Raw genomic sequence first — 118,272 nt, 5'->3', positions numbered from 1 at the left:
AAATCATTGAGTGGGATATTTTGATGTCAGGGCTTGGTTATCATTCAGGTCTTACAAAGTAACCCTCTGTCAAAGGGTTATCACTTTGACCATCTCTTTGTCATTAGACATTGGTCAGTTTTATAAATTAGTGAATAACTGTTAGTCGGTCATACGGTGCCTTTGGGACATATTCACACCCCATGACTTCATTTTGTTACGTTACAGCTTAATTCTAAAATGAATACAATTTTTAAAAAACATTTAAATTAGCAATCACATTTACATAAGTATTATTAAGACCCTTTACTTTGTTGAAGCACCTTTTGGCAGCGATTACAGCATTGAGTCTTCTTGGGTAAGAGATGCTACAAGCTTGGCATACCTGTATTTGGGGAATTTCTTCTTTGCAGATCTTCTCAAGCTATGTCAGGTTGAATGGGAGAGCTTTGCTGCACAGCTATTTTCAGGTCTCCAGAGATGTTCAAGTCCGGGCTCAGGCTGGGCCACTCAAGGACATAGAGAGACTTGTCCTGAAGCCACTCTTGCGTTGTCTCTGCTGTATGCTTCGGGTCGTTGTCCTGTTGGAAGGTGAACCTTCGCCCACAGTTTGAGGTCCTGAGAGCTCTGGAGTTGGTTTTCATGAAGGATCTCTCTGTACTGTGCTCTGTTCATCTTACCCCCAATCCTGACTAGTCTCCCAGTACCTGCCGCTGAAAAACAACCCCACAGCATGATGCTGCCACCACCATGTTTCAACGTAGGGATGGTGACGCTTGGCATTCACGCCAAATGTTCAATCTTGATTTCATCAGACCAGAGGATCTCGTTTCACATGGTCTGATAATCTTTAGGTGCCTTTTGGCAAACTCCAAGTGGGCTGTCGTACCTTTTACTGAGGAGTGGCTTCAGTCTAGCCGCTCTACCATAAAGGCCTGATTGGGCTTGTGCTGCAATGATTGTCCTTCTGGAAGGTTGTCCCATTTCCACACAGGACCTCTAGAGCTCTGTCAGAGTGACCATCGGGTTCTTGGTCACCTCCCTGACCAAGGCCCTTCTCCCCCGATTGCTCAGTTTGGCCAGACAACTCTAGAAAGAGACTTTGGTGGGTACAAACTTCTTCAATTTAGGAATGGTGGCCACTGTGTTCTTGGGGACAACCTTCAATGCTGCAGAAATGTGTTTGGACCCTTCCTCAGATCTGTGCCTTCGACACAATCCTGTCTCGGAGCTCTAATTCAACCTCATGGCTTGGTTTTTGCTCTGACATGCACTGTCAACTGTGGGACCTTATGTCCGGCATGTGTGTGTCTTTCCAAATCATGTCCAATCAATTTACCACAGGTGGACTCCAATCAAGTTGTAGAAATATCAAGGATGATCAACGGATACATGATGCATCTGAGCTCAATTTCGAGTCTCATAGCAAAGGGTCTGAATACTTATTTACACAAGGTATTACAGTTTAAAATTTAATACATTTGCAAAAATTGCTACAGTTGTTTTCGCTTTGTCAGGTATTGTGTGTAGGTTTTAGAATAAGGCTGTAATGTAACAATGTGGAAAAAGTCAAGGGGTCTGAATACTTTCCGAAGCCACTGTATATGCCTTGTTCTAAAATAGATTATATGGTTTTCTCAATCTACATGCAACACCCTATAATGACGTACAGCATCCTGTTTCCATTGATCATCCTTGATGTTTCTACAACTTGATTGGAGTCCACCTGTGGTAAATTCAATTGATTAGAAATTATATGGAATGGCACACCTTTCTGTATAAGGTCCCACTTTTGTCGGCACAGATCTGGGGAAGGGTTACCAAAATATTTCTGCAGCATTGCAGGTCCCCAAAAACACAGTGGCCTCCATCATTCTTAAATGGATAAGTTTGTAACCATCAACTCTTCCTAGAGCTGGCCACCCGGCTAAACTGAGCAATCAGGTTAAAAGGGCCTTGGTCAGGGAGGTGACCAAGAACCCGATGGTCGCTCTGACAGAGCTCCAGAGTTCCCCTGTAGAGATAGGAGAACCTTCCAGAAGGACAGCCATCTCTGCAGCACTCTACCAATCAGTCCTTTATGGTAGCGTGACCAGATGGAAGCCACTCAGTAAAAGACAAAAGGCACCTAAAGGACTCTGACCATGAGAAACAATATTCTCTAGTATGATGAAACCAAGATGGAACTCTTTGCCCTGAAAGCGTCACGGCTGGGGGAAACCTGGCGCCATCCCTACGGTGAAGCGTGGTGGTGGCAGGCAGCATCAGTGTGGGGTTGTTTTTTAGCGGCATGGACCAGGAGACTCGTCAGGATCGAGGCAAAGATGAATGGACCAAAGCACAGAGAGATCCTTGATGAAAACCTGCTCAGGACCTCAAACTGGGGCAATGGTTCACCTTCCAATAGGACAACGACCCTAAGCATAAAGCCAAGATGACGCAGGAGTGGCTTCGGGATAAATCTCAATGTTGTTGTGGCCCAGCCAGAGCCTGGACTTGAACCTGATCGAACCTCTCTGGAGACCCTGAAAATAGCTGTGCAGAGATGATCCCCGTCCAACCTGACAGACCTTGAATGGATCTGCAGAGAAGAATGGGAGAAACTCCCCAAATGCAGGTGTGCCAAGCTTGTAGCGTCATATCCAAGAAGACTCGAAGCTGTAATCGCTGCCAAAGGTGCTTCAACAAAGTACTGATTAAAGAGTCTGACTACTTTATGTAAATGTGATTTAAGGTAGAATTTAAAAAATAAAATAAAAAATTCGAAAATGTATAAAAACCTGTTTGCTTCGTCATTATGGGGTAATGTGTGTAGCTTGATGAGGAAAAATAACTATTTTAGAATGAGGCTGTAACGTAACAAAGTGTCAAATGGAAGTGGTTTGAATACTTTCTGAATGCACTGTATGGAATCAAGAATGATCAGAACAGCTAGAATAATCAGTGTTCTTCATACAGTGAAAAATAAATAAAGATATGTACAGTGGAAAACAAAACCAGCATGCAGGCAAGACAATCGGTAGAGCGATACTAAAGCAATCACGAAGTTGGAGGGAGAAGTTTTTGCTCTCTGACAAGAGGACAATGTTGGAGGGAGGTTTAGATGAGATTAAACAGTGTGTATTTGTGTTTTGTGTTGCTTTAAAAGGCCTGAAATGCAAAAGCTACAAGGAATGTAAAGGCATCCTTGCAGCAGTGTTTTTTGGTGGAAAGGCTGGTTGACTGGCCTGTTCAGTAGTTATCGTATGGGAAGAGAAGAAAGTGGGAGCAACTATACTTACAACAAAGAGGACGCACTCTGTAGTTAGAATAATTGAATTGTGTGTTTTGTGATAGTGGTATTAATGACGTACCAGACGCCATGGCACATCCCTAAGTGCCATATGTCTTTCTGACTACAATCCTCACCACAATAAGAAATATATCTCAAAGGCACAAGCCATTGTATGTCATTCTGCTTGTTGATGGCACTTTTAAGCATTTGTAACACATTTTGTAGCCTATGGACTTTGCAATTTACACAGATTTTGTGCTGGGTCCCCAACCGTAATTTATCATTAGACACGTCCATAGTCTAAACAATAAAGACGAGCTCGTGCTGATCAACTCATGGCTACTGCATCATGTCAACAGCTAAGCCACAGAGTGAGAGAGACAGGATTTCACACACTGGGAGGGGAGAGAAACAGGTAGTGACACTTATCCTTCCTTAGAAAAGCCAGAAAGCCCACAGAAAGGGGCTCATCCACTTTCAGAGTTACAGCCGATAAAGATTGTGCTCGCAAATAATATTTGTCTACAAGTAAAGCATGCATGTGACAAACTAGACAAACAAAAAGAGCGCTAACAGTTGTACAATTTCCATGGTGTTATTTTTCTTGGCAAAACCAAAATTCACTAAGTTATAAAAAGTACATTAAAGCAAACATTACAGCAAAATCATGAGCTTTGTTGATAAGTGCATTGCCCAAAAAAAAACAAGAGAAACTGACATGTACTGTAGAATGAGTTGGTAACAGAAATCACCCTCACCTTCAACAGAATGTTTGGCCACTGAGACTTGAAACTATGAACTAACCCTTAAAACCCAGTAAATACTGCAGGCCTTTACAACCCAAGGAGGACAGGCCCGTTGAATCATGGCTATCTGATCCGAGAACTACTGTTTCACAGCAAGGTCTTTCCAGGATTAGAGATCACCTGACACAGCAGAGACACGACTCACACACTTGGTCCCTGTTCTAGTCAATAAGCCTGACAAACACTACCAGTAGTAAAACAACACATGCAGAGTCCCAGGGCCTATGATACTGTACATGACGCATGCATTCTATATTCAAAAGTGGTGATGCAGCAGCTATGTTGTAAAAGTGGTAGATCTTTCGGAGAGAAGACAGTGATCAGGGTGAGGACTGTTACTTGGAGAGTGCGAGGGCTAGCAGACATGACACGATGATCTCATGTTTAACCAGGGGATTCCTCCCATGGAAAAGCCCTCTTCAGATGTCAACAGTATCCTGTGAAGATTCCACATGACCCACTTGGGCGGTCAGAGGAACCCCAGTGGAAACGCTGGTCACTGTCCGCTGATCTCTGTCGCCACTGTTCTGAGAAGGCTGATAGCAAAACAACAGAACAGACGCAAAGAGCCCCACACCATCAGTAGAAAACACTGCAATAGAAAAACAGTCAACAGTGCCGTTTCAGTTGTTGACTGATCAAAAGAGAATGGGATCGTTTTCCTAAAGGGCGGAGAAATGGAAAAAAACGCTCACTCAGTCTTCTCAACTCCACCGCCGCACAGAACAGACCATTCTTCTCAGGCTAGCTAGATGGTTGATGATACGCCAGCGAACGACATTCATTAAAATAACACGTTTGGCAGAAAAGCAAAGTACAGTTTTGCACGTGTAGGGCACTTGCCATGAGCTAATTAGATAACTTTGAAGTTGTAACGTGTTGCTGACTAACTGATCTGTGGGCCAAGCTTGTATGAGAGGGAGAATGAGCCACCTGAAGAGTTTGTACTCTTCGACAACAACGGCTTCTAGAAAGCATGGCACAAGTCTAACAACATTCCCACCATTGAGAAACACATCAATATCATTGCACAGATGCTCAAGCTATTGTCATTCTTCTAAATAATACATGGGGTACATAATAGTTCTGACATCCAAATAACGCACATTAACAAATATACAAAGCAACTTTAACAGACTCATATGTTCAAATGATATTTTTGTGCAAGTTGTTTTGGTTTGTTTGTATGAAATGCACTTTTCCTGCAAGTGCCGCCAGGGTTTTACACCGACTTCATTATTACAACTCAATAATTTTTAAAAAATCAACCCAAAACGCAGAGTAGAAAAAGAAGCAACAGGTTGAAACCAGTTGATGGGGTTGATGTGCTGCGGTTAATGTTGATGTGCTGCGGTTAATGTTGATGTGCTGCGGTTAATGTTGATGTGCTGCGGTTAATGTTGATGTGCTGCGGTTAATGTTGATGTGCTGAGGTTAATGTTGCAGAGTCCATGCTCGGGTTGGTTATTATTATTAGTCTTTTTGATTCATATGTCTTATCCCTGTTGATCCTGATAGACTAAATGCATGTAAACAGTTGTTTATTCTCTATTATTACATCTTTAAAAATGGCAAAGAACTACAAAAACAAACATACAAACTAAAACGTATTAACATAAAGAAACTAAAGGAGTCTGTTAAAAATAAATAAAAGTACTCATTGGAAAACCCCAGGTCTGGGTGTTTTTTCTCCAATATGTTCCTGTGTGTATCCCTCTTGGTCTGAACAACAGAACTGTGTGTGTAATTCCACCTCATCTATACCAATATCATATACTGAGATTGTGCTTGAGTAAGTTAATTGTTGTGTGTGTCACTGCATGTATGTATTCGTTTGTGTCTGTCTGTCTGTCTGCCTATGTGTGTGTGTGTGTGTGTGTGTGTGTGTGTGTGTGTGTGTGTGTGTGTGTGTGTGTGTGTGTGTGTGTGTGTGTGTGTGTGTGTGTGTGTGTGTGTGTGTGTGTGTGTGTGTGTGTGTGTGGTGAGGCAGCTCTGTGATGGAGTGATAAGATCACTGGGGGTGTAGAGCTGGTGCCCTGGGCTCAGCTGAAGGCCTCATCATCCGTATCCTCTATCAACACCTTGGTGTCCTTCTTGGATGATCTGGACGCGAGAAGGAACACACATGGATACTGTCAGACAAACACAAGGCCACCATATACAGACTCCTGGCAATGGCCATTACCCGGAGGACCCTGAGGGTTTCCTGACCAATTGACCTGAGCGGGAAAAACTCAGGTCATGTTTTCAGGAAAATCTCCTAGCCTTAGCCATGTGTGTGAGAGAGAGAGAGAGAAGGTTCGTACTGAGAGGACATCAGAGGGCGTCGTAGAGACAGGCTGTAGCTGCGCTTCCAGCTCTTCTTGCCCTGGCGGTTCCTGACTCCATCCTCCTGGTCCATCATCTGCTCCAGCAGTGTCTGGTCGTCAGCATTCAGCGGAGCCACTGAGATGTCCCTCACGGCACGGAACTCACCACAGTTATTCAGGTGCTCGTTCTCCAGACGGAAGAAGTTCCAGACAAAACGCCTGTGTGTGGATTCAGAGTGAGGTATATAAGAGAGAGAGAGAAAGAGGGCACGAGAGAGAGACTGTGATGCTCCAACCCACCTGAACACCTCTAGAGGCGCCAGCACTGTGCCCACAATGTCTCCCACAGAGGGGATGTTGGTCATGGTGGTGAGGGAGATCTGGATGGTCCAGGCGAAACGCAGGATCACGTCCTCTATGATGGCACAGTAGTAGTATGCCTGGAAAATAGAACAGTCATCAGGTCAGAGGAAGACTGTATGTTTGTGTGTGTGTCATATATACATACATACATACATATATATATATATATATATATATATGCATGTAATACTCACTTTCTGTGGGTAGACGATCTCCTCCCTGAGGAAGGTGTTCTCTCCTGCTCCACGGTCGAACAGGCCCCAGTCCATCTTCAGGTCCCAGATCAGTGTGTACAGGGAGCTGACGGCTGAGAACACCATCAGCAGGTAGAAGAACATGTCTGCATCAGAATGCTTTTGTTCTGTGAAGCACAAACAAGACATTTGTCCATCATTAGTCCGTATAACGGTAGTATTTTGGACAATCGCTCTGCATACACAGTGTAAAAAACATTAGGAACACCAGATCTTTCCATGACACAGACTGACGAGGTGAAAACTATGATCCCTTATTGATATCACTTGTTAAATCCACTTCAACCGATGTGGATGGCAATCTGAGGGAGAACGGGCAAGAAAAAAGATTCAAGTTCCTGTGAACAGGGTATGGTAGAAGGTGCCAAGAACTGCAACGCGGCTGTGTTTTTCACACGCAACAGTTTCCCGTGTGGATCAAGAATGGTCCACCACCCAAAGGACATCCAGCCAACTTGACACCACTGTGGGAAGCATTGGAGTCAACATGGTCCAGCATCCCTGTGAAACACTTGACACCTTGTAGAGTCCATGCCCCGACAAATTGACGCTGTTTTGAGGGCAAATGGGTGCAACTCAATATTAGGAAGGTGTTCCTAATGCTTTGTACACTCAGTATATAACTTGATAATTAAGAAGAAAGCTAAGTTGTCGGCTTGGAACTGCAGACTTGGACAACAGCTTGTTCATAAATGTGTCTCCGGTCTTCACTATCCCCACTAGAGGGAGAACTTGTACCATAAATAGTACATTTTCTGAGACAGGTTACGATGGATGGAAAATAACATGCTAGTCCTTGGGAAACTATTCAGAGGCTCTTGAAACTATATGTTGTTGTGTCCTTCAGTCTGGCAATTCACTACAAATTTAAATCTTTGCAAAAAAAACAACAACAAAAAAATATATATATATACATTAAATGCTTATTCAGTATACAAGTGCATTTATATTTATTTAATGATGTTTTATGTTCTAATTTCTTTTTGAACATTGACCTCATGCCAGAAACAAAGGTAACGGCGACCAGCTGTGCTGCAGTGTCATGTTGATTTCCCTGTGTCATAGCTGTGTGTTTTGACTAGGCCACACTCCCATGCTGCTCCAACGACAGCCTGAAATGCCTGGGGGATTATTGATGACTGAGCTATTCTAGTCTGGTCTGCCTGGGCTATTCACACCAGCCAGCTATACCCAGGTGTAGATTTGTGACTGACTGAACTGGAAATGACTGTGGTAAATCCACTGGGTAAGTCTACTGTGCATCTTCGAATAGGCTGGTGTAGGTTACTGTTCCCATTAACTAAGGAATGTGACAAGTAATCAAGATTCACAAGAGCTGAGACGTTGGACCTTGGTCATAAAGTGACAGTGTGTGTGGGTCTGTATGTGCTCACTGACAAACCGGTTAGATTCACAGTCTGACCTAACCACACAGACAGGGACAGTGACATCCGTCATGGTCAATGCCTCCCACTTACTGCCACCAGGGCGCCAGGAAATGAACAGGGGACATTTTTCACAGAGATTTACACTGGTCCCTTCAGCCCTGCTCTCACCCAGACAGTGGACTCTGAATCAGACTACCTCGTCCAGTAGCGTGTCCCCACATTACCCCAACATTCCCTGCTGAGATTCATCCTAAAAACGTCCATGTCGTGTGCCCCCTCCCCGTAATGGAATTGTAATGTTTGTGCTTTTCTTATAACTCATTTCTGTGTTCTATTTATGTGTGGTTCAAAAAAAAAAAATTCTGTGTTCATGCAAGTGGCTGACTGAACAAATCCTCACTCTCAGTAGCTGCAATTTGGCAGTACGCCCAGACCTTGTTTTGAGAGGAACAAACTAAAGATATCTCAGTTTCATGTTATGAGGCAGTATTGGTCGGGCACATGAATGAAACAAAACAGTAATGATTAATTAATGATGTTAAATCATGTAAATATAACTTGTCTGTGTATACGACAAGTTTGTAGAACAAACTTGTGTAAAAAAAAAAAGTAAATGGAAGACTTACGCAAATACTAATTCAAGGCCGTCTAATATAGTTAACAACACATCAATCCACAAATATGAAGGAAAACTGGAGCATCTTCACAACATCAAACTACTGCATCAAGAAACAATTACAAATAGATGTGAAATCAAAACGCTATAAAAATGAGCACATAAGATACCACTCCTCCATCACTAAGCCTTCTGGTTGGTCTCCAGGGCTCGGTAGAACGGATGTCCATCTGATGTCCTCAGAGGCTCTAGTGTGGGTGGCTCGTCATTCACCTGGAGCTCAATAGAGGGTAACTAGCTTCTGTCACGCTCACTAAATGCTTGTGTCTAGCCACCACCTAAGCGGTTAAAAGCCATTTGAGATTGGGATGTGGCATTGACAGGCACACTTCATAAGGCCAGAGGGCCAGGGCAGACCTCCACACGGGAACAGCAATCATCTGTCTTTGGGTTATCTGCCACGGTGCCGCCTGCCTGGGCTGCCTTGCCTCATCACTATCTCCACCCCCTCTCCTCACAGAGTCTATCCAATCAGACACGGACTCCTAGCAAGACAAATAAAGGTTATTGAGTCAGGGAAGGTGACATGTTGATTTCACATGGCTGATTGGTCGTGAATCTGCGTAGAGAGATATTACTACCTGTGTGGTTGGAGTATCATTTACATTCATATGAATTTCTATTGCAGATACCGGTAGTTAGATCTGAACTCAACCTACGACTTAATATGAAGCTGATCATAATAGGCAGTACGTCCCAGGGATAGTGTGGTCGTAACAGGGTTGAGGCAGAGTTCAGTGGGTATCATGACCCCGACAGGGGGGAGTGTGAGAACAATTTGACTTAAATTCGAAGTCTTTCATATGCAGTGGTTCAGGCAGCTACCGCTGTGTTTACGTAGACAATGTGTGTGTCTATGTGAGTGATAAAATCCTATTCAGTCAGCCAGTCTGGCCCTGGGTCTCATCTCCATTCCAGCAGCATCCGCCAGAGATGTGTTTCGCCACAGGCAAGTTATTACAGCTCACTCTCATCCAGCTAGTCCATCCTCTTCCCCCTGCCTCCACCCCTCCCTCTCTGCTCTCCTTCCTCTCTCAATCTCCTCTCATATCAGATTTTTCGCTGATCCTTCACACTAGTTCTACTTTTTATTGCATCTTCATTAGTGCTCGACTCTCACTTCCTCAAAAGGTCTACTATTCCTCTTTGTCTCAGTCTCACCTAGACCATGTAATCTACCCGATCCATTGTCCCTCCTATACTCTATCAGTCAGTGAGTGTCCTTCCACCAGAATTATGCTACTCGTTCCTGCTAACCTTGCAGTATTACTCTCCCCACGGCCTGGGCAGTTCATGAAAGCATTCCTAAGGGCTTACATTTGCATGACTGCTCAGCTCTCCTGCATCTAAAGCAGCATTTAAGTGAAGCTACTACTGTACAAGAGCAGATCCCATATTGATCCTGAATAAAGTCTTTGGCCTTACTGTCAGGCTTAATATCCTGTAGTGCTAGGGACTATACATCCTAAAGTCTAAATCAGGAAATCCCCCATTTCTACATACCCTGGAACATCAAGTGGGACGGCATAAACACCATTGTTCTTTGATGTATTTATAGATTATTATTACTTTACTGATCTGTTCACAGGACTGCCAAATACTTCTCTGCACAAATTCAGTCTTTCACCTGTATTCATTGACATGAATCCATCTCCATTACTATATCGTAATACCTAAATAGTAGGAGGGTACATTTTACCCTGTGCATCGATTCACCTTATACATCTTTTGCAACGTGAGTAGAGAACAATTCTCTGTGGGAGTGGTATAATACTGGGATCAATGAGGTCACAAAGCAACAACAGAACACTCCTTTGTGGATGTACAATGGAGGTGACATATCTATACACAACCTGGTAGTCCTGCCTGCATTTCCTGTGCTGATTTACTACCACTGTGCACGGCATGAACATTTGATTTATTTTATTTTATTTTACTAGGCAAGTCAGTTAAGAACAAATTCTTATTTTCAATGACGGCCTAGGAACAGTGGGTTAACTGCCTGTTCAGGGGCAGAATGACAGATTTGTACCTTGTCAGCTCAGGGGTTGGAACTTGAAACCTTCCGATTACTATGCCAACGCACTAACCACTAGGCTACCCTGCCAAACATGATTCAATACTGGCCGATGATCATTATGCGTTCTGTTCTGCTGGTGAAACAGATGCTGTGTCATTTGGGTGTTCCGGTCCAGGCCTAACTCTATGTATCCCATTTACTGTGTCACAGCAGAACTGTCAAACTCAGGGGCCGAGATGCACCACTCCTCCACATCTGCCTGGACTTCAGGCGGTAGGCTTATACAGCAGACATAACAACATACAGTCTAGCAACAACAAAGAGCACTGGACTGAACAATTTAATGACCATGGAGAACATGCTTCAAATATCTATGGCCACCCTGTGCATTCACTTTCTGTCAATTCTAGATTTAGTAGCCATGCCAACGCAGGTGAAAGACAGATGGTTAACTGGGCATTGTAGTCTGGATATTCCCTCCATCCCTTCTCATTTAACGACCCAGACTCTACCTCTTCATTCAAAAAGAGGGGGATGAAAGAGGTCTTCACACAGCATATGAAATGAAGAGTGCCCATTAGTCCAGGGTCCACAGGGCTGAAGACTAGAGGTACGGACGGAGTGACTGGAGGAGGAAATGCCCTTAATGGTCTCGTTTCCTAACAACCTAAAACCTCCTCACTGCCTCCAAACCCACAGCCAAACCAAGAGTCAGGTTACAGAAGAAACACAGATATTGATTTAAATTTATATTGAAAAATGAAGAAAAAAATCATGCTGTGAATTAACATTTACCATTTTCAAAGGTTGAGCTGAGATTTAAAAGCTGGCATTTGCACAAATATAACATATTGACCGTTGATGAACAAGTTTATAAATAATGAAATGGCAAAAACCACTTAGCAAAACTGCTTTGAGATTATCGACTTGGAAAAAGATCCAAGCAGCCAAGATGAGATAGCAGAAAGGCTGAATGTTGAAGGGATGTCTTTGTACACTTCCTCTTTTGTGACAATGTTTCTGAATCAGAATGATCAGCGGCTAATTGCAGAGCTGGAGAATAGTGTCTTGAATTCTAATGACAAGCTTTAACTTCCTTGATACTAAATGGTATCCTCCCTCTCTCGCGACTGAAATGTTGAGCTTTGTACTTTCTCCTTGCTATTATAATGAGGCATCGACTAACAGAAAATAAATCCAGGGTTGACATCTTTATTCCAGTGACAAACCATTTGCACTCAAGTTCATCTCTGGTTTCTGTTTCTTCATACAGCTTGTGATGGTCTGAGCCTCAGCATTCAGCCTGACACTCCCCTCCCATCACCTCAAAAGCCCAGTCTGTAGTCTACAGCGCAATAACACATCTGCTAATACTCCACTTCCAATGATCCTCCCCTGACTGTCCAACTGGCTCAGAGAGCTGGTTGTCTCCTTACCTTTGTGGGTGCTGTAGAGAGCTGGTTGTCTCCTTACCTTTGTGGGTGCTGTAGAGAGCTGGTTGTCTCCTTACCTTTGTGGGTGCTGTAGAGAGCTGGTTGTCTCCTTACCTTTGTGGGTGCTGTAGAGAGCTGGTTGTCTCCTTACCTTTGTGGGTGCTGTAGAGAGCTGGTTGTCTCCTTACCTTTGTGGGTGCTGTAGAGAGCTGGTTGTCTCCTTACCTTTGTGGGTGCTGTAGAGAGCTGGTTGTCTCCTTACCTTTGTGGGTGCTGTAGAGAGCTGGTTGTCTCCTTACCTTTGTGGGTGCTGTAGAGAGCTGGTTGTCTCCTTACCTTTGTGGGTGCTGTAGAGAGCTGGTTGTCTCCTTACCTTTGTGGGTGCTGTAGAGAGCTGGTTGTCTCCTTACCTTTGTGGGTGCTGTAGAGAGCTGGTTGTCTCCTTACCTTTGTGGGTGCTGTAGAGAGCTGGTTGTCTCCTTACCTTTGTGGGTGCTGTAGAGAGCGGCGAAGGTGACCACAAAGAAAGTGGTGGAGTATTTGCCAGCGTTGACAAGGTGAGGGAAAGCTCGCTTGGTGTCGCGGTACCGACGGAGGCACTGCACGAAACGGAACCAAGCGGGCAGACACTGGATGATGGCACGGAGACCGTAGGAGTAACTATGGCACGTGTAATCACCTGGTTGGAACGGGGGAGAAAATTAACAACAACATAAACATTAAAACATTTATCAACCACATCCATATTTACATTATGTATATGGTTCTGGTATCAACCACATCCATAATTACATTGTGTGTATAGGTTCTGGTATCAAGCACATCCATATTTACATTGTGTATATGGTTCTGGTATCAACCACATCCATATTTACATTGTGTGTATAGGTTCTGGTATCAACCACATCCATATTTACATTGTGTGTATAGGTTTTGGTATCAATCACATCCATATTTACATTGTGTGTATAGGTTCTGGTATCAACCACATCCATATTTACATTGTGTGTATAGGTTTTGGTATCAATCACATCCATATTTACATTGTGTGTATAGGTTTTGGTATCAACCACATCCATATTTACATTGTGTGTATAGGTTTTGGTATCAACCACATCCATATTTACATTGTGTGTATAGGTTTTGGTATCAACCACATCCATATTTACATTGTGTGTATAGGTTTTGGTATCAACCACATCCATATTTACATTGTGTGTATAGGTTCTGGTATCAATCACATCCATATTTACATTGTGTGTATAGGTTTGGTATCAATCACATCCATATTTACATTGTGTGTATAGGTTTTGGTATCAACCACATCCATATTTACATTGTGTGTATAGGTTATGGTATCAACCACATCCATATTTACATTGTGTGTATAGGTTCTGGTATCAATCACATCCATATTTACATTGTGTGTATAGGTTTTGGTATCAACCACATCCATATTTACATTGTGTGTATAGGTTATGGTATCAACCACATCCATATTTACATTGTGTGTATAGGTTCTGGTATCAATCACATCCATATTTACATTGTGTGTATAGGTTTGGTATCAACCACATCCATATTAACATTGTGTGTATAGGTTCTGGTATCAACCACATCCATATTTACATTGTGTGTATAGGTTTTGGTATCAACCACATCCATATTTACATTGTGTGTATAGGTTCTGGTATCAATCACATCCATATTTACATTGTGTGTATAGGTTCTGGTATCAATCACATCCATATTTACATTGTGTGTATAGGTTCTGGTATCAATCACATCCATATTTACATTGTGTGTATAGGTTCTGGTATCAATCACATCCATATTTACATTGTGTGTATAGGTTCTGGTATCAATCACATCCATATTTACATTGTGTGTATAGGTTCTGGTATCAATCACATCCATATTTACATTGTGTGTATAGGTTTTGGTATCAATCACATCCATATTTACATTGTGTATATGGTTTTGGTATCAACCATTCTTACAGCTAAAACTGTTGTACTGTTCTGTTGGAATGGGAGGATGCCAGGATGGACATTAATGGATTTGTTGGACTCACACAGGTTGCTCCTGTGTGGCTCTGTTGGTAGAGCATGGTGCTTACAACATCAGGCTTGTGGGTTCTATTCCCATGTGGGACGAGTATGAAAAAGTACCAAAAAAATGTATGCACTCACTACTGTGAGTTGCTCTGGATAAGAGCGTCTGCTAAATGACTACTTAAAAACAAATATATATGTCTGTAGTCCCAGACTCATTGTCATTCTGCATTATGCAGCTCTCTCTCCATCCCTCCCACACACAGAGCAGTAGCAGCTAATCAGCATGAAAGTCACATTGCTGGACACTAATGTAGCAGCTATAAAAGAAACACCTGAAACTACATGCCCTACATCAGGGGTTCCCAACCTTTTTTCGTCATTTTGACCCCTAACCAAAACATTATGTAATTAACAGACCATGTTAACTTCTTTTAATTGGGGCTATGGCAGTCAATTGCAAAACATTCTAACAGTATTTTGAATTGTCTTCTCAACTCACGATCACATACTTTTCATTTGGGTGTCACGTTCTGACCTTAGTTCCTTTGTTATGTCTTTGTTTTAGTGTGGTCAGGGCGTGAGTTGGGTGGGTTGTCTATGTTCTTTTTTCTATAATTTGGGATTTTCTGTGTTCAGCCTGGTATGGTTCTCAATCAGAGGCAGCTGTCAATCGTTGTCCCTGATTGAGAATCATACTTAGGTAGCCTGGTTTCACTTTTGAGTTGTGGGTGTTTATTTTCTGTTCTGTGTTCTGTTGCACCGTTCAGGACTGTTCGTTTGTCGTGTATTGTTTTGGTTTCACTATTCATCCTTTATTAAATTACAATGAATACTTACCACGCTGCACCTTGGTCCTCTCTTTCTCCCGACGACAACCGTTACATTGGGGCTTAGACAGTCAATTACAAATAAGTCTGACATAATGTCTCATCTCACCACCACGGGACGAGATGGGTGTGGCTTGATGCACGTCGCGGCGGAACTTCTCTAAGTCAGGGGGCGTGGTCAACAGTGCGCACCTCATCTCTGCTGTCACACACGACATGGATCAATATCTGGTTTTAAATGTAGACAAGGGCACTGCTGAATCCAGATTCACACAGATATGAGCTGGCGAAGGGTACCGTGAGTTTTAATGCTCTGAGGGAGACGGCAGGGTATTCCCTTTCTGTCAGGAACCAAATCCTCTCCGTAATGACCCGTGAATGCTTTGTGTTTTTTCCGAATTTTGGAAAATCTTCCGCCACCCCATTTTCATACAGGCATCACTAGTTTGGGAACCGCTGCCCTAGACACTGGTCTTGACGAGAGGGAAAAAAAACTGTCGGGGTTGTTCTCTTCTGCACTGTTCAACCAATTCAGTAAATGTGGAGGAGGAGTTAAGATGGAGTGTCGCCTGAAAACCGTAACATCCAGTTGTTGGGGACTCGGCAGAGGCCAGCTGGACCCAAACGTTTCCAATCAATTACCTGGCTACTGATTTGTCAGGCTGCAGACTACTGAGGAGAACCATTAATGACTCATTTCACAGACAGACAGAACAGACAGAACAGACAGACCCCTCTGAACATGGACAACAGTGTCTATTGACCGGAGTCAGATCGAGCTAAACCATTTAGACTCCGTACATATCTCCCAAACAAAACTGTTAAAAATGAGTTCAAACAGAGCTGATGAACCAGCATAATATACAGGTAACATACATTCAGCTACTACCTCACTCCAGTCCTGTACTTAGACCATAACTAGTACCTAGCTAAAGGGAGCCAGCGCTCTAACTCACCGTTGAACATGGGCAGGAGGCCTTTGCGGTCGGTCCATTTGAGCTCAAAGCTGTAGAAGCAGATGAGATACTCCAGGTCCATCAGTACAATCACCAGAGAGTTGAGCTGGTCGGCCAGCCAGAAGTCTGCAAACTCCACGCGGTGGAACGGCGCTGTGAACACACGGAACTGGGAGACAGACAGATGTATTAGTCCCATACAAGACACAGGATTAAATACATATGCTAACACTGAAAGGGGGGAGGGGTTGCATTGCTTATCGAAATAGTCTGAGGTTAGGAAAACATTGACAGCTCTTCTGTCTAAAGTATACCTCTGCATACTAAAACTACTACAACTCCCATGCTTGTCTCACATGAAGGCAAAACAGACAGTACAAATTAACAAAAGAGAAGGGACACAAACGCAGAGACCTCGGCTCCAACCGGGTACACAAGACTTCAACGTGGAGGAAGCTCATTGTCATGCAGCTAATGAGGCTGTCATGTACAGGCTATTAGAGCAGTGGAAGGGGAGAGGGCAGAGCAACATGAGCTGGAACGTGTTGAGGGCATGAGCCCTGAAGCAACCAGCAGTCCTTGCATCTCCCTACAGTAAATGAACTGGTGGATACGTATGGAAAAGCCTAACGAGGCTCTAGTTGGAGTGTGTCAATCTCATTCAACAGGGCCGTCGCCACACCAGCAATAGTATCGCTGACACACCACACCGATCAGCACCGGGTCAGCTGAAGAGCAGTGCCTCTGCAGCGGTTTGATTTAATATAGTCTAATAAGATTGGGTTAACTAGTGTTTCAGGTATGGTTTTTGTTGGGACTGGATTATGTTATCTGGGGTCTGTGAATGAGACTGTGGCTGCATGGGAATGATCCTCTCACCCTCTTGCCTCCAGGTCAAGCCTGACATTTCACCAGCCCATCTCTCTGACTGCTCTGCAGCCTCACTATGCAGCCTCACCATGCAGCCTCACCCAGTCCCCATATTGTCTCAGCCGCAGTATTGATTCAACCTGTTATATACCAAAGCATTCGGGAAGTATTAAGACCTCTTCCCTTTTTCCAAATTTTGTTACGTTATTCTAAAATGGATTCAATACAAAAAAAGTCAGGATCGGGGCAAAGATGAACGGAGCAAAGTACAGAAAGATCCTTGAGGAAAACCTGCTCCAGAGTGCCAGGACCTTAGCCTGGGGTGAAGGTTCACCATCCAACAGGACAACAACCCTAAGCACACAGCCATGACAACACAGGAGTGGCTTTGGGACCTATCTCTGAATGTCCTTGAGTGGCCCAGCCAGAGCTCGGTCTTGAACCCGATCGAAAATCATTGGAGAGACCTGAAAATAGCTGTACCGCGACGCTCCCCAGCCAACCTGACAGCTTGAGAGGATCAGCAGAGAAGATTGGAAGAACCTCCCCAAATACAGGTGTACAAAGCTTGTAGCGTCATACCCAAGAAGACTCGAGGCTGTAGTCGCTGCCAAAGGTGCTTCAACAAAGTACTGAGTAAAGTGTCTGAATGTTTATGTAAATGTAATATTTCAGTGTATTATTTTTTATACATTTGTAAAAATGTCTATAAACCTGTTTTTGCTTTGTCATTATGGGTATTGTGTGTAGATTGATGAGGCAAAAAAAAATATTTAATCCATTTTATAATACGGCTGTAACGTAAACAAAATGTGGGAAAAGTCAAGGAGTCGCAATACTTTCCGAATACACTGTATGTGTGCTAATGAAGGATTTCTACCTGTCAATCTATGTCCTTATTGATCTCCACAACATCCCAATCGTACAAAGACATCCAGAGGATAACAATGATTTTAAATGTATTCATTGCGTAAACGAGCACACCAGGCAATCTGTCTCGCTTTGTTCCTTGATTTTGGTTAGCGCCTGTGTTCAGTGTGGGCGTGTGCATCTCTAGAATGGTGCACAGGCCCAAGTGGGGCACAATCAGAGCTGGAGAGGGCTGGGGATGCTTGGGAGATGGGGAAGGTTGGAGGTGCAGCATACTGATGGATCCATCCCTGTAATGATTGCACAGTCACAGCCGCCACATCCCCCAGGGGACACGCCTGTATCCTATTATCCCCCACCCCACTGGCCTCTGTCTCACACACACACTGAATCCTCCTAACCCCCATCACCAAAGCCAGCAAACATCAGACAAAGAAAAGATAAGCCGAATACATGGAACACAATATAGAATGTGAGATAGGTATCAAATACAGTGTTGTACACACACAAACACCAGTTGAGTCAGGTTTCATTGTACTGATATAGTATCATCATTATATTGCAGTAGTTCCAGTGGAGAAGGAGCTCACCAGCAGTTTGAGCAGCCAGAAGCGGGACTTGTAGTAGCCAGTCTTGAAGGGGTTGATGAGGAAGAGGAGCATGAAGCCGTAGAGGATGAGAGGGTTGACCTGCATGGGCAGCATGGTGTACTCAGAGTACAGACAGGACAGGATGCTCAAACACCACAGCACCCCCAGGAAACCAGCAATCTACAGAAGACACACAGGCATTAAACTATCAAATACTCAGTAAATCTCCTTTATAAAGCAGTATACACATTGTCCTTGGAAATATGATCAGAAAAAAAAACCCTAGTGTATGTCTCCAGATTCGTATTGATTATTGACCATTTTTTATCTCCATTATTCAGGGCATTCTCCTCCGGTTGGTCACGCAAGAGGATGTCTCCTCTCCATTATTTTCACTACTGTCTGAATTCTTGCTCATTATCCTTGTGCATCCCCTGGTTCTCCCTTACCTCAAACAGGTGCTGGTGGGAGAGGTTGCTGCGAGGGTTCAACTCGAAGATGAGCACGTGGTTGACCCCCGCCTGGCGCCAGCCGTAGGTGTTAATGCCCAACAGGAAGAGGAATTCAATCAGCAGGAAGCCACCTCGGTAGATACGCACCAGAGGCCACACGTTCTCATACCGGATGAGTACAGCACCTGAAAAAGAATAATAGCAATTCGATCATGTCAATCTCCTTCAAATATCTGAAGCTACAATACAGTATGCAAAACTAACTTGAGTTCCCCCTAATGCCAAGTCTAAATTGTAAGCCTCATTTCCTCTGTATCTGTTATCTAACCCCCAGTAAAAAGCCCTTAATAGCATGGTTGTGTGTGAACGTACCAGTGAGGAGGAAGGAGATAGCGAGGACTATGAAGACCCCACAGTAGAGGCCAACGCGGAAGGTAGTCCAGGCTAGAGCAGGCTGCAGGAAGGAGCAGAGAATGACAGAGATGAGCAATTACCAGTTACTACACCTGCGTGACTGCAAGTCTTCTAGGCTCCACTGGAACGTCAGGCACACAGCTGGAGAACCGCACTAGGCATTTACTAATTCATTTCGCTTGACAGATAGACACACTTATCCAGGGAAGCAGAAACCTTTTTCTGGTTGTGCTGCAGTCAATTCGATGCACGGTATTGGAAGAGTATATTAAAGTGTGTTATCATCAAGTACTTTGGTGTGTGCTAAAAATACAAGTCATATAAAGGTGCCCACGGGGAATCTGGACAAGCCATTTGGATCTAGCACAATTCAGGCTGGGCATGACATTGATATTAATACAGCTATAAATCTGAGGGATATGTGATGGGGATGCATTTTCTCATCCCCTGTGGAAAAAGTCATTTGTCCGGCCTAGTTTGGAGAGCCTCTTACAGGATCAATACTGTGGGGATAAATAGAGTGTGTGTCACACACACACACACACACACACACACACACACACACACACACACACACACACACACACACACACACACACACACACACACACACACACACACACACACACACACACACACACACACACACACACACACACACACACAGCAGACACACACAGCAGGAAAGAGATGAAGAGTGGGAAGTGCGTTGAACTGTCATACAACGTTAATGTTGATGAGATGCTGACACGAGCTGGAATTATGGCGGGATAGATCTAAAAGTGATTGGTTAATGGTCCACTAACTAAAATACACACTATACTGACTTGCTATCCCCCTTTCCCTTTCCCATTCTAATAAATCTATGGTGCAGTCACTCTCTCACCTGTGCTGCCCCCAGTGGAGGCACTCTCAGCCTCTTCATGGCTTTCTGACGGTCCCCTCCCTCCAGCTCTGTGGTCACCAAAGCCTGACAAACAAACACACAACAAAGACATGTCAAAGGTAGGTCTATTACTCAAATAGAGGGGGGGGGTTCAAATAGTCTGGGTAGTCATTTGATTAGCTGTTTGGGAGTCTTATGGCTTAGGGGTAGAAGCCTCTTGGACCTAGACTTGGCACTCCGGTACCGCATGCCATGTGGTAGCAGAGAAAACAGTCTATAACTAGTGTGGCTGGAGTTTTTGACCATTTTTAGGGCCTTCCTCTGTCACCACCTGGTATAGAGGTCCTGGGTGGCAGGAAGCTTGGCCCCGGTGATGAACTGGGCTGTACGCACTATCCTCTGTAGTGCCTTGTGGTCGGAGGCTGAGCAGTTGCCATACCAGGCAGTGATGCAACCCGTCAGGATGTTCTTGATGGTGCAGCTGTAAAATCTTTGAGGATCTGAGGACACATGCCAAATCTTGTCAGTCTCCTGAGGGGGAATAGGTTTTGTTATGCCCTCTTCACGACTGTCCTGGTGTGCTTGGACCATGTTAGAGATGTGTACACCAAGGAACTTTAAGCTCTCAACCTGCTCCACTACAGCCCTGTTGATAAGAATGGGAGCGGGTTCGGTCCTCCTTTTCCTGTAGTCCACAATCATCTCCTTTGTCTTGATCACGTTGAGGGAGACTTTGTGCACCACACGTTCAGGTCTCTGACCTCCTCCCTATAGGCTGTCTCCTTGTTGTCGGTGATCAGGCACTGTTGTGTCATCAGCAAACTTAATGATGGTGTTGGAGTCGTGCTTGGCCGTGCAGTCATGAATGAACAGGAAGTACAGGAGGGGACTGAGCACGCACCCATGAGGGGCCCGGGGGTTGAGGATCAGCGTGGCAGATGTGTTGTTACCTACCCTTACCACCTGGGGGCGACCCGTCAGGAAGTCTAGGATCCAGTTGCAGAGGGAGCTGTTTAGTCCCAGGGTCCTTAGCTTAGTGATGAGTTTTGAGGGCACTATACTGTTGAACGCTGAGCTGTAGTCAATAAATAACATTCCACATAGGTGTTCCTTTTGTCCAGGTGGGAAAGGGCAGTGTGGAGTGCAATAGAGATGGCATCATCTGTGGATCTGTTGGTGCAGTATGCAAATTGGAGTGGGCCTAAGGTTACTGGGATAATGGTGTTTATGTAAGCCATGACCAGCCTTTCAAAGTATTTCATGCCTACAGACGTGAGTGCTTCGGGTTGGTAGGCAGGTTACCTTGGTGTTCTTGGGCACATGGACTATGGTGGTCTGCTTGAAACATGTTGGCATTACAGACAGGGAGAGGTTTGCCAGACAGGAAGACACTTGCCAGTTGGTCAGTGCATGCTCGGAGTACACGTTCGGGTAAACCGTCTGGCCCTGTGGCCTTGTGAATGTTGAGCTGTTTAAAGGTATTACTCACATCGGCTGTGGAGAGCGTGATTACACAGTCGTCCGGAACAGCTGATGCTCTCATGCATGTTTCAGTGTTACTTGCCTCGAAGCAAGCATAGAAGTTATTGAGCTCGTCTGGACCTCGTCGTGTCACTGGGCAGCTCTCAGCTGTGCTTCCCTTTGTAGTCTGTAATAGTTTGCAAGCCCTACCACATCCGACGAGCTTCGGAGCCGCTGTAGTACGATTCGATCTTGGTCCTGTATTGGCGCTTTGCGTGTTTGATGCTTTGTCGGAGGGCATAGCGGGATTTCTTATAAGCTTCCAGGTTAGAGTCCCGCTCCTTGAAAGTGGCAGCTCTCAGTGTGAATGTTGCCTGTAATCGATGGCTTCTGGTTGGGGTATGTATGTACAGTCACTGTGGGGACGACGTCCTCGATGCACTTACTGATAAAGCCAGTGACTGATGTGGTGTACTCCTCAATGCCATCGGAAGAACCCGGAACATATTCCAGTCTGTGCTAACAAAACAGTCCTGTAATTTAGCATCTGCGTCATCTGACCATTTTTATTGGCCCGAGTCACTGGTGCTTCCTGCTTAAATGTTTTGCTTGTAAGCAGGAATCAGGAGGATAGAATTATGGTCAGGTTTGCCAAATGCAGTGCGGGGGAGAGCTTTGTATGCATCTCTGTGTGTGTAGTAAAGTTGGTCTGGAATTTTTTTCCCTCTGGTTGCACATTTAACATGCGGATAGAAATGAGGTAAAACTGATGTAAGTTTCCCTGCATCAAAGTCCCCGGCCACTAGGAGCGCTGCCTCTGGATGAACGTTTTCCTGTTTGCTTATGGTGTTATACAGCTCATTGAGTGAGGTTTTAGTGCCAGCATCGGTCTGTGTTGGTATGTAGATAGCTACGAAAAATACAGATGAAAACTCTCTAGCTATATTGTGTGGTCTACAGCTTATCATGAGATTCTCTACCTCAGGTGAGCAAAACCTTGAGACTTCCTTAGACATCGTGCACCAGCTGTTGTTTACGCATATAAGCATAGGCCCCTGCCCCGTGTCTTATCAGTGGCTGCTGTTCTATACTGCCGATAGAGTCTATAACCTGCCAGCTGTATGTTCTTAATGTTGTCGCTCAGCCACGACTCAGTGAAACATAAGATATTGCTGTTTTTAATGTCCCGCTGGTAGGATATACGTGCTTTCAGTTCGTCCCATTTATTTTCCAGCGATTGAACGTTAGCTAGCAGGACGGAAGGCAAAGATAGATTAGCCACTTGTTTCCTGATCCTCACAAGGCACCCTGATCTTTTTCCGCGAAATCTCAGTTTCCTTCTCCAGCGAATGATGAGGATCTGGGCTGGTCAGGTGTCTGTAGTATATCCCTCCTGTCCGACTCATTGAAGACCTACTCTTCATCTAATCTGAGGTGAGTAATTGCAGTTCTGATGTCCAGAAGCTCTTTTCGGTCATAAGAGATGGTAGCAGCAACATTATGTACAAATAACGCAAAAAAATAACAAAATAGCATGGTTGGTTTCATTCCAACCATCATGAAACGTTTAGAATGCAACACAACATATCCAATTAGAGTCAAAGACCAGGATCAGACTACGCTAGAATGAGAAATTTGGCCTATCATGATTGTACCTAGCTAAAATAGACAGAGTAAACATGATTGGAAAATAGTTAACCTCAAGAATGCCTAGACATCCACAGCCATGGGCTTCGGTTCCATACGTACCTCTGTCTCAGAGATGAGCTGAGTGATCTTCTTACAGGTGTAGAAAGGGGCCACCTCCACATGGGCCACACGCCAGTCAGCCCCGCGGGGGGTCTCCAGGATCTTATCATGCTTCTTCAGGATTTTACGGAAACCTGTGAAGTTCAGATTCTGGGAGAAAGACCAATCCTGGGGTTAGGGTTAAGGAATTGAATTGAGCAAGAGCTGCAGAGAAACATCAACAGGAGACAATGTCTGAAAGGTTATTCTGCTGAGATAAAGAGAGAAACAGAGAATGAAATTGACACCAATAAAGAGAGATGGATAGAGAGAGACTGAGCTGTAGAAAGACATGTTATGCTTATAGCAGCATCAAACAGAAAGAGAGGGTGTGGAGATAAGCTGACTGGGTCTCACTTGGTAGTTATGCAGCAGGATGAGGCGGAGCTAGTATCTAGGCGTAGTATGCAAGGTTTAGGGTTAAGGGTACTAACTTGGTAGTTCTGCAGCAGGATGAGGCTGAGGTAGTATCTATGGCAGGTGTTTGCAACAGGTGGCCCATAAACGGCCCGCAAGTCATTTTTTTCGAGCTCCCCAAAGGTTTTTTGAGAATTTTAGTTTTTGGTCAAAAATATTTTCCATCAACAGGAATTCAGATATTTATTTATTTAGGAAATCTGTTCCCAAGTATTCCTACTAATAAAAAAGAGGCATACATTATGTGATCATGTCTCAATGTAATCAAGGTATGAAATTATTGTTATTTTTAAATACAATCTCTTTTTGGGCTTAGTTGTGGTCAATTTGCAGTGTACAAAGTATTATAGTTATTACAATTCCCCGAACCTCCAACAAAAATCAACCCGCGGCTGAATCTAGTTGTCTAACCCTGATCTAGGGTTAGTGTGTAGGCTTTACATTTAAAGGTACTTACTTGGTAGTTCTGCAGCAGGATGAGGCGGAGGTAGTATCTAGGGGTCATGTGTAGGGTTTAGGGTTAATGGTACTAACCTGGTAGTTCTGCAGCAGGATGAGGCTGAGGTAGAACTCGGAGAAGGCCAGCTGCAGGTCCTTGATGTTGCGGTGTTTGCAGCGCTCCTCCTGGGACAGGTGGAACACCGTCTTGCGTTTGCGGAGGCCTGGGGCATTGCTCTCCCGCTGTGCATCCAGAGACGACTGCAGCTCATTCTGCAGGGTGGCGAAACGCCTCTGTGCTTCAGCAAGTTTCTCTGCAGGAGGAAAAATATGGAAAACAACTGAGTGAGCAACAGTGTCATGGCTGCAGTATGCCTAAGATATAACTCTCAACAGCCCTGCAGGAAGTCCAGTCGAGAGGTAAACACTCCTCTCCATTACGGGGGAAGCGGAAGGGGAGTATTAAGTTCTTTAGACATGTAAATGCAGCCCTCAGCAAGCCCATTACCAGGGTCAGAACAATGTTAATTTCCCTCCTGAGAGAGGGACAGCAGGGCAGGGAAGAACCTGAGTGGATCTGGAGCATGGCCCACATTCTCCCCACCTTGCCTTGGCCTCACCCAGCCTCACTGCACCCCAGTCCCTTTCCCACTACCACATTCCTGGACTGGACACCTCAAGCCAAGCTCTGACACATATCCTCCACTGTCCCCTCAGCCTCGGGCTGCACTCTGCAGCCCACCACACATCCTATTAATAGGCAAAAGCTGAAGACGGATGCTTTTGGAATAGACCTCCTCAATCCTGATTCACGACTAGACCACCTAGTCAAAGCGGTGATGGTGGCCTAGCACCGTCTCATGTTGCCCACGGTCAGTGAGGACAGGGGTGTTACATTAGGTGCAGTGGGTTCAATGGTTACTTTACCGCTCAGTTGCACACACAGCCTCTGGATTTCACAGGAATGCCTGAAAAGCTGTTCTTTTGATTGCTAAAATTAGAGTAATCCCTCACAGAATAACAGGTAGATTATGTCACTGTCTACTCTGTCCAGAGGGCCTCCTATCTGCTCTGCATGGATCAAGTCATGACATAACATGAGGCGTGAAAAAGTCCAGACTCACATACTTTACCTAGGTAGGAAGAAATGAAGCCTGATTAGCTGTGTGTACAGACAAAGGTGGTAGATATGTATGCAGGTTGAAGAGACTAATAGAGGCTTTAATGTCTGAACTTTGCCAGGAAAACCCACAGGTAAAATATTGTCTCTAGAGTCTATATTTGAGGATACATACAAATATTTTAGATATAGTGACAGCTCTTAACAGAGACTGTGTTGTGCTTCGGTTTTTCTCCCTGGAATAGAGTTAAGTCACCATGGAGCAGTGAAATTAAGGGGGTCGATGACCCCTTTCAGAAGAGAGAGGCTGCTTGCCACAGCTCTCTGCGGAGAAGAGGAGTCTCTTATGTAAAACTCACACATTGAACACAACATGAAAAGAGGGAGATAACGCTGTCTATCCAGCAAGATTCAGTAATTGCTTGTTTCATCCCAACATCCGGCTAGGAGGATTGAGAGGTTATGATGCGGCAATCTGGAGTCATGGGTGAAGTGAATGGCTGGGTTACATGACTGGGTTATATGACTGGGTTACATGACTGGGTTACATGACTGGGTTACATGACTGGGTTACATGACTGGGTTACATGACTGGGTTATAACTGGGTTACATGGCTGGGTTACATGACTGGGTTATATGACTGGGTTATATGACTGGGTTACATGACTGGGTTATATGACTGGGTTATATGACTGGGTTACATGGCTGGGTTACATGACTGGGTTACATGACTGGGTTATATGACTGGGTTACATGACTGGGTTATATGACTGGGTTACATGACTGGGTTACATGGCTGGGTTACATGACTGGGTTATATGACTGGGTTACATGACTGGGTTATATGACTGGGTTACATGGCTGGGTTACATGGCTGGGTTACATGACTGGGTTACATGACTGGGTTACATGACTGGGTTACATGACTGGGTTATATGACTGGGTTACATGACTGGGTTACATGACTGGGTTACATGACTGGGTTACATGACTGGGTTATATGACTGGGTTACATGACTGGGTTATATGACTGGGTTACATGGCTGGGTTACATGACTGGGTTACATGGCTGGGTTACATGGCTGGGTTACATGGCTGGGTTACATGGCTGGGTTACATGGCTGGGTTACATGGCTGGGTTACATGACTGGGTTACATGGCTGGGTTACATGGCTGGGTTACATGGCTGGGTTACATGGCTGGGTTACATGGCTGGGTTACATGACTGGGTTAAATGACTGGGTTACATGGCTGGGTTGTGCTATTTTAGCAATGAGCATTCTCCCGTAGCCTAACTGATGTAGCAAAGTGGCTAGCCTATAGATGGCTGAAATATGGGGTTGCCTGTCTAACTGCATTTGTTTAGGCTACCCCAATGGGCTAGTCAATAGCTAACCTTAGATCACAAACTAAGGCAGAACAGTGTTGTCGCAATAACATTATTTTGACTTCGATACAAATGCCAGCTTAATATAACTATACTAAATATGATTATTTCTCTTGAACTAGATCCGGGGTATCTATATGAATCCATTTAGAACAATGCAACTTGGAATGCAATTTAAGTCCCAATAGCAATATTTGGTTGAGCAATTTTTTTTAAATTAGGAGAAGAATCACTTTTGCTTACTGAATATATTGGCTACACCATTGGCAATGAACTGGCGGTAAATTATGAACGACAAGAGTGCAGGCTACGTGTAGCTGGGATGTGAGGTGATCACATAGGCTGGTGGCGATAAATTGATACATTGCAGCACTGATGCAGTATATAAACGTCGCCTGCACAGGAGAGACAGAGGGAAATCCATGAATTCATTCACACAACAAACCTCTCTTTTGCAGAACATGTGTTCCATTGGTCGAACCACAGGTTCGATAGGGGAGGCAAATGGGAAGTTTGGCTAAGATAGGAAAAATAGGAAAAACTGCAAAACGGTAAATGTAAACCAGGAAACAACACACTATACCCTCCCCTGTACAAAGCAAAGAAAAACAGTTACTCCCTCCTCCCCCATTTTGGACCTCCCCCTCTCCCTAAGTCATTTTAGAACCGTCCCTTATTGAGCAACAGTGATGGGAAATCATTGTTTTCCAGAGGAAATAAAAGCGAGGAGCAACAGGATTTTCGTCAGAGTCCCAGTTCTCTTTGGCAGTCCAACCTGGCCTGAGTTTATTTCAGCTTCCTGCAAAGCTTCAATGGGGGATGGGGGATGTTTATTGGAGAAGAAAAACAAGGAAAGGCTTTAAGGAAAGGCTAATTCAAGTGGACACTAATGAATGCACCTCTTGAATACTTTGTTGACTTCCCATCTAGCTCGTATTATTACCAATAAAGTATGTGCTTGATAGTAATGATTCAGAATATATCGAATGTCCATGTTGCCAGGCAGCATCATCCCATTAAATGCAGTTCTACTAACAGCCTCTAGGGGCAGCAATGTTTCCTTATACCTCAGAGAAAAGGTTTATAAGCAGTACTGCATATGACATCTCATGTCACATGAGGCATATATACTCCCTCCCTGAAATGAACCAGGCCTCCTTTGCTAATTTGATCAGCCATGCTTAAATCAAAGTTCCCCGCATTAGACAAAACGTCACTTAGTTGGCACACAAGTAAAGCTCATCACTCTCCATGACACACAATGTACAACTGTATACATGTGCAAGACGTCAAGGCAATTACTAACTACTCCCAATGCACTGCAGGTTGACAGTTATGGCATTAGAAGTTAGCCTACTGACTACCTAGGAATTGTAGTTACCAAACAATACTCCTTACTATTTAAAGAGAATTTCCCCTCTCTGATACAAACACTCAAAGCAAACATACTATTTGGGAGAACTCTCCCAATTTCTCTGCTCGGAAGAATTAATGCCATTAAAATGGTCTTCCTCCCACAATTGCTCTACCTATATCAGAACATCCCAGTATTCATACCTAAATCCTTTCATAAACAACTGGACTCAATTATCAATCCTTTCATCTGGGATTATAAAACACACAGGATAGGTAAAAAACACCTCTGTAAATCCAAGATGGAAGGAGGATTGTCTCTCCCAAATGTTATATTTTATTACTGGGCCGCTAACCTCCGCGTTGTTATGTTTCTGCTGGATGACGCACTTCCGGAATCCAGCTGGCTTAGTATGGAGCGTGAGGAGTGTCACCCCTTCTCTATTGGCGCTGTGCTATTGTCGCCTGTCAATCTGGAGATGTCACTTTATTGTAACAATCCTATAATACATAGCACAGTCCGAATCTGGAAGCAAATTAAAGTCCACTTTGAGCTTAGACCAATGTCATTCATGCTCCCTGTCGCCAGGAATCCCTCGTTTGCCCCTTCTAACCTTGATAACACCTTTGAGCGATGGGGAGAGTTGGGGATAAGTACCATAGGGGATTTATACATAGAAGGGACCTTTGCTTCCTTTGAGTTGCTGAGGGAAACTTATAATCTTCCCAGAAGTAATTTTTTCAGATACCTACAAATTAGAGACTACGTTAGAAAACACCTCCCTACATTTGGGAATGCTAAACCTTCCATGTTTGACGGATGCATAAAAATATGCCCCACCTCAGATAAACTGATATCGCGTCTATATGATGCTTTTCAATCTGTTAGCACACCTTCTACAGATGCCATCAAGGCAAAATGGGAGGAAGAACTAGGGACTGACATTTCTGTGGCAGACTGGGAAGAGAGCTTGGGGTATATCCACACACGCTCCATTAATTCCAGACATAGTCTCATACAATTCAAGGTATTACACAGATTACACTATTCCAAAACTAAACTGCATAGGATATTTCCTGATACATCCCCTTCATGTGATAAATGTCAGGCTGCGCAGGGTACACTACTCCACTGCTTTGCCCTATGCTCTAGCTTGCATGGTTATTGGTGTGGATTTTTTGGGATCCTCTCTGAAGTTTTGGAGACTTCAATAGATCCAGACCCGCTTCTGATAATCCTGGGAGTATCTGAGTCCCTAAACGGATTAACCAACCCCCAAAAACAACTAGTCTCTTACGGTCTCATCTCGGCAAAAAAAACTCATCTTGTTGTTTTGGAAAAGGAGGGAAGCGCCCTCTACCAAATTATGGCTCAGTGAATTGGCAAACACTGTACACTTAGAAATAATTAGATATATTCTGAACAATAAATTATCAACATTTGATCAAATCTGGCAGCCTTTCCTCTCCTACTTGGACGAGTCGGCGTTGTGAATTTGTACTTATTAACGCACTCTCAATTGTAATATTTTAATCTACCTTTGGGCAGCATGTGCTGGCCCTGCCACCTGAGCAGTTGGGGGGAGGGGGAAATAAGTGGGGGATAGGGGGGACATCTTCCCTCTTTCTTTCTACGTGTCCTTGTTTTGTATGTCGTGTTTTGCACCCAGGGCTCTGGGTCTTGTTGTTCCTGTCTGCTCTTTTATGTTTAGATAAGAATACCTGTCTTGTATACCTATACACCATTCTTGTGTGTGTTTAATAAAAAATATTTGAAACAGAAGTTAGCCTACTGTGAGTGGGAAAACTGCAGATGCTCAGGGCCAATCAACAGGATGGTCTCACTTAGTCAGAGAGAATAACTTGCATAGCAGCACTGCTCCATCAAATAGGCCTACCTGAATAGAATGTGTTGATCTTCAGAAGCTCTTTCTCACAATTCTGGAAAAACTTCTCCTCAAACTTGGCGTAGTATCTCTTGACAGTGTCTTCATCTGTGACTGGAGAGGGAAAATAGAGAGAGAGAGAGAGAGAGAGAGAGAGAAAGGTCAGTTTTCAGAGAAGAGGTACATTAGCTGCTTATCATAACAATTTTCGACAAAAACACAATACGTAACCAATCAGAAACAATTCTATTTTTTGGGTGAGATATAAAAAAAGAAACAATACAGAACATACACAAACATCAAATACATCAGACCTGCCCAGACCCACGTGCTCACACCCCCATCTCCAGCGCCCACATCACTCTCCACCACATGGCCTCAAAACAGCACCATGTTGTTTCTCTCCGTTGCCCGCGCACTGTCAACATTTAGAAAATAAAGCATTTGACATTTCCATTGTGTTAACAACGGAAGATTGGTTGGTTTTCAGTTTTTAACTATATGTTTTTTCAAGATGAGTATCCCTCTTATGCCATGTCTTCAAATATTCAGACAGACTGATTAAAAGTACATTTACATTGTAATACTTCTGACAGCCAACTTTCTAACTCCGCCCATAACCTATGGACTTTATAACATTGCCAGAAGGCATGGACTATTGAGTCATTGTTAGTATTACACTTAAGACATGACTCTGCCATTGTGCTGTAGAATTTGTGAATTTTGTCTTGTATAATAAATTCTATACATTAGTTACACTGGTTTAAGCGTAGATTTTCGTTAACTGTAATTCCCATTACTTATGTTCCAACATTCCCTCCATATTGTGCCAATATCAGGTCTTTTTAAGTCTTGGTTCCATCAGCTTATATATTTTTTTCTAAGAGATTGTCAGTTGGATAGGCTTTTAGATATGAGAAACAATTCATGAACACAAACCTTTATGGAAACCAGTTTTTTGTGCAACAGTTCATGAATATGGTAATTGTAGACCGAGAGGAATGTGAGCATTTTTTTGGAGAAATACAGTTATCTGTTGTACTCATCCACATCCTTCAGGCTGATTCTCCTTAGACAACAATCCGTTTTAAGGTTTAATGTCACTTGCACAAGTACAGTGAAATGCCTTTCTTGCGAGCTCTAACCCCAACAATGCAGTAATCAATAACAACCTCTAACCTCTGGCGGGCAGAGATAGACCGAGAGGGGTGACCCGGGTTGATAAAGTGGAGCCCAAGCCTCCTCTGCTAACTTCGCCTAGGGTAGGGAGACAGGGAGGCCCTCTCACCGGGAAAGAGACTCATACCGCGGGAGAATCTAAACCTAGAACGCGCGGTGGGAGTTAACCCACCCTGTGTGGTCAAGAGAAGATCCAATGACTACCCGTGTGTGAGTGAACCTAGTAGGACCGTCTGGGAGGCGGCCCACACTGGTCACCTCCACAATTGACCGAGTTTCTAGATAGCCTAGTGGTTAGAGTGGATGGGGCGGCAGATAGCCTAGTGGTTAGAGTGGATGGGGCGGCAGATGGCCTAGTGGTTAGAGTAGATGGGGCGGCAGATAGCCTAGTGGTTAGAGTGGATGGGGCGGCAGATAGCCTAGTGGTTAGAGTGGATGGGGCGGCAGATAGCCTAGTGGTTAGAGTGGATGGGGCGGCAGATAGCCTAGTGGTTAGAGTGGATGGGGCGGCAGATAGCCTAGTGGTTAGAGTGGATGGGGCGGCAGATAGCCTAGTGGTTAGAGTGGAGGGGCGGCAGATAGCCTAGTGGTTAGAGCCAGTTGGGCCAGTCACCGAAAGGTTGCTGGATTGAATCCCAGAGCTCACAAGATAAAAAATCTGTTGTTCTACCCCTGAGCAAGGCAGTTAACCCACTGTTCCCTGGGCGCCGAAGACATGGATGTTGATTATGGCAGACCCTGCACCTCTCTGATTCAGAGGGTTTGTGTTAAATGCGGAAGATGCATTCAGTTGTACAACTGACTAGATATCTTTCCCACTGGCTCAGCTCTATATAAGGGCACCTTAATATATATTAATATTGTTAAGGATTCTGGCTGAACCAGGCTGGGTAAGGAGTCTGGCTGAACCAGGCTGGGTAAGGATTATGGCTGAACCAGGCTGGGTAAGGAGTCTGGCTGAACCAGGCTGGGTAAGGAGTCTGGCTGAACCAGGCTGGGTAAGGAGTCTGGCTGAACCAGGCTGGGTAAGGAGTCTGGCTGAACCAGGCTGGGTAAGGTGTCTGGCTGAACCAGGCTGGGTAAGGAGTCTGGCTGAACCAGGCTGGGTAAGGTGTCTGGCTGAACCAGGCTGGGTAAGGAGTCTGGCTGAACCAGGCTGGGTAAGGTGTCTGTCTGAACCAGGCTGGGTAAGGTGTCTGGCTGAACCAGGCTGGGTAAGGAGTCTGGCTGAACCAGGCTGGGTAAGGAGTCTGGCTGAACCAGGCTGGGTAAGGATTATGGCTGAACCAGGCTGGGTAAGGAGTCTGGCTGAACCAGGCTGGGTAAGGAGTCTGGCTGAACCAGGCTGGGTAAGGAGTCTGGCTGAACCAGGCTGGGTAAGGAGTCTGGCTGAACCAGGCTGGGTAAGGTGTCTGGCTGAACCAGGCTGGGTAAGGAGTCTGGCTGAACCAGGCTGGGTAAGGAGTCTGGCTGAACCAGGCTGGGTAAGGAGTCTGGCTGAACCAGGCTGGGTAAGGAGTCTGGCTGAACCAGGCTGGGTAAGGAGTCTGGCTGAACCAGGCTGGGTAAGGATTCTGGCTGAACCAGGCTGGGTAAGGAGTCTGGCTGAACCAGGCTGGGTAAGGAGTCTGGCTGAACCAGGCTGGGTAAGGAGTCTGGCTGAACCAGGCTGGGTAAGGAGTCTGGCTGAACCAGGCTGGGTAAGGAGTCTGGCAGAACCAGGCTGGGTAAGGAGTCTGGCTGAACCAGGCTGGGTAAGGAGTCTGTTCAGTAACCTCTGTTATGTTGTTTTAATCTCACAGTCATCCGCCACACAGTGTAACCCAACACCCCTGTGAGTTGCCCGGGGGATTCCTTCCTCTGTCTGCATCCTCCGCTCCCCCACCCCCTCCCCAATGGCAGCCAAGAGGACCAGGGCCACAGGGCGCTGTCCCAAGCCACAGGTCTACACCACAGGATCAACAGGCTATAGTTCTAATGTTTCATAGTAACCACATCCCATCAGTCTATAACAGCTGGCAATATTTGACAGTGATCCTGAGAGTAGAGAGTCACAGTGTAAGAGACAGGCCCCGCCTGCTGGGACTGAGAAAGACAGATACAAAGAGGATCTGCACACTGAGAGAATGTGCTTCTCTATATCCTCTCTCTGCTAATAAAACACATATTATTTTTCAATGATTATTCATCCCGATCACTCTCTTATCAATGTTAGCCTGTCCAGACTTGCGAGTTGACACCAGTACTGATGCATCATTGATGTTCTATCTAAATGTCACAGCGAAGGACACATCACAGGATACAGCACTATCCATCAGTAGGGTTAGAATAGAAATGTTAGCTAGCCTATCATATGAATTGACCCTTTGATGCAAGTTGAAACCTTTAGATGGAGAGCCATTCAATTATTTTCTCGGTAATAAGAAAAAGATGCCCAAGGCTGTAGGCTGTCGATATCCCTGCTCTATTCACCTGCAAGGAGAGCGAGAATGCAGGGAGAGACTGATTGTGTTCGGTAAAGGGCGGTTCAAATGTTCCTCAGAGCCAGCAAGGAAGTCAATGATTTATAGCTTTACAGGAAAAATGAGAAAAATATCTGTATATTTAAAAGCACAGTGCATTCAGACCCCTTGACTTTCTCCACATCCTGTTACATCACAGCCGTAAAAGTGTTTTTTTCCCGTCATCAATCTACACACAATACCACATAATAACAAAGCAAAAATAGGTTTAGATTTTTTTTCACATTTATTAAAAATAAAAAACTTAAATATCACATTTACATAAGTATTCAGACCCTTTACTCAGTACTTTGCTGAAGCACCTTTGGCAGCGACTACAGCCTCCATTCTTCTTGGGTATGACGCTACATGCTTGGACCACCTGTATTTGAGGTGTTTCTCCCCTTCTTCCCATTTCTCCCAGATCCTCTCAAGCTCTGTCAGGTTGGATGGGGAGAGTCGCTGCACAGCTATTTTCAGGTTTCTCCAGAGATGTTCGATTGGGTTCAAGTCAGGGCTCTGGCTGGGCAACTCAAAGACATTCAAAGACTTGTCCCAAAGCCACTCCTGCATTGTCTTGGCTGTGTGCTTCGGGTCATTGTCCTGTTGGAAGGTGAACCTTCGCCCCAGTCTGAGGTCCTGAGCGCTCTGGAGCATGTTTTCATCGTGGATTTCTCTGTACTTTGCCTCAATCCTGACTAGTCTCCCAGTCCCTGCTGCTGAAAAACATCCCCATAGCATGATGTTGCTACCACCATGATTCACCGTAGGGATGGAGACAGGTTTCCTCCAGACGTGAGTTCAATCTTGATTTCATCAGACCAGTGACTCTTGTTTCTCGTGGTCTGGGAGTCCGTTAGGTGCCTTTTGGCAAACTCCAAGTGGGCTGTCATGTCCCTTTTACTGAGGAGTGGCTTCCGTCTGGCCACGCTACCATAAAGGCCTGATTGGTGGAGTGCTGCAGAGATGGTGGCTTTCTGGAAAGTTCTCCCATCTCCACAGAGGAACTCTGGAGCCCTGTCAGAGTGACCATTGGGTTCTTGGTTACCTGCCTGACCAAGGCCCTTCTCCCCCGATTGCTCAGTACATTCTTATATCCATTTTTTTCTTTGTCATTATGGAGTATTGTGTGTTGATTGATAAGGAAAACAATTCATTGAATCAATTTTAGAATAAGGCTGTAATGTAACATGTGTGGAAAAAGTCTAGGGGTCTGAATACTTTCCAAATGCACTGTATAATATATTTTCAATGTTAATCATACTCCCCTTTATTGAAGTTCAGCCTATCCCCATGAGCATTGCATCTTGCAGTCCTGATTATGCATAAAAACAACATAACCAACATAATGACTTGAACAAAGGAAAACAACAAGGACTGAGATGCCCTTCAACTTATCTTAGCTGAGAGAGAGAGAGAGAGAGAGAGAGAGAGAGAGAGAGAGAGAGAGAGAGAGAGAGAGAGAGAGAGAGAGAGAGAGAGAGAGAGAGAGAGAGAGAGAGAGAGTGCTGTAAAACAGCTGCGATCAGTGGGGCATAGCCAGTGTTGAGTTGAGGAGGTCAGGAGGGCTTGTGAGTGCCCTACAGTGTGTATCCACACTGCACCTCCCATCCCGTCTGGAGGAGAGGAGGATGAGAGGACACAGCTACCTATCTGAGGGATGGATGTATCCACACTGCCCAAGCCTCAGAGAATTTCATGACTCACTTCCCAATGACACTGCAGTCACAATACACGTTGGGCCAGGAAACAATCAAGGGAGAGTTCAGCCATTTTACGTCATCTGGCTGGCAAGCTATCGCTCCTCCCAGCACAGACTGGGGTAAGACTCAAGTGTAGAGAAAAAGCCTGTGGGAATAGGGGACTGCAGTACTGCTGCAAAACAAGGTCAAAAACAAGATCCCAAAGGAAGGGGTCATAGAACACTGGGAACCAGTCTACATAACGGGGGAGGCAGATGACAAATAAGACAGAGAAATAAGACGCATGTGGACTTTTGATGAAATGAGCCTAGAGGATGTTATGAGAAGAAATGGAGGAGATGAAAGCCTAGACAGAAGGGTAGGGAGCGGGCTGTGGAGTGACCCCTCGCCCCCCTCTCTCCCCCCGCTGACGCTCTACTGAGGAGCCCTGCTGGACCCCAGGAGACCGTGAGTGTGTGTGTGTGTGATGTGTTAGAACAAAGGAAGGAGAGGCAGCTCTGCTCTGAAACAGCCCTGTAGCTACACATTATTCACCAGGCGTCCAATGCAAAAGCGTCTCTATAACCAACATTCCAGCCTCATGTGCTTCACCTCAACCTTTTCCAAAGACTCAAATCTGCATGAATCAACATAATTAGGCACCCGGAGTTAGAGCAAAGTGCAAGCTGTCTATGACTCCATGCTAATATATTTTCAACTAAAAGGACGGATATAAATGGACAGCTTAATTCCAGATTTAAAAAAAGACTAAAATGGGTGTGAAATAATAATGATATAGAGCATTTATTCTCATGTATCAAAGATGTCTGTATTTGTTTGAATCCAAGCCCTTCTCTCTCACCGTATGGGGCCCTGTTATTGCACCACTGGCTGGTGAGGACACAGCCCAGTCCACTCATACTCCAAAGGTATCGTCCTCCCCAGTGTCCCTCTGACGGACAATTCTGGAGGGCTTCCCCTGAGCTCATTACCCTCTGAGTGGTACTGTGGCACAGCCAACAGCCCTCAGGGTAACTCCTCCAGGCAGCAGACTGCTACCCCCAAACAGCAATCTGCTACAAAAACCCAGAGCCACAGAGAGCAAACCAGCTGGGTCACACCAAAGCTGGCTCCACCGGCTATCAGTAAATGGTATCCTGCAGCAGTATCAGCCCTGACATTATGAGGGAGCGCTTAGATGGTGTGTGTGTGTGTGCGTGCGTGCGTGCGTGCGCGTGTGCGTGTAGCGCAAGCAGTGAGATGATGAAGGAATTCCTCCTAGGAGACTAATAGTTCTGTCCCTGTGGGCTCAGTGTGAAGATGGATGTTCTGGCTGACTCCTATAGTGGTTGATTGTGTTGGTTTTACATCCGCATTTCACCTCTCTGTCAGCACAGAGCAGGGTTCTACTCTTTCTTTTGAGGTGAGCTCCTTGTTGTTTTGTTAATATATAGTGACATGATGGAGCTGTGAGATTTGTACCCTTTTAGCCATGGCAGAGTGTCTCATGGAGGACAGGCTGGGTAAGTTGTCGTTTTTCCCCCCGTTTATCTTCATGGTTTCTTAGCTCTCTCTGTTTCAGTGGACACAGGATATAGCATTTCTAAAAAAGTACGAGTTCCGTTTGATTAAGATGTGTTAACAAACGCTGCGAATCTGGACAAGTGCCTGAAGGGGTATATTATGCACCATAGTCCCAGTACACGGGGCTTCCCAGCCTGCATACAGCCATTACCACCATGTTTCAACTGACGCCCAGGGCAGTCACAGGAGGGAAGTGAGAAAAGTCTAAGCGCTTTAGAGCAGTCAGGAAAAGAAAAACACAAGTATTCTGTAGTAGAGGGATGAATGAGTGATGGTATAGAACGGCATAGGCAAGATGCTGTGGATGGTATAGAGTACAGTACATACATATGAGATGAGCAATGTAGGGTATGTAAACAAGATGCAGTAGATGGTATAGAGTACAGTACATACATATGAGATGAGCAATGTAGGGTATGTAAACAAGATGCAGTAGATGGTATAGAGTACAGTATATACATATGAGATGAGCAATGTAGGGTATGTAAACAAGATGCAGTAGATGGTATAGAGTACAGTATATACATATGAGATGAGCAATGTAGGGTATGTAAACAAGATGCAGTAGATGGTATAGAGTACAGTATATACATATGAGATAAGTAATGTAGGGTATGTAAACAAGATGCAGTAGATGGTATAGAGTACAGTATATACATATGAGATGAGTAATGTAGGGTATGTAAACAAGATGCAGTAGATGGTATAGAGAACAGTATATACATATGAGATGAGTAATGTAGGGTATGTAAACAAGATGCAGTAGATGGTATAGAGTACAGTATATACATATGAGATGAGCAATGTAGGGTATGTAAACAAGATGCAGTAGATGGTATAGAGTACAGTATATACATATGAGATGAGCAATGTAGGGTATGTAAACAAGATGCAGTAGATGGTATAGAGTACAGTATATACATATGAGATGAGCAATGTAGGATATGTAAACATTATATAAAGTGGCATTGTTTAAAGTGGCTAGTGATACATTACATCAAGATGGCAAGATGCAGTAGATGGTATAGAGTACAGTACATACATATGAGAGGAGAAATGTAGGATATGTAAACATTATATAAAGTGGCATTGTTTAAAGTGGCTAGTGATACATTACATCAAGATGGCAAGATGCAGTAGATGGTATAGAGTACAGTATATACATATGAGATGAGCAATGTAGGATATGTAAACATTATATAAAGTGGCATTGTTTAAAGTGGCTAGTGATACATTACATCAAGATGGCAAGATGCAGTAGATGGTATAGAGACAGTATATACATATGAGATGAGAGAATGTAGGATATGTAAACATTATATAAAGTGGCATTGTTTAAAGTGGCTAGAGTGATACATTACATCAAGATGGCAAGATGCAGTAGATGGTATAGAGTATATACATATGAGTACATACATATGAGAGGAGAAATGTAGGATATGTAAACATTATATAAAGTGGCATTGTTTAAAGTGGCTAGTGATACATTACATCAAGATGGCAAGATGCAGTAGATGGTATAGAGTACAGTATATACATATGAGATGAGCAATGTAGGATATGTAAACATTATATAAAGTGGCATTGTTTAAAGTGGCTAGTGATACATTACATCAAGATGGCAAGATGCAGTAGATGGTATAGAGTACAGTATATACATATGAGATGAGCAATGTAGGATATGTAAACATTATATAAAGTGGCATTGTTTAAAGTGGCTAGTGATACATTACATCAAGATGGCAAGATGCAGTAGATGGTATAGAGTACAGTATATACATATGAGATGAGCAATGTAGGATATGTAAACATTATATAAAGTGGCATTGTTTAAAGTGGCTAGTGATACATTACATCAAGATGGCAAGATGCAGTAGATGGTATAGAGTACAGTATATACATATGAGATGAGCAATGTAGGATATGTAAACATTATATAAAGTGGCATTGTTTAAAGTGGCTAGTGATACATTACATCAAGATGGCAAGATGCAGTAGATGGTATAGAGTACAGTATATACATATGAGATGAGTAATGTAGGATATGTAAACATTATATAAAGTGGCATTGTTTAAAGTGGCTAGTGATACATTTACATCAAGATGGCAAGATGCAGTAGATGGTATAGAGTACAGTATATACATATGAGATGAGCAATGTAGGATATGTAAACATTATATAAAGTGGCATTGTTTAGTGGCTAGCTAGTGATACATTACATCAAGATGGCAAGATGCAGTAGATGGTATAGAGTACAGTATATACATATGAGATGAGCAATGTAGGATATGTAAACATTATATAAAGTGGCATTGTTTAAAGTGGCTAGTGATACATTACATCAAGATGGCAAGATGCAGTAGATGGTATAGAGTACAGTATATACAGTGGGGAGAACAAGTATTTGATACACTGCCGATTTTGCAGGTTTTCCTACGTACAAAGCATGTAGAGGTCTGTCATTTTTATCATAGGTACACTTCTGAGAGACAGAATCTAAAACAAAAATTGTGTGATTTTTAAGTAATTAATTTGTATTTTATTGGATGAAATAAGTATTTGTTACATCAGAAAAGCAAAACTTAATATTACAGAGATCATTCGTTTCCTGTAGTTCTTGACCAGGGTTGCACACACTGCAGCAGGGATTTTGGCCCACTCCTCCATACAGACCTTCTCCAGATCCTTCAGGTTTTGGGGCTGTCGCTGGGCAATACGGACTTTCAGCTCCCTCCAAAGATTTTCTATTGGGTTCAGGTCTGGAGACTGGCTAGGCCACTCCAGGACGTTGAGATGCTTCTTACGGAGCCACTCCTTAGTTGCCCTGGCTGTGTGTTTCGGGTCGTTGTCATGCTGGAAGACCCAGCCACGACCCATCTTCAATGCTCTTACTGAGGGAAGGAGGTTGTTGGCCAAGATCTCGCGATACATGGCCCCATCCATCCTCCCCTCAATACGGTGCAGTTGTCCTGTCCCCTTTGCAGAAAAGCATCCCCAAAGAATGATGTTTCCACCTCCATGCTTCACGGTTGGGATGGTGTTCTTGGGTTTGTACTCATCCTTCTTCCTCCAAACACGGCGAGTGGAGTTTAGACCAAAAAGCTCAATTTTTGTCTCATCAGACCACATGACCTTCTCCCATTCCTCCTCTGGATCATCCAGATGGTCATTGGCAAACTTCAGACGGGCCTGGACATACGCTGGCTTCAGCAGGAGGACCTTGCGTGCGCTGCAGGATTTTAATCCATGACGGCGTAGTGTGTTACTAATGATTTTCTTTTGAGACTGTGGTCCCAGCTCTCTTCAGGTCATTGACCAGGTCCTGCAGTGTAGTTCTGGGCTGATCCCTCACCTTCCTCATGATCATTGATGCCCCACAAGGTGAGATCTTGCATGGAGCCCCAGACCGAGGGTGATTGACCGTCATCTTGACCTTCTTCCATTTTCTAATAATTGCGCCAACAGTTGTTGCCTTCTCACCAAGTTGCTTGCCTATTGTCCTGTCGCCCATCCCAGCCTTGTGCAGGTCTACCATTTTATCGCTGATGTCCTTACACAGCTCTCTGGTAGTGGCCATGTGTGTGGATAGCTGTTTTTTTATAGGTAAGGAGTTCAAACAGGTGCAGTTAATACAGGTAATGAGTGCAGAACAGGAGGGCTTCTTAAAGAAAAACTAACAGGTCTGTGAGAGCCGGAATTCTTACTGGTTGGTAGGTGATCAAATACTTATGTCATGCAATAAAATGCAAATTAATTACTTAAAAATCATACAATGTGATTTTCTGGATTTTTGTTTTAGATTACGTCTCTCACAGTTAAAGTGTACCTATGGTAAAAATTACAGACCTCTACATGCTTTGTAAGTAGGAAAACCTGCCAAATCGGCAGTGTATCAAATACTTGTTCTTCCCACTGCACATATGAGATGAGTAATGTAGGGTATGTAAATATTATATCAAGTGGCATTGTTTAAAAGTGGCTAGTGCTACATTTATTACATACATTTTTCCAGTGGCTGGAGTTGAGTCAGTATGTTGGCAGGAGCCACTCAATGTTAGTGATGGATGTTTAACAGTCTGCTGGCCTTGAGATAGAAGCTGTTTTTCAGTCTCTCGGTCCCTGCTTTGCTGCACCTGTACTGACCTCGCCTTCTGGATGATAGCAGGGTGAACATGCAGTGGCTCGGGTGGTTGTTGTCCTTGATGATCTTTATGGCCTTCCTGTGACATCGGGTGGTGTAGGTGTCCTGGAGGTTAGGTAGTTTGCCCCCGGTGATGCATTGTGCAGACCTCACTACCCTCTGGAGAGCCTTACGGTTGTGGGCGGAGCAGTTGCCGTACCAGGCGTTGATACAGCCCGACAGGATGCTCTCGATTGTGCATCTGTAAAAGTTTGTGAGTGTTTTTGGTGACAAGCCAAATTTCTTCAGCCTCCTGAGGTTGAAGAGGTGCTGCTGCGCCTTCTTCACCATACTGTCTGTGTGGTTGGACCATTTCAGTTTGTCCGTAATGTGTACGCCGAGGAACTTAAAACTTTCTACCCTCTCCACTACTGTGACGTCGATGTGGATAGGGGGGTGCTCCCTCTGCTGTTTCCTGAAGTCCACAATCATCTCCTTAGTTTTGTTGACGTTGAGTGTGAGGTTATTTTCCTGACACCACACTCCGAGGGCCCTCACCTCCTCCCTGTAGGCCGTCTCGTCGTTGTTGGTAATCAAGCCTACCACTGTAGTGTCGTCTGCAAATTTGTTGATTGAGTTGGAGGCGTGCATGGCCACGTAGCCGTGGGTGAACAGGGAGTACAGGAGAGGTCTGAGAACACACCCTTGCGGGGCCCCAGTGTTGACGATCAGAGGGGTGGAGATGTTGTTACCTACCTTCACCACCTGGGGGGGCAGCCCGTCAGGAAGTCCAGGACCCAGTTGCACAGAGCGGGGTCGAGACCCAGGGTCTCGAGCTTGATGACAAGTTTGGAGGGTACTATGGTGTTAAATGCTGAGCTGGAGTCGATGAACAGCATTCTCACATAGGTATTCCTCTTGTCCAGATGGGTTAGGGCAGTGTGCAGTGTGATTGTGATTGCGATTGCGTCGTCTATGGACCTATTGGGGCAGTAAGCAAATTGGAGTGGGTCTAGGGTGTCAGCAAGAGGGGGAGGGTGATATGGTCCTTGGCTAGTCTCTCAAAGCACTTCATGATGACGGAAATGAATGCTAGTCATTTCGGTAGTCATTTCGCTCAGTTACCTTAGCTTTCTTGGGAACAGGAACAATGGTGGCCCTCTTGAAGCATGTGGGGACAGCAGACTGGGATAAGGATTGATTGAATATGTCCGTAAACACACCAGCCAGCTGGTCTGCCATCTGGGCTTGCATCCTTGCGAGGGTTAACACGTTAAAATGTTTTGCTCACGTCGGCTGCAGTGAAGGAGAGCCCGCAGGTTTTGGTAGCGGGTCATGTCAGTGGCACTGTGGTGTCCTCACAGCGAGCAAAGAAGTTGTTTAGTCTGTCTGGGAGCAAGACATCCTGGTCCGCGACGGGACTGGTTTTCCTTTTATAGCCCCCAGGCCATCCTCAGAAGTGAAAGAAATAAGGGGACCTGAATAAAATGCTCTATATCTGAAGACAACATGACTAGACTTACTGCCTGTTGTGTGTATTCCATACCTTCACAAAGAAAAACAATCTGGGCTTTAACAATATATTCTCTGAGAAAAACAAGCGTGGTGTATTCCCTTGCAGGTTGCATAACGGGCGGGCAGCGCTTCACGTTTTCTAGTTTAAATACATAATGAGGGGCACTAGCAGCTTCTCTAAATCTCACTCAAGTCCCCCCCTCCTTAGATGGTGGTCCCTAACCCATCCCATCAAACCTCTACATAAATCCTTCATGTTAACCCCCATGTGGTGATGAGCAAACATGAGCTCTCTGCCATGTCAGAGGCTATAACCCTCCTTCAGCTGTACACACACACACAGAAAGAAACATGAGGTGTTGTGGGTCACAGGTAATAATGAAGGAGGGGGTTGTTTACAAAAAATCATATAGCGTAATCTACTGGAAGCCTTTGTTTTCTAGTTGAAAATGGATGCATCTGTGTTACATTTTATGCCCAAGTCCACTTTTCTCTCAATTTTTACTGAACATATTCCTAGTGTCCCGATTATCACAGGGATTGTGACAGGAACATGGAGTATGACTGGCCCAGAAAACTGTGGGTGATGTGTTCGGACTAGAGGTCAACCGATTATGATTTTTCAACGCCGATACCGATAATTGGAGGGCCAAAAAAAGCCGATACCGATTAATAGGCCGATATCATCTCGTTCCCTTTATATATATATATATATTTGTAATGATTTAGTCTCAAATAAATAATGAAACATGTTCAATTTGGTTTAAATAATGCAAAAACATTGTTGGAGAAGAAAGTAAAAGTGCAATATATCCCATGTAAAAAATCTAACGTTTAAGTTCCTTGCTTAGAACATGAGAACATATGAAAGCTGGTGGTTCCTTTTAACATGAGTCTTCAATATTCCCAGTTAAGAAGTTTCAGGTTGTAGTTATGTTACATCTCTCGTCTGAAGGCATGGACCAAAACGCAGCGTGGTAAGTGTTCATGATTATTTATTACTCAAAAACACTCAAACAAAATAACAAAGTGAAAAAATGAAACAGTTCTGTCAGGTGCAGACACTAAAGAGAAAATAACTACCCACAAAACACAGTTGGGAAAAAGGCTGCCTAAGTATGATTCCCAATCAGAGACAATGATAGACAGCTGCCTCTGATTGGGAACCAAACAAAGAAATAGAAAACATAGAAATAAAGAAATTAGAATGCCCACCCTAGTCACACCCTGGCCAAACCAAAATAGAGAATAAAAGCCTCTCTATGTCCAGGGCATGACAAGTTATTATAGGAATTTATAAGACTATTTGTCTCTATACCATTTGTATTTCATACACCTTTGACTACCTTTGACTAGATGTTCTTATAGGCACTATAGTATTGCCAGCCGAATCTCGGGAGTTGATAAATCATAAACAGTGCTGTGCTTTAAGCATTGCGTAGAGCTGCTGGAAAACGCAGGAAAGTGCTGTTTGAATGAATGCTTACGAGCCTGCTGCTGCCTACCACCGCTCAGTCAGACTGCTCTATCAAATATCAAATCATAGATTTAATTATATTAGAATAAACACACCGAAATATGAGCCTTAGGTCATTAATATGGTCAAATCCAGGAACTATAATTTCGAAAACAAAATGTTTATTCTTTCATCAACCACGTGTAGTTAACTAGTGATTATGTGAAGATTGATTGTTTTTTATAAGATACATTTAATGCTAGCTAGCAACTTACCATGGCTCCTTGCTGCACTCGTGTAACAGGTGGTCAGCCTGCCATGCAGTTTCATTGTGGAATGCAATGTAATCGGCCAAAATCAGTATCCAAAAATGCGGATTACCGATTGTTATGAAAACTTGAAATCAGCCCTAATTAATTGGCCTTGCCGATTAAATCGGTCGACCTTTAGTTCAGACCAGTGATATCATCATCTCTTATTGTCCTGAAGGTGTAGTCAGGGGAGACAACATGACATGGATTCCTCTCTGAGCCTCACAGACACACACAGCTATAAGAGCCCCAGTCATTTTCCACTTCATTTAAGCCATGTAATGATGCCTCATTGTTGTTTTATCACCCATATCCTTCTGGCATCATTATTACCTTAGCTGAAAGTGCAGTTACTGCCACTATATTATTTTCTCTCATCTCGTTCCCTTCAACCTGACTTCAATCATTTTAATGGAATGGAAGTGTACCAGAGGTAGCTATAAAATACAAGAAAAGCTCTATTCTTATGGGTGCTGTGAGGACACTTCGACCTACCCGAATTAGACAGGATCCTTTTCATATCTTATCACCTAATTGTATTGAACTGAGGGAGTGGGTGGGTGTTCTCCTGTGCTGCCTCAGCTGGCATAAGGTTTCACCCTGTCTGAGGAGTAAGGAAGCCTTGTTTTTTTGGGAGAAAGAAAGAAAGAAATAGAAGAGAAAAGAAAGAGAGAGAGAGAGAGAGAGCACTCCCATAGAGCAGTTCTTCCTTGCAAGTTGACGTTGATTTGGGATGAATCTCGTCCTGGAGGCAAGATGATGGAGGGATGGCCAGAGAGCGCGAGAAAGAGAGAGCGAGGGAGAGCACTCACACAGAGCAGTTCTTCCATTCTACCTACATCCTCTTGTTCCAGGCATACAGGATAAAAAGAGCATGAAACAAAAACCTGGCAGACAGTGTCCCAACACCAACCCAACACCTCCTCCCACTCTGCTTCCTTCCTCTTCCCATTCCCCCTCCAGCCAGAATGAATTCCACCAATCATGCAGCTGTGGTGCCAAGAGACCATTAAGAATCCACATTAACTAGGCTAGCCTGCCAGGCCCAGAGTGGAGTATCAACCCGAGTAAGGAGGGGTATAAATAAAACAGTTTGCTAAGTAAGCAACTCAAACTGAATCAAACACAGTTGTAGTCGTAAGAGGCTCACCACTTTGAGAGAGGTGTTTGTTTATCCAGTGCATCGCTAAGTGTGTGTGTAAGCGGGATCGCGCCTGTCTGTGTGGGTTGAGGTGGATTGCCGGCAACCTGCAGGTATTGCACCAGTTGAATATATTAGTGGCAGGAAGGAGCCAAGACCAGATGGGATATTAAATGATCTGAGGGACCAAGAGGGTTATATCATGATATACTACACCAGCTCAGTGAGACAGAAAGAGACACAGCGAGAATGAATCATGAAACATTCACCAGCTCACTACCTAATAAAACCCACTGACACAAACTAGATTATGCTGGAGGTGTTGAATGTCTATTTATTGCCATGTCTTTAGAGAAGTGAAGAGGGAATATTTCACAAACAGTCCTAGCAGTTGTTGATTGTGCTGAAAATAATCCCTTCCTTTGAATTGAATGTAGTGAGAATGTCAGACGAAATCAGGCGATCCCTTTTGCTACAGTACTGTAGTTTGGAAGCGCTGTCCAAGGTTCTGAAACTTTCTGCATTTCAGATAAGAAACAAGCCTGACATACTGCCCAGAATAATTTGCCTCTGTTGTACTTTCAGGCAATTTCTGCACCATAATAGGAATGAACGTCAAAACAATGAATTAGAGACAAATTGGCTTATCTCCTCTCAGGCATAGGAGGATCCTTGAATGTTTCCCTTTAATGAAGTCTACATCCCTAAAACCACATTAAAGCTACGATACTAAACCTCAAGGGAAGTTGGTCAAACTTTGATTATAACTTCGTAAATATTTTACCGTAGTAAAACTTTCACAATAGCTTTGAACCAATTACCTTAGAGAGTATATAGCCTCTTATAGCCTCTATAAGTCAAGACAATGGCTAATCAGAGTCTGACAACAAGATCCTTCTTACAATGTGGGTAATTTATTCCACATTCATCAGTACCATGTTACTACTGTAATTGTTTGGGGGACTCCTGAAGTGGAAACTACCATCTACTTCTGTAGGTCTGCGGCTCTATTCCCCACTGCCCTACTCTGTGTTGCTCTGCGTTGCCCTGGATTGTTTCCATCATCACTGTGATAAGGCCGAAGAGTAACAGCATTTAAAGCACTGCAGAATAGACTGGGACAGCCTAAAAACACACCAATTCAATATAGCTAGTGACTTTTCCCTTCCAGGTTAGGAGAACTTATGCAGCAGGTTAGGGTAATTAGGTTAAGGTTAGGAAAGGGGTTAGGGAAAATGCTTTCCTAACCTGCTACGAAAATGGCGTGTTTTTAGGCAGTCCCAATAGAGACTAAGTAGTTTAGACCAAGGGACTCACTTAACAGTTGAGGTGAGGGAGAAGGATGGAGACTGAGGGAGACGGAGGGAGGAGGGAGACGGAGCTCCAGTGAGGCCACAGAGGAAGTAGACCACACCATTCTCCAGCCAAACAAAGAAACCCACAGCACAGGAAGCATATTGACTATGGGCTGCTGGGAAATGTAATAATTTAGCTAACAGGGCATTACATTTCCTCTACTTGCTGTGTTCCCCCTGTCCTCATAGGGCTACAAGGGTCAGAGGCCAAAAGAGGGAGTGGTGGACTAGAGCTGAACACTACAACTAAACACAACTAGGCTAACTGGTGCTCCCTGTATAAACAGTGCCTTCAGAAAGTATTCAGATACTTTTACTTTTTCCACATTTTGTTACTTTACAGCCTTATTCTAAATTAGATTAAATTGTTTATTCTCCTCATCAATCTACACACAATACCCCACAATGACAAAGCAAAGACATGTATTTTTTTGTGCTAATTTACTCCAAATAAAACAGAAATAAACATTTACGTAAGTATTCAGACCCTTTACAGAGTACTTTGTTGAAGCACCTTTGGCAGCGATTACAGCCATGAGTCTTGGGTATGACGCTAAAAGCTTGGCACACCTGTATTTGGGGAGCTTCTCCCATTCTTCTCTTTAGATCCTCTCAAGCTCTGTCAGGTTGGATGGGGAGCGTCGCTGCACAGCTATTTTCAGGGTCTCTTCCAGAGATGCTCAGTCGGGTTCAAGTCCGGGTTCTGGCTGGGCCACTCAAGGACATTCAGAGACTTGTCCCAAAGCCACTCCTGCGTTGTCTTGGCTGTGTGCTTAGGGTCATTGTCCTGTTGGAAGGTGAACCTTCACCCCAGTCTGATGTCCTGGGGGCTCTGGAGCAGGTTTTCATCAAGGATCTCTCTGTACTTTGCTCCGTTCATCTTTGCCTCAACCCTGACTAGTCTCCCAGTCCCTGCCGCTGAAAAACATCCCCACAACATGATGCTGCCACCACCATGCTTCACCATAGGGATGGTGCCAAGTTTCCTCCAGATGTGAAGCTTGGCATTCAAGCCAAAGAGTTTAATCTTGGTTTCATCAGACCAGAGAATCTTGTTTCTCTTGGTCTGAGAGTCTTTAGGTGCCTTTTGGCAAACACCAAGCGGGCTGACATGTACCTTTTACTGAAGAGAGGCTTCAGTCTGGCCACTTGGTGGAGTGCTGCAGAGATGGTTGTCCTTCTGGAAGGTTCTCCCATCTCCACAGAGGCACTCTTGAGCTCTGTCAGAGTGACCATCAGGTTCTTGGTCACCTCACTGACCAAGGCTCTTTTCCCCCTTGCTCAGTTTGACCAGCTCTAGGAAGAGTCTTGGTGGTTCCAAACTTCTTCCATTTAAGAATGATAGAGGCCACTGTGTTCTTGAGGAATTTCAATGCTGCCGAAATGTTTTCGTACCCTTCCCAGATCTGTGCCTTGACACAATCCTGTCTCGGAGCTCTACGGGCAATTCCTCCAAACACATGGCTTGGTTTTTGCTCTGACATGACATGCACCGTCAACTGCGGGACCTTATATAGACAGGTGTGTGCCTTTCCAAATCATGTCCAATCAATTGAATTTACCACAGGTGGACTCCAATCAAGTTGTAGAAACATCTCAAGGATGATTAATAGAAACAGGATGTACGCAAGCTCAATTTTGAGTCTCATAGCAAAGAGACTGAATACTTTTTGGACCAGTGGTATTTTCAGTTGTAGTTTTGTTTTAGCAAAAAAAATCAAAATATTTGTTTTCACTTTCTCATTATGGGTTATTGTGTGTAGATTGCTGAGTAAATGTTATTATTCAATCCATTTTGTGGATTCATTTTGTGGTCTGAATACTTTCCGAAGGCACTGTATAATATATTTGTATTATTATTCATTGGAATGGGCTCGTAAGCAAGCATTTCACAGTGACGTCTACACCAGTTGCTCTCTCCACTCGCTGACTTAGTAGACGTCCTTACATCTATCTTAGCCTTGATAAGATCATGCTAATGTTGTCACCGTATCTTGATCCTTCGTTATCACAGAGGCGTTTTTTCAGAGCACATCAAACATATCAGGGTTTTTGTAAGTCTCCTATTTCCCTGTCTGTATCTCTTCCTCCCTCTCTCTGTGGTTCAGAGCCCTGTAGAGGCTGGCATTGTTGATCTGCTGAATGTTGTTAAGTGTTATCTCCTGCGCTGACAGCCAGAGGAAGTTTGGCCCAGACCTCACCCTGCCTGCTCACAGCTCTACATGCAGCGGCTCCTTGAAGATTAGGGCCCTCCTTTATTCCTCTCCCACACACCTCCACAGGTAAAGGCACAAGGAAAAGTCAGGCTGATAAGAGTTGATTGAAGGGCTCACTGGCTACAGTCTGTCACTCTGTTCTCTGTCAAGCAAAGGAATGGAACTTATGAAGAAGATTGAAATGTTTACCTGCCTGGACGTTTCACAAAGTTGGTAAAGTTTTCTGGGATTTGTTTACGATTGAATATTTGAAACTGTGTGTGTGTCCCTCTAAACGTCAATTCTGCAACACACTCATTGAAATACAATTCTAGAACTGTTGTACACATACTAAATAGAAGTACTGAGTGTACAGTGATTATTGCGTGGATATAAATATATTACAGGGAATCACCTACTAAGGGAATAAGATACTGAAAGAAATGTCAGAGAATCCCACAAGTGTCTGACTGTGACGGTGAAAGCAGAATGATGAAAAGACTTGGGGAAATGATTCAACAACACAGATCCTGGAGGGGTGATAATCAAACCTGAACCACAACAGGTTTTGTATCGTAGCATGTGTTGTAGTGCAGCTACAATACGGAATTCAAATGGAAATACTTTTGTTCAGCATTTCAATTTGGCACAGTTCCCTTCATCATGTTATCTATTTCAGATAATACCGGCTTTTATTCGTTTGGTTCTGCGCCAACGAAGAAAGAAGATACATATTATTGTCTCAGCATGCACAGTCATGGATAGCAGAGCTCTTTCACTCGAAACAAATAGGACCAAATCTAATCAAAGAGACAAAGTATTACAAGATCATTTTTTCAAGAAAAAAACACTACCCTGCAGAATAAGTCCAGTCTGGGTTGCTACAGAACTAAGTGTCAGCCAGGCGGCTAGAACAGGCAGGACTGTGCTTTCAATTATTTTACACAGAGGTATATGCTAGCATGATAATAAGACAATGAACACTTTCCCTCTCCTACCCCGTGGAGCACTGCAACGAAGCTCCTCCCCCCGTGGAGCACTGCAACGAAGCTCCTCCCCCGTGGAGCACTGCAACGAAGCCTGTGAATTAACAGGACTGTCACTGCATACATCCAGCATACAGCACTGCACAACACTTCACCGCACTGCCAGCATGAAATCAGGTGGCCTGGTCTCTGCCTTTGGAAACAGCCTCATCCCTTTGGAAATGTCATGGTATAAAGAGCTGAGCGATGAGGCAGTGAGGCACACGCTGCTCTCTTCAGGAGAGCTGGAGCTGACCCATACACTGTACCATGCTGCACCGGCCGGCACAGACCCCAGACAATATGGCTCCGCATGCCCGACGGCACAGCTCTCTGACTCCACATGTGTCGCCGTAAGAGGAAGCAGGCTGGGGCCTGGGAAATGGAGGGGAGGTAGGGGGAGATGCCAAGACTCATCAGAATAGTGTTCTCTCCCAGCAGATGTCCAGAGTCTGGCAGTGTTTGCCAACTCTCCACAGACACCAGCAGAGCAACACAGAGAGGAGAGAAAGCCTGTTCTGTCCTCTATCCTCCCAGATAGTATCAGTAAGAGCTAGCTGTCCTAACAGGGGACTGCATGCCTACATTTCCATATGTGGAGAAACTGCATCTATCATCAGGTCTGAGGACATTTAATTATATATCAAATGCAGGGAATAATGTATGATAATATTGTCAATAATTAAAAATAAAAAGTAAACATTTTCACTGGCTGATGACTATGAGCAAAGTCCAATAACTTAAACTGTAGCAAAAAATAAAGCTAAACTTTGAACTGGGCAAGATAATGGTTTGGATGTGTAGTGTGCACACTTGGAAATATCTTTCCTGCAAGTGATGGGTTGACATATGAGATTAGCCCCAGTCTGTAATGAGATCAGAGTGCAGTTAGAGAGCAGTTATTCAACGGAACACAGAGGCTCTGCAGACGCTGACCCTACTGCCAATCCCCTATGGATCAATCTCATTACTTTAGCTCCTAAATATCTCAGAATTTTTTTTTCTAATATTCAGTTATAAAGCTGTCATGTTTTTATCTCCTATTTAAAGGTCCATTTAATAGTGTGTCATTAATTAAAATGTCCCCATTACATTCTATTACTGTGTGGATCGTGAGGGGTAATCATTACCTTGGAGCAGAGAGAGAACCAGTGGTGAAGGTCTGGGACTAACTAGACTGATAGGACAACCCCAAAACCCCATTCCCTCTCAATAATGCAATGTCTCATCCGCATTTCCTCTGTGTTCGGATCCCTTGTCTGATTGGTGGATTTCTCCCATAAACAACTGCATTAGGGGGGCAGGTCTATTGGTTCAAGCCTCATTAGGGACCGCCCGTCAGGCTTACTAACACAACAATGTTCTCATCTCATCAGACAGATTGATATTAATAGCCAACCCTTTTCTAAGACACGCAGTGAGGATCAGAACAGGCTGGCTGGCTGTCCTCTTGATGTCTCATTTCCCGCCCTGATGGATGTTTAGACTGAGAGAAGGCCGTCTTCCCTCTCTCCTTCTCTCCCTCTCTCCCTCTCTCCTTCTCTCCCTCTCTCCCTCTATCCCTCTCTCCTTCTCTCCCTCTCTCCTTCTCTCCCTCTCTCTCTTCTCTCCTCTCCCTCTCCCTCTCTCCTTCTCTCCCTCTCTCCTCTCTCCTCCCCTCTCTCTCCCTCTCTCCTTCTCTCCCCCTCCCTCTCCTTCTCTCCCTCTCTCCTTCTCTCCCTGTCTCTCTCCTTCTCTCCCTCTCTCCCTCCCTCTCCCCCTCTCTCTCCCCCTCTCCTCTCTCTCCTCTCTCCTTCTCTCTCCTCTCTCCTTCTCTCCTTCTCTCCTTCTCTCCTTCTCTCCTTCTCTACCTCTCTCCTTCTCTCCCTCTCTCCCTCTCTCCCTCTCTCCTTCTCTCCCTCTCTCCTTCTCCCCCTCTCCTTCTCTCCCTCTCTCCTTCTCTCCTTCTCTCCCTCTCTCCTTCTCTCCCTCTCTCCTTCTCTCCCTCTCTCCTTCTCTCCCTCTCTCCCTCTCTCCCTCTCTCCTTCTCTCCTTCTCTCCCTCTCTCCTTCTCTCCTTCTCTCCCTCTCTCCTTCTCTCCTTCTCTCCCTCTCTCCCTCTCTCCTATGCTTCTCCCCTGTACTGTGCACTCAGGTGGAAGGGATAAGGGCGGTGTTCGCACAGCTCTGCATTCGATGGAAAGCATCGCTGCTACTGCCGGGGCTGCTGCGATGCAGACTGAACACAGTCAACACAGTGGACACAGTTCATTAAGCCACATCACAAGGCTGGTGATTCATTTCACGAACATATTTCATATGTCTAGAGCAGCGGCGGTCAGTGCCATTTAAGATGAGGGTAGACTTTACAATATATATATATTGAACATGGCCTTATTTATAATACAGCATATTGGATGACTATCATTCATATTCCATTCACCCAGTTCAATGTAAGATCGTAGTTCAGGCTACTACATGATACTTACATTTTCCCTGTACCCATCATGAGGTTGCTACAACCTAGCCTATGAGTGAAAGTCTACAACGTAAGTGCATACAGGTAGAGAGAAAATTTGAGGTGACAGACAGAGGCACATGGACAGACAGCCTTGCACACTCTTTCCTGCATCTAGCTGATCTAGGGTATAATGATTAGTCCAACAGTTGCAAATGAGAGTTTCTATTGGACAAATCCAGGAATATTTATCCCCGTTTCGTTCCGTTTGCTTCCATTTAAGAAATGTTTCAACAGAATCAGCAGACTGAATAGACCCCTGATCACGCATAAACACAGTTCACTTTCATATCAGCCCCATTGTATTCCTTCTTGCATCTATGCACTCTCCTCCTCTCACCCCTTCACTTGTGGACTTCAATGCACAACACATCACCATCTGGCCAAAAACATACTATAACCAATACACACAGGCTACATCGTTGTCACCATATTAACTAAAGTAAAGTCCCATCAACATAGCTAATAGAACTAACGCATAGGTAAACTCGCTACAATCATACAGTAACGTTACAGTCAGTAAGCAGATTAGCATATACAGTTGTAAGTCGTAAGTTTACATACACCTTAGCCAAATACATTTAAACTCGGTTTTTCACAATTCCTGACATTTAATCCTCGTAAAAATGCCCTGTCTTAGGTCAGTTAGGATCACCACTCTATTTAAGAATGTGAAATGTCAGAATAATAGTAAAGATAATTATTTATTTCAGCTTTTATTTCTTTCATCACATTCCCAGTGGGTCAGAAGTTTACATACCCTCAATTAGTATTTGGTAGCATTGCCTTAAATTGGTTAACTTGGGTCAAACGTTTCAGGAAGCCTTCCACAAGCTTCCCACAATAAGTTAGGAGGAATGGGCCAAATTTCTGGTGTAACTGAGTCAGGTTTGTAGGCCTCCTTGCTCGCACACACCTTTTCAGTTCTGGCCACACATTTTCTATAGGATTGAGGTCAGGGCTTTGTGACGGCCACTCCAATACCTTGACTTTGTTGTCCTGTTGCCATTTTGCCACAATTTTGGAAGTATGCTTGGGGTCATTGTCCATTTGGAAGACCCATTTGCGACCAAGTTTTAACTTCCTGACTGATGTCTTGAGATGTTGCTTCAATATATCCACATAATTTTCCTACCTCATGATGCCATCTATTTTGGGAAGTGCACCAGTCCTTCCTGCAGCAAAGCACCTCCACAACATGATGCTGCCACCCCCATGCTTCACTGTTGAGATGGTGTTCTTCGGCTTGCAAGCATCCCCCCTTTTTCCGCCAAACATAACGATGGTCATTATGGCCAAACAGTTCTATTTTTGTTTCATCAGACCAGAGGACATTCCTCCAAAAAGTATGATCTTTGTCCCCACGTGTTGTTGTAAACCGTAGTCTGGCTTCTTTATGGCTCAGCGGCCTTTCAGGTTATGTCGATATAGGACTCGTTTTACTGTGGATATAGATACTTTTGTACCAGCATCTTCACAAGGTCCTTTGCAGTTTGATGGGATTGATTTGCACTTTTCGCACCAAAGTACGTTCATCTCTAGGAGACAGACCACGTCTCCTTCCTGAGAGGTATGACGGCTGCATGGTCCCATGGTGTTTATACTTGCCTACTATAGTTTGTACAGATGAACGTGGTACATTCAGGTGTTTGGAAATTGCTCCCAATGATGAACCAGACTTTTGGAAGTCTACAATATTTTTTTCTGAAGTCTTGGCTGATTTCTTTTGATTTTACGATGATGTCAAGCAAACAGGCACCGAGTTTGAAGGTAGGCCTTGAAATACATCCACAGGTACACCTCCTATTGACTGAAATTATGTCAATTAGCCTATCAGAAGCTTCTAAAGCCATGACATAATTTTCAGGAATTTTCCAAAGCTGTTTAAAGGCACAGTCAATTTACTGTATGTAAACTTCTGACCCGCTGGAATTGTGATACAGTGAATTATAAGTGAAATAATCTGTTTATCATTTTTTGGGGAAAAGATGACTTGTGTCATGCACTAAGTAGATGTCCCAACCGACTTGCCAAAACGATAGTTTGTTAACAATAAATTTGTGGAGTGTTTGAAAAAAAAACGAGTTTTAATGACTCCAACCTAAGTGTACGTTAACTTCCCACTTCAACTGTATCTAAGAATGTGAACACCACATCAGTACAAACTTTGAATACAAATGCAAGGAACAAATCTCAAAGTTTTTCAAAGGAAATACAGTCTACTTTGTCCTTGGATTTCATGTGAATGTGCTGAAAGAATATGTTGGTTACATTGAGTAGAAACATAACATTCTTTTCCCCTTTCTGAGAAACAGTTTTTGATTCAAATAATACAGCCGTCACTTGGCTGCCTGCCAGGAATTAGCTGTTCCATTTTAGTGGGTTCACCGGGACTGACATCATCATCATCATCATCTCGCTCTGTGTGCTCCCCCGGATGGTGTAGCCATTAGCAACCATCTACAGGAGTGAGGCTTTTCCACTGATGTCGCCAATTGCTTTCACATGAATGTGTGCACATGCATGCGAATGAGCAGGTGTCCGTGGTGTGTTTGTGTGTCAGTGGCGTACTGCAGTTTGGCGTGGGACCCTCTGCCCAATTGTTTTCCCATATAATGTTAAGGGGAAACAGCTGCAATTCTACACATATTGCTATGGGGGAGAGAATTATGTGCAGTTTTATAGCCAATCTAAAAATCGAATAAAAGTGTATTGGTTGCGTACTTATTTAATTCTACACATTTTGCAATGAGGCTGAGAGAATTTTGCATTTTAAAACTCATTTCCTGTCATTCTAAAACGATTTGCCATGGCTTATGACATGTTCATATGCTATCTGGGGAGGGGGGGCCGATCCAGGATCCTGGGTGTGTGGGCACATGCGTGTCGGTGTGTGGGTGGGTAGGGCTGAAGGAACATGATTGAGAGGGTCTGGGGGATTGTTTCAGATTGTATATGATGCGTTTCTGTTTCAGTATAACAAAAAGTCCCCAATTTGATCTGAGATAAGGCATACATCCATAATAACTACATATCTTGACAGAAAGGAGACAACAACAAACAATCCCTCTACTTTCACAGGAACTCCACTGAAAAGAAATCTGCACACTGCAAGCAGTCAGCAGAACATAGTCAATGGGCGTTGATTAGGCGAGTCAGGTAACCTTGTATTGTATGGCAAGCAACACCCCTTTCACTATGCCTCACCATCAATACAACACACTCCTATTATGGCTGGAATAGCTCATCTCACTGAGGGGTGAAAAGAGCAGCACAAATGATTGCGGTGAAATGAGATGGAGAACACCCTAAAACATGACAAATACTGCATTCATAGGATAGACAGACTGACAGGTCCACCAGTGACCGTTCCCTTTTCTTCAAGCAGAGTGTGGAGGTGCAGTAGGGCTACATGTTGGCACGGTTACATGAACATCCTTTTAGACTGAGCCTTCTACTGGGGAATCATGTGTAAAAAAAAAAAAAACATACTTTTCCCATATCAGTTGGGGATCTGATGCAAACTGAGAAGCCTGGATGGAGTAGCTAGGAGAGTTAAAGATAAGACTGCCATTGTGCTCAATCAGCTTATAGAAGGATACTGTTGATGCAGTATAACACAGGACCATTTCCTAATGACTCTGTCTATGGGTTAACTGATCTCTAATCTCTGAGCTGTTTGCCTTTGTTTCTACCGGGAGAGGTAGCCATGTGACACCGCATGGGCGTGCCTATGTGAATCTGTAAATTCCCTTGGGGGATGTGTGTGGGCGGGGCGTGTTTATACAGAAGAGAGGGGGAGGTTAATAGGGTCTGCATTATTGCATTAATCATGGCAGTAATAAAAACACGCAGAGAGCTGATGGAAGAAGCAATCCCCCTGAGGTAGTCGGCTCTTTGCGAACCTCAATCTCCCCAGCCAGGTGGATCAGCAAGCTGCCCTCTCCTCTCCTCTCCTCTCCTCTCCTCTCCTCTCCTCTCCTCTCCTCTCCTCTCCTCTCCTCTCCCTCTCCTCTCCTCTCCCCAGCCAGGGGATCAGCAAGCTGCCCTCTCCTCTCCTCCTCTCCTCTCCTCTCTCCTCTCCTCTCCTCTCCTCTCCTCTCCTCTCCTCTCCTCTCCTCTCCTCTCCTCTCCTCTCCTCTCCTCTCCTCTCCTCTCCCCTTCTCCCCTCCCTCCCTCTCCTCTCCTCTCCTCTCCTCTCCCCAGCCAGGGGGATCAGCAAGCTGCCCTCTCCTCTCCTCTCCTCTCCTCTCCTCTCCTCTCCTCTCCTCTCCTCTCCTCTCCTCTCCTCTCCTCTCCTCTCCTCTCCCCTCCCCTCCCCTCCCCTCTCCTCTCCTCTCCTCCTCTCCTCTCCCCAGCCAGGGGATCAGCAAGCTGCCCTCTCCTCTCTCCTCTCCTCTCCTCTCCTCTCCTCTCCTCTCCTCTCCTCTCCTCTCCTCTCCTCTCCTCTCCTCTCCTTTCCTTTCCTTTCCTTTCCTTTCCTCTCCTCAGCCAGGTCCTGGGAGATCAGCCTCCCTGCCATGCCCGCTGATTGATGTGACAGACACAGCCCTTCCATTGGAGGCTGGGAGCACAATCACATCTGATGGCTTATTCATTTAAACAGTTGTAACAGTCCTGGTGGGACCCTAAAACGCCTGCATGGAGAAAACGGGACCAAGAAAAACATGTTTATCATGATGGATACTGTATTGAGGCTGCATGGATTTTATTTACAGGTGTAATCTTCTACCATCCATAACCTAATTTCAGTGATTTCATGACATTGACCCGCTCAACATGTGCCCTCTGTGGATTAAATTATCGGAACTGAGGTTATAACCTACTTTCATCACACAGGGTGATTTGGATAAAAAATGAACACATCCAAGCTACTATAACATACACAAAATGGTTTCTCGTTGTTTTGGATGAATTGCTTTCCCAAACTTTTCATCAGTGTCAGTTGGGTTTACAGTCAACACATTACTAACACACAGCACTCAGAATCCATGTTGGTTGGTGGAAGGTGTGGAGGTATAGGCTGCCTGTCAGTTTGATACAGTACAGTATTATTTGATGTTTTCTTCTATTGGGCCCTCTTCATCAAACTCACTCACTACAAGAGTTCCCCAGGGTGCTGTTAGTCTATTAAAAACTCACACACAAACTCCAGGACTAAAGCACACACACACACACAGCTTTGTTTTCAGTCGTTTTCAGGACTTTTTGGTAAGTCAATATTTATTCCCATTCCAAGATTTCCCTTAAAACTACACCTAACCCCCAAAAACGAACCCTATTCCAACCCTTAACAGCAGAACTGCCTTAAGTGTAACGGCTCTCGTTGGTGGTAGAAAGAGTAGACCAAGGTGCAGCGTGGAAAGTGATCATGATTTTAATTCGTTTTAAACACTCAAACAAAATAACGAAAACGCACAGTTCTGTCAGGCAACAGTAACGAAACAGAAAACAAGATGCCACAACCTAATGGTGGGAAAAAAGGCTGCCTAAGTATGATCCCCAATCAGAGACAACGATAGACTAGAATTAACATAGAATTTCATAGAATTTCCCACCCGAGTCACACCCTGACCTAACCAAACACAGAGAATAATAAGGATCTCTAAGGTCAGGGCGTGACAATAGGCCAACGGCCACTGACTTTTGATTTTGTAAATCAGCCCTCCAAAAAGCTATGTCGTGCTCCTTCCCTGACTTTTGATTTTGTAAATCAGCCCTCCAAAAAGCTATGTCGTGCTCCTTCCCTGACTTTTGATTTTGTAAATCAGCCCTCCAAAAAGCTATGTCGTGCTCCTTCCCTGACTTTTGATTTTGTAAATCAGCCCTCCAAAAAGCTATGTCGTGCTCCTTCCCTGACTTTTGATTTTGTAAATCAGCCCTCCAAAAAGCTATGTCGTGCTCCTTCCCTGACTTTTGATTTTGTAAATCAGCCCTCCAAAAAGCTATGTCGTGCTCCTTCCCTGACTTTTGATTTTGTAAATCAGCCCTCCAAAAAGCTATGTCGTGCTCCTTCCCTGACTTTTGATTTTGTAAATCAGCCCTCCAAAAAGCTATGTCGTGCTCCTTCCCTGACTTTTGATTTTGTAAATCAGCCCTCCAAAAAGCTATGTCGTGCTCCTTCCCTGACTTTTGATTTTGTAAATCAGCCCTCCAAAAAGCTATGTCGTGCTCCTTCCCTGACTTTTGATTTTGTAAATCAGCCCTCCAAAAAGCTATGTCGTGCTCCTTCCCTGACTTTTGATTTTGTAAATCAGCCCTCCAAAAAGCTATGTCGTGCTCCTTCCCTGACTTTTGATTTTGTAAATCAGCCCTCCAAAAAGCTATGTCGTGCTCCTTCCCTGACTTTTGATTTTGTAAATCAGCCCTCCAAAAAGCTATGTCGTGCTCCTTCCCTGACTTTTGATTTTGTAAATCAGCCCTCCAAAAAGCTATGTCGTGCTCCTTCCCTGACTTTTGATTTTGTAAATCAGCCCTCCAAAAAGCTATGTCGTGCTCCTTCCCTGACTTTTGATTTTGTAAATCAGCCCTCCAAAAAGCTATGTCGTGCTCCTTCCCTGACTTTTGATTTTGTAAATCAGCCCTCCAAAAAGCTATGTCGTGCTCCTTCCCTGACTTTTGATTTTGTAAATCAGCCCTCCAAAAAGCTATGTCGTGCTCCTTCCCTGACTTTTGATTTTGTAAATCAGCCCTCCAAAAAGCTATGTCGTGCTCCTTCCCTGACTTTTGATTTTGTAAATCAGCCCTCCAAAAAGCTATGTCGTGCTCCTTCCCTGACTTTTGATTTTGTAAATCAGCCCTCCAAAAAGCTATGTCGTGCTCCTTCCCTGACTTTTGATTTTGTAAATCAGCCCTCCAAAAAGCTATGTCGTGCTCCTTCCCTGACTTTTGATTTTGTAAATCAGCCCTCCAAAAAGCTATGTCGTGCTCCTTCCCTGACTTTTGATTTTGTAAATCAGCCCTCCAAAAAGCTATGTCGTGCTCCTTCCCTGACTTTTGATTTTGTAAATCAGCCCTCCAAAAAGCTATGTCGTGCTCCTTCCCTGACTTTTGATTTTGTAAATCAGCCCTCCAAAAAGCTATGTCGTGCTCCTTCCCTGACTTTTGATTTTGTAAATCAGCCCTCCAAAAAGCTATGTCGTGCTCCTTCCCTGACTTTTGATTTTGTAAATCAGCCCTCCAAAAAGCTATGTCGTGCTCCTTCCCTGACTTTTGATTTTGTAAATCAGCCCTCCAAAAAGCTATGTCGTGCTCCTTCCCTGACTTTTGATTTTGTAAATCAGCCCTCCAAAAAGCTATGTCGTGCTCCTTCCCTGACTTTTGATTTTGTAAATCAGCCCTCCAAAAAGCTATGTCGTGCTCCTTCCCTGACTTTTGATTTTGTAAATCAGCCCTCCAAAAAGCTATGTCGTGCTCCTTCCCTGACTTTTGATTTTGTAAATCAGCCCTCCAAAAAGCTATGTCGTGCTCCTTCCCTGACTTTTGATTTTGTAAATCAGCCCTCCAAAAAGCTATGTCGTGCTCCTTCCCTGACTTTTGATTTTGTAAATCAGCCCTCCAAAAAGCTATGTCGTGCTCCTTCCCTGACTTTTGATTTTGTAAATCAGCCCTCCAAAAAGCTATGTCGTGCTCCTTCCCTGACTTTTGATTTTGTAAATCAGCCCTCCAAAAAGCTATGTCGTGCTCCTTCCCTGACTTTTGATTTTGTAAATCAGCCCTCCAAAAAGCTATGTCGTGCTCCTTCCCTGACTTTTGATTTTGTAAATCAGCCCTCCAAAAAGCTATGTCGTGCTCCTTCCCTGACTTTTGATTTTGTAAATCAGCCCTCCAAAAAGCTATGTCGTGCTCCTTCCCTGACTTTTGATTTTGTAAATCAGCCCTCCAAAAAGCTATGTCGTGCTCCTTCCCTGACTTTTGATTTTGTAAATCAGCCCTCCAAAAAGCTATGTCGTGCTCCTTCCCTGACTTTTGATTTTGTAAATCAGCCCTCCAAAAAGCTATGTCGTGCTCCTTCCCTGACTTTTGATTTTGTAAATCAGCCCTCCAAAAAGCTATGTCGTGCTCCTTCCCTGACTTTTGATTTTGTAAATCAGCCCTCCAAAAAGCTATGTCGTGCTCCTTCCCTGACTTTTGATTTTGTAAATCAGCCCTCCAAAAAGCTATGTCGTGCTCCTTCCCTGACTTTTGATTTTGTAAATCAGCCCTCCAAAAAGCTATGTCGTGCTCCTTCCCTGACTTTTGATTTTGTAAATCAGCCCTCCAAAAAGCTATGTCGTGCTCCTTCCCTGACTTTTGATTTTGTAAATCAGCCCTCCAAAAAGCTATGTCGTGCTCCTTCCCTGACTTTTGATTTTGTAAATCAGCCCTCCAAAAAGCTATGTCGTGCTCCTTCCCTGACTTTTGATTTTGTAAATCAGCCCTCCAAAAAGCTATGTCGTGCTCCTTCCCTGACTTTTGATTTTGTAAATCAGCCCTCCAAAAAGCTATGTCGTGCTCCTTCCCTGACTTTTGATTTTGTAAATCAGCCCTCCAAAAAGCTATGTCGTGCTCCTTCCCTGACTTTTGATTTTGTAAATCAGCCCTCCAAAAAGCTATGTCGTGCTCCTTCCCTGACTTTTGATTTTGTAAATCAGCCCTCCAAAAAGCTATGTCGTGCTCCTTCCCTGACTTTTGATTTTGTAAATCAGCCCTCCAAAAAGCTATGTCGTGCTCCTTCCCTGACTTTTGATTTTGTAAATCAGCCCTCCAAAAAGCTATGTCGTGCTCCTTCCCTGACTTTTGATTTTGTAAATCAGCCCTCCAAAAAGCTATGTCGTGCTCCTTCCCTGACTTTTGATTTTGTAAATCAGCCCTCCAAAAAGCTATGTCGTGCTCCTTCCCTGACTTTTGATTTTGTAAATCAGCCCTCCAAAAAGCTATGTCGTGCTCCTTCCCTGACTTTTGATTTTGTAAATCAGCCCTCCAAAAAGCTATGTCGTGCTCCTTCCCTGACTTTTGATTTTGTAAATCAGCCCTCCAAAAAGCTATGTCGTGCTCCTTCCCTGACTTTTGATTTTGTAAATCAGCCCTCCAAAAAGCTATGTCGTGCTCCTTCCCTGACTTTTGATTTTGTAAATCAGCCCTCCAAAAAGCTATGTCGTGCTCCTTCCCTGACTTTTGATTTTGTAAATCAGCCCTCCAAAAAGCTATGTCGTGCTCCTTCCCTGACTTTTGATTTTGTAAATCAGCCCTCCAAAAAGCTATGTCGTGCTCCTTCCCTGACTTTTGATTTTGTAAATCAGCCCTCCAAAAAGCTATGTCGTGCTCCTTCCCTGACTTTTGATTTTGTAAATCAGCCCTCCAAAAAGCTATGTCGTGCTCCTTCCCTGACTTTTGATTTTGTAAATCAGCCCTCCAAAAAGCTATGTCGTGCTCCTTCCCTGACTTTTGATTTTGTAAATCAGCCCTCCAAAAAGCTATGTCGTGCTCCTTCCCTGACTTTTGATTTTGTAAATCAGCCCTCCAAAAAGCTATGTCGTGCTCCTTCCCTGACTTTTGATTTTGTAAATCAGCCCTCCAAAAAGCTATGTCGTGCTCCTTCCCTGACTTTTGATTTTGTAAATCAGCCCTCCAAAAAGCTATGTCGTGCTCCTTCCCTGACTTTTGATTTTGTAAATCAGCCCTCCAAAAAGCTATGTCGTGCTCCTTCCCTGACTTTTGATTTTGTAAATCAGCCCTCCAAAAAGCTATGTCGTGCTCCTTCCCTGACTTTTGATTTTGTAAATCAGCCCTCCAAAAAGCTATGTCGTGCTCCTTCCCTGACTTTTGATTTTGTAAATCAGCCCTCCAAAAAGCTATGTCGTGCTCCTTCCCTGACTTTTGATTTTGTAAATCAGCCCTCCAAAAAGCTATGTCGTGCTCCTTCCCTGACTTTTGATTTTGTAAATCAGCCCTCCAAAAAGCTATGTCGTGCTCCTTCCCTGACTTTTGATTTTGTAAATCAGCCCTCCAAAAAGCTATGTCGTGCTCCTTCCCTGACTTTTGATTTTGTAAATCAGCCCTCCAAAAAGCTATGTCGTGCTCCTTCCCTGACTTTTGATTTTGTAAATCAGCCCTCCAAAAAGCTATGTCGTGCTCCTTCCCTGACTTTTGATTTTGTAAATCAGCCCTCCAAAAAGCTATGTCGTGCTCCTTCCCTGACTTTTGATTTTGTAAATCAGCCCTCCAAAAAGCTATGTCGTGCTCCTTCCCTGACTTTTGATTTTGTAAATCAGCCCTCCAAAAAGCTATGTCGTGCTCCTTCCCTGACTTTTGATTTTGTAAATCAGCCCTCCAAAAAGCTATGTCGTGCTCCTTCCCTGACTTTTGATTTTGTAAATCAGCCCTCCAAAAAGCTATGTCGTGCTCCTTCCCTGACTTTTGATTTTGTAAATCAGCCCTCCAAAAAGCTATGTCGTGCTCCTTCCCTGACTTTTGATTTTGTAAATCAGCCCTCCAAAAAGCTATGTCGTGCTCCTTCCCTGACTTTTGATTTTGTAAATCAGCCCTCCAAAAAGCTATGTCGTGCTCCTTCCCTGACTTTTGATTTTGTAAATCAGCCCTCCAAAAAGCTATGTCGTGCTCCTTCCCTGACTTTTGATTTTGTAAATCAGCCCTCCAAAAAGCTATGTCGTGCTCCTTCCCTGACTTTTGACTTTTGAGTTTGTAAATCAGCCCTCCAAAAAGCTATGTCGTGCTCCTTCCCTGACTTTTGATTTTGTAAATCAGCCCTCCAAAAAGCTATGTCGTGCTCCTTCCCTGACTTTTGATTTTGTAAATCAGCCCTCCAAAAAGCTATGTCGTGCTCCTTCCCTGACTTTTGATTTTGTAAATCAGCCCTCCAAAAAGCTATGTCGTGCTCCTTCCCTGACTTTTGATTTTGTAAATCAGCCCTCCAAAAAGCTATGTCGTGCTCCTTCCCTGACTTTTGATTTTGTAAATCAGCCCTCCAAAAAGCTATGTCGTGCTCCTTCCCTGACTTTTGATTTTGTAAATCAGCCCTCCAAAAAGCTATGTCGTGCTCCTTCCCTGACTTTTGATTTTGTAAATCAGCCCTCCAAAAAGCTATGTCGTGCTCCTTCCCTGACTTTTGATTTTGTAAATCAGCCCTCCAAAAAGCTATGTCGTGCTCCTTCCCTGACTTTTGATTTTGTAAATCAGCCCTCTCCAAAAAGCTTCTTCCCTGACTTTTGATTTTGTAAATCAGCCCTCCAAAAAGCTATGTCGTGCTCCTTCCCTGACTTTTGATTTTGTAAATCAGCCCTCCAAAAAGCTATGTCGTGCTCCTTCCCTGACTTTTGATTTTGTAAATCAGCCCTCCAAAAAGCTATGTCGTGCTCCTTCCCTGACTTTTGATTTTGTAAATCAGCCCTCCAAAAAGCTATGTCGTGCTCCTTCCCTGACTTTTGATTTTGTAAATCAGCCCTCCAAAAAGCTATGTCGTGCTCCTTCCCTGACTTTTGATTTTGTAAATCAGCCCTCCAAAAAGCTATGTCGTGCTCCTTCCCTGACTTTTGATTTTGTAAATCAGCCCTCCAAAAAGCTATGTCGTGCTCCTTCCCTGACTTTTGATTTTGTAAATCAGCCCTCCAAAAAGCTATGTCGTGCTCCTTCCCTGACTTTTGATTTTGTAAATCAGCCCTCCAAAAAGCTATGTCGTGCTCCTTCCCTGACTTTTGATTTTGTAAATCAGCCCTCCAAAAAGCTATGTCGTGCTCCTTCCCTGACTTTTGATTTTGTAAATCAGCCCTCCAAAAAGCTATGTCGTGCTCCTTCCCTGACTTTTGATTTTGTAAATCAGCCCTCCAAAAAGCTATGTCGTGCTCCTTCCCTGACTTTTGATTTTGTAAATCAGCCCTCCAAAAAGCTATGTCGTGCTCCTTCCCTGACTTTTGATTTTGTAAATCAGCCCTCCAAAAAGCTATGTCGTGCTCCTTCCCTGACTTTTGATTTTGTAAATCAGCCCTCCAAAAAGCTATGTCGTGCTCCTTCCCTGACTTTTGATTTTGTAAATCAGCCCTCCAAAAAGCTATGTCGTGCTCCTTCCCTGACTTTTGATTTTGTAAATCAGCCCTCCAAAAAGCTATGTCGTGCTCCTTCCCTGACTTTTGATTTTGTAAATCAGCCCTCCAAAAAGCTATGTCGTGCTCCTTCCCTGACTTTTGATTTTGTAAATCAGCCCTCCAAAAAGCTATGTCGTGCTCCTTCCCTGACTTTTGATTTTGTAAATCAGCCCTCCAAAAAGCTATGTCGTGCTCCTTCCCTGACTTTTGATTTTGTAAATCAGCCCTCCAAAAAGCTATGTCGTGCTCCTTCCCTGACTTTTGATTTTGTAAATCAGCCCTCCAAAAAGCTATGTCGTGCTCCTTCCCTGACTTTTGATTTTGTAAATCAGCCCTCCAAAAAGCTATGTCGTGCTCCTTCCCTGACTTTTGATTTTGTAAATCAGCCCTCCAAAAAGCTATGTCGTGCTCCTTCCCTGACTTTTGATTTTGTAAATCAGCCCTCCAAAAAGCTATGTCGTGCTCCTTCCCTGACTTTTGATTTTGTAAATCAGCCCTCCAAAAAGCTATGTCGTGCTCCTTCCCTGACTTTTGATTTTGTAAATCAGCCCTCCAAAAAGCTATGTCGTGCTCCTTCCCTGACTTTTGATTTTGTAAATCAGCCCTCCAAAAAGCTATGTCGTGCTCCTTCCCTGACTTTTGATTTTGTAAATCAGCCCTCCAAAAAGCTATGTCGTGCTCCTTCCCTGACTTTTGATTTTGTAAATCAGCCCTCCAAAAAGCTATGTCGTGCTCCTTCCCTGACTTTTGATTTTGTAAATCAGCCCTCCAAAAAGCTATGTCGTGCTCCTTCCCTGACTTTTGATTTTGTAAATCAGCCCTCCAAAAAGCTATGTCGTGCTCCTTCCCTGACTTTTGATTTTGTAAATCAGCCCTCCAAAAAGCTATGTCGTGCTCCTTCCCTGACTTTTGATTTTGTAAATCAGCCCTCCAAAAAGCTATGTCGTGCTCCTTCCCTGACTTTTGATTTTGTAAATCAGCCCTCCAAAAAGCTATGTCGTGCTCCTTCCCTGACTTTTGATTTTGTAAATCAGCCCTCCAAAACGCTATGTCGTGCTCCTTCCCTGACTTTTGATTTTGTAAATCAGCCCTCCAAAAAGCTATGTCGTGCTCCTTCCCTGACTTTTGATTTTGTAAATCAGCCCTCCAAAAAGCTATGTCGTGCTCCTTCCCTGACTTTTGATTTTGTAAATCAGCCCTCCAAAAAGCTATGTCGTGCTCCTTCCCTGACTTTTGATTTTGTAAATCAGCCCTCCAAAAAGCTATGTCGTGCTCCTTCCCTGACTTTTGATTTTGTAAATCAGCCCTCCAAAAAGCTATGTCGTGCTCCTTCCCTGACTTTTGATTTTGTAAATCAGCCCTCCAAAAAGCTATGTCGTGCTCCTTCCCTGACTTTTGATTTTGTAAATCAGCCCTCCAAAAAGCTATGTCGTGCTCCTTCCCTGACTTTTGATTTTGTAAATCAGCCCTCCAAAAAGCTATGTCGTGCTCCTTCCCTGACTTTTGATTTTGTAAATCAGCCCTCCAAAAAGCTATGTCGTGCTCCTTCCCTGACTTTTGATTTTGTAAATCAGCCCTCCAAAAAGCTATGTCGTGCTCCTTCCCTGACTTTTGATTTTGTAAATCAGCCCTCCAAAAAGCTATGTCGTGCTCCTTCCCTGACTTTTGATTTTGTAAATCAGCCCTCCAAAAAGCTATGTCGTGCTCCTTCCCTGACTTTTGATTTTGTAAATCAGCCCTCCAAAAAGCTATGTCGTGCTCCTTCCCTGACTTTTGATTTTGTAAATCAGCCCTCCAAAAAGCTATGTCGTGCTCCTTCCCTGACTTTTGATTTTGTAAATCAGCCCTCCAAAAAGCTATGTCGTGCTCCTTCCCTGACTTTTGATTTTGTAAATCAGCCCTCCAAAAAGCTATGTCGTGCTCCTTCCCTGACTTTTGATTTTGTAAATCAGCCCTCCAAAAAGCTATGTCGTGCTCCTTCCCTGACTTTTCCTAAATGTTTTGTATTTTACACTGCTCATGTCAGAATGTTTTTGCAACTTACTTCACAGTTGAATTTGAATGAGGCCTAACTGAATGATAAGGAGGAAGAAGAGGTTGATTTAATTTAGAAAGACATTCGTGTAATGATTTTGTGTTATGCCTATTTATCAGCACTGTTAATCATTTGACCGCGCACCTTGTGGGTTGATAACATTCCCTTTTCCACTTTACTTTGTAAACATATGCTGCTACAGGACTGGGTTATTGACTGTGACTATATTACCTATCAAATGTATTGTAAGGTCATTGAAAACATGCTGTGTGTTGCAACGGGCCTTTAGAATAATGCAAACCTGCTCCTGGACTCGATCCAACTTGATGAGTGGGAAACAAAGCCTGCACATTCGGCCCATCGACACCTAAACCTTCCCGAAACTCATTTCACACATAACAAGAGTTAGCCTACAGACAAAATTACATTTACAATAATCTGATGAGTGACAATATTAGGATTATCGGTTGTCAAATTGTACATGAAGAGATGGGCTCATCTTGTAATTGTCAGATGCAGGGAAAGGAGCATCACTTTATCAAATCGTCCTTCAGTCACTTGCAGGTAAAACATTTGGATTTCAATATAGTATCATAAAGAGGATATTCAGCAGTTTCTATTACACTTACTTTGTCAAATAATTCATAATTCAAGAGGTGCAGTACTATTTCCAAATTTCCCCTTTTCCAAGAATATCTGTGCAGTCCATGCATTTATTACATGACCACTCTCACGGCAGCGTTTATCACAAGACCACTCGCACGGCAGCATTTATCACAAGACCACTCGTACGGCAGCATTTATCACAAGACCACTCTCACGGCAGCGTTTATCACAAGACCACTCGCACGGCAGCATTTATCACAAGACCACTCGCACGGCAGCATTTATCACAAGACCACTCTCACGGCAGCGTTTATCACAAGACCACTCGCACGGCAGCATTTATCACAAGACCACTCTCACGGCAGCGTTTATCACAAGACCACTCGCACGGCAGCATTTATCACAAGACCACTCGCACGGCAGCATTTATCACAAGACCACTCGCACGGCAGCATTTATCACAAGACCACTCGCACGGCAGCATTTATCACAAGACCACTCGCACGGCAGCATTTATCACAAGACCACTCGCACGGCAGCATTTATCACAAGACCACTCGCACGGCAGCATTTATCACAAGACCACTAGTACGGCAGCATTTATCACATGGCCACTCTTACGGCAGCATTTATTACATGACCACTCTCACGGCAGCATTTATCACATGACCACTCTCACGGCAGCATTTATCACATGACCACTCTCACGGCAGCATTTATCACATGACCACTAGCACGGCAGCATTTATCACATGACCACTCTCACAGCAGCATTTATCACATGACCACTCTCACGGCAGCATTTATCACAAGACCACTCACACGGCAGCATTTATCACAAGACCACTAGTACGGCAGCATTTATCACATGACCACTCTCACGGAAGCATTTATTACATGACCACTCTCATGGCAGCATTTATCACATGACCACTCTCACGGAAGCATTTATTACATGACCACTCTCACGGCAGCATTTATTACATGACCACTAGCACGGCAGCATTTATCACATGACCACTCTCACGGAAGCATTTATTACATGACCACTAGCACGGCAGCATTTATCACATGACCACTCTCATGGAAGCATTTATTACATGACCACTAGCACGGCAGCATTTATCACATGACCACTCTCACGGAAGCATTTATTACATGACCACTAGCACGGCAGCATTTATCACATGACCACTCTCACGGAAGCATTTATTACATGACCACTCGCACGGCAGCATTTATTACATGACCACTCGCACGGCAGCATTTATCACATGACCACTCTCACGGCAGCATTTATTACATGACCACTAGCACGGCAGCATTTATCACATGACCACTCTCACGGAAGCATTTATTACATGACCACTCTCACGGCAGCATTTATCACATGACCACTCTCACGGAAGCATTTATTACATGACCACTAGCACGGCAGCATTTATCACATGACCACTCGCACGGCAGCATTTATCACATGACCACTCGCAGGGCAGCATTGCTTTAGCTACTAAGCAAGATCTATGAACATTATAAAATGTAAATATGCTATTTATTTATGCAATTAATCCTTTAGAATTGCACTGGTGGTTTAGAAATACAGCAAATCATTTCAGCTGTGCACCTGCCTGGTTATATTATAATAACCTGTTTCTTTCTACTTTGTCAAAAGAAGCTCTCATTGGACTGTATTCATTACTACAAATCCATTACTAATTGCCAGGTCACAATTGTAAATGATAACTTGTTCTCAACTTGCCTACCTGGTTAAATAAAGGTGAAATAAAAAAATACAAAATAAAATCTACTAAAACAGTTTATCAAATCACTGTAGAAGAAAATAGACTACAGGCCTACGTTTTTTCTAGGATTTAGATTTACATTAAATATTTCCTTGACTATTGTTGTTAGTGTTATATACATTTCCACAAATATTTATTCATGCAATTTATTCTTTATATCAGTTTATGCACTATTTATCAAGCGTTGGTGGTTATTTTTGCTGCACCTGTCATGTTTGTCATTTATTATCTTGTCTTGTCCCTGTGCTCCCCATTCTATTCGTTTCCCTCTGCTGGTCTTATTAGGTTCTTTCCCTCTTTCTATCCTTCTCTCTCCCCCTCCCTCTCTCACTCTCTCGCTCTCTCTTCTCTCTATCGTTCCGTTCCTGCTCCCAGCTGTTCCTATTCCCCTAATCATCATTTAGTCTTCCCACACCTGTTCCCGATCCTTTCCCCTGATTAGAGTCCCTATTTATTCCTTTGTGTTCCGTTCCTGTCCCGTCGGTTCCTTGTATTGTATTCACCATGCTGTGAATGCGTTTCGCCCTGTCCTGTCGTGTTTTTGCTGTGATTGTGTATCGCCCTGTCCTGTCGTGTTTTTTTTGCCTTCATCAGATGCTGCGTGTGAGCAGGTGTCTCTGTCGACTACGGCCTGCGCCTACCCGAAGCGACCTGCAGTCTGTGGCCGCTTCTCCAGTTATTTCCCCTCTACAAGTCTAGAGGATTTCTGTTATTCCCTGTTTGGACTTAAATAAACTCTGTTTCTGTTAAGTCGCTTTTGGGTCCTCTTTCACCTGCATGACAGAAGGAACCGACCAAGGAATGGACCCAGCGACTACAGACGCTCGTTACACTGCCGTCAAGATCCAAGGAGCCATGCTCGGCAGACACGAGCAGGAATTGTCTGCTGCTCGCCATGCCGTGGAGAACCTGGCCGCTCAGGTTTCCGACCTTCTGGACAGTTCCAGAGTCTACGTCTCGTGCCACCTGTTACTTCCTGGCCTGCCGAGCCTCCAGAACCTAGGGTTAATAACCCACCTTGCTACTCCGGGCAGCCCACTGAGTGCCGCTCCTTTCTCACGCAGTGTGAGATTGTGTTCTCTCTCCAACCCAACACATACTCTAGAGAGAGAGCTCGGGTTGCTTACGTCATTTCACTCCTTACTGGCCGGGCTCGAGAATGGGGCACAGCTATCTGGGAGGCAAGGGCTGATTGCTCTAACAAATTCCAGAACTTTAAAGAGGAGATGATTCGGGTTTTTGACCGTTCAGTTTTTGGTAGGGAGGCTTCTAGGGCCCTGGCTTCCTTATGCCAAGGTGAACGGTCCATAACGGATTATTCTATTGAGTTTCGCACTCTTGCTGCCTCTAGTGAGTGGAACGAGCCGGCGCTGCTCGCTCGTTTTCTGGAGGGACTCCACGCAGTGGTTAAGGATGAGATTCTCTCCCGGGAGGTTCCATCAGATGTGGATTCTTTGATTGCTCTCGCCATCCGCATAGAACGACGGGTAGATCTTCGTCACCGGGCTCGTGGAAGAGAGCTCGCATCAACGGTGTTTCCCTGCTCCGCATCGCAACCATCTCCCTCCTCTGGCTTTGAGACTGAGCCCATGCAGCTGGGAGGGATTCGCATCTCGAATAAGGAGAGGGAACGGAGGATCACCAACCGCCTGTGCCTCTATTGCGGAGTTGCTGGACATTTTGTTAATTCATGTCCAGTAAGAGGCCAGAGCCCATCAGTAAGCGGAGGGCTACTGGTGAGCGCTATACTCAGGTCCCTTCATCTAGATCTTGTACTACTATGTCGGTCCATCTACGCTGGACCGGTTCGGGTGCTACATGCAGTGCTTTGATTGACTCTGGGGCTGAGGGTTGTTTCATGGACGAAGCATGGGTTCGGAAACATAACATTCCTTTCAGACCGTTAGACAGGCCTACGCCCATGTTTGCCTTAGATGGTAGTCATCTTCCCAGTATCAAATTTGAGACACTACCTTTAACTCTCACAGTATCTGGTAACCACAGTGAGACTATTTCTTTTTTGATTTTCCGTTCACCGTTTACACCTGTTGTTTTGGGTCATCCCTGGCTAGTATGTCATAATCCTTCTATTAATTGGTCTAGTAATTCTATCCTATCCTGGAACGTTTCTTGTCATGTGAAGTGTTTAATGTCTGCCATCCCTCCCGTTTCTTCTGTCCCTACTTCTCAGGAGGAACCTGGCGATTTGACAGGAGTGCCGGAGGAATATCATGATCTGCGCACGGTCTTCAGTCGGTCCCGAGCCAACTCCCTTCCTCCTCATTCGTATGATTGTAGTATTGATCTCCTTCCGGGGACCACTCCTCCTCGAGGTAGACTATACTCTCTGTCGGCTCCCGAACGTAAGGCTCTCGAGGATTATTTGTCTGTGTCTCTTGACGCCGGTACCATAGTGCCTTCTTCTTCTCCGGCCGGGCGGGGTTCTTTTGTTAAAAAGAAGGACGGTACTCTGCGCCCCTGCGTGGATTATCGAGGGCTGAATGACATAACGGTTAAGAATCGTTATCCGCTTCCCCTTATGTCATCAGCCTTCGAGATTCTGCAGGGAGCCAGGTGCTTTACTAAGTTGGACCTTCGTAACGCTTACCATCTCGTGCGCATCAGAGAGGGGGACGAGTGGAAAACGGCGTTTAACACTCCGTTAGGGCATTTTGAGTACCGGGTTCTGCCGTTCGGTCTCGCCAATGCGCCAGCTGTTTTTCAGGCATTAGTTAATGATGTTCTGAGAGACATGCTGAACATTTTTGTTTTTGTCTATCTTGACGATATCCTGATTTTTTTCTCCGTCACTCGAGATTCATGTTCAGCACGTTCGACGTGTTCTACAGCGCCTTTTAGAGAATTGTCTCTACGTAAAGGCTGAGAAGTGCTCTTTTCATGTCTCCTCCGTTACTTTTCTCGGTTCCGTTATTTCCGCTGAAGGCATTCAGATGGATTCCGCTAAGGTCCAAGCTGTCAGTGATTGGCCCGTTCCAAGGTCACGTGTCGAGTTGCAGCGCTTTTTAGGTTTCGCTAATTTCTATCGGCGTTTCATTCGTAATTTCGGTCAAGTTGCTGCCCCTCTCACAGCTCTTACTTCTGTCAAGACGTGTTTTAAGTGGTCCGGTTCCGCCCAGGGAGCTTTTGATCTTCTAAGAGAACGTTTTACGTCCGCTCCTATCCTCGTTACTCCTGACGTCACTAGACAATTCATTGTCGAGGTTGACGCTTCAGAGGTAGGCGTGGGAGCCATCCTATCCCAGCGCTTCCAGTCTGACGATAAGGTTCATCCTTGCGCTTATTTTTCTCATCGCCTGTCGCCATCTGAGCGCAACTATGATGTGGGTAACCGTGAACTGCTCGCCATCCGCTTAGCCCTAGGCGAATGGCGACAGTGGTTGGAGGGGGCGACCGTTCCTTTTGTCGTTTGGACAGACCATAAGAACCTTGAGTACATCCGTTCTGCCAAACGACTTAATGCCCGTCAAGCTCGTTGGGCGTTGTTTTTCGCTCGTTTCGAGTTTGTGATTTCTTGTCCGGGTAGCAAGAACACCAAGCCTGATGCCTTATCCCGTCTGTTTAGTTCTTCTGTGGCTTCTACTGATCTCGAGGGGATTCTTCCTTATGGGCGTGTTGTCCACAGTCTGGGGAATTGAAAGACAGGTTAAGCAAGCACTCACGCACACTGCGTCGCCGCGCGCTTGTCCTAGTAACCTCCTTTTCGTTCCTGTTTCCACTCGTCTGGCTGTTCTTCAGTGGGCTCACTCTGCCAAGTTAGCTGGTCATCCCGGTGTTCGAGGCACTCTTGCGTCTATTCGCCAGCGCTTTTGGTGGCCGACTCAGGAGCGTGACACGCGCCGTTTCGTGGCTGCATGTTCAGACTGCGCGCAGAAGAAGTCTGGTAATTTTTTTTCTGCTTCTGCTCCTGGTCTTGCTGGGTCTCAGTCTGTTCCCTGCCATCGCATCTCTCCTGTTCTTGTTCCTGCCCTTGCTGTGTCTCAGTCTGTCCCTAGTTCTCATTTTTTTTAGAGTAGTACCCTAGTTTCCCTTTTTATCGTTTTTGTTACGGTCCTGAGGAGAGGAGTTGGGTTCTTTCTCGGGACGTGCTGGACCGTTTGATCTATGATTTCCTCCGTTGCCGCCAGGATTCCTCCTCGAGTGCGCCAGGAGGCGCTCGGTGAGTGGGGGGGTACTGTCATGTTTGTCATTTATTATCTTGTCTTGTCCCTGTGCTCCCCATTCTATTCGTTTCCCTCTGCTGGTCTTATTAGGTTCTTTCCCTCTTTCTATCCTTCTCTCTCCCCCTCCCTCTCTCACTCTCTCGCTCTCTCTTCTCTCTATCGTTCCGTTCCTGCTCCCAGCTGTTCCTATTCCCCTAATCATCATTTAGTCTTCCCACACCTGTTCCCGATCCTTTCCCCTGATTAGAGTCCCTATTTATTCCTTTGTGTTCCGTTCCTGTCCCGTCGGTTCCTTGTATTGTATTCACCATGCTGTGAATGCGTTTCGCCCTGTCCTGTCGTGTTTTTGCTGTGATTGTGTATCGCCCTGTCCTGTCGTGTTTTTTTTGCCTTCATCAGATGCTGCGTGTGAGCAGGTGTCTCTGTCGACTACGGCCTGCGCCTACCCGAAGCGACCTGCAGTCTGTGGCCGCTTCTCCAGTTATTTCCCCTCTACAAGTCTAGAGGATTTCTGTTATTCCCTGTTTGGACTTAAATAAACTCTGTTTCTGTTAAGTCGCTTTTGGGTCCTCTTTCACCTGCATGACAGCACCTTGCAGGTTGATATGCATCTGATGCATTTGCTAAAGGTGATGCCCGGCAACGTTCTCTAGTGGGTACTTATAGGCTGAAAGGCCAGGCGGTTTAGTGTTAACGGAGGGGTCCATTTGAAGCTGAGGCTCTATGCTCCAGTGCACATCCATCCTGTAACTCTGAATCCTGTCAAAATCACATAGAAAAGCCCCCCCTATGCAGGTCACATGCTCTACATAACAAAGCTGGATGTTATTGGAGGGCAGTGAAACTAATAGCCGACTAATTTTAGATAATGAGGCTTAGTATGTAGGATTCCCTGGCCTTCAAAAGGATTAGATAGGAGCCAATCTGACGGCATACAAGGTGACTGACAGTGATGTGTTTCTGCCCCGTGGTAGTAACAATGATTTATTGTGTGTGTGTGTGTGTGTGTGTGTGTGTGTGTGTGTGTGTGTGTGTGTGTGTGTGTGTGTGTGTGTGTGTGTGTGTGTGTGTGTGTGTGTGTGTGTGTGTGTGTGTGTGTGTGTGTGTGTGTGTGTGTCTTATGTGAAGTTAATATGTGATGCAGACAATTACATTGATGGAAGCTACAATATATCTGCAATATTAAAGCTGATCTACCCACTAAACAAAAAATATATACATTTATGATAACATGTGAAAACATGCAAAGCAATATGTGATAACATGAAACTACACATGTGAATACATGATCCTGTGATTTGTGTTCTTCCTGTAAAGACCTACTTTGTGATCAGGGTGTCAGATTCCTGTTTTACCGGAGGTGCTGGCGTGGTTCATTTTGGCTGGCTCCCCATCCCCCCTGTCTCCAGCAATCAATACTCAGAGTAGAGCTGGGGTGGATGTCAGCAGGCTTAGACACTACCACACTGTCAATCTACCACAAACTGAGGCGACCCCAGGCACTCTCAGCAGCAGCACTGTGCTGGCTAAATGTCCTCTTTCTGCTCGTAGCCTTTAGCCTTTAGCCTCTGGCCTCTCTGTCGGGATAGACAGGCCAGCAGATAACAACAGTGATGAGGCTGAGATACGAAGGGTCAGCCTTAACAGAGAATGCTGCTGGTTATCCCACATCTGACACACCACTCATACATAACAAAGCAGCGATGCCCTTAAATACCACCAGCTTCATTCTACCCAAGAGATCCCTGTGGAACCATTAAGTTATGAGAGAGACCACAGACGGAGGCAAAATCGCTTTATAGAGCCATGGAAATTAACATGTGTCTTCCTAAATGCTATCACACAACGGTAATGCAGCGGAGGCCTTTATTGATTTGGCCTGCTCTACTCTGTGCCGCCCACCCCCTCCTCATTACAGGGAGCCCTCCCCGCTCTCTCCCCTCTGATTGGTTCAGCTCTGTTCTGACTGAAGGGTGCCTGCTGCCTGAATGAGGCACATACTGGATATCAGCGTGATTTTCTGGGTTTTAGAGAAAGCACAGGAGGACAGTGTAAGTAGCGGCCCAGCAAGCGCCGAGTAGGCTGTGGATTATGGTGCATATCTGGCTGTCAATCTCTAGGATTCAATTATTTGTGTTTTTCCCGCTGGACTCGCCTTAATAAGGAAATCCTGGAGACAATTTAACGGTTAATTAGATAAATGAGCAGCTGACAATATTTTCTGCCATTCTGAGAAGAACTGCTTCATGATTTTTCTCCCATGAGATTTGACAACAATTGCATTGTGTTCACAAAGTTGTCCTTTCAGAGATGCAGTGTGTGTGTAATTTTGCATCACAGTGGTTATTTTTTTAATTTTACCTTTATTTAACTAGGCAAGTCAGTTAAGAACAAATTCTTATTTTCAATGATGGCCTAGGAACAGTGGGTTAACTGCCTGTTCAGGGGCAGAACAACCTTGTCAGCTCAGGGATTTGAACTTGCAACCTTTCGGTTACTAGTCCAACACTCTAACCACTAGGCTACCCTGCCGTTATACAACGCACCCCCCCCCCCTCCCCACCTACGTAGAACCACCAACGCTTTGTGGTGACCTTCATCACATTGTTTGCATACATTTCATTTTGTGGTGATTGCTATTCTAATGTCAGTCACTAAGAGCAGGGTTGAATTGATTTATATGGGTCACTGCAGAACATCAATACTGTTAGCGGGCTGTGTGTGTCTCCCCGGGGGGAGGAGACTAGTCATCTTCAGTGAGTAGACAGCTAATGCACACATAATGTGCTGGCCAGCCCATGAATGACATTAAGACAATAGGTTAAATGTCAACTCAGCCATGGTCCTGTTTATGATTTCACCCACAGCTGAGGCAGCCACACAACGCACATATTCACCATAAACAATCATTTAAGCACACACACGCACACGCAAGCACAAAAACACACATAAGCCCATTGAAGAGAATACTAGATGAAAGTCAGTCAGGCTGTAGATGAGGATGCAAAGGGAAGGCAGGGGGGGGGTGGGGTCAGACAGACAGACAGACAGACAGACAGACAGACAGACAGACAGACAGACAGACAGACAGACAGACAGACAGACAGACAGACAGACAGACAGACAGACAGACAGACAGACAGACAGACAGACAGACAGACAGACAGACAGACAGACAGACAGACAGACAGACAGACAGACAGACAGACAGACAGACAGACAGACAGGTAAAAGACCAGTGCAGTGAAGTTCAAAAGACCCCTTTCAATCACACATCTAATCGATGTACACACACTAATGCACAAACACACATACAGTTTAATTCCATGTTTACTATAACATGTATTTCACACACGTAATTCCCTTTAATGATGTATAAATATGCTATGTATAATGCAAAAGCCCTGGGAACATGTAATTATCCAGTAATACTGTCTATGGTTAGTTTGTGTTTAGTTCTATCCAGTGTAGTGGAGGGTATTCGCAGGTATACGCCGTATGTCCACTTATTCTTTCAGTGGGCATGGTGCATACTCACTTCTCAATCCCCACTGACACATATCAAAGTAGTGTGGCGAAAGTACACGCCGTATCAACTAATAAGGCTGATGGAACAGATTGGAATGTTATGTTTTAAATGTTGATAAACTATTATTTGTTCCCATTTTAGGCGCAACAATGAACACACAGCGGTGGGCCTACGCGTAAACATTCCAACAATGAACACACAGCGGTGGGCCTACGCGTAAACATTCCAACAATGAACACACAGCGGTGGGCCTACGCGTAAACATTCCAACAATGAACACACAGCGGTGGGCCTACGTGGAAACATTCCAACAATGAACACACAGCGGTGGGCCTACGTGTAAACATTCCAACAATGAACACACAGCGGTGGGCCTACGTGTAAACATTCCAACAATGAACACACAGCGGTGGGCCTACGTGGAAACATTCCAACAATGAACACACAGCGGTGGGCCTACGTGTAAACATTCCAACAATGAACACACAGCGGTGGGCCTACGTGGAAACATTCCAACAATGAACACACAGCGGTGGGCCTACGTGGAAACATTCCAACAATGAACACACAGCGGTGGGCCTACGTGTAAACATTCCAACAATGAACACACAGCGGTGGGCCTACGTGGAAACATTCCAACAATGAACACACAGCGGTGGGCCTACGTGGAAACATTCCAACAATGAACACACAGCGGTGGGCCTACGTGTAAACATTCCAACAATGAACACACAGCGGTGGGCCTATGTGGAAACATTCCAACAATGAACACACAGCGGTGGGCCTACGTGTAAACATTCCAACAATGAACACACAGCGGTGGGCCTACGTGGAAACATTCCAACAATGAACACACAGCGGTGGGCCTACGTGGAAACATTCCAACAATGAACACACAGCGGTGGGCCTACGTGGAAACATTCCAACAATGAACACACAGCGGTGGGCCTACGTGGAAACATTCCAACAATGAACACACAGCGGTGGGCCTACGTGGAAACATTCCAACAATGAACACACAGCGGTGGGCCTACGTGTAAACATTCCAACAATGAACACACAGCGGTGGGCCTACGTGGAAACATTCCAACAATGAACACACAGCGGTGGGCCTACGTGGAAACATTCCAACAATGAACACACAGCGGTGGACCTACGTGTAAACATTCCAACAATGTCATTGAGTGAAAACACAGTTCTAAAATTCTCATCGCACAAGCGGTTTCATGGACAGAGATGGAAATGTCCATTAGTAACTTAGAAAGAGAGAAGCTCTAAAGATGCAACAACTATCATGGGTTGCTAATATGACTAGGATCATTCCTTTGGCTGCTAGACAATGACAGGAAGTTTAAAGAATTAAAGACAGGAGAACGCATATGAGTAAGTCTTTATGAAAATAATTGCCTCCACGTTTCTATGGTGGGTTTTTGGCTATAGGCTACTTTGAAGCACGGTAAGACATGCCTCTTAATATGAAGTAAAATGCCCAGGTGTCAAACAATTAAGCAACAGGAAAAATATAGCAATGCTAATGATAGGCCTAACCATCTTCTAGTTATTTGGAAAGGCTTCCCAAAAACATGCTCTATTAAATGTTAACTAGCTATAACAGTGCTAGGTGCCTGCACACTTGAATTAAAAGGGTAACTACGCATACAAATCCAAATATTTCTTAGATGTTTTCCCCCCATACCTTAAAAGTGTTCTCCTGATGTGGTTCAAGCATTGTTATGGACTTAGAACATAACATTTTGTTTTGAAAACCTGAAAATCTGAAACCTTTGAATGTCTGACTCAGTTGACAACCTAATTTATCTGATTCAATAGTAGGCCTACTATTAGCCTACTGACACAGTACAGCTTGGGCCGGCCTGACTGTGAAAGTGATTTTAGGTCATTCAGAGTGTATGTCACTGTTTGACATATAATTGTTCACACTGGGCTTCTGTCCTTCGCCGGGCAGGCCGTTCGGATTTTTTGGGGGCAAAATTAGAGTATACCCACTTCTGCAGGCACCACTACAACACTGGTTCTATCCTTCCTCTGATAATGAGTGGACTATGTGTGAGGCACACACCCAACAGACTGACTGACTGCTGTTTCATACACTAGCACTAAATGATGCTCTTTGTTTCTCTCCTCGAGCACATGCAGTACCAACACTTACAAATGGTGTGTCCTCTTTAGCCGTCTGAGACTCCTCATGCACTTACAAGGTTAAACATTAGGCCTGTAGATTATAGGTCATATACCCAGGTTCCCATAGCATTAATCTCCATTACTCCAGTCTTAATCTCAGTCTCTCCATTCCTGAAGAATTTAATCTCCAACCTGTGTCTCTTATTCTGTATCACTATTCATGCGGACAGCCATGATTTGTCACTATTTTAAAACGCAATTAAATTACCTCAAACATTTTTTTTTATGGATTCAATTATAAACCAAAAAAGGCACATATCCATTGGATGAGAAACGAGTTGGAAAAAATGTGGTCAATATAGAATTGACATCAAATCAAAAATAAATCTCTGTTAATTTTCCAGAGTGACAGGACTATAAAGGTGCTATGTGCTTTGTGATCTAAAGTCCTTGCTCCCTGTGTGCAGAACAATATTCCAAATGTTACCCCTCCACCAACGAGTCTAGACAGACACCCCAGGTATTTGTCTTAGACTCAACAGACAGAGCCTGCGGTCTGATTGTTGATGGGAGCTATGTCTGTACTCTCTCTCCTCCCTAGCTAAAATCTCCATCCTCCTAAAGGCATGAGCATGCTTCAGTTCGGCTGGCGCATAGTAGGCGAACTAAACGAGTATGCTTGCATACTCCCTTAAAAAGACCTTCGATTGAAAAACAGCAACTGCTATGTGTGTCTATTTTGAGATGCCGTAGCCAGTATACACTTCCTAAAAAATTGCCAGAATTAATCTAAGAACATTCCAGAAATGTTGACGTTATTGCAGAGGAGATCTTGGTTGTGCAATTTTACATTACAAGATGTTTGGTGCAGTATTTCTCAATGGAAAAAAATGTGCATGAAAACAAGTCGTCTCTCATTGAATGACAACAAAGTCTATTGGAGAATCCCTACAATTGACCAATCAATGACAAAGGAGCATAGACTTTGGTTACCGACGTCTGCTTTCGTCGAGAAACCATCAACCATGTGCTCGAACAGCCGGGAAAAAACCTGTACCGAAGTCCAAAAGGATTTTGTTTTCTCACAAAATGTAGTCATAATATATGCAAACTCTTCCGAACTGTTTCGGCTGGGAAGCATGCGGACGCCTTTAGTCCAATTGGAAGGGAGTGGAGAGGCTGCAGTGCTAACTCAAGCAGCCCCAGAGAGCCTGCCTCCACGGCATTGGTTATTGTTCAGAGAGAGGGTGAGGTGATGAATATTCACACTGGCAACGCGTACACACGCCGTGACTAAACATCAACCTTTTTTGCTGTAAACAAAATCCTGAAGGGACGTGCAAGGAAATGTGAATCAAATGCATAAATTAAGAAGCAGATTGAGTTAGGTACTTACAAAAAGTCTCAGTGTAAGGCAAGCACTGGAACTATATCAACCGTAAGCTGACAAAACAAAGACTAAACTTGCGCAAATCCATGCCTTGAGACAACCAAGAGGTAAAATGTCACTGAGACAATAGGGAGAATGTTCTGGATAAAGGTCCAAGGCATACACATAGCCCATCATGTCAAATTAACTGAAATTAGCTTTGAAACCAATTGAAACCGGGCTGGATATACAGAACAAGATACCGTGTGTAATGGTTCAGCTCTGTAAATGTAAATCAGCATACATGCTTTCCTAAGTATGTATAATGATTCAGTGTAAGAGGATGTGAGGGAAAGAGCGATGAACGAGGGCCAGAGGATGAATAACAAAGAGGAACAGCGCTAGATGAGAGCACACACTTCATCTGCAACCATAAGGCAGCTTGCCGTAGTGACAGTGATCGGTGATTTACAACAACACTTTGCCTGGGCAGAATTGACATAATTGCAGCACTTATCACACCATCACAGAAAAGTGAATCGTTTTGCAGAGCGAGAGTAGTTGTCATGGCAACGGCGACAAGGGTTCACCAAGAGCATGTCCTGGGCCTTGGGAGGGAGGAGAGGGGAGTGGAGAGAGCAGGAGAGAGATATGACATACTAAGTGGACAGGGACGGTAAGCCAATAAGGTGTGTCACTATGATAAAGTTAACAGCATGTAAACAAGCAGAGACTAATCTCCAATTAAGGAATTACAAATCTATAGGATAAATCAGCTCCATCTTTGTTAGCACAAATCAGGATAGGGCCATTTATAGAGTCCTGAAACCTCTGCAGATCACCTGCAGGGTACAAAGCTGCTATATGGGGTATTTTATGTTATGGTTTGTCAACAGTGGTGAAAAAGCATTAGTCAGTGTTTATTGTGCACTGACCGTTACAGTGACCTCGCAGGAGATTCACTTTACGACTTCATCTGGTTTTAGATGGCTTGGATAAATGAGTGTGGAACCCTGCCACCCCCCCCTCCTTTCTCTCTCTCCTCAGCATTTGATTTGTCCCAGGGAGAAAGAGGGGTGGAATCAGATGGAGAGGGCTGATGTGAATGGATGAGTGTAATAGAGAAGGCAAGGGCGATGCAGTCATTGCAGTCTTCAGTTATCTTATGATTTAGAGACATACAGTACATTTCCAAAGTGTTTATAAACAAGCATAAAGACATTGTCAGGGGGGGTGAAATAGGGTTGCTGGGCCATCTGTAGCTGTACTGAACAGTGTTGTTTTTCACAGTGCTTGGAGCAACGCGTGGGCCAGTAGCAGAAGACTTTAACGAGTTGACAGTATCTGTGGACGAGTTCCCGAAGAGAGAGAGACAAGCCAAGCAGCCGCTTACTGAGTCACCGTCTGAGACTCTCGAGGCAGGACCGCTACAGACACACGTCTGAGTTGGCCTGGAGAATATACAAACCTATATTAGGCATTACGCACACTAGCAGGGATACATTAGCAGGCAGATTTTGACTCCTAGTTTGAAACACGACCTGATGAAGTAGCTTGGCGTCGTGACCACCAAAGGTTTAGCCATCATGAACGGGGTATGGCCTTGCTTCAGCAGCCATTCTTGGTGCCCCTGTTGGTATGCATGTCTGTGTTCCATCAGAGACGGCTCTGTTCTATGCCTGGACTCTCTGCATGACGTCACTGCGGTAAACACTGAATGGTAGATAACTGACAAAAAAAACAACCACCACAAAAGATTTTAAAAAGTGAATTATCGTCAGTGAGGTTTCTTTTTAGTCAGCTGATAACACATTTCACAAGTGTATTTACCTGCCAACCTGAAAATCACAGCACAATAACAAACGGTTTGTCGGGGAAAGAATGCGTAGGCAGAATGCCACAGGTTACGTTCTACCAACAGACCACTTTGGAACAAAGACATAATCAGAAACACCAGGCCAGGCACAGACGCTTTAGATGCCGATCTGTTTGATACAGATGTAGGATCTTCACTTGAGCCAGTTTTCTACACCAGGAAAATAATCCTGCAGCAACAGGAAATGTGAATTATTATGTGGATTATAATGAATGGACCATTTTTGTAGGGATTGATACATTCTTCGTCGTGGCGAATCAAGTCTGACAATTTAAACGTGGAAATGACTCTTTTAGCAGCCTTTTCAAACCTTAAATACACTATACTCTCGAATATCCTGCTTATCAGGAAATTTCTCAGCAACAAAAGAGTGATCTAATTAGGATCTGACAGCGGTACCGCATACAGTACAAACACACAGCCCTCTACTCGGACAGCCAGCCTGACGCAATACAGCGGGCATCGCCTCTCCACTTTTCACAATGCTTCTTAGCTACCTTTCCAATTACTATAATAAGACTCACTGTACCAAATAAACATAGAAGAATGAATGTGTGGACGGTGGTCGGACAGTACAGTATGTTCATCTAAATAATAATTAGACAATCAGGTTTCAGCACAGATACAGAGTTTAGGGGCTTAGCAGATATATCCAGTAATTAAAAGATCAAATGGGAGACACATAAGTGAGTAAATGTGTGTTGTAATTCATGCGGATTGTAAATAGCAGGGAAACAGTAGTGAGAATATGAGTAGGAGGAACAGAGAGTGGGTGGATGCCTCTGCAGAACACTTAGCCTTTCAGTCATTCTCAAGGCCTCACATGCAATAAGGGGACGGCTGTATCCAGGCAACGTGTAGGGCTACCGCGCTCTGCCCGACTGCATCTACCGGCCATCAGCCAATCACACATCAATTCATACATCTGCTCTACCACAGGTGTCCATTGAGCTCACCAACCAGCTCTATGTGTGTGTGAGTCTTACGTGACTCTATAGTGTCTGAATGAATGTCTTTATCCAGCTGTCACTCCTCTAGTCTTATAACAGGCTCTAGTCCACACCTAAAGAACATTGCTATTGTGATTTTTATTTTCCTACACTAGTCTGCACTTCACCTGTAGTTTGGACTCTGTCAACAGGTCTCAGGTCTCAGAAAACTTTTTCAATCATTGCACTTAACTCAACTACACGTAAAGAGAACTATCGAAATATATATTTACGGATACACGGTACAATATCAAAATATTCTGCTTCAATCCGAAGGGACTTGAAAGGTTTGGTGAAGTGTGTCAAAAGCAATCTGTGATATTCTGGTTCAAAACACAGCTCAATTATGGCACATGCTCCAGTTATTACATTTCCAATCCCCCGGTCAGGCACACACCACACAGCAAGCACAGGGGGGGCAGACAGGCAGACAGGCAGACAGGCTGCAGACACCTGGCAACAGACAGCACATCAGCACAGACTGCAAAGAGACGGTACAGGGCTGCAGTAACAGAGCTCACGTCACACACACACTCACGCACACACACACACACGCACATGCACGCACACAGGCCGCCTACTCGCTCAGTGGCAGACACAAGTTTAGGCAAGGCAATATGTTAACATAACTGCCAGTGACAGGCCCTGTGCTGTTCTCTTCAGCATGTGTTTGATCCTTCAGGTAGAGGGGAATCAAAGCCCACAGGGGGATCCTCCTCTAACTGTTGCTGTGAAGCCACATAACAGCATACCCGTCAGGGGACAGAAAACAGGGCTAGTTTGTTAGTGATTCAGAACCATTAACAGCCAGTGGAAAACAGCCATAAAGCTGCAGAGGGGACAGTAAAGTTGTCAGGATCACAGCGCTTGGTGAAGCAGAGACCCTGCAGGGCTAAAACCAAGTCACTGTCTGATGTGACTCTAGGTCTTTATGAGGAAATATGAGGACCCCACGCAACAGTGGGCTCATAAACGCTCAGATAACTGTTGTGCCAATAGTCAAAGCTGGACCCATTCATCTTGAGGGAAGTCTTGGCTACTGTTGGGATGGGAGATGTGGTGTAAGCACAGCTAGTGAGACTGGAGGTTGCTGCTGTGTCCATTAACCTAATGTGGCCTTTCAATTAACAGAGTGCACAGGGGTTAAGACTCGCCTTCCGCAAGCTGAGGTTATCACATGTTTTATGGCCATGTTCTCAGAGACCTTAGAATACATTCAAAATATAGCCGTGTTTTCTGAGTTACACTGAACAAAAAATATAAAACGCAACATGCAACAATTTCAAAGATTTTACTGAGTTACAGTTCTTATAAGGAAATCTGTCAATTGAAATAAATTCATTAGGCTCTAATCTATGGAATAGAGATATGGAGTACCACCATTTGACTCATGCAGCGTGACGCATCTCCTTCACATAGAGTTGATCAGGCTGTTGATTGTAGACTGTGGAATGTTGTCCCACTCCTCTTCAATCGCTGTGCAAGGTTGCTGGATATTGGCGGGAACTGGAATACGTTGAATACGTTGATCCAGAGCATCCCAAACATGTCTGGTGCGTATGCAGGCCATGGAAGAACTGGGACATTTTCAGCTTCCAGGAATTGCGATAAAATGTAGGTAGCTTATGCCTGCCTATACCATAACCCCATCCCAACCATGGAGCTGTTGACATCAGTAAACCACTTGCCCACACAACGCCATACACGCTGTCTGCCATCTGCCCGGTACAGTTGAAACCGGGATTCATCAGTGAAGAGCACACTTCTCCAGTGAGCCAGTGGCCATCAAAGGTGAGCATTTACCCACTGAAGTTGGTTACGACTCCGAACTGCAGTCAGTTCAAGACCCTGGTGAGGACGACGAGCACCCAGATGAGCTTCTGACAGTTTGTGCAGAAATTCTTTGGTTGTGCAAACCAACAGTTTCACCAGTTGTCCAGGTGGCTGGTCTCAGACGATCCCACAGGTGAAGAAGCTGGACGTGGAGGTCCTGGGCTGGCGTGGTTACATGTGGTCTGTGGTTGTGAGGTGGGTTGAACGTTCTGCCAAAATCTCTAAAACGACATTGGAGGCGGCTTATGGTAGAGAATTTAACATTAAATGATCTGGCAACAGCTCTGGTGGATATACCTGCAGTCAGCTTGCCAATCGCACGCTCCCCTCTAAACTTGAGACATCTGTGGCATTGTGTTCTGTGACAAAACTGCACATTTTAGAGTGGCCTTTTATTGTCCCCAGCACAGAATGCATCTGTGTAATGGTCATGCTGTATAATCAGCTTCTCAATATTGCACACCTGTCAGTCGGATGGATTATCTTGGCAAAGGAGAAATGCTCACTAACAGGGGTATGTAAGAAATAAGCTTTTTGTGCATATGGAACATTTCTCCTTCACATAAAGTTAGTGATTTTATTTCAGCTCATGAAACATTATTTGTTGATTTTGAAAAATTTTGTTCAGCGTAATTATCATCAACTACAGTGCATTTTCACATTTTGTACTGTCATACTCTGTGGAAGCCTTGGCAAGTTTGGAGGGCAAAGTAATCAATTCAGGTGGGAACTTGGTCAGGAGTACTTCAGTCAGCAGCAGGCTACAGTCAGCCAGCCAATCAGTCAGTCCTCTCAGAGGTGTGTAAACCTCTCCCTTCAGACCTGCCTGGCATTCCAACTGCAGCAGCCTGCAGCCTCTCGATAAGAACCACGCCATAAAGCCTCTCTTTGAGGATAATAATGAGGTGAATTGCCAACATAAACACACACACACCACGCTGCACTCAGTGTGAAACAAGCTGCTAGCAGGAAGTTGTCGCAACAAATATTTTCACTGACAGCAACAGCTCTTTGTGATGGTCATGGAAAATATTAGTGACATTTTATTGCAGTAAGACTTTCAGCCATTAAGGAATATAAACACCTACACACCTCATTCCCCTCAGGTCTGACTCCAAGAAACCGGTTCTTCTTCTTAACTAACTTTCTTATCTCTCTCACTGATGAAACTAGTCTACTATAGATCTAACGCTCCACGTAGCGTGCACAAAATCAAAGCAACAATTTTGGATGGAGACCCTATGTGTGGCAATGATCAATCTGAAGAGGAGCACACCTCTCAAGACAAAAGGCTAACATCGCCTCTGCGATCAGACAAAATGTTAATGTGAACATAATCAAATATACATCAGGCAAGGACGGGACCAGGACATGGAATATTCATGTTACAGTCCAGGGCTCCATGCCTGCTCCCTGTCACTATGAGTGTGTGTGTGTGTGTGTGTGTGTGTGTGTGTGTGTGTGTGTGTGTGTGTGTGTGTGTGTGTGTGTGTGTGTGTGTGTGTGTGTGTGTGTGTGTGTGTGTGTGTGTGTGTGTGTGTGTGTGTGTGTGTGTGAGAGAGAGGGCAGGGCAGGCTGGATGGCTCATCTGTTTAGGGTTCCACAGTACACACAGACTCCTCCGAGGTTGTTCTACTGCTCTAGCACTCAACCCAAGCCAGACCGAGCACTAGAAACAAAACCTTGGCTATCAATTATTTACTGTCCAGTGGAGGTTTCTCAGAGGAAGGGGAGGATCATCCTCCTCAGTGAATTTCATAAAAATAGAAATAGTAAAATGTTATCCTTTTTAGATAAAACTATACTACGTCACCAAATAATTAATCAAAACACACTGTTTAGCAATGAAGGTCTACAGTAGCATCAACAGCACTCTGTAGGGTAGCACCATGGTGTAGCCGGAGGACAGCTAGCTTCCCTCCTCCTCTGGGTACATTGACTTCAATACAAAACCTTGGAGGCTAGTGGATCTCACGCCCCCATAGACTTACACAGTAATTATAACAAATTCCGGACGACTTCCTTTAACCTATGAGAGCTCTTGCAGCATGAACTGACATGTCCACACAATCAAAGGATCAGAGAATGAATCTAGTACTGACAGCATAAGCTACAGCTAGATGGTACTGCAGTGCATACAATTTGGTGATTAGTTGACTCAAAGAGAGAGAAAGACAATAGTTGAACAGTTTGAACACATACATTTCTTCCAAAATGAAGGAGAAGCAAGAGAGAGAGCTATATTTCATAGTATATTTTCTTTCACTTTCACTTACTTAGCTAGTGCAGCTAGTTAGTTTAGCCTACTCAAACACCCACAAACAGAGATGGATGCTATGTTAGCTAGCTGGCTATGGCTATCCAACACTGGAACTCAAGTCAGGGTAATTTATTGCCACCGGGGCCTATGCTAAACTGATTGCTGCCGACTACACTGTACTGCATGATTGTAGCGGGTTTACTAACGCTTGAGCTCAAGTAGCTATGTTGACTCTGTTGTGATAACAATTTAGGCTGTGTATAGCGGTTAGCAGTCATGGAAGGTTTTTTTTTGCCTGGTCACAGACAGCTGATGTGTTCTGCACTGAAAAAGGTGAGAGGAGGAGAATGCATAGATAGATGCGAGAAGGAATTATATATACACCATGAGATGTTTGAATGGGTCTGGTATGAAAGTGAACTCTGTTTGCGTGTGATCAGGGATGTATTTATTGTGCCGATTCTGTTGAAAAACATTTCTTAAATGGAAGCCAACGAAATGAATCGGGGATAAACACCTGAATTTGTCCAATAGAAAACTCTCGTTTGCAACTGTTGGACTAATGATTACATCCTAGATCAGGTAGATGCAGGCAAGATTGTGCAAGGCGGTACTGAATGTGTCACTGTCTGTCACCTAGATTACTCAAACTTCTCTCGACCTGTGCACCTACGTTGTAAACTTTCATTCACAGGCTAGGTTGTAGCAACCTCCTGATGGGTACAGGTAAAATTTGAGTATCATGTAGTAGCTTAAACCTATTGATGTTACATTGAACTGGGTGAATGGAATATGAATGACAGTCATCCATTATGCTGTAATAGAAATAAGGCCATGTTCATAAAAAATAAAAATCATCCTCCCTCATCTTAAATGGCTCCGACCGCCACTGTTACTGTCATATCGCGATCGCTAAATCTGTCATGAATGACCTACACACCAATGTTAACTGGGACTGTCTTCAGGCATTTTTGTATTTCTTACTGCAGTAGTAATACTAGGCTCCCTGGTCCAGCAGGCCATTCTTATTTGAGCCATAATCTGGAGTTAGAGTACCAACAGCTCTCAGGCCATGTGGCCTGGTTGTGTGGGCTGTATACAGGAAGTCAAGTCACCAGGGAGTCATGAAAAAAATAAGACAAAAACAAACTGACAATAATGGACCATTGAAGAAAGTTAATCTATGCTATTTTGTTGTTATTACGGCCACCTAAGTGTTAACCGGCTGTTTTGATTTTGGTATCACTTTCCAATGAAATGCATTACACCTACAAAATGTTACCTATAAAAAGGCCAATCCAGAGGTTGTAACCATGGTACTGAACTGCTTTACAGGATATGCATCATATACAGAGGGAATGTGCATCCAAACCTGATATTATTAGATTAGCTGCTATTTCCTGATTCAATTAAATCAGGAGGTATTGACCTTGCCTCTTGTAGTGACTCATGTTTCATCATAATCTGATTACATTGAAGAATAAACCATTATGGTTCACACAATACAAAGTACCTGAGATCCCAACAGACATCACAAATAACCAGAACATTTTCTATTTTAGGGAACAGTATAAATCCGACGGGAGGTTTAAATGAATCCACCCCAAATTGCAGGGGATTTCATCCAACTGCAAAGCATTTACTTCTGTTCTGTAATGTTCATGAGTCATTCGATCGATACGGCTTCCCAGAAACATTAGAAACAAACCCATAGCCATGGGCGAGCATTTAGGCTAACAGTGGGAACGCTCCTGGATAGGAGAGAGAGAGGGAGGCTGGTTTGGGAGCCGGAGGGGGGGGTGTGTGTGGCACACTGTCAGTGGAGCAGCATGGGGCAGGGGCCTGCTGTGTTCAAAGAGCTCGGCGAGGGCAGAGGGGCTTTGTCTCTCCGTACGGAGAGCAGTGCCATTCCGTAATGTCATTCATTCAGGAGGCTGAAGAAATTCAGCTTTTTATTTATTGACCCTTGTTTTACCAGGCAAGATGACTGAGAACATATTCTATTTTACAGCAATGACCCGGGGAAGAGTTACAGGGGGATGAGAGGTGATGGATGAGCCAATTGGAAGCTGGGAACAATGAGGTGGATGGTATGAGGGCCAGATTGGGAATTTAGCCAGGACAACAGAGTTAACACCCCTACTCTTACGATATGTTCCATGGGATCTTTAGTGACCACAGAGTCAGGACACCCATTTTAACTTCCCATCTGAAAGACAGTCCCCTACACAGGGCAATAACCCCTTCAGAGTGAGTGCCTTCTACTGGCCCACCAACACAACTACCAGCAACATCTGGTCTCCCATCCAGGGACCTACCCGGACCAACCATGTTTGGCTTCAGCCAAGCCAGCAGTGGGGTGCAGGATGGTATGCTGCTGGCTTGGCCCCTAAGACCCTCACAAACTTCTACAAATGCACCATTGAGAGCATCCTGTCAGGCTGTATCGCCCACAGTCGCAGGGCTCTCAAGAGGGTGGTGAGGACAGCCCAACGCATCATTGGGGGCACACTGCCTGCCCTCCAGGACATCTACAGAACCCGGTGTCACAGGAAGGTAAAGAAGATCAAGGACCTCAGCAATCCGAGCCACGGCCTGTTCACCCTGCTACCCTCTAGAAGGCGGAGACAGTACAGGTGCATCAAAGCTTGGACTGAGAGACTGATAGAAACTGTTTATCTCCAGGCCATCAGACTGTTAAACAGTAATCACTAGCTGGCCTCCGCCCAGTACCATGCCCTGAACCTTAGACAGTCACAAGCCGGTTACCACCCAGTACTCTACCCTACACATTAGAGACTGCTGCCCGATATACATGGTCATTGAACACGGGTCACTTTAATAATGTTTACATAATGTTTACCCACTTGATATGTAAATACTGCATTAGAGTCATGGCTCATCCTATATAATTCCTGCTGTACACACATATACAGTGCCTTCGGTATTCATAACCATGGACTTTTTCCACATTTTACTGTGTTACAGTCTGTAGTAGAAATGGATTCAATAGATTTTTGTTCTCTCACCTATCTACACACAATACCCAACAGACATTTTTGCAAATGGAATACACCCCTTTGCTACGACACTCCAAATTGTGTTCAGGTGTATCCAATTTCCTTCGATTATCCTTGAGGTGTCGCAACAACTTGATTGGAGTCCACCTCTGCCCAACTGAACTGTTTGGACAGGGTTTGGAAAACAAGACACCAGTCTACAGTAGATAAGGTCTCACAGTTTCCAGCGCATGTCAGAGCAGAACCAACACAATGAAGTTCAAAGAACTGTCTGTCGATCTCTGAGAGCACAGTGGTCTCCATCATTGGGAAATTGAAAAATTAAATGGAACTACCCAGACTCTGCCTCGAGCTGGCCGTCCAACCAAACTGAGTAACTAGGCAAGAAGGACCTTGGTCAGGGAGGTGACCAAGACTCCAATGACCACTCTGACAGAATTACAGAGTTCCATTGCTGAGATGGAAGAACCTGACAGAAGGACAACAGTCTCTACAGCACTTCACCAATCTGGGATTTATGGGAGAGTGGCCAGACGGAAGCCACTCCTCAAAAAAAGCTGTTTGCAAAAAGGCACATGAAAGACTCAGAGCATAAGGCAAATTATTGTGGTCTGATGAGACAAAAATGTAACTATTTGACCTGAATGGAAAGCGCTATGTCTGGAGAAAACCAGGCACAGCTCATCACCCTCTAACACCATCCCCACCGTGGGGCATGGGGGTGTCAGCATCATGCTTTTCAGCAGCAGGAACTGGGAGACTAGTCAGGATAAAGAGAACAATGAATGGGTCCAAATACAGGCAAATCCTTGATGAGAACCTGCATCAGAGTGCAAATGACCTTAAACTGGGGCGAAGGTTTACATTCCAACAGGACAATGACCCCAAGCATACAGCCACAGCAACGCTGGAATGGCTGCAGAACAATAACGTGAAAGTCAGACTTGAATTCCATTGAAAATCCACCAGTCCCTATCTAACTTAACAGAGCTTGAAAACGGTATATTCCAGACTCTGACATTGCTCATTCTGATCCGTCTTAATTTCTTGTTCTTTCTTTTTTGGGGGGGGTGGAAGATAATGCGTGTATTGCTAGATATTGCTGAATTGTTGGAGTTAGAAACATAAGCATTTCGCTGCACCTGTGATAACATCTGCAAAACTGTGTACCCCAACAATAACCTTTGATTTGATTCATCTAGGCTCAGTCCAATTAGACCGGGAGAATGGTGTAAACATCTACTGTAAAAGCATATATGGAGATTGAGTTTCAAAGAAAGAGAGAGGTGTGACCTTGAAGTGTGTTGGACAAAAACAAAGGCGCTAGATGCCGGATATGAGAGGGTGTCTAGGCCGTGAGTCTGTGTGTGGCAGGAAAAGGAGAGATTGGCCAGGTTGTCAGAGGTTGCCTGTTAAAAATGGGTCAGTGTGTCTGACCCTGTTAATTCAAGCCTGGTATGAGCTTGTCCTTCAGAAAGCTCAGACTCGCTAATGCACTAGTAATGCACAGCCATGACTAAGTACTTCCTGTCAGGTAGAACTGCAGCCAGAAGGGAGACAAAGGCTAGATCTGATCTAAGGTTATGCAAAGCAGACAAGCTGCTAGAGTAGCTAAATAAGAGATCTGGAGATCAGTTAGGCTAGGCCTATGTCAATGGACGATTCTTTAAAAAGCATTATCTTTATCCCTGTTAAGAGAGATCACAGGTATAACATGAGGTCTTCAATCTTTGATCTATTTTCATGGCCTAGAAATGTTGCCAGCTATCAACAGCCAAATGAAAACAGAAGGTTCGTGCCCTTGAATGTCAAAGTAACCATCAACAACAACAACAAAACAAATGATTCTGCTCCCCTCCTGGGTGCCATGGTTACCTTTGGCTGTGAGGGTTTTTGCTCTGTTCAGCTCTTCTGTTTTTGAAGGAAAAAAACCCACTTACGTAAACAGTCACTTAATCACATAACTAGACACACATCTCAAGTCATTAAAATGCCTATGAGGAAATTTAAATGAGAGCTTACAGCAAATGGCACTTTCATGCCAAGGGAACAATAGGTTATCCATGCTCAATTGAACTGCATACTAATTGGGTAATCACAGAGTCTAATTATAAGATGTTGACTGTCAGGACAACATGCATTTTTGCCTGTGGGGAAAGAAATGCTCATCATAGACAAATTGTCGTTTCTTAAGCCACAATAAAATGGTTCAAGGTAACAATAGGGCAGGTCAGTTGTATAGCATATGAACAGATAGGGAAATTGTTCAACACACGGAGGAGGTGGTGGGCTGGTTCGTTTTGGTGGTGATGGTGAAAGACAGAGGGCGGATAGGGGTGAGTCTCCTCAATCAGAGTCAGTACATTAGGGCTCTTCTCCACCGGTGGTATGATGCTTCTCTTCCTGGCGCCACCCAGTCGTCCCCAGGACACAGAGGCCAGACTCACCATACCACTGTAATGGGTTATTATTAACACTAATCACGAATACATTATCCACAAGCTGCGGATTATATGAAATATGCTAATTTCCCGAGGCCACAAAGTGTTACCAATTAAAGACGCTGACATTCTTGTCCTAGATCTACTAGCTCAACGCCAGAAATTCTTGGACGGTTCTCCAACAGCTGCACAAGCGAGGCACTAGAAACGGTAACCCTGTGTATGGTGTGCCAGCAAGCGTGCGTGTGTGAATGTGTGGCAGTCCAGTGTCTCCAGGAATAAGCAGGCTGGTCAAAGATGAAGGAAAGGAATGCTGGCCCATCTCTCCAGTCTCCACAAAGATAATATTACAAATCAAAAAATGAAATATTTTAAAGGAAAACTTTCAACTGTTAGCCACGTGAAGACATTTACATTTACATTTAAGTCATTTAGCAGACGCTCTTATCCAGAGCGACTTACAAATTGGTGCATTCACCTTATGACATCCAGTGGAACAGTCACTTTACAATAGTGCATCTAAAACTTAAGGGGGGTGAGAGGGATTACTTATCCTATCCTAGGTATTCCTTAAAGAGGTGGGGTTTCAGGTGTCTCCGGAAGGTGGTGATTGACTCCGCTGTCCTGGCGTCGTGGGGGAGTTTGTTCCACCATTGGGGGGCCAGGGCAGCGAACAGTTTTGACTGGGCTGAGCGGGAGCTGTACTTCCTCAGTGGTAGGGAGGCGAGCAGGCCAGAGGTGGATGAACGCAGTGCCCTTGTTTGGGTGTAGGGCCTGATCAGAGCCTGGAGGTACTGAGGTGCCGTTCCCCTCACAGCTCCGTAGGCAAGCACCATGGTCTTGTAGCGGATGCGAGCTTCAACTGGAAGCCAGTGGAGAGAACGGAGGAGCGGGGTGACATCTTTAATGTCGGTGGCTTGATTGCAATGAACAGGCAGAACTTAACACAGGTTACCACTGGCTTTCCTAAAACATTACTAAACGGGGGATTACATGCGCCTGCTGGCTAAACTAAGCTTGATTGCAATGAAAAACCAACAAGGGTAAACCAGCAGATTAGTTGATCTTTCTCATTGACCTGTCACCGGAAACCGTAAGGCTGATGAATGAGTATAAGAATATAGAAGTAGTAGGCCTATATTTGTTTCAAACGTTTCACCTTAGTTGACAAAATAATATAATATATGCCATTCAAAATAACTTTATAGACATTTACAGACTTTTACATTTTCATTTGATAAAAAACATAGATTATATAACTCAATCACAATTTACTTGATTTAGTTACACATTTCAAGTATGGACTCTCCTACAGGCACCCTAACACATTGTTTATGGTCATGTACCAAAATACAAAGATACTGGTCTGGTGTCCTGCAAGAAATTGAAAAGATCCTAGGGGTTGATCTAGAATTGGACCCAGTTTCTTTACTGTTAGGTCTCCCTAGTAGGCATGTTACTTCTGTCTGTAAAAGGAGGCTTTACAACATCCTTACCTTCGCAGCGAGGAAAAACATCCTTTTACAGTGGATTAGTGATAAGGTTCCTTCTATTAAAGACTGGCATAAGATACTATTTGAATGGGTGCCTCTGGAATATCTGACATGTACATTGCATTCTAAAACAGACCAGTTCTACAAAGTATGGGAACCTTATCTAAATGATCTAGAACCTGAGGTATCAGCTATTATGCTGCAAGGATTCTCTTAGAATGGCGGGGATCTATGTATTTCAGAACTACACTGTACGTTCCATGTGTGGAACCTAACCTCTTGGTTTAAACTGAGCTTTTTTGTTTAATTTCTGTTTGTAAGTTTGTTTAAAATGTATGTATTGAGAGACGCAATGATGGTGATGGGGTGAGAGAAGCACAGAGCGGGAAGAGGAAAATGGTGTGCGTATGTATGGGTGTGTATATGTGTGTGTGTGCGTGCGTGTATGTATGCATAGGTGTGTGTATATGCATGGGTATATGTATATGTGTGTATGTATGTGTATGTATGTATGTGTATATATATGCACGTAGATATGGGTAAGTGGGGGCTGTTTTTCTTTTTGTTCTGTGTGCTTTGTCTCTGTTGTATCTCTTAATATGGGTGAAAATTGTGAAATTTCAATATAAATACTGTTAAAAAAAGTATGGACTCTCCAGGGATTTTATACCCCCAATATTGATAAGAAATGACCATATCAGGCTATTTATTTTAAAGACAGTTGTATTCAATGGATTACATACATTGGAAATGAATAACATAATTAGAGCATGCTACACCATCAACATCAGTTCATTTGTATTTGTATTTATTGTGATTTCTCATTAGCTGCTGCCCCTTCCTGGGGTCCAGCAAAATTAAGGCAGTTTATACCAGAGGACGACCGATTAATCGGATTGGGCGATTAATTAGGGCCGATTTTAAGTTTTCATAACAATCGGATATCGGTATTTTTGGACACCGATTTGGACTATTTAAAAAAAGATATATATATTTTTACACCTTTATTTAATCTTTATTTAACTAGGCAAGTCAGTTAAGAACACATTCTGATTTTCAATGATGGCCTAGGAACGGTGGGTTATCTGCCTCGTTCAGGGGCAGAATGACAGATTTTTACCTTGTCAGCTCGGGGGATACAATCTTGCAGCCTTACAGTTAACTAGTCCAACGCTCTAACCACCTGATTACACTGCCCTCCACGAGGAGCCTGCCTGTTACGCGAATGCAGTAAGCCAAGGTAAGTTGCTAGCTAGCATTAAACTTATCTTATAAAAAACAATCAATCAATCATAATCACTAGTTGACTACACATGGTTAATGATATTACTAGTTTATCTAGCGTGTCCTGCGTTGCATATAATCGATGCGGTGCATATCGTTGCTCCAATGTGTACCTAACCATGAACATCAATGCCTTTCTTAAAATCAATACACATAAGTAGATATTTTTTAAACCTGCATATTTAGCTAAAAGAAATCCAGGTTAGCAGGCAATATTAACCAGGTGAAATTGTGTCACTTCTCTTGCGTTCATTGCACGCTGAGTCAGTGTATATGCAACAGTTCGAAATAGTCTTGAAAAATGTTGGCTGCAATCAAGACTGAAAGATAACCTCGACATCTGCATTAGAGAGTGGTAATTCGCTGGCCAATGTTGGCTGCAATTGAGATCAGCTGTGCGGGTGATTTTAACACGTGTTGATGGTTTAACGTGAGATCAATTCGCGAAAATCTTGCGGCTTTCAATGGTTGCAATTGGCCCATTCAATTTTACTGCTACATCAGAAACATGTCAGAAACTTGGATCTTTGACAAGGATAATATGGTCTATTTCAGGATAACTGCCATATCCACTTGAGTGACAACAGCATTACTTTACTGATAATGAACATACTCAGCTGTGTGAAATATTGCTGTAACACAAACATTTTCCTTTCCACATAAATTATGGTTTGTACATTCTAGCTGTGTAAACCACAAACACACACTATACTGTATATCTATCTAACCCTCTAAATACACTGTGTCTAACTTAACAGTGGCTTTCTGTAACTGGGATAAATTACGAGAATCGTGAACAGAGGCCATATTTCCAATCTAGCACACAGTTAATAATTCAACATTTAATATAAAACAACAAGTTGTCCAGTAACAATATCATTGAATAATTGATTCACTGCACTCTCCTCCCATGCCACTGGATATGAATGACATTTTAAAGAATCAGAAAACCATATTACAGTGGGGCAAAAAAGTATTTAGTCAGCCACCAATTGTGCAAGTTCTCCCACTTAAAAAGATGAGAGAGGCCTGTAATTTTCATCATAGGTACACTTCAACTAGACGAGAAAAATCCAGAAAATCACATTGTAGGATTTTTCATTAATTTATTTGCAAATTATGGGGGAAAATAAGTATGAAACGGCTAGCTTTAGTTAGCGGTGGTTCGCGCTAAATAGCGTTTCAATCGGTGACGTCACTTGCTCTGAGACCTTGAAGTAGTGGTTCCCCTTGCTCTGCAAGAGCCGCGGCTTTTGTGGAGCAATGGGTAACGATGCTTCGTGGGTGACTGTTGTTGATGTGTGCACAGGGTCCCTGGTTTGCGCCCGGGTCTGGGCGAGGGCACGGTCTAAAGTTATACTGTTACAAATGCTTTGACCCCCTGCCCTCAAATGTGCTTCATATGGCCATCCTCGTGAAGTAAAAACAAAGTGGAGAGGTGACCCATTGCTATTCTCAGTGACATTTTGCAACATTATGTAGAAACACTTCATTGTCCATCCCTATAATGAGAGCACTTAACAGAGGAGAGAAACGTTGGTCCCCAAGGCTCCAACTCACCACTGTACTATCTTCCATTCACTGTCAATGTCACCAGTCTCTCTTCCTCTCCTAGTTTATCCCAGAGGCACAACTGAGCAGGGGGAGCTCTATCTCATGGCAGAAATGGCCAATTTCTCCTTCTCTATCACTCCCGCTCTCGCTCTCTCTCACACACCCACACTGACCCCATGGGAAGACACTCAATTTAAACCAACATGGCTCTGCTAACAGAAGGACTTGGATACATTCTGAAAAAAAAGTATGTTTCCTAGTTCCTACTGGCCATTTGAAATAGATCCCTCTTTGATTGCTGCCAGGTAGACAGAGTAAAATAGAGCATCTAGTCATGCCGTTGTATACAATGAATCTGTCAATAGCAGAGGAAGAAGCTTTACCATAATCTTCCATCTAGTTTGAGAATCTCCAACCACTGTGGTTCCTGTCATCTCCTGCTCCCCCTGCTGAGCATTAGAATAAAGATTAAAGAGAGTCAGTGGGAGATGGAGGGAGGGAGGGAGGGAGGGGCCGACACAGACCTCAAGCAACAGCCACCTGACAGCAGGTTACCCAGGAAGATACCAGCAGCCAATCAGCAAACAGTCTCCAGCCATCTCTCCAGAGGGACAATGGACAGACGGGCAGATTTGAGCACTGAAGGACACTGTTTCTCCTACATACTGCTGGCGCATGTGCCCATGCACAAACACAAGCACACACAGGGGCACAACACTTCGTATTGTGTGTTTATACATACAGTACTGTGATAGTTTCAAAGTGAAGTGATTTGTTTGAGATGAAAGAAGTCGATGGGGGGGGGGGAGAAACGTGATTAAGAAATAGCTTTGTGCGAGTTGAACATCGTTCCCAATTAAACTAATTGTGCTTGTAGATAATGAACAGTTTGTCATTTCCCCAGCTCAGCAGCTTTGGAAGACTAATTGTTAACCTGAAAGATTAGAAGAGCCTGTAATGAACGCATTTCATTTGCCTCAACACAAATAAAAGGGACTTGAAATACCTCAGCGGATGGTACTGCCACCATTGTCTATAGTTCACCCCCTCCTACGCCTGGGTGTTTGTGCACTCTGTGAGAGAGAGATGCGATAAACTCAGAACAGACAAGGGCATAGTAGCCTATGTCTCTATTTTTCTCAGACAGTATTTGACTTGTTGTGCTCCACACTCATGACATATTGTGCTGTCATAATCTTAATGGATATGGATTGAATAATACACAATAATTCACTTTTTTTTTTTAAATACCATAACCATGATCAAAGTTGATCATCTTGAAGAGGACGCAATATGCCACAACCCATGCAAGATTGATCATGTCCATGAATCCCCCAAAAAAGGTTACGTTTTACATAACATGACAGATGGCAGCTCCACGCTAACTGATTTGGCTTTGGCCTGACTAAAAATGCTACAGTAACCTGTCACGGTCAACAGAACAAGCCAACTGAGCAGAGACTATGTCTGAGAGTCTTTTAATCGTGAACAAACACTCTCACTCCTGAGACCTGCATCATCTCATTCTCATCTCAGTCTGTCTGTTGGCTATCAGCCCATCCATATGATACCCAGATTACTGCCAACACACAGCACACTAACATGCTGGTCTCCATAAGGATGTCTCCATCCATACTTCCTTTGTACGAGAGAGATGGCGCTAACCTACTGATTGCATAGACCTACTGCTCATATACCTTAAACGGCTAAGTGCTAGTTCTCCGGAAAGACCTGGACTACTGTGAGCACCGATAACCTGGTGCTCCCCGGTCCCATCCCACCCTCTACCACACATCCCTTCCCCAACACCCATTCAGGCGAAATCTAATTCACAGATGAATAATGGATGGACTTTCATCTATCAAGATTCTTTCCCCCCTCTTCTCTTGCACTGTGCACTATAGCTGCAGAGATCATGTGGAGGGGAGCTCTCTCTCTCTCTCTCATACTGGAGGCAGCATATCATCACGTTTGTGTAGTGTCATAGAGCAGTAGAGTAGAGGCACTTACAGAAGTTGCACACATGGGGAACCTTTTTAGTAGCCTAGGGTCTGGGAAAAATGTGGCCTTTTACAAACGCATTTCATGCAACTCTTAAGTCATTTTACATGACTGGAGACTATGGCAGAATATCTCTTTCTACTTTGACACTGACAAACTGAGATCAATAAAAACGGCTTCCTGTAACCTAAAAATATCGTAGACTACAATATGAGGAGGAAATTATAGTCCTTGAAATGCTTCCCAGTTTCACTGACTAACTCAATGATGAGCAGCTCACTCGCTGGTGATTGCCGATGCGCTCGTAACAACAGCCTCTCTCTCTCTTGTTTGACTTTGTAAAACAATATTTGGAAGTTGATCAAATATGTTGGTAGCCTACAGCATAGCCTTCTCTTATCAGCAGGAGCCATTTGTTTTCCAACCTGTGTTTTCCCTCGATTGTACTGTTAATATTGCGAAAGGCCTGTTTTGTCAGCATGCTGTTTTTTTACTGACAGATTTGCCATGCGTTCCCAACTGTAGGCTATTCCTTGTTGTAAACTAGGTGGTTCAAACCCTGAATGCTGATTGGCTGAAATGTGTGGTATATCAGACCATATACCATGGGTATGACAAAACATTTATGTTTACTGCTCTAATTATGTTGGGAACCAGTTTATAATAGCAATACGGCACCTCGGGTTTGTGATATATGGCAAATATACCACGGCTAATGTCTGTGTCCAGGCACCCCACGTTGCATTGTGCATAAGAACAGCCCTTGGACGTGGTATATTGGCCATATACCACACCCCCTCGGGCCGTATTGCTTAATTATTGGGCTACAAGCTCTGTGGCTAAATGATAGGCCTTCTCATGGTGTAGTAGGCTATTCTGAATGACTTCATTCAGTAATTCTATAACTTTGGCAAATTTATTTCAATTTATAAGGAGTGCTGCAGTTCCTTCATAACTCTTTGCGCAATTCTATAAGGAAATAAATGATGAAGTGCAACACTGGAGAGATGAGAGTTGCAGGCTCATGTCTATTAGAGCAGAGAGGGAGAGAGATCATAGAAAGGGAATCTCATTCTAGTCATGTGAAAGATACTGGCACACTTCTCACACAGCCACAGCCACAGCCACAGCCAGGAGTTGGTCTCAAACATAGGTAACATTGTTGTGCAAACCATAAACCCGGTCCAGCCCAATCCAAATATTTGACCAGGCTGAAAATCACCTTTTTCACATAGTTTTTTTTTGTGGGGGCAGAAGAATTAACGAAGAGGCAACTTGAAAGAACTTTGATCGCTTTTGTTAAAATGTTTATATTGCAAAAAGTGAGAAAATAAATGTCATGCCGTGAGAGGTACAGGATCCTGCCAAATAGGTTCTGGTACAAAACGGAGACGTGCCGGATACTGTTCAAATTAAGCACTGTTTTAAACCTAAACCTAAACCTAACCCTAACCCTAACCTTAACTGTAACCTTAACCACGCTGCTAACCTTATGCCTAACCCTAACCTTAACTGTAACCTTAACCACGCTGCTAACCTTATGCCTAACCCTAACCTTAACTGTAACCTTAACCACGCTGCTAACCTTATGCCTAACCCTAACCTTAACTGTAACCTTAACGACGCTGCTAACCTTATGCCTAACCCTAACCTTAACTGTAACCTTAACCACGCTGCTAACCTTATGCCTAACCCTAACCTTAACTGTAACCTTAACCACGCTGCTAACCTTATGCCTAACCCTAACCTTAACTGTAACCTTAACTCTAACCTTAACCACGTTGCTAACCTTATGCCTAACCCTAACCTTAACTGTAACCTTAACCACGCTGCTAACCTTATGCCTAACCCTAACCTTAACTGTAACCTTAACCACGTTGCTAACCTTATGCCTAACCCTAACCTTAACTGTAACCTTAACCACGTTGCTAACCTTATGCCTAACCCTAACCTTAACTGTAACCTTAACCACGTTGCTAACCTTATGCCTAACCCTAAACTTAACTGTAACCTTAACTGTAACCTTAACCACGTTGCTAACCTTATGCCTAACCCTAACCTTAACTGTAACCTTAACTGTAACCTTAACCACGCTGCTAACCTTATGCCTAACCCTAACCTTAACTGTAACCTTAACCACGTTGCTAACCTTATGCCTAACCCTAACCTTAACTGTAACCTTAACCACGCTGCTAACCTTATGCCTAACCCTAACCTTAACTGTAACCTTAACCACGCTGCTAACCTTATGCCTAACCCTAAAATAAAAGCCCATTTTGACTTTGCAGCTGGCCCATATATTGGAAACCTTAGCTCTACCTCCAGGACAAGATTCATCCCAATAAAAGGCAACTTGTAAGGAGAGGGAGTGAAAAGGCCACATCTCCCCACTCCTTCATCCAATTAGTCCCCTGCTTTTTCATTGTTCATTACCCTGATTCGATTAATCTATAACCTTGAGTTTCCTCTCAGCTCTTTATTGACCCTCCCCATCCTCCCATCTCTCTCTCTAGAGCACCAGTCAGTATGTTGATCATCCTTGTAGACTTCCCTCAACTCCTTGATATCTTTAACAATCTCCACTAGATAAATGCCCCCAGGCTTCTTCCTCCTCTCCTCCTACTGTAAAAGCAGTAGCACATGAGGCTTTTTCTACAGATGCACGGCCAGAAAAGTGAAATACGGGTGGCACCAGGCAGCTAGCGCTGCTAAGGAGGAATAAACCCACAAACACTGAGCAATTAGCATTTTCATCTAAATCAGAGAGGCAGCTTGTGAAGCAGCCCATCAATAATGCAGGCTGGTGGGAGACCCTGGCTGCTAGGCTACTGGCCCACAGAACGTACAGGGCTGTGTCCTTGGGCTACTGAGACTGGGGAAGGCTCCTGCTCAGAACTCCTGCTTAGATCCACACAGGGGCCTCTCCTATTGCCCACTGTAATAACAGCTGCTAGACCTAGACACACGTGAATGGAATAAAAATCACTAAAATAATACCACCGCCAGGCTTCAAATAGCCAGCCATGTCCTTTAGCAACCAACAACAGCAGACAAAATGGAAGGCCGGCCCATCGCAGAAGGTGGAGAGCTGCGAGTGGAAATCATCATGGAAGGTGGAGGTCTCTGGGAGTGTGATTCATGTTAGCGCTTTCATTAAGTGGATTACGTACTTATCTCACATTACTATTCCTCCTCGTACGAATTAATTGGCACTAAAAGGGGAATGGCAGCGAGGAGGCAACAGGAGCCATTGTGACGATGTTTTTACTACCATGTTTATTCTCCTTAATTAATGCAATGGTGCCTTTGAAGTGCAATAATAAATGTGTCCAGGTGAGGTGTGTGAACAAAAGACTGCCATATTGAGGATGAAAGAGATCGAGCATAGTGTTGTTCAGTGGTCTTTGACCGGAGAAAAGCAGGCAGGCTAATTGCTAGTGACTGTTCTCTCAGCAGGCAACAAGCTTGTCCCCCTCTCCTCTCTGATAACAGCTCTGCTTACTGCTCCACTCTGAACGACCTTCACCAATGCAGACTGGGGAGTCTGTCTGTGGCTGCAGCCAAACACACAAACACAAAACACACACACACACACACACACACACACACACACACACACACACACACACACACACACACACACACACACACACACACACACACACACACACACACACACACACACACACACACACACACACACACACACACACCACTATCTCACCAATTTTACAACCAGCATAATAACTTCTAATATTGTCTCCCTCCATGTCAGTTTCTTACATAATAATGTGATTGGTGGGATCTTCGGTCTGAGTTACCTGAAGTGTGCTGGAGCCCATCTGCTGGTATTGAACCTGAGGGCTGAAGTTGAGACACAATTGCTTTTCTGCTGTTATTGATTCAGCTACATAAAACATTAACATGTTTTGAGTTTCAGGAGACACCCCTGGATTTCAACGAGGAACTACACAGGAAGAAAAACTCCACATGACAAAGGGGTTGAAGATGGTTGGCTGAGCCAATAGCTAGCAGTAGAGTATAAACACATACTTTATAATATCTATTTTATTTCATACAAAACAGAAAGGTTAGCTGTGTAATCAAGGTATGAACAGTCCAAAGGAGGCTGGCTGGATGAGTTATAGGAGGAAGGGCTCATTGTAATGGATGGAATGGAATAAATGTAACGTGGTCAAACATGTGGTTTCCATTTGTTTGAGACCATTCCATATATTCCATTCCAGCCATTACAATGCGCCCTTCCTCCTATAGCTCATCCAGCCAGCCTCCTCTGGAACAGTCATATAATATTCCACTGCAATAACAGTGTAATCAGGCTGCACTGAGGGCCATGTTGCCTGCTGAGTCAGAAACAGTGGTCAGTGGGACTGCTGTGAGGAAAGAGGGGGAGGGCTCAGCCTGTCCAGAAGGCTGCTCTTCTGCCCAACTGAGCCATCATTCTTTATTATGGTGCTTTATCCTTTTACAGTCCGTCTCAAACTGCTGCTGCTCCATACAGTAATAACACTGAAGCACACAGATACAGAGGCATTATGCATCAAACATCAACAACCAATGTACTCAGGGGAAGACACGTAAAGACTCCCCTCATTCCATTCAATCTGCAGTTTCACGCATGGCTTCTGTCCTCCGAGCTATGTATTATAGAGCAACCTAGAGAGACTATAAAACATTTTACTGCCCGTTTGTGATAAAGACCTCAGCTAACTTAGTGTACGTGCTTGGCTGTGGGAAATCATCTTTATGGTGTCCTCCTGTGAGCAGTCAACAGCACAACCCTTCCCCCACATTCCTCCTCTACCTTGGTCAAGCTATGGGGGGAGGTGTGGGCCCCGCCCTTCCCCATGTGAACCATCCTAGATCACCCCTGATGTAACTCGGCCAATAGACTAGGCCACTACGGCATGTAACAACATTGAGAAATAGTTCCGGAGGCAGACTAATTCCTCCCATTGCGGTGTTTATCTGCAGTTATTGTTTTAAAATCTCATAATCGGCGGGCTAATTGAATTGGACTTGGTCTACTGTAGGGAGACCCCCCCCGCTGGCAGGCCCGCGGATCCATTTCCAAAAACGGGGCCTTTTTCTTTTGAACTCAGTCAGGGTCTCATTGTTGCGAGTTGTAATAGTAGAAAACACAAGGTGCAATTTCGAAACTTGGTTGTGCATCAGCAGCTTTCCTCTTGTTATGTCACTCACTGACAGTCACTCAATTAGCCCATGTTTTTGACTGATAAATGAGTCTAGCCAGCTATCTAAACTTGTAATAACCATGGCCGAATACCGACCGGGCACGCTGGGCACCTCCAGGTGGCCCCCATTGAATTTTTTATTGCAGGAAATGAACCAAATCTGGTACAATGCATTTAGTTAAGAGAGTTAAGCAGTAAATTGTTTGCACAAATCAGTTGACTGCATGTGTGTGTATGAATGTGGGTTAGCAGACCCGCCAGCCACTTCAGCCCCTCGTGATGAGTTCAGATACTTTGCGGCCCCCAACCCCCATCAAAGTTGCCCATCCCTGATCTAATTCGATCTTACTGGAGAGAGACAGAGAGGAGGAGCCTGAGCTCGGGCCAGATGCTCCTCAGTTCATTCTCCTGGACTGAGCTGCAGTGCAAAAGCTGTTCTAATTCAAAACTAGGGAGCAAGAACAAAGGATCTCCCAAGAGGTTAAATGCCATAGAAGACTCTACAAGCACTCTGGTGCTGTATGGAACTAGAACAAGCTCTCTTAATTACTGAACATTTATCCGAGTACGGTAGGTAGCGCTGATCAATGCATTTCTGTCAAAATGTAAAATAACTTTCCTCATCAGTCCTGAAAGCAGGCTTATATTTACTCCTATATAGAGAAGGTCACAGTGTAGCAATTGTTTGGGAATTGATGACGGACTAAAATCTTCATCAACACAACAGGTAGTATTGTATGGCCAATACAGTATTGTGTCAGGAGTTGTATCATTCATATCTCTCACATCCAAACCATCCAAACAATGCCTTCAGCCTGACCACAGGAAAGCCTACGGCGTTGAGAACAGTGGGCACACAACCCATTGTGCTGCACCCCAAGACATTGAGTAACATGCACTTCTGGGGTATCTGATAGAAGCCTGGATGAAGAGAAGGCCCTTACAGAGGCTTTGAAGTGCTGTATTCCTTCGTGTTGAATCTCTACTATAACTGTATCAGGTAGCGGGTCAGCTAGAGGGAGTGGTAATAACCCAGTAAATTGTCTCCCGGAGGCACCAGTACTCTCACAGAATACCAAACCTGACTCAGACACGGCAGGCCTCGCAGTCGAGAGAGAGAAAAACATCTCAGAAATCACATTCCCGTAATTACTCTTTCATTGAGGGGTGATTTAATAAAATCATCCCTTTTTTTAACTGAATCAGATTTGAAACAGGGTCTGTGTGACGAGAAGTTCTGTGCTCAGCGTGTATTTCACGGGAAGCCTGCTAATCTCGTTCCTCATATGAAAAGTAAAGTGTCTGGCGCTGAAGTACAGGGGTTCAAAATCAAATCAAACTGTATTGGTCACAGGGCCTTCCGAGTGGTGCAGCAGTCTAAGGCACTGCATCACAGTGCTAGCTGCGTCAACACAGATCCGTTCGAGGTTCGATCCCAGGCTGTGTCGCCGCTGGCCGCAACCGGGAGACCCATGAGGCGGCGCACAATTGGCCCAGCGTCGTCCGGGTTAGGAGAGGGTTCGGCCGTCCGGGTTGTCCTTGTCCCATTATGCTCTAGCGACTCCTGTGGTGGGCCAGGCACATGCACGCTGACATGGTCACCAAGATGTTTCCTCCGACACATTGGTACAGCTGGCTTGCAGGTTAAGCGAGCAGTGTGTCCAGTAGCAGTGCGGCTTGGCGGGGTCGTGTTTTGGAAGACGCACGGCTCTCGCCCTTAGCCTCTCCCGAGTCCGTACGGGAGTTGCAGCGATGGAACAAGACTGTAACTACCAATTGAATATCACGAAATTGGGGGAAAAAAGGGGGTAAAGAAATGAAATAATAATATAAAAAATATATTGTACTGCTCACATACACATTTAGCAGATATTACAGCGGGTGTAGCGAAATGCTGGTGTTCCTAGCTCCAACAGTGCATTACTATCTAACAATTCAACAACCTTCAATATGTGTTCCAGTACAGTAGCTGGTCCCATGTATTCCTTCTCTGTTTTTCCATTATTTTACTCTTCATGGTGGCTTCAGGAGTGACCTACATATGGCAGCTCTGACAGGGGCAGACAGGATGTGATTCATCAGCCATCTTGACGATAAGACCAACCTCAAACCCTCAGGAGAATGTTTAAAGGAGACAGCTCATATGTTATCACCAAACTGGACACACAGACAACTCTGTCATTTAGGCTTCACATGCCATCATTGGTTGAAATATGAGGTGAAAGTTTGGCTGATTAATCATACTGTCAACGGCTGTTCGCTAGGCTTTTCTCCTCTCACCACGATGCGACTAGAGACTACTGTACTAGAGACAATAAACACAGGCTGACAGTGTGGTCTTTGTCAGATTATTCCATGCTTCATGAGTGGTGAGGGAGTCTTCTTTTGGAGTCGTATAGCGGAAACTGACCATACCTTCAACTTGTCAACCTGGACACAGTAAGAGTGGGTCCCGGGCAGCATTGAGCAAATTCTCAGTTCTGCTTCTTTTTCCTGCATGCTCGTTCCAGCCATGTTCATCTCCTAGCCTGTCAACCGCACCTGCCAACTTCCTCTTTCCTATTCCACTGGAACTTTGGTTTTGGAGACATCAAAGTCAGACCAGAGGAGGCTTGGACACACCACTCTCTCACACACACACACACACACACACACACACACACACACACACACACACACACACACACACACACACACACACACACACACACACACACACACACACACACACACACACACACACACACACACACACACACACACACACACACTGACTGTAAATAATGTCTCTCTCACACCTTAACAGAAAGGCCCGGCCCGTCGGCCCAGTCTCCTGGAAGTAGACCTTCAGAGAGATGCAGCTCCCCAGTGAACAAGAACTAGACACTTTTCACAGATCAGTGCCAGACCGTTCAACCATCACGTCTGGGGAGAGTCCTCACGCAGTCCTCCACACAGAGCAGCACTTCTTTGTATGATGTAAGTAGGATATGCATTCTGTCGTGTAAACCAATTCTAGCATGATAACTCAGGCATTCATCTAAATATTGTTGTTGGATGTTGAGCATGTTTTATGCGACCATTGTATTTAGAGGACTTCTATAAGAGGACCCTGAGTGTGGTCATCCAGTGACTAACTGCACTGCAACTGAAGAACTCTTACCTCCCATCACTCTGCATCTAAAAACAAACCATTACGCTGGTCCCTGTCACGCCTCGCTGGCAGCCTGACGTTGTATATTAATTATAGCCAAAGGCCTTATCACAGCACTGCACGGTGGTAGGGAAGTCACTGCACCCAGTGGCTGCTGGGTCGTGTGTAGGGGGTGGCTGGATGATCACTGGAATTTCCTCTATTTTTAGCAGGGCCTGTTATTTCGGGGTGTCAGGACGTACGGGTGCGGGGCGAGCTCTTTCTGTCCGTGGACCAGGAGTTGACTTACCTTCTATGGATGGGGCCTGGTCCTGGGCTGCATACAGCATACTCTTGAACGCCTGGAAAAGGAACAAACAGAGGGATAATCACTCGTCAGTTTCTCTGCTGTACAAGCAATGACCTGCTGATGTTTCATCCAATCAATCAACACCTTTTCATATGAGTAAATGATTGCAATAATTAGTGGGGTTGACGTAATGAACAAGATACCATTGATTGATAAATTCAAGTAATCTACTTACATAGCCATTGTCATGAGTAGTATGATAAGTCAATTACTTCACACAAATGAAGAAAGAAGACCAGAAAACTAAGTAATATATTGAAAGTATATCTGAAATGTCCAAACTCAGTACATAATGTCTACAGGGAAAAATGACCTTCGGCAACGATCGGCAAGATGTGTGAAGATAATGAGTTATAGGACATCAATTGCCGTTGTATTTAACCATGATGTCTGATGGACACAGTTTCCCTGTCACATTTCCCATCTCTCAAATGAAACAGAGATAGAGGCTAGTTCTTATCAGTTCTCACAGTTCTTATCACACCCAAGGATTTTTGTCTATGGTTGAAGAGGGACCCCAGATGTGCAGGGAAAAGTTTTCTCATGACATTGTTGAAGGTGCTCTTCTAAAATCACATTCCTTATTTTCAGAGAAACCAAACGCATTGGTTCCGTACACAAAGGAAATAGAGATCTGTAATCCACTAGGATCCATTGCATGAAAAAACAAGTTGTTAATGGTGTACTGCACCCTCGGAAATATGCATCCAAAATACAGGTCTAACCTGGCTGCTATCAGGCTACCTGCCATGGCTAGATCAGCAGACCTCCGTCAACCTGGTGTAGATGTCAAATTGAATAGAATCAAGGAAGGCATGGATGCATTGTACAGTGGAGTTAAATGCAAACTATTAACGATATATGGTGCCATGGTCTCTCTCCGTGGAGACACCCTGGCACAACATAAACTGGCAGGGTTCAAAGAGAGTGTGGGCTTTGCCTACAGTAAGTGCAGGCACTGTGAGGGTTCTTTTGAGGACATGCAGACACACTTCAATGAGGATGCATATCCTAAAAGGACATTGGAGAAGCATGTCAGACAGTGTGAGGGAATAGAAAAGGCACAGACGGACTTGCTTCGCAACAGCCTGAGAACAACATATGGGATCAATAGAAGGAGCAAGTTAGTTGAGTTCCCAGCCTTTGATATCATACAAACGCCGCAACACAGTATGCATGTCATTCTGCAGGGCATAGCCCCATTGGAAGTCAAATGTGTTTTGAATCATCTTGTTGTGTCAGGACAGATTGATTGATTCCCTTGTTCCCCTCTGGATGTTAGAGATCGGCCATCCCCAATTTCTGTTTCTACATTAACGTCAAGTGATGGATAAACTAAAACAGTCATCTGGGCAAATGCTTGTCCTGCTAAGGATATTGCCATTTGTTTTTGGAGAGTTTGGAAGTCAATGCATATATACAACTGATAATTGATCTAATAGAGATAGTACAGATAGTATTTGTACAGATAGTATTTGTACAGATAGTATTTGCACCTGTTCTTTCCATTGTGACTGTGTCTAGGTTGAAGTTACTCATTGAAAATCATTTGAAGCATTGGAAGGAGCTTTTTCCAGGCCGCAATGTTACACCTAAACAGCATTATATGATACATTTGCCATCGCAGATAAAGTCATTGGAGCCAATGGTTAGACATATGTGTATGCGGTTTGAGTCTAAACATTGTGTCTTTAAACAATGGGCTTCCAAGCTCAAGTCTTTGATTAATCAGAACCAAATATATGACAGCTGCCAAAATGTTGACAGTTCAATGCACCCAATTGTTTCAAATGAAAGGTAGATGGGACCTGTATCAGAGGTTAAAGATCTACAATATTTCCATGGAAAATTGAGGGACTTCCGAGGTTTCAATGAAGTAAACCAAATCAACTGTAGTAAATACATAACTCAGAAGTCCATGATCTTTGCCAAAGTACTGAATGGGAATATGCCAGAATCTGGACTTGTCAAAAACATATTTCTTGGTGATTCTAGGCTTTATTGTTTGGTATATCAACCACTTCAAACTATACGCTTTGATAGAAACGCTGTGGCTTATCAAGTTGAGGTCCCACACCTTGCACAGGTCACTGAGTTAGTGGATGCTGAAAAGCTGGATGATTTAACTCTTATTACACAATTAGCAACAAGAGACAAACGTATGTACAAGTCAAATACCGTCTTGGGGATGTAACAGAATTGTACAACAGTTGAAATGACTCATAGTGTGTTTGTTCTGTGTTTGTTCTGTGTTTTGTTCTGTGTTTTGTTCTGTGTCTACATGTATTTTTATTTTCCTTTATTTAACTAGGAAAGTCAGTTAAGAACAATTTATTATTTTCAATGAAGGCCTAGGAACAGTGGGTTAACTGCCTTGTTCAGGGGCAGAACGACAGATTTTTACCTTGTCAGCTCGGGGATTCGATCTTGCAACCTTCGGTTACTAGTACAACACTCTAACCACTAGGCTACCTGCTGCCCCATAATGATTGCTGTGCTGTGAATTCCATTTGGTCATTATCTGTTCTTAATATGTGAAGAGATGAAAAGGATAAGATGCTTGAAATAAGAAATTGTGACTTTGACAAAGCAGTTTTGTACTTGTCAGTGTAGATCAAACAGCTTTATAATTCTGGTAATTCTAGTTTCGAGCATTAAGTTACTCGGAACCAGTAATACAATCTCAGTAACAAGTTATATTATCTTATTATGATAATTAAGGACAAAAAAGCTTGAAACAAGTGAAATGCTCTAACATAAAAACTGCCTGGTAAGAAGAAATATCTCGTCAGACAAAAAACAAGCATATATTGCCTTGATTTAAGATATTTAATCTTACTTAGATTTACATTTTTTTGCAGTGTAGCCTATATTACAAACACCTCTTTCTACAGAATGGGGTCATTTCCTTCGATCACTCTGACCTTGCAGATAATGGATACGGACAGATAATTACGAGATACGTCTTAACATGACTTTATTCTGTGAGGCCTGGACCTGAATATATCCCTCTTCCTCCCTACCAATCTAACTCTGGCAATAGCAGTCACTGTGAACACGTTTCTTGGACGTCTAGTCAAAAGAATTACGCTTGTGCCTTCAGTGGGATAGACACAGTGGGATAGACACAGTGGGATAGACACGGTGGGATAGACACGGTGGGATAGACACGGTGGGATAGACACGGTGGGATAGACACGGTGGGATAGACACGGTGGGATAGACACAGTGGGATAGACACAGTGGGATAGACACAGTGGGATAGACACGGTGGGATAGACACGGTGGGATAGACACGGTGGGATAGACACAGTGGGATAGACACAGTGGGATAGACACAGTGGGATAGACACAGTGGGATAGACACAGTGGGATAGACACAGTGGGATAGACACGTACCCGCATGGTGAACTTTGTGTCTTGTGCAACAGTGTACAACCAATATTTTTTGGGATTCAAAGCTTAGATGTGACAAAGAATCATTTAAATAATGACGCATAGTGAAGAACAAAGTATCTTCTTGACAACCATATGTGTAGTTTATGTTCCATTCCTCCATTCTCTAGAACAGTTTATCTGATGTTTGGATAACGTGGACATATGAGAGGAAAGGATGATAAGGATGATAATAATTAATCCTACTATGTGGGAGGAACCTACTTAGAAACTCTGTTTGCTCATTTTCCAACCTGAACACCAACACCAACACTGCAGTCAGATATCACTCTATGCTCATATCGAACACTTCATTTGTAGTTGACATTCTTCGCAGGAGACCACCTGTGGTTCATGTAGCAGGGTTTACCATCCAAACTAATAGTTGGAAGAGACAGAGGGGACGCATTCATCAAGATGTAGGCATATTGCCATGGCAATAGCACCGATGGTAAAGGGGGCAGGGCAGGGCGGCTCTTTTTTGCATGCCCCCCCCCCCCCCCCCCCGACTGTAGCATAGTACACCAGCTTACAGAGATCAACCTGCAGGTCTCCCCACACCTCATTAAGGCTGATCGTCTTATGTTGAGATGTACAGTAGTAAAAAAATAACTATATCAACTACAATACTGTAGGTACTGGGTGGTCTGAGATCTGAAACTCCAATGATTCTCATCATCACTTTAACTGAGTGGATCTCTGAGTGCAGGACTGACCGAGAACAGATGCCTTCTCAGTAGGGGATAGAGGATGAGGTGTGGGAAGCTCGCCATGCCATCTCTGTTGTCTAAGTAAGATGCATACATTACACCAGAAGTGTGTCGTTTTGTGTTGGCTACAGGCTAGCATGATCATATTCATCATGTCATGTGCAATGATTTCTGTTCTCATTTTAACCATGCACCTTTTGTTAATGTCAGTGGTTGGAATAGTGAAAACGTTTATATGAACCAATCATTTGTATTTATGGTTCACATTATCCAGTTTATGCAGCGAATCATCTTGCAACGTGTGCCACTGGCAGCGCTCAAAAACCTGCATATGGGCCTACCTGACGGTTGAAACACTGCACAGAGAGGCTAGAGTGGGAAATGAGCCCCACACAGTAACCACTGCATGTAATTAACATGTGCACCTGCTTATGATAATAATTGTATGTCCCTTAGGAATAGGAACTTCGCTTACACAAGCATTCTCCTGAACGTATAAACCCACGCAAGTGATTCGATTGCAGAGGTAAAAGCACAAGAGGCTTCCTTCTGTCGCCCACCCACGCTGCCACATTACCCTCTCCACCTTGCTCATGTTACGGCTTCTGTTGCTTTACCCCGCTCACACAGAACAGACCAGGAACCAGACCAAGGGCCAGCCTGGATGGAACCGAGAACCAAGACCATGTACCAACTGCACGAGCCAAAAGGAAAATGTCCACGAGATAAAACAAAGAGGACAAAGGACAAAGGGAGCAGTTTAATGTTGTTTTGTTTTCATATTATCTAGAAGAGTGAGATTACTATAATGCCGGCATAACACACAGGAATGAGCTCTGCTTTCCTAATGAGCAGCAGCAGACCTCAACGCTAAACAGGTGGATAAAAAGGACAGTCTCGTAGGATGAGCATACTTCATTACTTGATCACTTCATCACCTTGTCAATTCCTCAATTCACATGCAAGCGTTTTGGTGATTAGAGGCATCTTTTCTCCCAAGCAGCCGAACCAGCTGTCCTGTTGTAGCCAAAAGGCATTTAGAAGAATCCAAACAATGTTGCATTGGAAAAAATAAAAGAAAGAGTAAGGTCATTGATGGATGGTAAAAAAAAGACTTGAAAGACCAAACTAAACGGTGGGGATAACAGGGAGACATGTTGTTTGCTGATGTTTCCTCCACAAAGCCTTGCTCAAGAAACGTCTCAAGGACAGAGTGATCTCTCCTCTGTTTTGGCAATAAACAGACATGTATATGTAAAAGGACCATGAGCTCCAACGTGAAGTTCATAGAAGCATGTCAGATCTGGTGTCAAATGAAAGCTAAGAGTATTATTGGGAAATTCAACCATTGTCTATCCTAAACACTAGGATTAAGCAAAGGCTTTGATTAGTGGTCAAGCAGATGGAAAGGGGGTCTTAAAAAACACCTAGCAGGAAAAGTCTTAAAAGGTATTAGAAATACATCAAAACATAATAATGTTGAAGTAAAGACCCCTGACAACTAATATCAACACTTATATTTAGTTTGGATAAATGATGTTCCTTACGTAAATTTAAGAAACATTGCCCTGTGTCTTGAAATTCATCATATTTTCTCATTTCTCTCCCTCATGAAGAGGGAGGATAATGAAGGTTCACAGAAGTAACAAGTAAATCTAGACCTACCAGTTAGTCAGTGTTTTTACTGATACCTATTTGATTTATGAATTATTAACTGATTAAAACTTGAAATGTTGTTACCAAATTGTTAACGAAATTTCCAAAATAATCTTTAACGGAATTTGTGCAATTGAATTGGATACAATGGGAAATCATAGTAGTCACAAACCACAGATGGGTCAACTGCTACAGTCCTCTCTTCCAACGGAATCCTGTTATGTTCAACTCATTACCATTTTCTTTCTCTTTCTGTCGTCTGGTGGTCAAAGCAAGTGTGAAAACAGTCTGGACAACCCCTCCCTCTCCCTCTCTCTCTATCCCTCTCTCACTCTGCTTTTCTGTCTTTTCTCTCTAGTTAATGTCACCTGTCCCGACTCTTACTCAACCCTACCCATGAGCCCCCTCTCTTGTCATTTACTGTAACCAGCATCCTCACCCCCTGAGCACCGGCACCGGATGTCCATGGACGTTGAAAAGTAGTTCACATTTGGTCAGTCCACCCTGGCCTTGATTTCAACGTCCACAGACATCCATTTTTGGTTGTTTTTTTAAGAAACGTGGTCACATATAAAAACGGAGGGAGATTTTACCGAAATTCTGTTACTTTGCAGTTCTTCCAGTGAATGTGTTTTTGTAAAATGTTCCGTGTAAATTGTTAAAAGTAATCCTTGTACATGTGTGTTTTTTGTGTTTTTTTTGCCGACATAAAGTGAAAAATCTAAGTCTCAGCGCAATTCCATTACCCTCAAATTGCCCATAACCTTATTCCCTTAATATTTCCAGGGGATAAAATTAAGATTCAGAGGCTCTTAACCTAATATAAAGTGCTATATTTCCGAATGTTTATGACCAGTTCCCCATCAATCCAGCCCACAAGCCTAATTAATGCAAGACCAAACAATACATCCCTCACACTCAGAGAAAAAAAAACACTCATCAACCAATACTTCACTAAGCAAAGTGATTCAGTTAGTAATACTGATTATTTATAGATGGCATAGAAATTGATGGTATGCCAATCTATGCCAGAGAATCCATCATCCATCTCAGGTCATCCATCTCAGAGCTGACTGAGGTGTAAAATGGCTGATATGGGCCATGCATTGGTCCCCGTACTACACGCGTCAGGCTGCAAGTACAGACAAAGACCAATATGACCATATGTGTTTAACCTTCACCACATCACCACATCCAATTGAACGCATAGAGCTTCCTATACCTACTTAACGAGTTAGGTAGATCAATAAAGGTATTTATAAGATGTATATAAACATATATTTTTTTATAGTATGGTATAAGGCCACATAGTGAGGCATGCAGGTTTGATGCTGAAATGCAGACTCAGACTCTTCCAGAGGCTCACATCAGCATGTTTGTCTATAATTCATAGATGCAAGCCTTGTCAGAGCCCGTCCTCACTCAGACTCTTAATGTGAACCAAGAAGATGTGGGGTGTGACCCTGAAAATGCTCCTACATATCCCAACAAAGACCTTGCCTTTGATGTACCCTTACTCTGATCTCTCCAAACCATAGATACAACCAAACATGGCCAGTTTTAAACTTTGTGATTTTGGTCCGTTCAATTAATGCTTGTCAAACAAAGCAAGGGATAATATCAAATGAACAAACATTGAAATGAACTAAATAACTTACAGAATAGCGTTAATTCAATCAAATTTGTTGTTGTCACAAGGCAAAAATGTTTCAGGACAGTAGCATTTTATGAATTATAATGAAAACATTATATTGTGATTCTACCCATTAACAGAGAATATCCTATGCATAATCATTTGTATATATATATATAGTTATATGTTTTAAAATCATATTTAAAAAAGTGACATTTCTCATTCTAAAAAAATGTTTTAGGTCTGGTTTCAAACACTGGAAAACAATAACGGACTAAGCCATATAAATACTATCCTAATTGTTCAGCGTTCCAATGTAATGTAGGATGTAGCGCACGCGATGGAGACCTGAGCAGGTGACAGATATATGTCAACATTAACAAATATAGAGAAAGATAATAATGTATCCCGTAAATATCATCACTAACCTAAATAAAATAACAATTAACAAAATGAATTAATGCTTAGGGTCTATGAATAGCAAGTATGTTATATATGAACAAAAGGCTTCTACAATTAAAGTGACAGCTTCAGGAATGGTTGCAGAAAGATAACTAGGATGCATAAAATCATGACCTAAAATGACAAAACACTCGATTAAAAATAAACAAAAAATGACCAAGACAGCACAGTTTATCAAAAGGAAAGTTAGAGCTTACGCAATAGCCAACCATAAACTGTAGACTGTCCTTATCTAGTAGCCTATCCAAGTAATCTTTTGTTACACAATTCAAGAAGTAGGCTAAAAGTTAAAGTGACAGCTGTAACAAAAACACAAATCAAGATTAATAAAATGTACCAAGACTAATGACAAGACCATATTATGCTATTAATTCAGTAGGTATTCATTAAACGATGGATTCGAGGGACTTTTCTCACTTTAAATCAGAAAGCATTACTTCTAAACACAATCGTGTGAAATTACCTCATACTGAAGGTACTGTTTCCTCCATTCCGGAGTAATATGAGACGAAAGGTGCTCCGCGAATTTCATTTTGTTGGAGCAGCTATATCTTCAACCTCCGTAATTCCTTTTAGGACTGTCCCCTGTTGACTCGAGTTTTGTTATATCTGTCAACTTGCTGGCTCGCATGCGGCAGCCTGCACTAGCGCACTCTGTCTTGTCCAAAATAACGTACTCCAAATTAACTCTGTCCCATACTATTCTTAAGAGGGATGGCGGAAAAGAATCCTCCCGCCCTATAACAGGTGGTTTGATTACGATATAACGGTTCCGGTGCAAATTCAATGACTTTCTCCCTTCGATCTCTGGTAAGGTCTGGGGACATAGCAGTCCGCCATCGCATTCAGCCAACAACGTGGTTGCGTCACTCCGCAGTGACAGCGGGCGCGGTGTGTATCCTATCTGAAGATGGTTTTAATGTCTGTGATCTGACGACTGTACTGTACTGCGCTCCCTTTATCTTTACTAGGCTATTCAAATCTAGAAAATTATTGGTAGATTTTTTGTAGAAAAAGCTATCCACATCTAGGCTACAGCCTATGTTCTGCGTGCATTGGAGGTGTGATATCATCTGTTGAATACTTTCTGGAAATATGCTCCCCAACTTTTACAAGGCCAGATAATCACATGAATTGGCTACTCAAATGTATGTAATCAAATTCCATAGCCTATCGTATAATGAGAGAAAAAATATGTATACAGTACCAGTCAAAAGTTTGGACACACCTACTCATTCAAGGGTTTTTCTTGATTTTTTCTATTTTATGCATTGTAGAATAATAGTGAAGACATTAAAACTACGAAATAACACATATGGAATCATGTAGTAGCCCAAAAAGTGTTAAACAAATCAACATATATTATAGACTTTAGATTCTTCAAAGTAGCCACTCTTTGCCTTGATGACAGCTTTCCACACTCTTGGAGTTCCTGCTCTTCACTCCTTCGTCAGTTTAGCCTACATTTCACTTATCTTAGTAGCAGAAAGCATATTTGCCTGCAGTTTTCGGTTTGGCTATTTGTTTCAAGTGTATGTGGCGGCTCTAGCTTGTATGGCGATTCCCCCCCCCCCCCCCCCCCCGCTTCAGCGCCCGGTGCCGCCCCTGGCAAGATGCCCATGTCACCCGTACCTAAATCCGCTATTGATTTTTATTAGTCTATAAATAAACCTCTTTGCCAAAATGTGTCATCTCTCCCATGTCTTATTCGACTTGTATTTTTGAAAGTGTAAGGATAATAATTCATCCATAGTTGTTCTGAAATGTTTATTGCTTGCCAACATTTTACTCCCTCCTCTATGTTTAATATAACACACATACATTGATTACTAATTTCGGATTCCTACCTGACGTGAAGTTTGTTCTATATAAAGTATTTGACTCTGATGTGGGGGGGGGGGGGGGGATTTTCGGCACAACACTGGTGTTGATGCGTGCGGTTTATTGTTGCCACCTGCAACACAGATCAACATCTTGTAAATACTACCACCTGCTGGACAACATTTGCTAATATGGCAGGCTACTGTTACATAGTTTGAAATTGCAGTTTTGTTATTTTTGATTCAGTCTTTTCTGTTTCATTTAACCAGATAATGATAAAAAAGCTACTTTTGTCAGAGCAACAAGTAGGCTAGAATCAATTTATATTAGGTAGCCTGGCGCCGTTCGTGGTCACTTTCTCGACATATGATGCTACAGTTTTGGGGCAGAAAAACAAATGATGGTGAGCATTATAGGCTAAACGAAAAATATATTAAATAGATTTTACAATAAATGTATCATGTGACTGACTTTTCCAACCAATGTACTTTTTCTATATTGGCAT

At 43.9% G+C, this 118,272-nt stretch overlaps 1 protein-coding gene across 1 annotated transcript; it reads right to left on the bottom strand.

Moving 5' to 3' along the window:
* Positions 1 to 2,763: 2,763 nt before the first annotated feature.
* LOC124037783 (xenotropic and polytropic retrovirus receptor 1 homolog) lies at positions 2,764 to 116,795 on the bottom strand. The gene is made up of 15 exons (XM_046352830.1): positions 116,410 to 116,795; positions 107,991 to 108,042; positions 30,288 to 30,389; positions 24,625 to 24,842; positions 23,635 to 23,784; positions 20,425 to 20,508; positions 19,497 to 19,578; positions 19,122 to 19,309; positions 18,673 to 18,852; positions 16,343 to 16,511; positions 12,987 to 13,181; positions 6,926 to 7,092; positions 6,669 to 6,808; positions 6,366 to 6,587; positions 2,764 to 6,162 (listed from the first exon to the last, which is right to left on the bottom strand). The coding sequence occupies exons 1-15, from the start codon at positions 116,476 to 116,478 to the stop codon at positions 6,102 to 6,104; spliced, it is 2,079 nt and encodes a 692-aa protein (XP_046208786.1). The 5' UTR covers positions 116,479 to 116,795; the 3' UTR covers positions 2,764 to 6,101.
* Between the last annotated feature and the right edge of the window lie 1,477 nt (positions 116,796 to 118,272).

The sequence above is a fragment of the Oncorhynchus gorbuscha genome, linkage group LG06, assembly GCF_021184085.1.
Source record: "Oncorhynchus gorbuscha isolate QuinsamMale2020 ecotype Even-year linkage group LG06, OgorEven_v1.0, whole genome shotgun sequence".
Taxonomy (NCBI): Eukaryota; Metazoa; Chordata; class Actinopteri; order Salmoniformes; family Salmonidae; genus Oncorhynchus; species Oncorhynchus gorbuscha.
Note: the sequence above shows the minus strand (reverse complement) of the source record. Positions and strands in the feature narration are given on the sequence as shown.

Coding starts and splice junctions, on each gene's coding strand:
- LOC124037783 (XM_046352830.1), bottom strand. CDS start 116,478: ATGAAATTCGCGGAGCACCTTTCGTCTCATATTACTCCGGAATGGAGG. Junction 24,843..30,287: donor GATCAACACATTCTATTCAG/GTAGGCCTATTT, acceptor TTCCTCCTGCAG/AGAAACTTGCTGAAGCACAG. Junction 19,579..20,424: donor CTCCACTGGGGGCAGCACAG/GTGAGAGAGTGA, acceptor TCCTTCCTGCAG/CCTGCTCTAGCCTGGACTAC.